The 105,545-nt window shown below is 54.2% G+C and overlaps 1 protein-coding gene across 1 annotated transcript; it reads right to left on the bottom strand.

Annotated features, from left to right (window-relative positions):
* Positions 1-12,895: 12,895 nt before the first annotated feature.
* Positions 12,896-87,209, bottom strand: LOC144734473 (glypican-5-like). Its single transcript, XM_078616673.1, has 8 exons — positions 86,050-87,209; positions 66,484-66,645; positions 28,371-29,089; positions 25,862-25,989; positions 21,227-21,352; positions 20,171-20,291; positions 14,480-14,693; positions 12,896-13,524 (listed from the first exon to the last, which is right to left on the bottom strand). Exons 1-8 carry the CDS (start codon positions 86,228-86,230, stop codon positions 13,337-13,339), a joined length of 1,839 nt encoding a protein of 612 aa, XP_078472799.1. The 5' UTR covers positions 86,231-87,209; the 3' UTR covers positions 12,896-13,336.
* Positions 87,210-105,545: the final 18,336 nt, after the last annotated feature.

Raw genomic sequence — 105,545 nt, 5'->3', positions numbered from 1 at the left:
TATCAAATAAAGATGTTGGGTGAGATCGCGTAAGTGTAAATGTGTCGTAACCCTCCACCACCCGACACAGCCAATTAGTAAGGGATTTGTCACGTAAACAACGCGACAATTAGTTACTACTTCAGCGCACTGGTGTGTTGGAGAGTAAATCCACAACATTTACCATTTGAGTAGTGCGACGTTTCGCCGGTAATTACATCCAGCATCATCGCGCGATTTACCAGAAGAGTGAATCAATGAACCCAACAACTTTATTAAGAGTTTAGTTTCACTCGTCGCTGGGTGAGCAGAGGGGCAGGGGAGCGGTGGTGCGCGACTTTGAGCCTCGCCGAGACGTCCTGGCGAGGTTTGATGGGTCGTGCTGGTCGCAGTGTGCGCGACACAACAGAGACGAAGATTCACCCGTGGAGCCTGAGGCTGAGTCGACCGAGTTGTAGAAGACGCCAAGGACCGGTTAAGATAAGAGCCAGTGCAGTACAGCAAGTACTGCAAGTGCTGCGCTAGCTATAGCAGGGGACCTTGGTTCTTGTCAGCTTCCACGTGATATTAACATCGTCACTCGCGTTCAATTGGCACGCATCGAAAATAAAATGCCGACGCGCTATTCGGCGCGTGTACCGTGGAGCTTTTGTGAGCCGACATGAAGCGTCGTGAACCGATGTGCGCATGCACTGCCTCGAACTTCGTGCGCACCGTACGCAGACAACTGCGCTCGGTGTCGTTTTACCCCCTCGCAGCAGGGGCAGCTCCCAGGGCTCGGTTGGGCACGGGGGGGGGGAGGCGCTGTTCCTCGCTCCGGTCACCGGAACACGTGCGGACCAGATGCGCGCTTGGCGCGGGTGCGGCCTCGGTTTGTTTGTTGTCTTACTGGGCGGGGGGGGGATCCAAGGGGATGTTCAGCGGCGAGTTTACCCGTGTCTGTTAATCACGGCGAGCTCATGTGCGGAACACGTGTGCTGCGTTGGACGGAGACACCCCGAGTAGTGCCTTGAACCCATCGCCTCCTCCACAAGAATGCGCGCCCTCTCTGACCATCTGGCCTGCATTGACCGCACGGAACTAAGCCACATCACGAGGTCACCTACGCCCTGGACCTTGACCGCACTAAATGATAAAGTATTTTTTTTTATTTTACCAGGTAAGGCCCTGCTGAGCTATATATCTTTTTTTCAGAAGCGACCCGGCTTTCAGAAGTGATCGCCCAATGAAGTGGCTTATCGCGTGGATTTTTCTGTTGTTGTATAGCAGCCAAATGCCCTAAACGCACGCTTCTAAATGTGGAGAGGAAAAAACTGAGAAAAATCCACGAGACCACGGGGAGAGAGAGACACACGGAAACTCCGAATATACAGCAGCAGCAGGCGTCAAGGTTGCGTCTCGAACCCACGACCTCCTGTATACCAGGCGAGGGAGAAAACATCCCAGCCACCGCACTGGTGGTGAACACGGGCCCTGGCAACAATAACCAGGCCCTCCGTGTGTGCGATCAGAAAAATCCGCGACCTCGTGCCAACCAGCCAGCCTTCCGACACTTGCACGTGACCAGGGGGTGCACCTAGCCTGGCACAGGCACCACGGTCATTTTAACACGTAGGCTTTCGCGACCAATATTATTCATAATAAAGGTGTTTGGGTTAGATCGCGTTATTTATAAATGTGTCGTAATCCTCCACCTCCCGACACGGCCAAACAGTAAAAAAATATGTGTCACCGGTGTGTTGAAGAGTGAATCAACATCATTCACAATTTTTGAGTAGTACGACGTTTCGCTGGTAATTACATCCGGCATCATCGGGCAATTTGCCAGAATAGTGAAGCCCTCCACTTGCTCCCGGTCTCAAATAGAGCAGCAGCAGCAGGGTGACGTCATCATTTAACTCATTCTGGTGCAGTGAGACGGAAAGGGGGAGTATATTGTCATAATATAATAGATTGGCAATCATTCAATTGTTATTCATTAGTATTTGTTTCCCCTATAATGATCACGTGACCGTCTACTCTGGAAGAAGAAGGATAAATAAAAACCCCGTGCGTTTTTACTGATTTTCTAAAATCAACATTTTGTTACGTTTAGGAATGGCGAACATTGCGAATATCACGGCCAAGTGAAATATTGTGTCCGCCTGACGCCGTGCCCAGAGCTGCCAGCGCGAGAGGGACGCGTGCGTCCGCGGTGTTTTCACAGCGAAGCAGTTTCACCTCGTCCAGAGAGAGAGAGAGAGGTGGGGGGGGTCTCTCTTCGGTGTTTGTGCATCGTCGGTAATTGCAGGAGATAGAACCGACAAAACCCATGGACACCGCCTGTTTTTTTTCTCACACAAATGCATCGAGCGAGCAGACGTGAGATGCGTTATGTACCTTCGGCTGGGACACGATGTCAGCTGCCAGTGGTGCAACGGTTCTCACATTTGGACCTGCAACAACCTCAGGGGTCACCGGGTTAGAGCCGTGAGTCGCCTCCATGGTCAAGGGTGTCCGCCCCAAGCGAGTCGCGACCTAACGGTGTTCACGTTTGTGTGTGTACGTTGAACTTCTTTCGCGCCGTACGTAGCCAACCGTGCCCATCGGTTGGCTCATGCTGCACAAATCCCCGTGCACGATATTTGCCGCAGCCAGCAATTGCCGCCCACTCGTGAGTGACGAGAGCACGTGGTCGCGGGCTCGAGTTATCACCAGCATAACCACACGGGTTACATGTGCAACAGTCCTCATGTGATAGTGTTGAGGGCCACCCATTTAGTAGATACGCACAAATCTGTCGAAACTTGACCCCTTCCCCCTCCCTGTACCCCCCTCCCCCACCTGCGTACGTACGCTTGACGCACCCCCCCCCCTCAAATCTTATAGAACGGCCGATATTTAATCCACGAAGAAACGATCAATGATTAATCATATTAACGTGTTCTTGGTTCTTTCGGTAAAGTCACGTAGAAGGGAAGTAATAAAATAATAAAAATAAAACATAATAAAACAATTCTCACGACGTTTCGGCCACAACGCAAGCAGCCGTCCTCAGGCGAAGAATGAGAACATTATCAAGCTAGGAGCTTATGTAGGTGTAGCGAGGAGGAGCGCCTTAACAAAAGAATGTGCATATGAAGAGGAATTTAGCATACCAATGGGCAATGAGTAGGAGGTGGGCGGAGGGGTTTCAAAGTCCCATTATGCCCATGCATTATGCAGGATCAACAGCACCACGGGGGGGCGCAAGGAACAACGTTAATAAAGGAAAGGAATGTTAATGATATGTAGCTGCATTTACCCAACAACCACGTAGAAAACCAAAGTAAAAACTACATAAAAACTAAAATATAAACTGATACTTACTATACTCTACAATAAGCTGAGTTGCTAACAACAAATAATAACTTACAATTCTACGTCGTAAGAAGTATATAATATACTTCCATCTAAACTTTATTCTCTTAGCATATACAGTACTATATACTGCCATAGATAAACCCAACATTAAATTATATACTGTATTGCTGTAAACCACCCTATACTTTATACATTTTAATATAACACTATGTATTATTCAACTCACCCTAATGTGTATCGAAATGGTTTATTACGTCCTTCCAATGATTGCTAAGCCTGAATCCATCTTCTCGGTTAAAATTGTCTCTGTGTTTGTATATGTGGATCGCCTCATGAACGAATCTCTCATGATAGCCAGATGGCTTGCAGAGAACCTCCGTCTTGGAGAAGTCAATGTCATGTGAGCCCACTGAGTTGTAACAGTGGTCTGCCACGGCTGAGGTGTTTGTCCTACCGTGTTTTAGATCAGCTTTATGTTCACGAATGCGGTCTGAGACGTGTCGTTTGGTTTCCCCAATGTAGCTGCTACCACAGAGGCAACTTAGTTTGTAGACGCCAGGGTACTGTATGTCTGGAATCACATCTTTTACAGACGGTACCAGATCACGGATTTTATGTACTGTGTTGAATCGGACCTGGATCTTGATCCAGGTCCGATTCAACACAGTACATAAAATCCGTGATATAAGTACATAAAATCCGTGATCTGGTACCGTCTGTAAAAGATGTGATTCCAGACATACAGTACCCTGGCGTCTACAAACTAAGTTGCCTCTGTGGTAGCAGCTACATTGGGGAAACCAAACGACACGTCTCAGACCGCATTCGTGAACATAAAGCTGATCTAAAACACGGTAGGACAAACACCTCAGCCGTGGCAGACCACTGTTACAACTCAGTGGGCTCACATGACATTGACTTCTCCAAGACGGAGGTTCTCTGCAAGCCATCTGGCTATCATGAGAGATTCGTTCATGAGGCGATCCACATATACAAACACAGAGACAATTTTAACCGAGAAGATGGATTCAGGCTTAGCAATCATTGGAAGGACGTAATAAACCATTTCGATACACATTAGGGTGAGTTGAATAATACATAGTGTTATATTAAAATGTATAAAGTATAGGGTGGTTTACAGCAATACAGTATATAATTTAATGTTGGGTTTATCTATGGCAGTATATAGTACTGTATATGCTAAGAGAATAAAGTTTAGATGGAAGTATATTATATACTTCTTACGACGTAGAATTGTAAGTTATTATTTGTTGTTAGCAACTCAGCTTATTGTAGAGTATAGTAAGTATCAGTTTATATTTTAGTTTTTATGTAGTTTTTACTTTGGTTTTCTACGTGGTTGTTGGGTAAATGCAGCTACATATCATTAACATTCCTTTCCTTTATTAACGTTGTTCCTTGCGCCCCCCCGTGGTGCTGTTTATCCTGCATAATGCATGGGCATAATGGGACTTTGAAACCCCTCCGCCCACCTCCTACTCATTGCCCATTGGTATGCTAAATTCCTCTTCATATGCACATTCTTTTGTTAAGGCGCTCCTCCTCGCTACACCTACATAAGCTCCTAGCTTGATAATGTTCTCATTCTTCGCCTGAGGACGGCTGCTTGCGTTGTGGCCGAAACGTCGTGAGAATTGTTTTATTATGTTTTATTTTTATTATTTTATTACTTCCCTTCTACGTGACTTTACCGAAAGAACCAAGAAGATGAATCCCTGCAGTCACGAAAGCTTTAAATCGAAACATATTAACGTGTTTAAGCAAGCAGACAGTCCACCGCCGGCTGCATTAACGAATGAAGTCGTGCACCTTGGCCACTTACGTTGCTGAGCTGCGTGATAGCAGCAGTCAGGGGCACGGTGGCACACGAAGTGACACCTCTCCCACAGTGCCACCTCTCCCGGCAGTCCTTGTTGTCTGACAGCTGGAGACACTCAACTGTGGCTCATTTGAAGGCCAATGTAGACAAATTATTGTCAAGGCTTCACCCACCCCCCCCCCCCCCCGTTTCCTATGCGTACATTGTCAGTAGACCCCCCATACGCAAGTGTACGCGTTTGGGTTAACCCCCCCCCCCCCTCCATGCGTACGTACTGAATGGATGGCCCCTCATGTTGACTGCTTTACTTCATTGCTGTGCTTTGTTTTGCTATTTTGGTGATCCAGGTCACTCTTGCGAATGAGACTCCGATCCTGGTCTCTTGAGTTATCACCTCCTGGTTTAACAAAATAAACTTGAAAGGCCACCAGATTCTTAGAATTGCTTTTCTGGGCACATGAAATGTACTTCTCTCTTTAACAAAGTCACGGGTGGTTTGCCTTCGATATGTTCTCGTTTTTAAAAAGGTTTGCGATGCAAAATAAACATCTGCCATGGTGCAGCATCTGGGTCAAACATGTCATGGCAAAAAACTATTCTGGCAAAGCCGCCCACTGCAGAAATCCATGTTCCTGAGGAAAACCAAGGGTCCCTTACTATAGCGCGCAATTAACAACAACAAAAATTCAGTACAATTGGCATTCGCGCCGTTCTTATAGCACAAGGCTCCCACGAGAGCGCTGTGTCACACAAGGTGTCTCTAAAGTTCACCGTGATGCAGACGACGTGCGATATTTCTTGGTGACTGCACCCACGACAATAACCAGGGCGGCCTGCCAGATTGGAACCGTGAAGCTCTGCACTGCCGCTGGGCTACGACATCGGCCCGCGTAAATCCACGCGATGACGATGACCATCCTTGAGAGGAGAACGCAGATCTCAGCCAGTGGGGCTGTTACTGCTGCAGTTTCCACCTGGCTGAACAACATTTACTTGAAACGATACCCCGCAGCTAGACAGCCAAGCCAAATGAGCAATTCTAGAGACGATTGTCCACCCCAACCCAGCGGCCCCTCCGCCACCTCGCCTCCGTGGGGTTTGCCGAGCGAATCCCTCCACCTCGGAGCGACGGCGATCTGCTTGCACGCGGCCAGAAGTCGCGCATCCGTCGCTCGTCACGGCGAGCGGCTGCCGTGCCGCGAGCTGTCATCGCCTCTGGGAGGATTTCTCCCCCCAACCCACTCCACGCACCCCGCTCCGGTGGTGTCGCTTACAAACCGCCACACACGCACGCCAGGCAAGGCATCGCTATAAATGCCGGGTTTATTGGAAGTGAAGCTGTATATATTAAGGCAAGAGCGGCTACTCGCCTTACCTTGTATAATTTAAGAAATTAAAAAAGTGACAAATACTGTGTTGAAGAATAAAGTGTTGACAAAGCTGGCAGCGTTTCACGTGTCCTTTTTCTGTTGTTGTTAAAAGTGCCCAGAGTTAAATAAACATTTTCTTCGTGTGTGTACTTTTAAATGAAAAAAAAAGATTAAATGTCAAATATCTAAGTCCTGAAAATATGTGCGCGCGCGCGCGTGCGCGTGTGTGTGTGTAAGCAGAACATACAACCGATTTGTGACATCCCCTGCTCGCGTGTAAATCTCACGGCCCCATCTCTCACGTGTGGTGGTGTGTGACCGGTGGACGCGCCGTGGAGACCCGCATCGCCCCCGCAGAGGCCGTGGCACCTCGAGCGAGGCCGCTCAACGCTTCGAGACTTCCCGCAGCGCACACCGACATCGCACCGTCCGTCCCGTTCTTAATCGATACGGGCACAGTGTGAGCGTTCGTGGTCAGGCATCGGAATTAGCCATTACACTCGGAGATGAAAGGGGTGTGGGGGGTCCGGCGTTCGGCTTCGTCGGGTTATCGCTGCAGCGATGCGCCTGGTATTGTGATTCGCGTTACAGCAGAGGAAATATCCGTTACGTGCCGTGTCTAAAGCTAAACTGTCCAACTTTAAAAAATTAATTTGACCAGGCAAGGCCCACTCAGCTGTGTAGCTCTTTTTCAGAAGCAACCTGGCCACGTGGAAATGTATGGCAACCAAATCCTCTAAACGCATGATTCTAAAAGTGGAGAGAAAAACCGGACCCAGAGAAAAATCCACACAACCACGGGGAGAAGAGGCAAACTCCAAATATACAGCATGTGTCAGGGTCGGGATTGAACCCACGACCTCCTCCATACCAGGCGAGGCAGTTAACATCTCCGAGCCACCGTGGCACCAACCTGTGTATGTCTTCTGCTCATTCTTTCCTGTGGCCGGCCCGTGAAGAGCGATTGAGCCAATCATTCGCTCTGTCCGAGAGTTGGGTCAAATTTGCGTGCGCGCCCACCTTGACCGCTCACCGCCGCCCTCAAAGTGAACTTGCCCGGTGGCACGTGACGACCCACACGTAACGACCCACACGTGACGACCCACACGTGACGCGGTTACGCGGAATACACCAACAAGCCACCGAACGTCGATCCATCAACCGCCCAGTTCGGAAGAGCGACTTTCGATGTTTGCCGTGTTGGAGCACTCTGGGGGTGGGAGGAAGCCACCGTGCATCCCATCACCATCCCACGAGGATCCCGAGCGCACGCAGAAGGGACAACGCGGCACGCCGCCGGGCACTCCCCAGGGGCCGTGCGAGCCTTCGATTATCACGGTCGGCTACGTACGGTGCCAAAGTAGTTCAACGTACACACACAGATGCGAACACGCGCAGCCACCGCCTACGGTTACGCGAAACGCAGGGACCTGTGCGCGATATTCGCTTCGGAGTCGACGAGTCGCGATTGCGCGGACAGCGTGAACGCGAGGATTGGCACAAAGCGTCCGGTAGTAGAGTTCGTCTACGAATAATCCTTGAGTTGTCCACGTATCGTGTGTGTCTCTCTGTTTGTCGAGCTTCTTTCGCACCGTACGTAGCCAACCGTGATAATCGGAGGTGCGGGAGGGGGGAGAGGACAACAAACTAAACACACACAAATCAGTTGTAAAGAAACGGGTTTGCAATCCAGAGTGAGTTTTCAATCGTGGGCTACACGGCTGTACAATGTCTACATTCTCTCCGGAACAACGGCTCCCAGTGACAACTCTCCCGGCAAATAATCCACAAAGCAACGCGGCTCGCGGGTCCTTCGCATTGTGCTTATAGATGAGGACACGGAGATAACCTCCCCCTCCCCCCGGGGGGCAAAAATCACCGAGAGAAAAACAACAGAAAGCCAAAGCCTCGGTTAAGTGCTCGCCAGGGCAAAACAATCTAAATAAAAAAATAACTTTGCGTGACAACAACAACAATAAAAAAACAAATAAAAATACGAGTAAAGTGTCTAAAATGACTGCAATAAACCACGCACATCGTGTTCATCGCCGCGACGTGGACATTCGCCGTCTTCTCAAAATTGTCAACGCGCCACGTGGAACGCGGAATCTGACTTCAATGTTTAGCCGGCAATAATTTAAAGCACGCGGGTGCCTGGTTTCAATTAAACACCGCACTCGACACTTTGAACGTATAAATGCGAAGCTAAGTGTGGCGAAAGTCAATTCATAACGCGGAGCTGCGGTTTCGTTCAACAGTGGAGACAGAGCCAGCGGCATACACACTGCTGCCGGAGCCGAAACGTGGCGTCGAGTGTGGTCCAGCAACAACATTCAATGCAGTCTCATGCGTTCAGGAGACACAGCCGGGGATATTAACCCAACAAAAACTACTTGTCGAAAAATCTTAAGACGGACGGTTTTTGTGCTAAAAGTATTTTAGCACAAAACTGCCATGTGACCTAAACTCAACACACGTATGGAGGACCTACACGACTGTCAATGATAATTGAATAAGTCCTCCAATTAGTCGTCACCTCTCCATAGCTTCTTGCCGTGTGAATTACAAAGCTGTTGTTTTAGAACGAAGCACAATTGGAGTCAGACGGCCTAGCGGGTACGCTTGACGTGGGGACGTTTGTTGTTGTTGTATATTTTTCGCCTGTGCGAAAGGAGATAACGTTGTTCATCACGTGGAGACAGATATTTCCCGAGCGGCGTATCGTCCGCTTGTATCTCCTGTCAAGATTCCCCGCAGCGACGCTCACCGCGCGTGATGATTGCGTGCAGGACGACCGACCGATCGTCGGTGTCGCACTGCGGATCCGTGGCGGCAACAACAACAACAATAACAACAACAATAACAACAATAACAACAACAATAACAACAACAATAATAACAATAACAATGACAACAACAACAATAACAATGGCGGCGGCGAGGTTGTGACGCCGGCAATTCTCAGCGCGTCGCCTGTCGGGAATTCTCAGCGGGGACAAGACTGGCGCTTGTTGCCCTATCAGAATCGGAATCTTCATTCACACTGGAGGAGGAAATCCGATGAGCTATGAAGCTCTTTTCACAGATGCCCAGTATGGGCGGGTCAGCGTTATCAATCGTGCTTGCCCGTGGACTATCGACTCCCCGACTGAGTTCCTGATTTAAATGTCCACGTGATGATGACCAGGGCCACTTTGGCGAGCGATCGTTTGCGGCCAGGTCACTCCTGAGAAATAAGCTGATCGCTCAGTCGGCCTGACCCGTGGAGGTAAAACATATTTGAATTTTATTCGCATTTTTTTTGCAAGTGATTTGTGTACCTTTCTTACAATTTGCACTACTATCGTGCTCTTTTTTTAATCGATTGTTGTTGTAACGTTCTGACCCCGTGCCCCGACTGGACATCTGTGAGAAAAAAAAGCTTTATAGTTCATCGGATTTCTCCAGGAAGAAATAACCATTCTGATTCTGAACGGAGCGTGCCACGTGCGCGTGCGGCGGATTGAATCCTTTATTTCCTCGCCTCCATGACGTCATCTCCCGTGACGGGCCGCAGGCAGCATCTCTATGGGTGTTGTTGTTTGACTTGCATCCCACTGGCATTTTTGCACACAGCGTTGAAATGCGGTGCTTTTCTGGAAGACTTTGCTGTTTTTTCCAGGATTTTTCTGGTGCGTGTAGTCACTTTAAGATGTTTCTTGTTCGTGTTTGTGTTTGTTGCGGTTGCACCCGAGTCAAGAGCCGCATGGCTCACAAGGCTATACCTAATACATGAAACTAAAACTGAACTATTGTCCGTCGTGTAACCCGCGAGACGCCCTTGAGGTGTGTACACATTTTGCACCGAACACTTGGCATACCGTCTCAACACGTATGTGCGCATGTATGTTGGACCTCTTTCGCACCGTACGTAGCCAACCCTGCTCATCGGAGGTGCAGGGGAAGGACAACACTAACAACACACAAATCTGTTTCAAAGAAATGAGTTTGACAATCTAGATGATGATGATTTAAAATTGCATAGCTCCAGTGGCTTCCTAATATCGGAAGGCAGAGCGTTCCAGACGGGCGCAGCAGCGCATCTGAAAGCGCCGCGCGATGCAGTGAGCTGGCGATGCAATACGGGGACGGCCATGAGTTTTTGCAGGAGTGGGCACTGCACGTGGCATGCGCTTGTGAGCAGGGGCTCCCTCTACCCACTGGGTTGTTGAATGGCGACTTCACCACGCTCGCTGCGGACAAAAAAACTCAACGCAGAAATGACGATTTGTTCCCAACAAAATCGCCCTGCACCGGCCCAAAGGCCCAAAGCGTCAAGGGGCAGGCAACAAACAGCACCGCCAAAGTGAATCCCGTCGTTTGTTGTCCATCGTACCAACGCAGTCGGAACCAACGACGACCATCAGGCGGAGCGCAGGCGACGGTGCCCAAACCATCAGCTGTCCACGGCGACACGGAGCAGGCGAGGAATCAAAGTTGCAACCGATAAGGAGTTAACACGTCCCTTGATATGAAAACTAGAAAACAATTTTTTTTTAATTTTACCAGGTAAGGCTCGCTGAGCTATAGAGCTCGTTATTTAGAAGCGACCTGGCCACAAATTATCGCTTATCCTCATCGTCACGTGGTACTTGATAGCAGCAGCCAAATGCTAACAACGCGTGGTGATGTTGATTTAAAATTGTCGAGGGGAAAAACCGGAGGACCAGGAGAAAAATCCACGCGACCACGGGGAGAGAGAGAGACACGAAAACTCAAAATACAGCAGGCGACAGGGTCGAACCCACAACCTCCTGCATGGCACAGACGAGGAAGATAACACGACGCCCTGTGGCGCCTATATGGGCACGGTGAAGCGAGCTTGGGCGAGGACCGAACGCGCGACCGGCGCGGCTCACGCTCCGAATGCTCCCATCCCAACGTCCCTCCTCCGGTGTTGCTGACAAACCAAATCAATTGGCACACTTACCCACGTGACAACTTAATTTGATTGGCTCTGTCGCTCGGTGGTGGAGGGTTATAGATTTTTTTTTTAAATTGGTATTCTAACCTGCACACTCTCACCCAAAATAAACAAATTATAAGTGACAATGCAGCATTTATGAGCCACGCGTTTGCTTTAACTTCAACCGAGACCCAGGTGAGGTTACGGGTCACGTTGGCAGCGCTTTCCAAAGGCTAATACCCCCACCTCGTCCACGTCTCGGCTGTGCCCCCACCTCGTCCACGTCTCGGCTGCCCACCAGGCCGGCCGTGGCCGAGAGCCATCGACTTTGGCTCCGAATTCTCTTCAATTCTAGCGAATGGGACCAGGAGCCAGATGCCAGTGTCGAGGTCTGCTAGCTACGACGAGAGCGCTTCAGGAGAGAGAGATTGCGTGTGGTTTTGCTGTTCCTTCTATGTTGGAGAAGTCCAGATTACAGCTGTTTACTTTATGGTCCATAGTTGTAGGTTGCAACAATCACATCACTGTGGCTCGTGTCTTTAATTTTCCATTCGTAACGGAGGTGTGCGCATCGGGTTGGCGGTGATGTCCCACGGTGGTTGATGGTGGAATGTCACAGCCAGGAGGCGCGATGATATTTGGGTCTCGAATAAGGAGGTGTTTATTCTAGACATCCACGTTGCTCTACTCTGCTTGCCAGCGTTCTTCCGGATCTGGGTGACGTTCTAGGATGGCGACAGCACGATTCCAGAAGGGGGATGGTGCATTGTTGAGGTCTTGGCTGATGATGGGTAGGTGGGTGATGATGGGTAGGTGGTTGATGATGGGTAGGTGGGTGATGATGGGTAGGTGGTTCATCATGGGTAGGAGGTTGGCGTCGGTTTCAGTGTTCCGGTTACGATGCGCATCGCGTTATTCGTGCGCGTGGCAGCTTCGTGTTCCAAGCTCCCGGACCGGGCTGAAGTCGCGGTGACTCCAGCCGCCGAGCGGATCATCTCGGCAGTTCGCAGCGCGTCAGCCACGGCACCCCAGGTCGCTGCTGCGAGTTCCCGTAGCGGGGGAATGTGTCCGCGTGGTGAGATGGCAGCCTTGTCGCGTGTTACCTTAGACCTCACCGATGACGTCATCCAGGCGAAATGGTCGTCGTTAATAGAATCCAAACCCCAAATAAACCGCCCCGCCCCCGTGGACCAGGCAAGGGTAGCAAGAGTGCGTTGTTGAAACGTACTCATCTCAACGTCACACACCGGCAGTCCAGTACAAAAAAAGTTTTAAAAGCCACCGCTCGGCACGGAGACACCCTCCAGCCGCAGGGGCCGGGCGGCAACGAACGCCGGGGGGAGGCGGCGACCGGAGGCCCACGCCGTCGGCGCTCGGCGCTGAGCCCCCCTCGCGCCCCTCCCTGCGGCCAGAACTCCTCCACGCGGTGGACACGGCGCCGTTACCCCTTGAACGTCCGCGGCAGCGGCGTCCCCTCTAGCCCTGAACCCCCCCACCCCCACCTGTCACGAAGAAGTCAGTGCCTCTCCCCTACTTCTAAATTGGCTCTGCAGAAGTGGCCGAGCAGCGAGCCGAGTTTAACCACGGACGCCCGAGCAGCCCGGCTTGGGAGGAGACGGCGCTGACGGCCCAAGCGGTGCACCTCGCCTGCCGCTGGGTCCTTTGCTGCCCGGCGCGTTCAATGGGAGGGCCCCGCGCGGGGGTTGGGGACGCCCCCCCCCCTCCCCCCGGGGCTGCGGCAACGCAACCAAAACGCAGTCCGCTCGGGGGGGTCGCGGAGGTCGGCCGCGTAAAAACCCCCCGGGGGGGTCATCCGGCGTCCGCAGTGGAGGGGGGGGGGGGGGGACCTCCACGGCACGGTCACTCGGCGCGGAGGCCGCGGGGGCCGTGGAGCAGCGCGGCCGCGGCGGCCGCGACGGCGGCCAGGGCCGCGGTGAGGCCGCCCGCCTCCAGGCGCCGTCCCGCACCGCCGCCCGGCTGGTTCCTCCGCCGGTCCGGGTGGATCTTGTCCGGGCGGCTCTTGTCCGTGGGGACCGGCTTGTCCCCGCCTGCGGGATTCAGGGGAGAGAACGCGGAGGCCGGGTTGATCGTTGTGGTCGCGAGCCGTCGAATCGTGCGTCGAACCGCCGCCCTCCTCCTGGGGCCCCTAATTGTTGGGGGCCCTGTTCTTTTTTTTTAAACTGTGCCCATTACAAACTTGAGTATATTGACCTCACGCAAAAATCTCCGGCGTGACCTGCGCAGGGCCAGTCTGTGACCTTACGCGGGCGGCGCCACCGCGATTGGCCGAGGTGCGAGCGGCTCATCATCCGCTGCCGGCCACGCTGAACGCGGCCAAAACAACGCGCGCCGGGGCGAGAGTGAAACGAGGCTCGTGGCTAAAGTTCAAGTGCCGTGGGCAGGGAGAGGCGTTTCCCATCACTCGTGCGCTTCGCTGCGGGTGATGGAGAGCCCGGCACGAGTGTGTCATGATGAATCGACGTAAGCCCAACACACTCCCTCCCCGCCAAGACAAAGCGCCCCGCGTGGGGAGCCAGGTGCCTCCTGTCCCCCGCCCCCCAGTCCCACTCGAGGTAACAAGACAAAGGCCCGTGGGTGGGCTCAGGTGTTTGCGCTGCTGTCATTTTCTGCCGTGTGGCGAACACCAGCTGCTGGTCGTGGGCGGGCGCTTTACTCTTCAAGCGAAAGTCTCGGCGCAAACAAGCGCCTTTTATGTACGTTCGTGTGCTGAACTTCTTTCACACTGTACGTAGCCAACCATGCTAATCGGAGGTGCGGGGGGAAGGACAACAAACTAAACACAGAAAGCGGTGCTAAATAAATGAGTTTTCAATCTAGACAATTTCAAAGTGCATAGCTCGTTTGGCTTCCTAATATCGGAAGGAAGAGCGTTCCAGACGGCCGCAGAAGCGCGCCCGAAAGCAAACAAATACACCAGTGCCCGCACGTGACCTGTGCACGAGCGTGACTGGGGGTGCGAGTTGACCCCCCACCCCCACTCACCCGTGCCCCCCGCGTTACTCGCGGGTTTGATGGGGTCGGCGCCGCTGCCGCCACCGTCGTCGTCGTCGCAGTCGTCCTCGTCGTCGCAGTCGCGATCCCCGCTGGCAGCGCCGCCCTCCCCGCGAGCGTCGCTCTGCCCGCCGCCATCCTCGGCCTCCTCGGGGCCCCCGGCCACCTCGTCCCTGCTGCCACCCGCGCCGCGCTCCCGTATGGCCTGCGCACAGACGAGACACGACCCACGCGCTCAGCGATACGGCGGCTGGCCGACGTCCTTTTATTTAACCCGGGGGTCGGGAGCCAGAATATCACAAAAAGACATTCAAAAGAACCTCAACATTTCAAAGGGCCGCATTGCCACGCGGTGAATACGAGACGATGGTCCTTCATAAGCAACGTCGCAGTCAGCCGCAGGTGGCCGACCTCTGATTGAACCACGTCGCAGTCAGCCGAGAGTTGCGTAAATAACCATCGAGCGGCCGTGGTATTGGCGTGATCGCTCTCATACCGAAGGAAGGTGCCGCCGTGTTTCACGGACCGCAGCGGCGGCACTCGTTTTGCAGGAAGGGGCGACGTTGTTGCTGTGCTTGATCTCGGTTGTATGTGTGCTGTATGTTCAACTTCTTTCACGCCGTACGTAGCCACCCGCGCTAATCATGCTCACATTATTGGGATGTTTGCGAGCAGCTATGAAGGCCGGCACGGCACACGAGGGGGTGGGTTGCCAACACTACGCCAGGCCGCCTTTGTCTCTCGAGGGGCGATGTTCACACACAGCACCAGTCGACCTAGGGGAGCCCCAGGACCGGTTCAGATAATCGTCGCTGGTGTCGGCCGTGAGCGGGAATCGAACTCGGGTCGCCGGGTTCGTAGCGCGGCGAACTTAACCGCTACACCACGAACCACTGCGCCACCGCTCCCCACTCACAATGCACGCGTGCGCGTGCGTTTGCACACTCACAAACGCACACGTGCGTGTGTGCGTGTGTGCGTGCGCAAGCGGCTCATACATCGCGGCCCACGACGCCTCTGGGACGCATTCGTCTCATTTATGGGGAAGCAGTCGCTCGAGGGATTCCGCTTCGTTTTTGAGAACGAGGCAGAGTGTGCGCGACTTGGCCGCCTGAAGAATGTTTCGCGCGGTTACCGTGCGTGTCCGGGCCACGACTTTGGCGGAATCACCTCGGCTCCACGTGAGGTGGAGCCGCCGGGTCATTTGGCGGCGGTCAAAGTGCGAAGAAGTTGCGGTTTGCGCGATGGACATCTGCGGGAAGGAGCATTGTAGCCCATCGGATTGCTCCAGGATCAATATTCCGATTCTGGATACCCGGGCACACATATATACTGTATTGTTATACACAGTAATACCCCATTTCCACGTCTCTCCCCCTTTGACGTTGTTTCGCTAATTCGTCGCCACGTTGTTCTACACACCACTACCCGACCCCACGCACTCACGTCGCAGACAGCACGGTCTCTCCTTCCTCGTGATCCGTCGCCCTCTCGGCCATGGCCTCCACCACCACCACCACCACCCACTACTGCCCTGCAAAAGGAACTACTTTGCGTCACGCATAGTGCTGCAGAGTACAATATATTATTTGCGTACGGTATTTTTAGTGAGTTTTTATATAGTGTACTGTATCTAATTGTACCGTGTATAATTTGTGTTCAAGGTTACTGCTGTGCACTAGCGTTGTGTGCAGTATTTTAAGTAATTCAATGTAACGTTGTGGGTTACATCTAGGATGAAGACGCACCTCCGATTAACACGATTGGCTACGTACGGTGCGAAAGAAGTTCAACATACGGTACGTACATACAAGGCGCGTGCATTAACACAGCTTCACCATACCCTCCGCTGCCTTTGTTCAGCTCTTGTGGAAAATTCGCTTTGATTTACGCCTTTTCGAAATCCTTCGCTCCTTTAAGGAAAGCATCCTCGACATCCACCGTGGTATGCGTGTATATATGTGTACGTTGCACAGTGATACATATATTTCCTCCCACTTGAACGTGGCATCGTCGTAAAGTGTATCCGCTGTTGGTGTGATCTCAATTCGTTTGTAAAAAAAACTCCGCGCGTTATCGTTGGGGGAGCAGCCCCCAGGCTACACGCGGCTCATTCACAAAGCAGCTTGGGAGCATTCACCAATCTGTCGTGGGTTAACTTAGTCATTCAACTGACTCACAACTAACCTCCAAAATAACAGAAATAATGTCACAAATCTGGGTCACAAATGATGAAATTAAACGTGTCGCCCACGTGTGGCTCGTTATTATTCAACGCTGATTTATGCTCGTGCAGCAATTTTCGATGTGTCACGTGGCGACGTTTCTAAAGTCGTTTTTTGTTTTCATTTCTACTCACGTCAATGCCGCACGTTGTAACACACGCTCCCCTTTTGTCATTTTGGTGGCAGGCTGTTGTTTTTTTAGCAGCCAATTATACGATGCACAGTTTACCTTCTTGGGTTGGGGGACTTCGCGTATCCTACATATTCTCAGGGTGGATGGACTATACTCTGCAACGGTAAACGTACGCTCCGTCGCGCACCCCGTTTAACTCCTCTCCCGCAAATCATTGGGGCGCGAGGAGCGTTGGCCGAGACCCAACAACGCACCTCGCTCTGAGCTCCCCAAGAAGAGTGATTCACGCTCAGGGAAAAACAAACGCAGGTGTGTCAGCGAGAGTGAGAGAGAGAGTAAGAAAGAGTGAGAATGAGAGTAAGAGAGAATGAGAGAGAGTGAGAGAGAATGCGAGTGAGAGAGAGTAAGTGAGAGAGAGAGAGTAAGACTTGACTTTTATTGCCGCCAGCAGCAACAACACTGGAGGCGATTTCGATATGGCGAAGATGGCGGTGTACAGAACGAGAAAAAGATGCTGGAGGGTGACACTGACGGCTGCTCTGTGCTGCTTCCAGTGTTCAGGGGCCTGCTTAAGGCGCGCCTCCGGCTGGAGCACGCGTACCACACAGATGTTGGTGATGTGCACGTCTTCTTCGAACGCTGGGGAGCCGGAAAAGCCCTTTGTACCAGCGTGGACGGCACCCTCGTGTTCACCTTCTGAAGCACTCGCTCGTCACCGTGGCGTGCGGGATGACCACCACAACCACGTGACTTTTCTTTCGTGTTGTGCGCGGTGGTTTTAGCGCCACAGCGCGTGGATTTGTAGCGATTATTTTCATTTGTTTGCTGGTGAAGAGAGAGAACGCTGTGTCTGCTCGCCGGTACCGTGGGAGTGACTCGTCATCGGCGCCTCAGCGACCGTCTGGAATGCTCCTCCGTCCGATATTAGTAGGCCGCTGGAGATGGACTGGCAAAGTGCCGTTAATGATTGTCACTATGCTTGGGGCATACGGCACGTTTTCTGTGCATATGGGGTGTGTAGGAGCAGCGCTCTGCACATTGCATTTACATCGGAGCAACCCGAGTTCGATTCCAGGCCACGTACAGCACCAATCCAAGTGGTACCTGAACCAGGCTTGAGCCTCCACTAGTTCCAATCAGCCTTAAATGAGCACTTGGCTGAGTGTGTGAAGATTGGCATTGGTGTTGGGTCAGGAATTTTGACTTTTTTTTATTTATTTTCGTGACTTTCCTACCTGTTCTCTATTTTGCACTCCTATTTCATTGTTTTTGTATGGGGTTTGTATTGTTTGTTGTTGTAACTTTGCTGACCCGCCCCTACCGGACATCTGTGAAAAAACCCATCTTCACAGCTCATCAGATTGCTCCTCCAGTCTAAACAAAGATTCGGATTCCGATAGCCGCTCAGTGGGAGTGCCCCGCTCCCTGGGGGCTCCCTGGGGGCTCCCCGCTCCCTGGGGGCTCCCTGGGGGCTCCCCGCTCCCTGGAGGCTTCCCGCTCCCTGTGGGCCATCATCGCGAGGCGGCCGTAGCCAGCGTGGAGTGTCGGCATCGGCCTTCCAGCAAGCACGGGAGAGTGACAACGACAACCGCGTGGTCTGCAAAGATTAATGTCGGTTGTTTGTCCTGCAGGGGATCGATACAAAATCCCCAACTTTGGTAATCCCTTCCCATCGCCACATTTCCCAAGCTCGTATGACCTTGAACAGTTCAGTAAACGTGTCAACGCTTTCGTCCTTTCACGACTGTGACGGCGACGTAAGTGAGTTACCGGCCGATTGAAGTTTTGCGCCTCTGAGTCTGTGTTCAGCAGCTGTGTAAAAAAATATAATCCTTACACTTCACCTTGGCAGCTGTCCGGTTCGGTCAATAACACGAGCGGCTTTAAATAACCCAGGAAAGCCTCACCGAGTCTCAGGATGCTGTTACAAGACGGCGTTGAGATGTTGGGCTAATTCCACCGGTGTGCGTTTCGAATGCGGCAGGAAATCCGAACGCGGGGAGAAAAACCCACACACACGATGCCAAAACTCGCACGGCTCCGCACGGTTGGATTCAAGAATTCACTGCATCTAACTTTGTATTTTCGCTCTTGTCCAACACATAACGGGTAAGTTACCGTGTAAATACACGGGAAGTCGCCCTGCGCACCGTGGCGGCAGGAGCTGTCCGCAACTCCCGCAGCTGGGGCTGACTCCGATTCACGGCTCGCATGTCCACGTGGCCGATACCAACGGCAGAGCGGCTGCATACTTCTTGTGAAACGGACGAGTCATTGCCTCGGGGTTACGAGCGCGACCCCGACTCTGCGGTAACTCACGCGGCGCGCATCACCCGCGGTCGACAATTCCACGGGCAATTGCCACCGGCACGTTGGCGAGCGCGGTCGCCGCTCGCCGCAGAGGTTCGCGCTTTGAATCCAGCGGACGTCCTGATTTAGTGCCGCGGGTTTATTGGCGAGAACGCCATTTGGAGCCGGCGTCACGGTTCCAAATTTGCCAGATTCAAATAGTTACACCGGCTTTTGCACGTACAGCAACGTCGCCCACCCCCCCCTCCCTACTGGCAGACTAACGCCAGACCGCAGGCCGGGTCCCGAGTGACCTCGTGCTACGCAGGCCCAGCTGCCACCGTGGGGGCCCTTTCAAATGGTTGCGCCGAGATGCGGCGATGTGAGTCGCTCGCAGCGAGTGGCGTGCGGTGGGCTCTGGGAGGGCCGCGGCGTCCACGGCGTGTCTCTCTCCACGACAACGCCTCGTCGTTGTCGCTGTGTCGCGCTCCTCGCCGGCTGCGTGCGCGTGTGGCGAGTGACTCTGTGTGTGTGTTTGTCAGTCAACCCGTGGCACCCGGGTCTGTCCCGTGACCTCCTGCCAGCGGGCGTTCGACACTTCACGGGGTCTTAAAGTGCACTTAGCCTGGCACAAACGCCGTGGTGACATCACCGTCACTTCGTGGTGAATGGCGGTTGTTTTCCGGGTATATCTCTGTGCATGTGGAGAGCGTGGTGTAGCGGTTAGCACACTGTGCTACGGACCCAGTGACCCGAGTTTGATTCCCGCTCACGGCCACCAACGCCATTGACGATTATCTGAACCGGTCCTGGCTTTCCCCTAGGTCATCTCAACCTCAAATAACTTCCTGGTGCGGTGCCTAAACATCGCCACTGGGGAGACAAAGGCCGTCTGGCGTGGTGCTGGCCACCCACCTCCCTGATGTGCTGTGCCGGCCTTCATAGTTACTCGCGAACATCACTTGCCCCAACAGTCTGTTAAGGCTACACATGGAGGATCTTTGTCCTTGCGTGCGTGTGACGAGCGTCGCTCACCCGCACGTCGTGCTGCAGCTTGCGCACGGCGCGCTGCACCGCCGCGTCCACCTCCGTCACTCGCACCTCGGGGTTGTGGCTCTGCGCCGCCACGCCGTTCTCCACCACGCGGTGCGTGTCACTGGGGGGGGGGGGGGGGCGAGACGGGGAGGGTGAGTTGGGGGGGTGACACTCAATGCTACGGCCACGCGCTCGTTCACCCGGAAAAGCCCCACCGAGTCGCAAGGCTCGTTTTCAGGAGGGTCCTGCCAGCTGTTCGCAGCAGGGGGCAACGCTGCTGCTGCTGTTGCTGCGTGACCCCTCTGGAGTTCGTTTGCCGGCAACTTTGCGGCGTTTGGAAGTTTTGGCCGGTGCCGGTTACAGTTCGTGGCGTGGGGGTGGGTGTCTTTTTTTTAGCTTTGGGAGAGAAAACAGGGCAGCAACGCTCTATCCCCGTTCAGATGGAAACAGATGGAGATTGGTCTACTTGCCGTTGCTGGTACACCAGGGTATGGCACCTGCTCGACATCCGTGCGATGCAAGCGTCGACTCTGCGGTGCTGGATTACAGGGCCACGTGCGTAGCCACCGCCGCTCGGCGACCCACGGAGGTCCGCGGAGACTCCGCCACGGTGGCTAGCATATGTTAACTACCTCGCCTGGTATACAGGAGGTGGTGGGTTTGATCCCGACCCTGACGCCTGCTGCTGTATATTTGGAGTTTGCGGTGTCCCTCTCCCCGTGGTCGCGTGCATTTTTCTCTGGGTCCTCCGATTTTTCACATTCAGAATCAACGTCACCACGCGTTTAGAGCATTTGGTGCTGAGCCCCTTCGTTGAGCTATTTGTGAAAGCCAGGTCGCTTTCGAAAAAGAGATACTATATAGCTCAGTGGGGCCTTACCTGCTAAAATAAAAAAAATATTCATAGTTTAGTAAAACATTTTTTTTTACAGCTAGTGGCCATAAGGGGTCTCAGTCTAATGGTGAGAATGACCGCAGCAGATGGTGACCCCTGTGGGGAGGTGAGGGGGGGGGGTAGGGATGGGGGTGGGAGTGTGACCACTGCCCTCGCCGCACCTCTCCGTCATGGTCTCGCCGTTCCAGCAGAGTGACGAGTCGTGAGACGCCAGCTCGGTGTGGCACAGCGTCTCCGCCAGCGTCGCGAAGAACGTGCGGTACAGGCGCAGGCTGCTGTGGAACTCCCTGCACGCGGCACACGGAGATTGCGCGCGTTAGACACCCCGACGGCGACTCCAGTTTCGTCCTCCGTTAGGAATTGGCAGAGCCTCCGTGAGGCTCAGTGAGACGCTTCCGGGGAAAATACTGGGAGGACGTGGGAGGCGTATGAGGCAAGGTGCCGTCCATAAATGACGTCACGCGATTTTGGACGATTTTTGACCCCCCCCCCCCCCATCGTCACACGGCGTCACAAAAAGTCAGACCCCCCCTCAAATATGACGTCACAAAGCTCTGCCCCCCCCACAAAAAAATAAAACATGCTTCAAATCGCTTTAAACTATTGTCATTGTAGTGTGTATTTAATGTGGTGCTGCACTCTGGTGTTGTAGGAGAAAATATTTATTAAAAAGTATATTTAATTCAGTACAACGTGTTGTCTATATTTATTTAAAGTTGCGCATTTTGATGTGACGTCACATTTCTCAAACCCCCCCCCCCCCCTCGTCACACATCGTCACAAATGTCTGACCCCCCCCCCCCAGGTGTGTGACGTCATTTATGGACGGCCCCCAAGATTTCGGGTGAACGCAGGACATCGGCATCGTCCACTTACAATCAGGCGCAGTTGGCGACGTACGGTGCGCATGAACGCATGAAGCCGGCCCTGCAACACCAACTAATAAAATCTAAATCGGTCGAAATATTTGCGACTCAACCTCGCCCAAAATCTCATTTGAAACGTTGCAAACCCGTAGGCGCGGGGTGTCGTGTGGGTGGAGCGGGAGGGAGAGGAAAAGTGGGGGGTGTGGGGTGGAGGATGAGGGCATCGTCTGCCGCGGGATGAGAGCGCGTGCCACTCCGAGCAGATGGCTGCTCAGTGACAGAGCTCGCAGCTCGCCACCACAGGAGGGGAGCGGCTTGCGAGTTTAAATCCCGGCCGGGGGTCGACGAAGCCTCATCGTCCCTCCTGGGTCAAAGGTGGTTGCGCTATTGGGAGACTTGCCCCATCACAGGGATGTGGAAATTCCACTGCTCGCTCGGGCCAGTGAATAGGACGATGGGACAAATGGCACCGTCTCAATGCTCTTCTGAGCGGTAAAGCAGTTTGACTGGATTCGTGCAATTATTAGTATCTTTAGGTCAGCGTGTGTGTGTGTGTGTATGTTGAACTTCTTTTGCACCATACGTAGCCAACCATGCTAATCGGAGGCGCAGGGGAAAGACAGCAAGTGTGTGTGTATGTATGTTGAACTTCTTTTGCACCATACGTAGCCAACCATGCTAATCGGAGGCGCGGGGGAAAGACAGCAAGTGTGTGTGTGTGTATGTTGAACTTCTTTTGCACCATACGTAGCCAACCATGCTAATCGGAGGCGCGGGGGAAAGACAGCAAGTGTGTGTGTGTGTGTGTACGAGTGACCGCAGCCGCCTATGTGACCAGCTTTGTCAGAAGCTCCATCTCTTCCGGCACTATTCCCCCTCGCCCTGAAGATTGCCGCTATCGCTCCCCCTCTCTTCCTGACAAAATAAAATCCACACGGGACCCCGCAGCGTCCCGGCAAAAAAAATTCCACCCGATCTCAAAGCTCCCTGAAGAAACATCTTGGAGGAGGCGGCATCTTCTCCCATCCACCCCCTCCGCCCCTCATGGCCTCTGCCACTCAGCTCCGTCTGGTCTCAACCACCGCGTCCACTGAGACGTCCCTCCTGCGTCCGGGCAAGGCCCCTTTCCACTCTGCCAGAGTCCTCCCCGTCTCCTGTGAGCGTGACCACGTCAGCCCGACACCCCGATCCCTCCGCTGCGTCCCGACCCGATCCCGCATCAACTTCCATATCGCACTCAGCATCTTAAATACGTTCTCCACGGCAATGTTCTTCAAGGCAAGGGCCGCGGGCCACTACCGAAGGCCCCGGTCACCCTCTGCTCTGTGGGACATCGTTCCCATTGTCCAAGTGATGTGTAGCCAATATAACGGCGTGTGTCCCGTTCTATCCAAAGAATACACGTGTGTGAGTGTACTCGTACCCGCGCACACATCGTCACGTAATGCGTAGCTTCGTGCGACTTCAAATGTTAATTGTGCATTTGTAAATTTGCGATTATTTTATCGCTTAAAAGAAATGTCGTACGCCCGAAACCAAATCATCGTCAATGATCGCGAAAGTGAAGCAGGTTCTTAGCCTGGCGTGTGTCACGTGGGGGCCCACCAGTGTACACCACGTGTTCGAAGCATTCGGCCGCAACGGGATGGCATTAGAGCAGTAGGTGGGATGCACAGATTTTGCTCCACTCACTAGCTTGTGTTTGTTTATTGAATCGATCCGTGTTTGCGTGGGGATTTCTCCAAGTTGTCTGCTTTCCTCCCACAAACCAAACTCTCGTTTAACAGTCATGCAACCATCCTAGTGTAGCCCCCCCCCCCCCCCCCCCCAATGAAAGGGTCACAAGATTTGGTGAATAAACACGTCCATTGCTTCGGATATTGGACGTTGGGAAAACCAGAGGGCACAGCGATTGTCCCAATATTCAATCAGAAAATAAATAAAAAAAATATTCTATATTAATCTGCAGTAAAAACCACAGCTGCGTCTCAGCTTAGAACCGAATTCAAGAGCCCAGAATCAGAATCTGTATTTATCCTGGAGGAATCTGATGAGCTATGAAGCTCTTTTTCTATGTACGTGGAACTTCTTTCGCACCGTGCGGAGCCAACCGCGCCTATCGGAGGTTCGGAATTAGAATGTCATTTTTTCTACAGAAGTCCAGGCCAGGCTTGCGGTTAGAGGAGAACATTGCAAATCTGTTAATGATGCGAAAACCCACCGTGACAGACAGATGAGCGCAGGCTGTGAATTTTTTTTATTTTATTTCACAACGCGCAGAGACGCATCCAGACCAGCCTACTCCCCACGTGCAGTTCTCTTGAGCCGGTGGTCTCTGCAATTCCCACCTCTGTGCGCGGGTGGAGTTTTTCCTCACGGATTCTCCTTACAAAGAACCGAGACAACGTCCATGGGGCTTTGTCATTGCTGTTTCACGGGGGACGTTTCGCAAACTGCCGAGTCAGCGCGTAAATGCGTTCTCGGCGGCCGCATCTGTGCCGATTCCCACGGGGGCCCGGGATCTAATGTCTAATTGCAACATTGTTCTTCAGACGCCCCTGCATTTGGTCCAGGAGCATTACTCGGTCAGCGCGAGAGATTAATGACGTGACAAGAACGACACGCGTGGCTGGCTCCTGCCCAGGGTGCAGTCAGGTCTCTCAAAGCGTCTGCGGGGAGGAACAAGGAGCGTGTTTTGTCTGTGTGCATGTGTGTGTACCTGTGTGTGCGTACCTGTGTGTGTGTACCTGTGTGTGTGTACCTGTGTGCGTGTACATGTGTGTGCGTACCTGTGTGCACGTACCTGTGTGTGCGTACCTGTGTGCGTGTACATTTGTGTGTATACATGTGTGTGTGTACCTGTGTGTGTGTACCTGTGTGTGCGTACCTGTGTGCGTGTACATGTGTGCGCGTACCTGTGTGCGCGTACCTGTGTGTGCGTACCTGTGTGCACGTACCTGTGTGTGCGTACATTTGTGTGTGTACCTGTGTGTGTGTACCTGTGTGTGCGTACCTGTGTGCGTGTACATGTGTGTGCGTACCTGTGTGTGTGTAATCGATAGCGTTGCGGTTAGCGCTACGCTGCGCTATGAACCCAGCGACCCCGAGTTCGATTCCCGCTCATGGCCACCAACACCGGTGACGATTATCTAAATCAATCCTGGGCCTCCCCTAGATCGACTCAGTGTCAAATAAGTACATGGTGCGATATGTAAACATCGCCACTGGAGAGACAAAGGCGGCCGGGCATGGTGCTGGCCACCCACCCCCTCGTGTGCCATGCCAGCCTTCATAGGTGCTGCTCGCAAACAGCACTTGCCCCAACAGTCTGTTAAGGCTATACGGGGGATCTTTGTCTTTGACGGCAGCTCACGTCGCTCAGGAGCAGCAGGACATCTGAATCATGCGCTGTTCTGCCTCCCTTGGGATCACGCTCTCACGCAATGTCTTATTGACTGTGAACGCTGACGACTTACCACAGCGTTAGAGATGAGAGTGCCGATGCTTGTGATGAAGCCCGCCGTAACCGATCCACGGTCTCTCCTGCGAGGGGCTTAGCTGCGACCGTAATTACGAGGAGCGGTTTTGTCAACATCGCCGTCTAATGGGGGCAATTTGCAAACGGAGTTGGCGCTGTTCGTGCTGCGGCGGTGCCCTTCCCCTTGCGAAAGACGCGGCGGGGGGCGGATTAAAGTCCACGCGGTGCAGCAGACGGGGCGTTCCGGTAATTCCCCCCGCAAATTACCGCACGGAGCCAGACGTTCGTGCGCCCACGCTCGCGGCGTTGAACGCGCCGGTCAAAGCGGTTACCGGTTTTGCCCGGCGTGCTGACGCGGACAGCGCAATAGAGTCCACGCCGTGCGGTGCATCGGCACGGTTGCCGTGACGCGTCACGCACACACGGTGAGTGTACCGGTGCGCTGCCCTCACCGCCGGATGCTTGCGAGCCGGTCGTAGTGCTGCCGCCCCGGCGGAGGAGGCAGGCGCTCGTACTCGGGCTCCCAGGCGCGCTCCGGGCCCTGCTCGCTGCTCTGCGGGGGCCCGCACACCTGCGTCACCTGCAGGGGCACGCCGCACGCATGCCGTGCCGTGTCACGCGCGGCCAGGAATCGAACTCGAGTCTCTGGTTTCTTGGCGTGATGCTCACCGTGCCGCCACTCCCCCCCCTCCCCCCTCCCCCCTCCCCCCTCCCCCCCTCCCCCTCCGAGTAGTTATTGATTTTTGGAATTTGGAAATTTGTACGACGACACGGTGGCCTACTCTTCTCAAACGACGTCACGAGAATCCGCAACATCCCCTGCGAGTGAATCAGACGGCACGCAGGCATACTAGTACTTTACGGTTAATTCGCCCGCAGAGATAACCGGGGCGGCCTGCTGGATTCGAACCGCAAACCTGTGCACCGAGCGGCGGACGCGCTACCCCTGGGCCGCGTCACCGCCCAGTCACGTCACAAGGCCACCATGAAAACGAATATCTTTGAAACTGCTTTGAGTGTTCAATGATTTCCCGCTCAGATTAACCCCAATGCCAAAATTATTTCCGGCTCGGGTGAGTGTTGAGGCTGTGCTCATTGCACACAAAGCGCTCGCCACGACGTAACCACGACACCTCGCTGATCTCGTCAAGTAGCATGAACCATCAACTCCTCCAGTCATCCTCGCAGCAGCAGCAGCAGCGGCTTCCAGCTCACTATCGAACAAAGCCAGTGACCGCATCGCACGGAGCTTTCAGATGCGCTTCTGCGGCCGTCTGGAACACTCTCTTCCGATATTAGGAGGGCACATCGAGCTATTATGCACTTTTAAATGATCTAGATTGACAAGCCCATTTCTTTAGAACTGTTTAGTTGTGTTTAGTTGGTTGTCTTTCCCCAGCACCTCCGTTTAGCGCAGTTGGCTACGTACGGTGCGAAAGAAGTTCAACGCGCATACACGTACACACACGCACACACGTACATACACACACACACGTACACACACACACCTACACACACGTACACACACACACGTACACACACACACACGTACACACACACGTACATACACACGTACACACACACACGTACACACACACGTACACACACACGTACACACACACACGTACACACACACGTACACACACACACGTACACACACACGTACATACACACACACATACACACACACACGTACATACACACACACAGTCACGGCCACAATGCCATGGCCACGCCCCCTCGTGACGTCACCCCGAGCTCGCGCGGGGGGTGACGCCCGGACAAGGCGCTGAGTCAGCGCCACCAAATTGCTGCGATGGGGCCCCAGGTGGCCCCAGGTGGCAGTGAGCCGCCCATGGGATCAGCCGAGTCACCGATTAACTACCCCCCCCCCCCCCGTGTAGCCTCAACAGACTTCTGGGGCAAGTGCTGTTAGCGAGGAGCACCGATGAAGGCCGGCACGGTACACGACGCTGTGGGTGGCCAGCACCACGCCCGGCCGCCGCCTTTGTCTCCCCAGTGCCAATGTTTACACACCACACCAGGTACTCATTTGAGGCCCAGGACCGGTTCAGTTAATCGTCACCGGGTCGCCGGGTTCGTAGCGCAGCGTGGCGCGAAATGCTACACACGCGGACACACGCAGGGACACGCCATAGGCACGGAAACACTCACGGACACACTCACGCATCCACCTCTAGAGACCTAGTCAGGGCACCAGCAGGGTCGTTTATCTCTCCGCTCGCGGGGTGCCGTGCCTCGCACGTGTGCGCAGTGTGGGGGCTCAGCGTTCAAAATCCCATTCGCTCATCACTCTCAGAGTGAAGTTTGTGTGGCCAGGCGGGAACAGAGGAGGCTCGTTTGCAAGAGTGATGGCCTGGGTTGTCACCACATCGACAGAAGCAAATCACGTCCAGTGCGGCAATGTAACAGACTCTAGACACCTTCCGCACACTCCCACGCCCCACGCAGCGCTCAAGTTGCTGCCGCTCTCTCTTCTGACGGCAGCTGAAGTTGAACTAAAACTACTCAAACTATTTTTTATTTCACCAGGTCGGGCCCACTGAGCTACGTTAGCTCCTTTTCAGACACGACCCGGCCACAAATGAGAGCTCGACGAAGTGGCTTATCATCACGTGCAAATGTAGAGCAGCCAAATACTCTAAACGCGTCATGTCGATTCTAAATGTGGAGGGAAAACCGGAGGACCCGGAGAAAAAATCCACGCGACTACGGGGAGAAAGACACGAAAACTCCAAATATACAGCAGGCGTCAAGGTCGGAGTCGAACCCACGACCTCATGTGTTCCAGGCGAGGTAGTTAACATCTCCACACTGTTGGCGGGATGCTAACTAGAACTCGCCAATCGTTCGCTTTCACGATCATTTTTGTTTACCACGAGGACGACCGGGAAAGACCTCGTCTCGTCCATGTAGACGCGAGGGACCGATTGCGCTCACCGCCACGGAGATCTTGGGCCCGTTGAGCTGCGCGTGCATGATGGCCTCGTTGAGCTGCGCGTGCAGGTTCAGCAGCACGCCCTCGGGGTCGCCGGAGCCATGCATCTCGGCCGACAGCTCCTCGACGGCCCGCACGAGCTCCATCCACGGGCCGCTCATCTCGGCCAGGCTCGCCAGGCAGCCGCGCAGCACGTTGAGGCAGTAGCCGATGCAGGCCCGCGCGGGTCGCGGTCCCGCCGCCGCCGCCTCGGGGCCGCACAGCGGGCAGTAGCGCAGGCGCGCCAGGGCCCGCGTGCACGAGCTGTCGCGCGGCGTCGCCGCCAGCTCCGTGGCGTTCACGGCCTCGAGGCCCGAGCCGAGGGCGCCGGCGAACGCGCGCAGCGAGGACAGCGAGCGGCCCAGCTGCGAGGCGATGGCCCTCGGGAAGGGCCCGAACGGCCTCAGCTCCGCGCGGTTGTGGCGCAGGCACTCGGCGAAGGGGGGCGCGAGGCCCGACAGGCCCGGGTTGATGAGGCGGTTGTAGACGAGCGGGAAGAGGCCGTCGAAGAAGGAGGTGGCCAGCTCGTGGGGGTCGGCGCGGGAGCCCAGCACGTACTGGCGAGCGCCGGCGAAGAGGTCGCGCACGGGCCCCGCCGCCTCGTGCTCCAGCGCCCGGTACACGTCGCGGAAGAGGGCGCCCACGCGAGCCTCCGCCTGCTCCGACAGCGCCACGAACGCCTCTGCAACGGAAAGCGCGGCGCGCGCGTCACTGCGCCTGCTCCCCCACGGGTCGACTCAGCCTTAAACGAGCACCCGGCGCGGTGTGCACACGTCAGCATTTCGGGAAGGCGAAGGTGGATCGGCGGGGCGTTGGTGTTGGCCACCCACCTGTGCTCGGTAACGCCAATTTACACTATGTTCAACCTCGGCACTGCAGGTCACCTGACTTTTCTCTGACCCCGTGCCGCTACTAGACATCTGTGGGAAAGAGCTTCACAGCTCATCGGTTTCCCCCTGCAGGTTAAATAAAGATTCTGACTCTCTTTCTGCTTCTTGCCTTGCGCTGCACCAACTGGAATCCCCTCCCATCGTCTCTGTAACCCCGCCCCCCCCCCCCCCAAAGCTCTTACAACAAAAACAACGTTACTCAATTCAACAAATGTATTTCAACAATCGCAGCTTCGGTAGCATTCTGACATTTTGGGCCCTCTCTCGCGGGGCTTGCGCTCAGCGATCGCACGAAGAAGAAAAACCGACGGAGCCGGCGCGACTTGCGGAGGAACACGCCCGACTCGTCGGCTTCCACGTGACCACGGCTGCGCATTTGCGCGAAGCAAACTCGATGGAGTAGAGCGGCGCTCGCGGCAGCAGTCCCGTTACACGCCACGTGATCTATTTTTTCAAGGTTTCTGTACTCACTCTTTGGTTCTTTCGGTCAAGTCACGTGGGTATAAAAGAAAATAAATCACGACGTTTCGGGCGCAACACAAGCGTCCGTCATCAGGTGGGAAAGCATGGTCTCCTGCTGAGGCAGACTGTATTTAAAGGTTTGAAATGTACTTCGACGTCGGAGAGTTCAAACCGTGGGCGCGATTACCGCTGCTCAGAGACAAACAGGATCAGCGCAATTTCCTCGCGGTTTGCCGAGCGTCCCGTCCGCGCGTTTGTTTGTCCGGACGTTGGACTTCCATCGCCGTGTGAGGTCGTGGCCACCGCGGCCTCCCTGCGGCAAAGAACCTGCCGGGGTCAGGTGGTTCCGAGCGTGCGCCCGTTGGGGATGCGCGTGGTGCCTTTTGAGCAATTCGGTTGATTTGGTGTCCGCGTCATTCTTACAGCGCCACGGGGTAAGCGGCCGTGTTGCGCAGACACGGACTGCAGTATCGTCGCAGTAGGCGGTGACGTGGCTGCTGTGTGATCCCACTTGGGTCATTTGCGGGGTGATTTTCCAAATTTGGCGGATTCGGACGGGCACACAGAAGGCAATTCGTTTCTAACGACATCATGGGATGTCGTTAGGCGGCACGCAGTCTGTTGTACGGTTAACAAAACACACCCACGGTAACGACCGGGTATGGCCTGCCAGATTCAAGCGGCAGACGTCTGCAAGAAGCGCCAAGCTCGTGACCCCTGAGGCCGCACAACCACCCAAACTCTCCCGGCAGAAGCGTCCTCGCAGGACGCAGGCGCCGTCACGGCTGCCACGCGGGGCGTGCTCCCCAAGTGTGCGGGCACGGCAGGTGCGGCGCGTGGCACGGGAGGTGCGGTGATGCCTCCCGGCCAGTCGCCGTGCCCTAGACGGAATTCTCAGATGCCACCCCCCCCCCCCCCACAACAACCGACTCTGGAAAAGCCATGGGGGGTGAGGCCTCTGTGAAACGCTCCGAATCCGCCCAAGCCGACTCGTGCCACAGGGAGTTCACATTTCAACGTTTACTTTCATTCGGGCAATAGAGATTGTATTTGTCACGTGACACGGTTGTTTCTTTCTTCTCAATTTAGATTTGCTTCAATGCTGTACTTGAATTACTTAAAAGACCAATGTGTGCCAGATCGCAATCAAAACGCAAAAGTTCAAAACGTCTGGCAGCCAAACAGACAATGTTCGTGTCAATGTCTTCTGAGCGTCCCTTGCACAAGAAGATATATTTTGGTTAAAGCAGAGGAAACCGATTATAATTATCAGCGTCAGTGATGAGTGAAGATACCGTCCTCCACAGCCAACGAGATTCCTCATGGAACGGGAGACCGTCCACTGGCTGAGGCCAATCAGGGAACGCGCTCCGTGCCGCGGTGTAAATATTTAGGTTGTGAAGCACTGTGAGAAGAAACCCCTGGAACTGCGATGTCTCTAAGGGGGGGGGGGGGGGGTGGGAAGAATGCGAACGCACACGGAGACTGATCGGGCTAATAGGCCACGTGTGCCAGACTCTACGGCCCGCAACGGCAATCAGTGCCGAGGTTACGAAGTGCTCGCAGAGGTGCGCATTGCGTGTACGTGGACGTTAAAGATCCCGTGATGTAACACGAAGTGAGTCGGCCAGTGTGTGCCAACGTCACGGTATAAGAATATATGTATGTACGTTGAACTTCTTTCGCACCGTACGTAGCTGACCGTGTTAATCGGAGGTGCAGGAGAAATACAACAAACTAAACACAGAAAGCCGTTTTAAAGAAACGAGTGTTCAAGCTCGTTGATTTAAAAGTGCATGGGTCCAGTGGCTTCCTAATATCGGAAGGTTCCTCAGAAGCTGCACTGCGGGTCCCAATGTCTGCGTGACCATCAATAACTTGAGCGAGTGTAGCCGACCAACAGGCAGAGACAGCCGCAGACCGTTGACTTAGACGAGAGGGCCACGAGGCAGTTCTACAGGAACTGGTGGTCTTGCACATTGCTTAAGGGCCCAGGGCGCTAGTGCCTCCATTGCGCGGGGTTTCTCTCGTCAGTTGCAGCTTTTAAACGAATGCGCCCGGTGTTGTTCTGATCATCAGACTTGCGCGCAGTTTACATGACGCGCACACCACGGGAAGAACAAACCCGGGACGCATCTTGAGCCTTGAGAATGCGGTCCACAGTCCTTTTTTCGATCCACTGCTGGATAAGGGTCTCCCACCCTCCCTCCCCCTACCGTGTCGGTCGTATGGGTTGGGAGATCGTACTTCACTCAGCCGGTCTACGCGGAGTTGGTAAAGGGAGCAGGAACGATGCAATCACTTGCCGCTGATGTCAGCCGAGGCCGGGAATCAAACTCTGCTGTAGTCCTCATTAGTGTGGCAGTGATTGGTTAATGGCAATCACGGAGCTGTCACTTATCAGAGTCATCATCCAGGGAGTCAGCTGTTCCTGCTGGCCTCTGCGGGCATCGGCGTCTGAGCCTCATGTCCCAGAGATTAGCCCGGGGCTGTGATCCCACCCCCCCCCCCCAAGCTCTTTACAATAATATCGTCGCTCAAATCCAGGAAAGTGTTCGTAACTCTCATCTAGCACAACTTTGATAACGGTCGTGGCGGCGGTGGTGGTGGTGGTGGTGGTGTTGGTGGCGGTGGTGGCGGTGGTGGCGGTGTTGGTGGCGGCGGTGGTGGTGGTGTTGGTGGCGGCGGTGGTGGTGGCGGTGGTGGTGGTGGCGGTGGTGGCGGTGGTGGTGATTGTTGTTGCCAGCGACTTGACAGTTGTTGGGGCTACGCTCAGCAAAATTGTGGTCAAGAAACAAAAACAAACTCGCACAGCTCCCATTGTTCACCATAAACCTTCCCAGGGCTGCCGTTCCAGAGCATCCTCATCCTCCTCCTCCTCGAGTTCTCCTCATGTGGAACCAATATATATATTCAATATATTCAATATATATTCATGAGGAATCCGCGCAACAATTAATGGGCGGCAATGCTTGCTTGGACGTGCAGTTTTACGTTTTACTGCGGGATTTATTGCTCCGAATGCAAAACATATTTGCCGTGTGCGCGCGCGCTCGTGTGTTTTACAAACGTTATCTCTATCTCGCGGGCCATACATCACTCGACAAGAGTTACTTCACCGGCATCTGCTTTCTCTTCGTGAACTGTAAAAGAAACTGTTTGGCGTCGAATGTGAACGGCACTATTTGTTCGCGGAAATGAAACTTTGAAAACAAAATTGCGTTTTTTTTAAATTCTGATAATAAGTTTGGGTAGAGAGCTCGTAAACTGCTTTGTGGGGAAAGTTAAAAGCATCGGAGGGTCAAAGAGACTCGCTCGTGTCCAGTAAAACGCGTTAGATTTTGATGGATGTTGCTGATTAATGAGGTTCAAAGACTCCGAACGTAGACCCGTGCTCGCGCGCATTCTTTGGCGAAACGGGGGTTGGAAGTTGCTTTTACTTTCTTTGCCGGGGAAAATATAAAACTCGTGTGGTCGTTTTTCTCCGAAAAGAAACTCAATAGGCGGATTAAAAGTGTTGTGCTGTGCGCGACTGGCTGGTGGTTGTTTTGCCAGGGCACGTAATGGACAACAGCGCCATTCCCCCCCTCCTCCAGAGGCCCAAAGTTTCACGTTCCTTGGAAACATTGCGAGTAGTCCGCAGCAATATAATCAAAGAGGCCCTTGGCTAATAAACTACTCAGGAACCTAACACCAGCAGGGCGGGCGAGCGAGCCAGAGAGAGAGGCAGAACATTGTTTATTAATGTCATTAAGATGTTGGAAGGGAGGTAAGCGACCTGCGCTGGAGGCATATTAAGAAGATAATGTTTGTAAAACACCCAGAAAAGCATTCTCCATTAGGTGAGCGGCGCGTCTACAGAGGAAACCTGAAGCCACGCGCTAACAATCCACAATAGCCCTGCTTCATGGACACCACGGACCCCCGGTGGCACTGCCGTGGCTGCACGAAGCCCTGCGCCGCAGTCGGAGTCCAGTGGTGCCACTGACCTGGGCTCAACTCCCGGCCATGCACGGAGGAGCCTGGTCTGGGCCTCCCCTAGGTCGACTCAGCCATGTCACATCGGGCACTGCTTTCATGCTGATGCCGTCCTTCTATCCTGTGGTTCTGGCCATGGGAAGTGGGGAACGAGTGTCTCACTGGAGACACAAACATCGCACCTCGTGGCTTTGACGTGTAACCGTCGACCACAACATATAGCAGGCTGAGGCGCACGGCCATGCAACACAAAACTACGGGCCATGTAGTAAAGCCAATATAGTCTGCGCAATATTACACAAACTATATCCTGAAGCCCTCACGTCGTGGCTAGCAGACCCCAGCGATGGCATTTACCTACTGGAAATATTGAACAGAATTGGGCAGAAGAGCAGTGGTCTTTACAGGCACCCTCGTGAGACTGTGGACGTCTATTGGATGTAGATAGCAGAAGTGCAGAGAATCACTCCCCAACTTCAAAACCCCCTCCGGCGACCCGATGATTCAAGCAATTTCATTTACTTTTTTTGCGTCTCATGTCTACCATCTCACGAGTATTGATGTCTCAGGTTTATGTTTCACGCGTACAGTTTTTTGGGTTAGATCACGTAGATATAAATGTGTCGTTAAACCCGCCACCACACGTCAACAGAACGTGTTACTAGCACAGCACCACCAGTGTGTTGGAGAGCAAATCCACAACATTTACAATCTGAGTACGACGTTTCGCCAGTAATTACAAGCGGCGTCATCAAAGCGGCAGCCAGATTTATGGGGAGTTTTTTTTTTCTCAATCACGCCTAGAAATGTAACGTCGGTGCATCATCAGCATGAGCATTTGTAGGAGAGCCCAGCGGTATCGCGCTCATCGCAGAAGGCTCGTGGTTCTAATCCAGCGGGCCGCCCTGGTTATTGCTGCCGGTGCACTGAGCGCAAAACATCGCTGCGAGCCATCTGCTTCACAGCGGACGTTGGATATTCGGTGACGTCACTCGCGAGAGTAGGTCGTCACGAAGCCGACATCGCGATCCAAATTTGCGAAAAAATGTCAATAAACACAGTAACTCACTCGGGTGGGTTACCTGTAGTAATCATGGCCTCCCTTACTGCAAAACCTTGGCAGGAACCTCCTCGATAAAGAGTCATGAGGCTCACAGTGAGGCTTTCGTGGATAAAACAAGCGCAGTAATAGTAACAATGATGTACAGAAAGCATTGACGATTACACGTGTGGTTTATGCATGATGAGCCGATGGAATTGCTTTGGATGAATTGATGCCCTAAACTGGAACTAAAGTAAACAATTTTCCTTATTTTACCAGGTAAGATCCACTGAGCTATGTAGCTCTTTTTCAAAAGCAATCTGGCCACACATTATAGCTCAATGAAGTGGCTTAACACGTGGAAACGTATTGTAACCACTCTAAACGCGTGATGTTGATTGTAAATATGGGGGGGGGAATCCAGAGCACTGGATTGTGTACAGGGAGAGACACGCAAACTCCAAATATACAGCAGCAGGCGTCAGGGTCGGGATCGAACCCACGACCTCCTGTACACTAGGCGAGGTAGTTAACATCTCGCCACCGTGACACCCTCTGACACCTCTGAAATAGACTCGGCAAAGGTGTCGATGGCTGGAGTACAGGTCCCATATAGATCTCTCTCTCCCCACACGCAAGCACGCTCCCCCGAACAAGCATGAATAGTTGCGTCGTGATTCACGTGATCCTCTCTTACGCCGTACGCACGTCGACCTTATTTCCCAACCGTGCTCATCGAAGGTGCGGGGGAAGAACAATAAACTACTTTAGTATACATTGGCAGAAAGAAAAAAACAAGAATTTTGGAAAGCCGCGACGGTTTGGCGGAATAATTCACATTTCTCCAAAGAGGCAATTGTTGCAACGATTTGTCATGAGAATAGAAAATGTCTGCTTCTCCATTCAGTGGTAACGTTCAACTTCGGTAAATAATTTATTCATATAACCAATTACGCGACTCCTTAATAATGCATCTGCTTCACCCTCATGCACGATTACCTCATTGTTCAGTGACATAAAGTTGCTATGGTGACGTGAAAGTGTAATTGATGATTGTACGACTCTCATGGTGGCACACAACATCCTGTGTTTCGCTCTCAGCAAAGTTCCCCGACGTGTTTTCGGGCAGTAACCTCGTGTGTTGTTCGGCGCGTGGACCGAAACGTCGGACGTCGAGCTAAACAACCCGAGGGCTCGTCGGAGAGCCGTGCGGCGAGCGAGAGAAGCTGCGTGGTTAAAGATACTCGCCGACACATTCCGCGAGGACACTCGTCCCATTCGTGCTCATCACGATCCCCGTCCCGAGGTGCTCGGCAGAAACCGCCGCAGTCTGGAAGCCGATGAGTTTCCACCGAGGTTTACAAACAGTCCGTTGTCAATTCACAAGGCTTCAACGCCTTACAGGACACACGTACATTCTATTGCGTGCTAAATAGAAGTCACCGAGTGGTTTGTGGCCGTGATCTTGCCAAAATGAACGCATTGTAAGGTCGCACTCATTACACACATAGTGCTGAGCCACAAATGAACCACAATACCTTGACGATCTCGCCAAGGAGCTGAAACCATCACGCAAACTCCGGTCATTCTCGCAGCGGATTTTGGCAAACCATCGAACAGAGACGGCGAGTGCATCGCGCGCTTTCAGATGTGCAGCTCCAACCTTCGTGAGGTGCGGGGGAAGGACAACAAACTAAAGACAAAAAGCAGTTCTCAAGAAATGGGTTTTTGATTTAAAAGTGAACATCTCCGGTGGCTTCTTAATATCGAAAGAAAGATTCGTCTCGATGGCCGCAGAAGCGCATCTGAAAGCACGCGATGGGGTGACCGTTGGATGGCTCGCCAATGCCGCTGCCGTATGCGTTGATGTGACGGGGTCCGAATGCTCTCTTAAGAAGCGTGGTCTTGTCCCACAGCACTCCCTGAGTGTCTGCGAGTTGAACCGTTGACGATGTGCAAGCTGGACCAACGGTGATCACTCCGACACTGTGGCCCGATCGGCGATTCAGTCGAATAGGGTTTGCAGAATGACGGCGTGAATCATGAGCTGTGAATGCAATCACACTAACCTCGCTTATTAGTGCAGTTGTTAATTACTTCCTGCTAGAATATAATGATTCTATTCTTGGGCATGGCAGCAATGTGCTCGATGCGCGCAGGGCAATGACCGTCTTTGTTCGATGGTTAGCCGAAAGCGGCTGCGAGGATGACCGAGTTCGCGTGATGGGGGTTTGTGCTCCTTGATGACATCAGCGAGTCATCTTCTTGGTTCTTTCGGTAAAGTCACGAAGAAGGGAAGTAATAGAATAATAAAAATAAAACATAATAAAATAATTCTCACGACGTTTTGGCCACAACGCAAGGACGGCTGCTTGCGTTGTGGCCGAAACGTCGTGAGCATTATTTTATTATGTTTTATTTTTATTATTGTATTACTTCCCTTCTACGTGACTTTACCGAAAGAACCAAGAAGATGAATCCCTGCAGTCACGAAAGCTTTAAATTGACATCATCGAGGTATCGTGGCTTCATTTGTGGCAAGCGCTGTGTGTGTGATGAGCGCGACCTCGTAATGTATTCGTTCAGCAAGACCACGGCTACAAAGCACTCGGTGTCTTCGATTTAACGGCGATTGTTCATTTGCAGCTAAACTTTCATGAAAACTGCAATACAATTCCATTTCTTTGATGAGGTTTTTTTTCATGCAAAATAAATGTCATTTGCGCAGAGGTTTACATCTGGTTATATATAATTTCAAGTCAATGCAATCGTTGTATTGCAGCTTCCTTTCTCGTGGTTTACATGGTCAACAATCAACTGTGCTGCTTCCATACCTAAGACTACTTGTATGTAAGCATCGGCCCAGGGGAGCCCAACGCCGCTGATGAGACACTGTGCGCCGAAACTGGTCCGGAGTTTGCTCGTGTTGAACCGATGCTGCCGAAATGATCTGAGCTCCAAGCAGGCCGTGTGGCTGATGGGACGTGTGAAAAAAACACTTGAATATGTCACGAGGGGCAGATATGGGAAGAAGGTGAATTGCGTCGCTTATTCACTTGGTTGAAAGACGTCCTTGGTGAATTGAACTAAAACTAAACTATAAATTATTATTTATTTTACCAGGTAGGGCCCACTTTTTCAGAAGCGACCTGGCCACCACAAATGAGAGCAGCTCAACGTAGCGGATTATCACGTGGACATTTGTAGCAGCCGAATACTCTAAACGCGTGGCGATGTTGATTCTAAATGTGGAGGGAAAAACCGCGACCATGGGGAGAGAGACACCGCAAACTCCAAATACACAGGCATCGTCAGGGTCGGGATCAAAACCAGGACCTCCTGTATACAAGGCGAGGGTGTTAACATCTCGCCATGAGGATAATGCTGACGTCGACGATGATGACTCATGGCAATTGACGATATATTAGTTCATTTATTTGGTTCCATGATATATTGCATTTGCAGTTAATTATCCCGCGTGTAATGATATTCCAGGGAAAGTCTGGCCGAGTGACATGGAAGGGGGCTCAGCTGCTGTGCGTGTGTGTGTGCGTGTGTGTGTGCGTGTGTGTGTGTGCGTGCATGTGTGCGTGTGTGTGTGTGTGTGCGTGTGTGTGCGCGTGTGTGTGTGTGCGTGTGTGCGTGTGTGCGTGTGCGTGTGTGTGTGTGCGTGTGCGTGTGTGCGTGTGCGTGTGCGCGTGTGTGCGTGTGTGTGTGCGTGTGCGTGTGCGTGTAGCTTTGCATGTTTGGTTGCCAATGCTGGTACCAGCGGTGTCAAGATCGGCCTCTGTGCAGGTGGAGGCTCGTGAAGGACGCCGCTGCTACTTGGCAGTGTTAGTAAGTCGCCCTCCAACAGCAGCGGGGGACAGAGGAGCGACGCTCACAACAACGAGCGGAGCGCCGGGTGGCTAAAATAATATCACAGTGGGGAGCACAGACACCATACCAGTCGTCTCAGTCAACCCATGGCACCTGGGTCTGTGCCGTGACCTCCCGCAAGCGAACCTTTGACACTTTACATGGCCTCAGAGTGCACCTAGCCTGGCACAATCACTGTGGTGACGTCGCCATAGCGGCTGGTATTGTTGATGAGTGGTGTGTTGTGTGTCAGGTGAGAGGTGAGTTGTGTGTGAGGTTAGTGGTAGATGTAAGTGGTGTGTGTGTGAGGTGAGTGGTGTGTATGTGAGGTGAGTGGGGTGTGTGTGAGCTGAGTGCTGTGTGAGCTGAGTGGTAGATGTGAGTGGTGTGTGTGTTTGTAGTGAGCGCTGTGTGTGTGTGAGCTGAGTGGTGTGTGTGTGAGCTGAGTGGTAGATGTGAGTGGTGTGTGTGTGATGTGAGTGCTGTGTGTGTGTGAGCTGAGTGGTGTGTGTGTGTGTGAGGTGAGTGGTGTGTGTGTGTTTGTAGTGAGTGGTGTGTGTGTGTTTGTAGTGAGTGGTGTGTGTGTTTGTAGTGAGTGGTGTGTGTGTGTTTGTAGTGAGTGCTGTGTGAGCTGAGTGGTAGATGTGAGTGGTGTGTGTGTTTGTAGTGAGTGGTGTGTGTGTTTGTAGTGAGTGGTGTGTGTGTGTGAGCTGAGTGGTAGATGTGAGTGGTGTGTGTGTGTGGTGTGTGTGTTTGTAGTGAGTGGTGTGTGTGTGAGGTCAGTGTGAGGTGAGTGTTAAGAAGCGAGGCGTCATCTCTCTCCGTCTCTCCGCCCGTCGATACCCGCGCAGTTAGGAACGAGCCAAGAATCAGCCCCCCCCACCCCCACAATTACCAAGTGGTCGAAGTGTCATTGAGAAATGCATTTTACGCCTGCCCCCTTCGTGGCTGTAAATATTTTAACACTAACCCTGGGCTACCAAACCGGTTCGTGCTGGCAAGCCTTTGTTGTGTGCACACGAGGTCTAATTGTCTATCTAATCTACACCGTCTAATCGTGTGTCTCATCTACACCGTCTAATCGTGTGTCTCATCTCATCGCAGGCAACTTCGCGCATCGCGTCAGAGAGAGGCCGGATGGTTCAGTCAGCGCTTTGACAAACGGCGTCTTGCTCAAGGAACACATACACACACAACACACACACTACACACACACACAACACACACAACACACACACACAACACAACACACACACTACACACACACTACACACACACCACACACACACACGACACACACACACAACACACACGACACACATCCTCTGTCAATTGCAGGTTTCACTTTGTCAAAGTTAAATTTCGATTTAAAGCTTTCGTGACTGCAGGGATTCATCTTCTTGGTTCTTTCGGTAAAGTCACGTGACTTTACCGAAAGAACCAAGAAGATTTGTCAAAGTTGTTTCGACTTTGTGAATCTTGACTCGAGGCTCAATCTATTCAGCGTTCAGACCGAGCGGCACATTCATTTGTGAAAGCCAGTTTAAATAAAAATAATAATACTCGTCCTGGAATATCGCTTCATGTAACAAATAACAACACAGTTCGAGGGTGAAGCGAGATGTGCAGTGCCATGAAACCCCACGGGGGTAGAGTCATAGCGCTGCCGATGTCCGAGCAGACCCAGGCAGCTGCAGGCCACTCACACTCGGGCTGCGTCCACGAAATGTCGCGTCAAAAGTCTGATCTCAGTGTTCGGTAATAACCTACAATGTTACATCGCACAAAGACAAAGATCACCCAGTAGAGCCTTAGCTGACTGTAGGGGCAAGTGCTGTTAGCGAGCACCTATAAGGCCGGAACGGTACACGAGGGGGTGGGTGGCCAGCACCACGCCCGACCGCCTTTGTCTCCCCAGTGGCGATGTTTACACACCACACCGGGTACTAATTTGAGGCTGAGTCGACCTAGGGGAGGCTAAGGACCGGTTCAGATATTCGTCACTGGTGGTGTTGGCAGTGAGCGGGAATCGAACCCGGGTCGCAGGATTCATAGCGCAGCGTGCTAACCACTACACTACCGCTCCCCACAATGTTAAATTACATGCACACACACAAATCCTAAATTAAAATGTTCAACAAATAAGTGTAAGTAATGACATAATAAATTAATAGTTTAACCCTAACCCCATGGTTCCCCCCCCCCCCAGGTCTTGTAAGAAGCAAGCGCAACGAGGCCTCGCTTGCATTGAACAGAATGCGTCAGTCGATGTCAGTGGGACTTCAAACCCTTAGGTTTGCCAAGTGGCAGCGCAGAGTCCCGATCGCCGGCCTGCCTGCTCCCGTGCAGGCCGGTCCACATCGTGCAGGCCGGACGACATCGTGACGGCCGGCCCACATCACAGGGAAACCGCGTTTCGCCACGTCCAGTGGAGCGAGACTCATCCATGTGGAAGCGAACTGATGGGACTGGAAGGCGTGCAATACATTGATTTAACTACAATGTCTTCTCGACAGACCTATTCTTCACCTGAGGACGGCTGCTTGCGTTGTGGCCGAAACGTCGTGAGAATTATTTTATTATGTTTTATTTGTATTATTTTATTATTTCCATTCTACGTGACTTTACCGAAAGAACCAAGAAGATTAACCTACAATGTTGTGTGCGTACGTACTTTGAACTTCTTTTGCACCGTACGTAGCTAACCGTGCTAATCGGAGGTGAGGGTTAGTGCAAGGTTATCGTTAGGTAGGGTTAGGGTAGGGATGGGCAGGGTTGGGTAGAGTTAGGTATGGGTAGGTTAATGGTAAGAGTTAGAGTAGGTATTATTTGGGTCTTTCGGTAAAGTCACGTAGATTGGTTCAAATAAATAGTTTGAATATCAATTCCTGCATTCATTAAATATTTAAGTCAAGTTAGAGTAGGATTCTAGCAAGGTATAATGAAAGCAAGTTACTTGGTGATACTGCTGCTTTGGCAATGATGCCTGAGTGCAAATATCCGTGTGAACAACGTTCATCAATAGCCCTGCGACCTCAAAATAAAAACCTAAATAAAATAGGCGACGTTTTGGGACATGGCCCCTTCGTGAGCAGCCCTCCTCCACATGCCACGCGATTGCCCTTTGAGGCGGATTGTTTTGTTTTTACGTTCAACGAAAACATCAAACAAGGGCGGCGACAGCCCCTTAACCCCCCCCCCTCCAACCGCGTGCGCGCGCGCCACTCCCGCAGAAGCCGTCACCCCGCTCGCGCCGGGCGGCGATGGCACCCCGCGCTTCATCAATCACGCGCCCCCCCGGGAAGCGGCGTGGATGCGGGGCACGGTGATACCGAACCAATGCAGGCGGCGCAGCTGCTCATTAGGAGCGGGCGCGGGCGGTAACGGCTCGCCCGGGCGGCCCCACGCGCACAGGGCCCAGATGATGCTCCCCTCCGTGGCCTGAGCGAAGCCTCCTGGGAGCGAGCGTGGGGGCCCCGGCTCGCGACGTTCCTCCGAGAGGCCCCATCTGTGGCCTATTAGCGCCTAATGAACTGCGCCTATTTACTCAGCTGGGGGGGGGGGGGGGGGGTGAGACACGCGCCGGTCGGAACGCGACGCAGTTCCGCGATCGTACAGACGGAATTTAAAAAACATAAAGCGGGGAGAGAAAATCATTAGCGGTGCAGCGCCTTTTATCTTCTCCAAAAGGCATATTCATTAATCCCGCACCTGGGTCGCATTAAGATTAGCATTTTTGAAGTCAACGTTCCGTGGATGAAGAATTTACGATACGATCACTGAACACCGATTTCGCTCAAGCCAATTTGAGGGGTTTTTTTTTTAATTCGTGTTGCAGAAACGTCCAACACAATCAATTTAACCTTCTCTAAGCCACCTTTATTAAAATAATTCTCAAACCAACATTGATTCATTAATGCCCTTCCCTTGCCAATATCAGAGCTCACATGAATTTACTATCTGGTTCGCCTTAATGGATACGAGGACTCTTATTTCGATGTTAACTCCCTCGCCTGGCATGCAGGAGGTCGTGGGTTCCATCCCGACCCTGACATCTGCTGAAAATTTGGAGTTTGCGTGTCTCTCTCCCCGTGGTCGTGCAGATTTTTCTCCGGGTCCTCCGGTTCCCCCCCCCCCCACCCAACATTTAGAATCAACGTCAGGCGTTTAGAGTATTTGGCTAATATAAATCTCCACAGTGATTATAAGCCAGGCCGTTGAGCTATCATTCGTGGCCAGGTCGCTGCTGAAAACGACCCACGCACTTCAACAAATAAAATAACTTTTAACCAAAAAACAATAAAATGTTTCCTGCGACTAATTTTTAAACTGCGAGCGAGGGCCACGCAGCGTGAGGCTTTCCCCGCCCGCCGTGGCGCTGTGGGTGCGGTCCCACAACTCGCGTCGCCGGTCCGCCCCAGGGGGGACTCGACGCAGAAAGTCCGCAGAAGGAGACAGCCACCTGGGTGCCGAGTGGCCGGGAGGGTGGGGAGGGGGGGAGGTGGTGACCCCGTGACCCCGCGACCCCGTGACCCTGCGACCCCACGACCCCACGGCCCCGTGACCCCGCGACCCCGTGACCCCGTGACCCCCGCGGCGCGGGAGGTGTCGCTGCGCTTCTCCTGGGAGCCACCTTCACCTCCCGGTTTAGGGAACGTCAATGCCCGCGATCGACCGGTGGCACCGGCCATGGCTCATAAAGAAATAAACAACAATAGTTTACTTATTTATCCACGCCGAACCATAACAGGGTCCTGCGTTCGAGGACGCCACGGTGGCTAGGAGATGTTAACTACCTCACCTCGTATGCAGGAGGTCGCGGGTTCAATCCCGACTCTGACGCCTGCTGTATATTTGGAGTTTGTGTGTCCTCCCCGTGGTCGCGTGGATTTTTCTCCGGGTCCTCCGGTTTTCCCCTCCACATTTAGACTCATCGTGCGTTTAGAGTATTTGGCAACTATACATTTCCACGTGATGATACACGCTTCTGAAAAAGAGCTATATAGCTCAGTGGGCCTTACCTGGTAACAGGAAAATAGTTGAGTTTTCAAAGTGATGTCGTCACACCACGCACTCCGACTTCATGCCATCCTTAAACCTTTCCCCATTCAGATGACGTACGTGTAATGTCATCGGGTTTTCTTCCGATTCCGTTCCAATGACATAGTGTGCGTACGTGTGCGTCATCGCAAAAGGCCACGCGGGAGGGCGTGTGGCACAGTTTGGCTGCCAGCTATCGTAGAGTGCTGTGGTCGTGTCGCTACAGTTCTCTGCGGTGAGCACGATGTCATTAAAACAGCGGTGCTACGACTCTAAATGAAATGAACGCTGAGCCTCTTGCTTGTTCCGAGATGCAGTGGTGAACGAGAGAGCACACCATGTAACTTGCAGTTATCTCGGAATGGGAAATGATTAATAGGTGCTCGCTAACAACGCTTAACACTGCCAAAAGGGACAAATGGGGGCCTTTGTCTTTGTATCGTCTTGCCCCGAGGCTCCTGGGGGCCACATTTCTCCATTGGACGACCGCAGCGGCGCCATCATACGCTGAGACCCGGCCACTGGGTGTTCACTTCTTCCGCATGTGGAAAGAATTTGCCCGGAAAATATAATCAGATCGTATTCTTTTGGATCATCTGGATCTCCAATCTCTTCCAAAGAGTGGATAACGTCTCGAAGCTCCGGTCCCTTACACGACACAACCGGTTCTCGTCTAATCGAGTGTGCGTGGTTCAAAGCGGGATGCACCGATCGCGCGCTCCGAGTCGCATCTCACGCCAGTTCGGTACCGTTTCGAGATTAACGTCGTCACCTTCAAACAGAAGTGTCAGCAGTTGTGGATGAGGCCACTCTCGTCATCTTCAGCGCTGCTGCTGCAGCTGCCTGTCGTGAGCTGCGTTCTTTTCCACGATTGTTACCTCGCAATTCATAAACATGAATGAATCAGCACCAGAGGTGTGGACTCGAGTCATGTGACTTGGACTCGAGTCAGACTCGAGTCATGAATTTGATGACTTGCGACTCGACTTGGACTTGCATAACAATGACTTTGTCCCACCTCTGATCAGCACCATGGGCCATGAGGGTACATGAACTGTCACACCAAAGCTGCTCCATCCCCGTGTGATGTGCATGGACACTCGTTGGTTGGAATCGGAGCGATTGTTCCTGTACATATGTACGTTGAACTTCTTTCGCACCGTACGTAGCCAAGTGTGCTAATTGGAGGTGCGTGGGGACGACGACAAACTAAACACAATTCGAAAGAAATTAGTTTTGAATCTAAATTTAAAAGTGCATCCTAATATCGGAAGGAAGAGCGTTCCAGACGGTCGTAGAAGCGCATCTGAAAGCGCCACGCGGTGCAGTGACCACCTTTGTTCGATGGCGAACCAAAAGCCGCCGCTGCTGCTGCTGCTGCGAGGATGTTCCCATGATGGTTTATGCTCCTTGACGAGATCAGCGATGCATTGTGGTTAATTTGTGGCAAGTGCGTTGTGGGTAATGAGCACAGCCTCAAAACTCCTCCGAGCAGGAAATCATTAGGCTCTTGGCTCTCCGCAGTCGAGTGGCTGATAAGGCGCAGATACGAGGCGCTTTCATCGTGGACAGCAGCTGGCTGTAATCACGAGCGAAGCGTCGTGCTACTCAAATTGTAAACGTCGTGGCTTTACTCTCCAGCACAGCGCTGTGCCGAAGTACTGTCGTCACCAGTTGGCACGTTTTGTTAAGTGACAAACGCCACTAAATGGCTGTGTCGGGTGGTGGTGGTGATTTAACGACACATTTACGTTCACGCGATCTGACCCTTCGACCCCCCCCCCCCCCAAAAAAAACCTTGTCGGAAAGCGCGCGATGCTGCGACCGTCTCTGTTCGACGGCGGTCCTCGATGTGAGAGGCACGTGGAGTTGCCGAGAGCCACGGGCCTAGCGAGGGCTCGGCGTCACTGACAAAGTGCGCTTCCTGCTACACCTCAACTATTTAAAACAAAACACTATGATCGCTGATAATTGACCTGACAGGTCAATTACCTGCGGACGGAAATGGCTCGCGGCTGAAAACAGTTCATTGTGCTTACGCGTATAGAAGCCAACCTGTTGCAATGATGAATGTAATTGAAACTGCTCTCAGCGCACGCGCTACGGAATATGAAATTACGTTCGTTAGAGCCACGCGCTCCACGCCGCCCCCCCCCCCGCCCACTCGGCTCGTGAGTTAAATGCGGAGGCCCAGACGCACCACGCCAGACCGTGGTGCTTCTGTCAAACAGCACAACAACACGACCACGCAACAACACGTACGTACGTATGATGTTGAACTTCTTTCGCACCGTACGTTGCCAACGGTGCAACCGCACAACAACACAACACCCTCGAATACCACAAGCCATGCCTCGAGGCAGCCTGGGAAATGAGCCCATAATACCTTGCAGAGACCAGTGAGAGCACGTGTGTGTGTGTCGATGTTGCTAATCGGAGGCGTGCATGAGAGCAGCAGTCTGATCCTCGCCACCCAGCATTCTTCTTCTATTCACCCTCCCTGTCTCTTCACTGCTGCGAGCCAATTAGCCTCCTCTTTGACAAGCCGCACCTGGTCAATCGTGGAAACCGCAGCAACATCTTCCACTCGCTCATGATTCAATGCAGCAACTTCCTCGCTGTGCACGTGGCGAGAGAACACGATGGCCTCGTTTCATGCCGCAGGTTTTTTTTATGTCATCCCGTGCAGGGCTGACATAATCTGCACGATGGTTGCAACAGAATTGGAGGCGAATTTACGTAGAGCTGCATTTTGTGCATCGCGTGGCTCTCAGATGCGCCTCTGTGGCCGTCTGGAACGCTCTTCCCCACGATATTAGGACGCCGCTGGAGCTATGCACTTTTAAATCATCCAGATTGAGAACGAATTTATTTTGGAACTGCTTATTGTGTTTAGTTTGTTGTCCTTCCCTCGCACCTCCGATTAGCCACGGTTGGCTACGTACGGGGCGAAAGAAGTTCGACACACATACCTACGCACATAATCGAGCATCATTAAAACGCTGTAATTTGCTACCCTGTTGCCACTCTCATGTCGAGGGATGTTAAATTAATAACCCTCGTGATGTGTTTTCTCAGAAAGAGGAATTGGCCGAGCCGAAGGACTTGTAAACAAACATTGCCTTCAGGAATCTGGACAGAAGAAAGCCTCATTTAAATTCCCCAGCAGGGCTTGCAGTGGTGCCCTGGTGATCCCTATTAATGCCAAAACCAGGGCACATGTCACGGGGGACCAGACGGACTCTGTTGAACTCAAGAGCCCTCACAACGCTGACACGGACTGGGACGCAGTCTGAACTTTCACTTTGATGCCGGTGACCAAGATTCAGGCCGCGCAAGCAGAAAGGCGGCCAGGGAATGTTTTTGTCCCCCTCACGTCGCCTGCCGGCCTAACAGCTTTCGCTTGAGGCCTTGTCACGCGATGTTTCACACGCAGGCTCCTGAATGGATGGGGAGGGGTGTGGACCCAAGGTTCGCACGACGAGGGCTCTCAGGCAGGGCCCTCTCAGGCAGGGCCCTCTCAGGCAGGGCCCTCTCAGGCAGGGCCCTCTCAGGCAGGGCCCTCTCAGGCAGGGCCCTCTCAGGCAGGGCCCTCTCAGGCAGGGCCCTCTCGGCCAAATCGGCTGGCCGCCTTTACCGCCTCACCCCACAGCCGCCGCATCTGCGCCGGGTCCATTTGGGGAGGGGGGGGGTTCTTTGCCTCTCTGCGGTTTGGCGCAGGGCCAGCGCTTGGCTTCACCCGCCGGCTCGCGGAAACTCTCCCGCTGTAACAAGGGCTCGATTGCAGCCTCCATCCACATGTGGACTTGACAGACGTTTAAACTGCAGGAATGTAGGCTTTTACAGGGTAACTCTACCCTCTCTCTCGCTCTACTCTCTCGTGCTGGTTACTGCTATACAGTGCAACTTACACGATTACGATTTACGAAAATCCTAAATCCCAAAGGTAACCACAGCACCACCGCGCGATAGAAAGTCCCCTGGCGATCTCGGTGCCCCCTGGCGAATCAATAAAGCGATGCCCGCTGCGATAACGTGTCACTCGTGCTAGGCATCGCTGTTTATCCAAAGTGTCGGCATCGTTGAGTATTAAGAAGCTCCTGCTCTGTTTACTGTAACTACCGCGTTTGTATCGCGTCGTCGCTCATGCAAATTGCTTCTCACGAAGCTGAGGAAGCACAGACACAGAGGAAGGCAGCTAGCCAGGTGGTGAGTCGGCACTGCCAACGATCGCCCGAGCTCTGCAGTCCTCTATATGTATTAAGATATTTTCAGCTGAACGAGTGCTTATGCGTGTAGGGGGAGACCGGAGCACCCGCAGCAAACCCACACGCGCGAGGGGGGCAACACGCTATCACGTAGAGAAGAGGCAGGCGATATCAGTCCGAATTGAATGTGCCGCCTTCTCTTGGCGAGCCAGGGTACGTACGGCGTGCTCCTCGACACACGCGGCAACGGAGCTTCGCAAACATTTGCGCGATCCACCAACACCGCCGGATTGCAGGCAGCCACGTGCATAGGCACCACCGCCCAGCAAGTGGAACCCAAATGGAGTAGACACATCTGTGTTAATGAGAGGTGGGCTGGAACGAGAGAGAGAGCAAAGAAGAGTCAATTCTCTGAATTTGATTGCGACCGTGAATCACGGAGACAAATCGCAGCAATTCACTCCCCCGAAGCTATTACGGCGACCGATGGCCTCAAGCGAGCTAAACCACGTGGGCCGAACCCCCAAATTACGGGCCGTGTCAATAAACATTGGCTCGCACACTCCCCGAGCATTCTACGCTTACATAAAGAGAGGGCAGGGGGAATAACACAATCTGAGGTCCGCGGGTTCCCATAAAGGCCTGGGATTGAAGGAGTATTTTTTTTGTTTATTACGAGAGCACGACGAACAAACAAAGCCCCCCCCCCCCCGCATTAATTAGCAGCACATTGCCAACCCTGGAGCCCCAGCACGCAGGCGGTGGCTGCGAGCAACAACCCCTGCGCCTCGTGGTGGACATTCAACTTGAAGCGCCACGGTCATGGACACCAAGGGTGGCGGTGGCAGCGGTGACGGCCGGCCCGCAGCTCGCGCGGTGCGAGCGGGGAACGCACGGGGTGAGGGTGGCATCGCTTCGTGAACTGCTCTGTGGGTGGGGGGGGGGGGCGTGCTGGTGGGGGGGGGGGTGTTGGTGGGGGGGGGGTCTGGTGGGGGGGGGTCTGGTGGGGGGGGGTCTGGTGAGGGGGGTCTGGTGGGGGGGGGGGGGTGCTGGTGGGGGGGGAGAGATCTTCCCGAATGTCCGACGCGCTCCGCATCTCGGCCCACCGGCGCACGCGGGAGTTTATGTTCTCACGCGCTCTGCTCGGCATTGCCGCCTTGTTGACACGAGGGCCGATCACAACAACTTCCCTCGGGTTGGCGCGGTCCTTTTGGAGAACACGAGGAGCAGGCCGGAGCGGGGGGGGGGGCGGTGGGGCGGGGGGTGCAAATGAGAGCGGACGCTCGGACACACAGAGGCGGGGGAGTTTCTCACTGAAGGCGAGCCAAGCACAGCAGCCGCCGTGGTCTTGAACGTGACTCCCTGCCGCCCCCCCCACAGCGACCTCGCCCGCCGGCCGGCACGGCGTGCGCCCCCTGGCTCCCTGCCGAGGGGTCAGGGGGCCGCAACGTCATGAGATGTCAGAGTCTTTGTTTGGACTGCAGGAGGAGGAATCCGATGAGCTATGAAGCTCTTTACCACACAGGCCTCCAGGAGGGGAGGGTCGTCGGCCGAGGGCGACGACGAGTTGGGGGAACGCGCGTCGCCGACTCACGAGTGTGGCGTGTGCTGCTCGCAAACCATGAACCACAAACTATGAAAGCTAAACGATGTTTTATTGTGGCAGCTAAGGCCCGCTCAGCTACGTAGCTCTTTGTCAGAAGCGACCTGGCCACGGCTGACAGCTCAACCAAGCCGAATTATCACTGCGTGGACATTTATAGCAGCGGCCAAATAGTCTCAACGCGTGGTGATGGTGATTCTAAATGTGGAGGGAAAACCCGGAGGACCCGGAGAGAAATTCACACAATCCATGGAGGGAACACCGCAAACTCCAAATATACGGACGTCAGGGTCGGGATCGAACCCACGACCTCCTGTAAAGCAGGCGAGGTAGTGAACATCTCCGAGCCACTGTGGCACCCGTGGTGCCTTGCTAGACGCAGTCGCAAAGTAGCCAGCAACAGACAGCATTATCGAAATAGCTAAAGCCCTGACATGAGTCTTTAAATGACCAAGGTTATTCGCTCAGAGAGCTTGGGGAAGAAGCAGAGAGAGAGAGAAGTGTTGTGACTGGCGTTGTTGTGGCCAGCAGTGTGGTAAGTGGGTCGGTCCGCCTGGTTGTGGCCTGCAGCGTGGTGAGTGGATAGGTACGCGTGGTTGTGGCCTGCAGTGTGGTGAGTGAGTGGGTACGCGTTGTTGTGACCTGCAGTGTGGTGAGTGGGCACGCGTTGTTGTGACCTGCAGTGTGGTGAGTGGGTGGGCACGTGTTGTTGTGACCTGCAGTGTGGTGAGTGTGTGGGCACGTGTTGTTGTGACCTGCAGTGTGGTGAGTGAGTGGGTACGCGTTGTTGTGACCTGCATCGTGGTGAGTGTGTGGGCACGTGTTGTTGTGACCTGCAGCGTGGTGAGTGGGTGGGTCCGCGTGGTTGTGGCCTGAATCGTGGTGAGTGGGTGGGCACGCGTTGTTGTGGCCAGCAGCGTGGAGATTTGAACAGAGTGTGGACGAGACGTAACAGTCTTTGTGCGTTTTCTAACAAGAGAAGGACGAGGGCACTTGTCTAACCAGTTTCCTCCTCCTCGTGCAGTGATATAAATAGCGACCACAACGTGCCGCACAAGGAGACGTCATGATGCACACACTCACTCACACTGCCACGTTCAGCAACTGCACCGCCTCTTGCCCATCACGTCCACAACATCGGGGCAGGCGGGAACACGCGGGGAGAGCCCTCGAAGCACTCTTGGCTCCGTGACGCACTCCGAGAGTCCCAAAGCCCAGAGTCTGCGTTAGCTGCCGCCAAAAAATCAGTCGGAGAGTTGGAGTGGCGTGTTTGAAATCAGAGGAAGGGTTTTGATGATTGCACGCATTACATCCACAATCAAGGTTGTTTCCCCCCCCCCCCCGGGTTCGATCGACGGTGATCCTCTTGTGAGCGGCGCGTGGAGCTGCTGAGCCAGCTACTCACAAGAGGGTCACCGTCGAACAGAGACGGTCACGAGCTTTCAGACAAGCAGATTCATAATAAAGGTTTTTGTTGGGGTTAGATCGCGTAAATATAAATGTGTCGTTAAACCCGCCACCACCCGACACAGCCAATTAGTAAGGTTTGTCGCGTAAACGAAACGTGCCAATTGCAAAACCTCGCATCACATCCATCGGCCAGCGCGGTGAGACCGTGCGGGGCCACTTGGCATTGGCGGTGCTTTCACCACACCGCCTCACCACACCGCCTCACCACACCGCCTCACCACACCGCCTCACCACACCGCCTCACCACACCGCCTCACCACACCGCCTCACCACACCGCCTCACCACACCGCCTCACCACACCACAATGCCACCGCGGTCATTTCGTCTGCGGGAGGAATCGGGGAGCGGATCGCGCGTGGCCACCAGGGCTCGCTCTGCGCGGTCTGGTTCTCATTTCACAGGCGGCCTCCTCGCACGAGCGAGCCTCGTTTCTGGTGTCGGTCCCGCAGGCGAGATGTTAACTACCTCGCCTGGTATACAGGAGGTCGTAGGGTTCGATCCCGACTCTGACGCCTGCTGTTGCTGTATATTTGGAGTTTGCGGTGTCTCTCTCCCCCTGGTCACGTGGATTTTTCTCCGGGCCAACCGGTTTTTCCCTCCACATTTGGAATCAACATCACGTGTTTAGAGTATTTGGCCGCTATAAATGTCCACGTGATGATGATAAGCCACTTCGTTGAGCCATCATTTGTGATAGCCAGATCGCTTACGAAAAATAAGCTAGAAAGCTGAGTGGTGTCTTACCTTGTCAAAAACAAAGATTGTCAATGTGGTACCACCGTATTAACCATCAAATACTACGCGACATCTGCGTCACTCACAGCCGACATTAAAGAACCCCGTGGCGTTATTCTAAAAGAGGAGGCTACTGTGTGCCGGCATCACGGTTCACGTTTTAAAAAATTCGGGAAAATAACCCATAAATGACCCACCCAGCGCTACACTTGCGACATCGCCACGCACTGTCTGGGAGACCGCTTCAGAGCAACGGCTACAACAACAGCGCCAATAACCAAATGCATCAAACTGCTACTATTAAAATTGTATTAGTGGTCTCCGGGAAGAGATCAGCTCGGAAAACTCCAGGCGATTACGAGGGCTGTGGAGAGAGGTGGTTCGGGCAAAGTGGCCTCCCACAAGGAGCACCACGCTTCTCTTCTACTGCGGGTTACCCCCCACCCCCGAAGCAACCGTGCGAGTTCACGCGAGCGGATCTTTTGTTTACGACGCAATCCCAGCGCTGCTTGCTGCTGAAGGGCCCCCCCCTTCCCCCCCGGTGGAGTCGGGACGGCTTAGCGGTGCGTCCCTGCGACTCCAACGGGCGAGTCCGTTAAAGCGTTGGCCGCGAGAGACGCCGAAGGTTTTGTTTGCAGCTCTCCCTTCTCTCGCTCTCCCTTCTCTCGCTCTCCCTTCTCTCGCTCTCCCTTCTCTCGCTCTCCCTTCTCTCGCTCTCCCTTCTCTCGCTCTCCCTTCTCTCGCTCTCCCTTCTCTCGCTCTCCCTTCTCTCGCTCTCCCTTCTCTCGCTCTCCCTTCTCTCGCTCTCCCTTCTCTCGCTCTCCCAGCTGTGAACAAACGTTCACCGGTGACCTCTGGGCAGCTGTGAACTCACCCAGACAGGCGGCTCAGCAGCAGCGCGAGCGACTCGCAGTCGGAAGGTTGTGAGCTCAACTCCTGGCTGGGCGAGTGGGAGGGGGGTTGACTCAGCTCATCATTCCTCCGGGGTCGATACAATTAGTACCGGGACGTAAACAGTGGTTGTCCTATTTATAGGCACGGCGCCCGACATAGGAATGTGGAATAACCACCACTGGCTTAGGGCTGCAAGCAGGGGATCAGCACAGGCTCAACACTCATCTGAGCAGGAAATCATTTTGGCTCTTGACTCCCCGCGGTATTGTGGATGATAAGACGCAGATACGAGGAGCTTTCATCGCGGACGACAGCACGAGACCCCCGCTCGTCTGCGATTTTGAGCGTCTCTGCTCAGGTCTCGCCCCCCGATGTTTTTGTTCATTCTTTAGCCGCGGACAGACAAGAGGAGTTCCGCTACGACGGGGGAAAAACAACCGTGGGCGAGCGATCTCGCGAACATACGCGCCGCATGGGCCCTCGCTCATTGCCCGCAAACACCTGGGCAGCTGCAGCCCCCTGGAACGCGACCCGGCGCTGAGAGCGCGAGCGGGGGGGGGGGGCAAAATGCGCGCAATGTCAACACGGGGCTAGCGGCACGTGCGGGCAAGGGGGGGGGGGCATGGAACCGGCCGCCGCCCCCCGACGCCGTCGTTGCGCTGGAACCGAACCTTTTGGCTCCACTCCGGCCGCGCGGCGCGAACCCTCGCGGCGGGGATCGGCCGCCCCGGGTTTCACTTCGACTCCTCCAGACACGGCGACTCGTGGCAGCTTTCTCGCCGGGGAGCGTGAACCATCGGCGTGCCGACTCCGGCCGTCATCCTCGCAGCGGCAGCAGCGGAATTTTGGCTGCGCCATCGAACAAAGGCGGCGGTCAGCGCATCGCGCGGCGCTTTCAGATGCGCTTCTGCGGCCGTCTGGAACGCTCTTCCTTCCGCTATTAGGAAGCCACTGGAGCTGTGCACTTTGAAATCGTCTATATTGACAAACTCACTTCTGTAGAACTGCGTTGTGTGTTTAGATTGTTGTCCTCCCCCCGCACCTACGATTAGCACAGGTTGGTTACGTACGGTGCAAAAGAAGTTCGAGATGGTATTTTGCCTACTCTTCCACACTGACCGGACATGGTGTAATAGGTGTGCCCACACTTTACCCCCCCCCCCCCCACACACATGACCTGCTGATCACCTGTGATGGCCCAAAGGTGGGGGCAGTGGGGGCGGTGGGGGGGATTGAGAAACTGCCCCCCCCCAACCCCCAACTGCTCCGCTACCGCAACTGCCCCCCACCCCCACAACTGCCCCCCCCCCCCACCCCCACAACTGCCCCCAGCCCCGCGCCCCAACTGCCCCGCCCCAGGAAGGAATCGAATGGACGCCCTCTGGATTGTAAGTCCGCTGCACTGCATGTGAGTCATTGCACCACTCCCTGGCGGATTTGGCAATATCATTATCGCCGACTTATTGAGAGTTTCAGAAGAATTGCAGTGGAGGTCACGGATTATGCAGCGTGGTTCATGAGGGCGCGGGGAAGATGGGGGGGCCATGTAATTGAGAACGCAGGAGGAAGGGGCATTGCGGTGGGCCTTGCCAGCGGCTGTCACGGAACTGGCAAGGCACGAGATGTTTACTCCCTCGCCTTGTATACAGGAGATCGCGGCTTCGATCCCGACGTTGTTGTCCGTATATTTGGAGTGTGCGTGTCTCTCTCCCTGCGATCGCGTGGATTTTTCTCCGGGTCCTCTGCTTTTTCACTCCACATCGAGAATGTCAGAGTATTTGGCTGCAATACATTCCCACGTGCTAAGCCACTTCGTTGAGCTATCAATTATTTGTGGCCAGGTCGCATCTGAAAATTATCTACTTAGCTTAGTGGGCCTTACCTGGTCAAATAAAATATAGTTTAGTTTAGAGGCAAGTGCCGTTAGCGAGCAACCTATGAAGGCCGGCACTGCACACGAGGGGGTGGCTGGCCAACACCACGCCCGGCCGCCTTTGTCTCCCCAATGCTGAAGCTTACACACCGCACCAGGTACTCATTTGAGGCCGAGTCGAGTTAGCGGATGCCTGGAACCGGGTCAGGGAATCGAACTCGGGTCGCCAGAATCACAGTGCAGCGCGCTAACCACTCAACTACCACTCCCCCGAACTGAAACGCGCACGAACGCGGGGTCATTCGAGGAATTTGTTTGCAATGTTGATGAGAGCCCTAAAAGAAAAAACACCGCTCAAAAAAAACATTCACAGCTGTGTCAAAATAAAAAAAGCCCGTGGAGGGATATCTGCAGCACGGTCCGCCCTGCGATCGCATCGCACTTGGAGATGTGGGTGCGATGGCAATTTATATAAATATTTATATATTTATATATATTTCTATTTTAACCGGTAAGGCCCACTGAGCTGCGTGTAGCTCTTTTCAGAAGCGACCTTGCTATCACAAATTAGAGCTCAACCAAGTGGCTACTCGTCGCGTTGAAATTTATAGCAGCCAAATACTCTCAACGCATACTCTGTGGTTCTGTCGGTGAAGTCACGTAGGTAGAACATAATAGATCACGACGTTTCGATCGCAACACACAAGCAAGCGTCATCAGGTGAGAGTAACACAGCAGGGGAAATGCTGACGCAGGAGAAAGAGCTGCTGCGACAAGAGGTGATATGAGGTAGGAGGAAAGCTGCTGATGCAGGTTGCTTCTAAAGCTTCACTCATACCTCATATCACCTAATGCTGCAGCAGCTCCTTCTCCTTGGTCTCACCTGATGACGGTCGCTTGTGTTGCGATCGAAACGTCGTGATCTATTATTTTCTACCCACGTGACTTGTTTTTATTTTGTTTTCTACCCACGTGACTTTACCGAAAGAACCAAAGAGTATGGATTCCCGCAGTCACGAAAGCTTCAAATCAATGCACGGTTCTAAATGTGGAGGGGAAAAAACCGGAGGACCCGGAGAAAAATCCACGTGGCCACGGGGAGAACATGCAAACTCCAAATATGCAACAGGCGTCAGGGTCGGGATGGAACCCATGCCCTCCTGTATACCAGGCGAGGCAGTTAACATCCCGTCACCATAGCGACTGCGAGCTAATCGCTTGCCCGTCTCCATCAACGTCTTGTTATTATGATGACCCCTGTTTATCCACAAACCCCTCGCCGTGTCTCAAGACTCTTTGTTCAGGAGGGTCCTGCTGATGTTGCGTGATCCCAATTGAGTAATTTGCAGGTCAACTTTCCAGCACTTTCCAGCACTGGGTTATGTTTTGGCCAATACATTAGGGTTTTTTTTTCCTGAACTGTGGAAGGAAATTGGAGAACCCGGAGAAAAGCCACGCAGAACAGTGGGGCGAGAGAGAGAACATACAAACTGCACGCAGTAAGGCGCCCGACTCGAGAATTGAACCCAGGGCCTTCTCGCTGTGAGTCGCGAGCGGTACCACCGCACAACTCTGAACTATCTCTCATTAAAACTGAGAGCAGCCCCGTTCCTATGCCCGTTGTAAATCTCTCTCATTACGCTTCCCACCCCCCCCCCCTTCTTTTTTCCACCGGGGCTGCGATTTCTGTGAGAATTTACGCTCCCAAGTTTATCTTACCCAGGAATGCGCAGGGGCGTGGTGGCAGCAGCGGAGGCCACCGCCACAAAAAAACCGACCGCCCTGCTTCCTCTATCACACGCATCCCGGGGGGGGGAGGGGGGAGGGGGGGTGGTACGCTTGGGAATTCCGCGGCATCCGACGCTCTCGGAGATAGCACGCGCGATGTTTCTGCTGCACGAGGAGCGGCGAGGAGAGAGAATCGTCGAGGAGTTTGATTTGGGACGGCACACGGGAACGAGGGGCCCATCCCAAAAAACCACAGAAACTGCGCCCGCCGAGGGAGATGCCACGGCCGGGCTCGCGGAGACTTCAAAGCGAACGTGGGAGGATCGTAGCGATCACAGGGATCGCGGTGCTCACGTGTCAACGGCCACGTGCTTATCAGCACGCTCCACGTGATGCCAAGTCTCCACTACCCCCATCGAGCAGCTGCTGTTGAGATCATTATCCTTGTTCCTGTAACCACTACTACTACTAGGCTTGCTTATCCAAGAAAACTCACCGGGTCCCAAGACTCCCTTTCGTGGAGGGTCCTGCCAAGTTGTTTTTGTTGCAGTCGGGGGCGATGTTACTGACAAGTGTCACCCCAATTGAGTCACCCGCGAGTCGTTGGCCCCTCGCGAAGCGCTCGCTGCCGGCGTGCACCCCAAGAGTCTCCAAGTGTCGACTTTTCCCTTTTTTCAAACGCTCGATTTTTGAAAACAGGTTTAGGATTGCGATTACGAGCGCAGAAACATGCGCCGCCACACGTGCTCGATTTTGTTATTTTAGCTTTTTACGATAACGCAACTCGCGGTTGAAAGGTTCAGATTACACAACGAACGGTGCGACCGACCTGCCATTCGCGACGCGAACCATTTTCAATTCGAAATCGCTCGAGGCCCAGGGTCACAGTTTCACAAGATGGAATAATGTTCTCAAGTAGGCCAAAGCCCCCCCCCCTCTCCCCGCTTACTCACACGGACGACTGGAGCAGCGCTCGTCTCCACTGAGGCAGCGGTGGAAATTCCACTTCCACGCTGACGGGGCAAGGCAGGGCTCAGTCTCTCCGCAGGACGCCCGCCGACAACTTCCCACGAGGCGCAAGTCCACGAAGCGCCTCAAACTCAGCGGGGTCCACGAAGCTCGATAAGAATCCCGCATCGCTGGCGATGGTCAGGATTCACCCATTCACTTACCCACTCACTCATTCATTCACCCATTCACCCACTCATTCACCCATTCACCCACCCACCCACTTACCCACCCACTCATTCACCCATTCACTTACCCACTCACTCATTCATTCACCCATTCACCCACTCATTCACCCATTCACCCATTCACCCACCCACCCACTTACCCACCCACTCATTCACCCATTCAGTCACTTACCCACCCACTCATTCACCCACCCACTCATTCACTCATTCACCCATTCACCCACCCACTCACTCATTCACTTACCCACTTACCCACCCACTAATTCATTCACCCACTTATCCACCCACTAATTCATTCACTTACCCACTCACTCATTCACCCATTCAGTCACTCACCCACACACCCAACCACTCATCCACACACCCACTCACCCACCTACACACCCGGTGGAGTCCCAGTGCCGGAACATCACCATGCCACAGCTACGTGCGCCAGTCCTGCATCACTGATCCACCCGTCAACCACGGCCTAATCCCCTAATGATGCGGTCGGCTCGGTCCTAAAACTCACGGAGCACCGCATGGCCAGGCTACTGTGTTGGCGAGGAGAGAAAGAAAGGAGAGAGAAAGAGGAAACGATAGAGGGAGGGAGGGACAGAAAGAGAGCGAGGGAGCTCAATCCGGATGAATCATCTAGGGGAGCGGCGATGCCGTGTCCAATCACACCTGTAAGTAGAATAGTTTTTTACAAAATGTTTGACTATTTCAACAATTTTTCGATTTTGCCAGATAAGGCCCACTGAGCTATGCAGCTCCTTTTCAGAAGCGACCTGCCCACAAATGACAGCTCATCACGTGGAAATTTATCGCGGCCGAACACTCTCAACGCGTGATTCCAAATGTGGAGGGAAAAACCGGAGGGCCCGGAGAAAAATCCACGTGACGACGGGGAAAGAGACACGCAAACTCCAAATATACAGCAGCAGGCGTCAGGGTCGGGATCGAACCCACGGCCTCCAGGCGAGGCAGTTAACGTCTCCTAGCCACCGGACGCGTGAAGCAGGGTGATGCCCACTCCCTCGGCACGGGAGGAGAGCCTCAAGCCTCGCGTTCAGGGCAGCTGTAACGACTCGCGTGCCAATTTAAACACCGTTCATCAGGAAACACTTTAAAACGTAATTCTTATCAGGCCCCATGGTGTAAACAAATGCAATCTCCAACTCGTATTAGCCACTCCGGCCCCGCTAATTTACGTGCTATGAAGCAGGGCTAATGCCTCGAAACATCGCCAATTATATGTTTCCTTTTAGGGTCACGTTATCGATGAACGCGTCGACTGGTTTAGTTATCAGCGCTTGAGCGTGCGTGCAGGCAGGCATGTGGAGTGTTCCAGGACAATCCTCGAGTCGTGACGTCCGCTCTAAGTGCGTCCCGCGTCTTTGTCGGCCAGCGAGTCTGATGCTGGGCACGGATTAAGATGTCAGTGCTGCTGCCCCATCCCTCCCGGCGGCGAGCGCGCGTCGCTCCGTCGCTCCGTCGCTGCGCCCTCCCGCCGTGCCGCGCCTGCGCTCTTAAACGAGCTGTCAGCGATGATTAGAGGGATCAGAGTCGCCATCGGTGGGGGGGGAGGGCTCTGTCTGGGCAGCGCTCGAGGATAGAAGGAATTTTGTAAGAATTTTTTTGTTACGGATGCCGCGCGTGCGTGTGTTTTCGTGTTTTCCCAGCGAACGTCCGCTCGAGAGGGCCGGGACTCCCAATCGGCGTCTTCACCGAAATCGTTGAAAGGTGAAAATGGAAGCACCAGGGCGGAGACCTCCGCACGCGGGGAAGGCGTGGGGAATCGTCGCGCCCCTAACTAAAAAAACTGTGATCAAGGTCACAGTGAGGTCACTGTGACCTTGATCTTAAGTCTGAACTCTGCACGCAAATACATTTGAACCGAACGAAATGCGTGTGTGCGAGTGTTTTCCCGGGCCTCTTCTTCCCACCGTGTCCACATTCACGGACTAATGTACGCTGAACTTCTTTCGCACCGTAGGCAGCTAACCGTGCTAATTGGAGGTGCGGGGGGATGACAATAAACTATACGCAACAAAAAGAAGTGAGAAAATAAGTTTTCAATCTTGATTTAAAAGTGCGTCGCTCGAGTGGCTTCCTCATTGGCTGCTGCCTGCTGCTCCTCTCGCCCTCACTCCCACCCCCTGAGCCACCATCTCCACCTCCACCTCACAGGCCCCTCACACCCTGGTCCATCACTTCTAACCACCTCCAGCTAGGCCCCGAGCCTCGCGGTCTCCACGTCCATCGCCTCCCTTCTTGTGCCGTTGGCCCCAGAGGCCGGGAGGCCGGGAGGCCGGGAGGCCGACGTTCGGTCGCCGCGTCCAAGAAGAAGGCCAAAGCGACCGGGTCTCGGCTCGTCCCCATCTCTTCAATTCCTCCCCTCCCCCCACGCCCCCCACAAGATTCGGCAGTTCAAGCGAGCCGGACTCTCACGGCAATTTGAACTCGCACCGCACCGCCACCACGCGGCACTCGTGACTCAAGACGCGCGAGGAGATGTCAACTACCTCGCCTGCTATACAAGAGGTCGTGGGTTCGATACCGATCCTGACGTCTGTATATTTGGAGTTTGCGTCTCTCTCTCTCACCCCGTGATCACGTGGATTTTTCTCCGGGTCCTCCGGTTTTTCCCTCCACCTTCATAATCAACGCACTATAAATGTCCACGTGGTGATGAGCCACTTCATTAAGCGATAATTTGTGGTCGCTTCTGAAAAAGAGCAATACAGCTCAGTGAGCCTTACTTGGTAAAATAAATAAATAAAAAATTAAAGAGGAGGAACTTGGCAGAAACGCAGCCTATTATATAATTTAAATTTTTAAGGCCACGGTGTAATGGACGGACGTGCTCACCGCACAGCAGACGGGAGTGGTTATTGTCATTTGATCAAACCGAGACGCGGGTCGTGTTTCAACGTGGTGGCTTGGGAAATGTTTCTGTCCCGTAATTGCCCCGTTGGCACACCTGTGTTAAGCCTCGTTTTTTATGCTTGTTTGTTTATTTGCGGTGCACAGGCAAACGACCTTTAGATGTGAACCTGGTCACACAAAGGAAACCTGGTTACAGCAGCAGCAACAACAACAACACCCCATCGCAAACAATCGCACAAACACACGGGCGACCACCTTTTGCCCATCCCGGCTGCCCTAAAACGCTGCCAGCGCTGAAAGGAAAAACGAAAAACAGCCGAGGGAACTTTCCATCTCGAGTCCGAGGGGGAGCTGGGGGGGGGGGCATCGGTCCCAAGCTCGCGAGCCCAGGAAGCGCCTCACCCAACGGGGGGGGGGGGGGGGGCCCTGGCCAAGCGGATCGGAGCCAGCGAGGCCCCCCGCCAGGCGCGCAAGGGGGGCGGCGGTCCGGGGGGGGGGGGCACGGATCCCTCTCGTTCCCTTTCTCCGCGCCCTCGTGCAATGGAAACACCCAGGCGCGAGTAAACCCGAGCAGGGTGCAGCAGCAGCATGTTGCGTCAGTGCTGCCGGGCTAAGAATGGGCGCATTGAGCTCCCCCACAGCCCAGCACAGAGAGAGGCAGTGTGGTGAAGCTGCCCGCCCGCCCGCCCGCGAACCCCTTCTGGCGGCAACACAGAGGAGGCCTTTGATGGGGTTGAAAGCGCAGCTCCACACCCCCCCCACACACACCCCCACCGGTATAGAGCCCCCCCCCCAACCTCGTCCTTGCCCAGTGGCTCTCCTACTCATGGGCCCATCCACGCACACCTCTTGTCCACACACACACACACGGACAAAGATAAAGATTCCCCTTATAGCCTTTAACAGGGTGTTGGGGCAAGTGCTGTTAGCGCTGGCAGGCCACACGTGCACACTCACACTCACACGTGCACACTCACACGTGCACACTCACACGTGCACACTCACACACACACGTGCACACTCACACGTGCACACTCACACGTGCACACTCACACGTGCACACTCACACGTGCGCACTCACACGTGCACACGTGCACACTCACACGTGCACACTCACACTCACACGTGCACACTCACACGTACACACTCACACGTGCACTCACACGTGCACACTCACACACACACACTCACACGTGCACTCACACGTGCACACTCACACTCACACACACTCACACGTGCACTCACACGTGCACACTCACACTCACACGTGCACACTCACACGTACACACTCACACGTGCACTCACACGTGCACACTCACACGTGCACACTCACACACACACACTCACACGTGCACTCACACGTGCACCCTCACACACTCACACGTGCACACTCACACGTGCACCCTCACACGCGCACACACACACACTCACACGTGACACTCACACGTGCACACTCACACTCACACGTGCACACTCACACACAGATGACACTCGAGTCCAAAGGGCTGACCGATGACCTTTAACGGTCGTTGGACTGGAGAACCAACATGGCCACCCCCCTCAACTCACCACCCCCTCAACTCACCACCCCCTTAATCACCATCCCCTCACTCACCACCCCCCTCACTCACCACCCCCTCACTCACCACCCCCCTCACTCACTACGCCCTCACTCACCATCCCCTCACTCCCACCCCTCACTCACCACCCCCCTCACTCACCACCCCCTCACTCACCACCCCCCTCACTCACCACCTCCTCACTCACCACCCTCTCACTCACCACTCCTCACTCACCACCCCTCACTCACCACCCCCTCACCACCCCCCTCACTCACCACCGCCTCACTTCCACCCCTCACTCACCACCCCCCTCACTCACCACCCCCTCACTATCCCCCTCACTACCTCCCCTCACCACCACCCTCACTACCCCCCCTCACCACCACCCTCACCCCCAACACGGCCTAGAACGTCAGCTCCGATCACGTCTCCACGTCAAGATGAACCTCGCTGCCGCCCGTCCATCTGAGAACGGCGCAGATGAAGTCGCGTGTCACGTGACCGGCGTCTTCAGAGGCGCTGCCTCTCAGGGTCCCCCACTCGCAGGAGCGAGGAGCCCTCAAACAATTGCGGGTCGCCAGCGAATGTTGACAGGAGCACTCGCAATTGTGTCGCTGGCCCCGTATAACACCAGAATGCAATAGCCCGCAGACTCTTACGTGGCGTCGTTCTGGAGCATTGTTTAATGAATAGACCTCGGTCTGTCCACGTGGACATCAGCAATGTTACCCAGCAGCATGGAGAGGCCAGACTCGGCTTGAGAGGCTGACGAGTCCTCTGGAAGGTCAAAAGCTGTTGAGCATTTTTCTCGCTTAAAACAAATTCCGCTGGGGCAGGGGTCGTCAATCACAACAACAACAAGAGACATTTGTTTCGAATTCGATACGAAAACAACAACTCAATATTTCAATGTTGATTTGAAGCTTTCGTGATTGCAGCAATCCATAATCTTTGGTTCTTTCGGTAAAGTCACAAAATGAAATATTTCAAGAGCGGCAAATGCCACGCGGTGGGTACGAGGCGGTGGCCATCCTCGATCAATGACGTCACAAAGCAGCAGCCCTCAACTGGACTCCCATGGTGAACTGCACCCCCATGGTGAACTGGACTCCCATGGTAAACTGAACTCCCATGGTGAACTGGACTCCCATGGTGAACTGGACTCCCACGGTAAACTGGACTCCCATGGTGAACTGGACTCCCATGGTAAACTGCACCCCCATGGTGAACTGGACTCCCATGGTAAACTGAACTCCCATGGTGAACTGGACTCCCACGGTGAACTGGACTCCCATGGTAAACTGCACCCCCATGATGAACTGGACTCCCATGGTAAACTGAACTCCCATGGTGAACTGGACTCCCAAGGTGAACTAGACTCCCATGGTAAACTGCACCCCCATGGTGAACTGGACGTCCATGGTAAACTGAACTCCCATGGTGAACTGGACTCCCACGGTGAACTGGACTCCCATGGTGAACTGGACTCCCACGGTGAACTGGACTCCCATGGTGAACTGAACTCCCATGGTGAACTAGACTCCCATGGTAAACTGAACTCCCATGGTCAGGGGTGGGCAACCCACATAACAGGAAGGGTCATTGTGTTTTATTTATTTCAGAGAGCCATGCTCTGCAGTCCTTAAAGAGCCACCGCACGCGGCCCAGAGCCGCAGGTTGGCGACCCCTGCACGAGACAATATTGTTCTTGAAAGCCCCAAGCTGATGAACTAAAACATTGTCTGTTTTACATATATATATAGACATGGCCTGTCACTTGATTTCTTACCCTAATGCTCCACAATAAACACGCGCCCAGTTGTTTACGCTCGTCCGCAGTGACCCGTGTCTCTGTTGCACAAGTGACAGTAAATATCCACGGACTCCCTTTCACCGTGACACAAGGAACATTGACTGGAGTCATTCAGCCCTGCGTACGCTTTGGCTGATGGCCACTGGACTCTGTCATCCTTCTTGGTAAACACGCAACACACACGCACACATGCGCGTGTGTGTGTGCGTTAAGTAACCTTGCCGTGCACAGTAGTTTCCGGGTAAACACAACAACAACAACAACAACAGCAAGCTGGGCATGCAGACCCTGGCAAGTGCAGACCCTGGCAAGAGCAGACCCTGGGTGGTGCAGGCCTTGCAAAGTGCAGTCTTCTTACCAAAGGCCACCTTGGAGAGAGGCCTTTGCAATAGCGCAGTCAGATCGCAATGAATGATTGATTCCACATGCTAGCTGTGCTCACACGTGGTACGTAAAGGACAGCGTTGATCCTCTCCATTTGAAACAACGAATCTGAGAGTGCCAAAGAGTTCCAGAACACCTAGGACGAATTATTGTTCTTTGGAAAATTACGTTAGAAAGTGTCGCTCACTTCGCGTTCAGCGCGGATGCAGAACACGTGGCCACGCCGAGAGCGGACAGACGCGAGAGAGAAGCAGCACTCCACGTACGTCGGCGGAGGACGTTACTCAGAACCACGTTTCTCAGGACCAATCAGCAACGTTGCTTCAGGGGTCACTGAAGCGTGACCCTGCCCGCACGAGCATCGTGACCCAGCCCGCACGGGCATGACCCTCGTGAGCAGGCAATGGCGAGGATGCCACCTTCCCGTTAGGTTCCGATTCCTGAACATTTGCGGACTGCAAAATAACGCTGACGCAGCCCCGATGAAGACTGCAGCTGTTTGCTTGAAGTGGTCTGAGGCAGCCTCAATAGGTGAGGCCTCAACATCATTATTATTATTATTTATGCTAGTATACCCAGGGTACCCTCACCGAGCCTCTTTGTCAGGGGGGGTCCTGCCAAGTTTTGCTGCCGTGTGTCATTCCAAGCGAGTCCATTTGCAGGTCATTTTCAGCATGGGGGATGTTTGGCCAATACCAGTTAGAGAGGTGTTCTTGTGTGTGTCTAGTTTGTCGTCCTTCCCCCGCACCTGCGATGAGCACGGTTGGCTACGTAGGGTGCGAAAGAAGTTCAACATATGCTGTCTGGGCTCTCTGTTATTGGAGTAAAGTGTAGAATCCGAAGGAAACTCACGTGGAACAAGGGGGAGAACATACAAACTCCGGCGTCGGAGTTGGGAATCGAACCCAGGCCCTTGTTGCTGCGAGGCGCTCGTGCCACCAACGGCACTGCCATCAGCTTGCCAAGCGGCACGCCACCAAACCAGTGGCACGGGCACGGCACGCGGAGTGAGCGGGCGCAGCGACGCGCACATCTTGAGCCGGGAGCGCCGCTGGATCTAGTCCAATCCCTCTTCTGAGTAACTTTCTGGGGAACATCTGTGCTCTGATGGTCCGCTGATTGCGGTGTTTGGCAGCGGAGGAGGAGAGCTCTGCGATGCACGCGTCTGAAGTTCGGCAGCAATAAGTTTATAAATACGAACCTCACGGAGAAACAAATCGTCGCACTGGAGCAAATCGCGCGCTCGCGCGCACCCGAAGATCCGCATTCCGCGACTTCTCGAGGAATGCCGAGGGAAGGGAACGTTTTGGGGCGACGTCTGAACGTTTGTTTTTGACGTCCAGTCCATCACGAAGGCGCCGCGCTGATCACGCGACACGGCCTGGGCTGAATAACGACACCGTTTTGGGTCTGCCGCAAAACCGGCTCGCGCTCAGATGATGGATCAAGAGCATCTGCCCGTCAACTGCTTCCACGTCCACTGCGAGCAGACGGTGCGCAGTAGTAGCAGCAGTAGCATTATTATTGTGGTTAATAACAAACCGCAGTGATAACCAGGGCAGCCGCTGAATCCTAACCGTGAAAATCTGCAACGAGTGGTGAACGCAGCGCTACTGCTGGGCCACGTGACTGCCCCTTGAGTAGTGGGTCTTGAGCTTCGCGTCAACGAGACCGATGAGTGTCATTCGCTAAACTCGCCAGGACCAGGAGTTGGAAGAGAAGTCGACGATACTCAACGCAAAGTTTCCCCCACGCGGAAGCGTCGCCGCGTCCCAAGGCTTTGCCAGCTGAAACTGGGCTGGATTCTACGTGTCTGTGCACGCGTGTGCGTGCGCGTCCCTGCGCCGGAGACGCACACGCGCACGTAAAAGTCCGGCTTGCTAGCGTGAGCGCCATTGCCTCCTTCTCCCTTCCAGAGCTCACGAGAGCGGCATCGGACGCAGCGGCCGGCTCGCGACCCCCTCCGTCGTACGCACCTCCGATCGGCGCGGTCGGCTGCGTACGGTGCGAAAGAGGTTCAGTGTACGCCCGTGCACCCTCCGAGACGCGCCGGCGAATTGCAGAGCGCCGCCAACAGCACAGAGCCCATCTCAGCATCTCAGCAGCGCCTCGCCAGGAGTCGTGGTGTCATGTCGCGTGCTCTCGGCACGGGGCCGGGAGCGCAAGCGAGGGCTTGTGGGTTGGCGTGCGGTGCTGCGGAGTGTGCTGTGGCATAGTGCAGTGCGGCGTGTTGTTGTACGGGGTGTTGTTGTACGGGGTGTTGTTGTGTAGGGTGTTGTTGTGTGGGGTGTTGTTGTGCGGTTCGCTGGCGTGCTGTGTTTACGTTGAACTTCTTTCGTACCGTACGTAGGCAACGGTGCTAATCGGAGGTGGGGAGGGGGAAAACAAACTGCGGTGCAATACGGCGCAGTGCTGTGCTCCTTGGAACAGCACGGCGGCGTACCGCGGTGCGGTGCGGTGCGTCGTACCGTGCACGGAGGTGACGGTGCGGGACAGCAGGAAGCGGAGCGGCGAGCTGGACGTCTGCAGCAGCTGCTGGGCGTCGCGGGCGCCGGCCGCCGCGAAGGCGTCCTCCATGCGGCGCGTGCAGCACGAGGCGCCGCGCACGCTGCACACCTGCAGCTCCGCACCTGCACGCGGCGGGCGGCACGTTCAGTCAGCTCTCCCACAACGCGAATTGGATATCGCGCGATCAATGTCTTTCGCGGAACGCATTTTTTTTATGACGCGGGTGGGAATTGGCTGCGACGCGATCGAGCGAACGGAGCTACGTCGCAGCGAGTAGGAACGTGGCGGTCGTACGGCCGCTTCGGAGTAGCACCACACAAGGCATTGGCACGCTGCTGGATGCTGCGAGATGCTACCCGCGCGCCTCAGACCACTGGGCTGTACAGATCTTTTTTAGAAGCGACCAGGCCACAAATGAGAGCTGGACAAAGCGGCTTAGCACGCGTGGGAATTTGTAGCAGCCCATGACTCTAAACGCAAGTTGATTCTAAATGTGGAGAGAAGAACCGGAGGACGTGGAAAAACATCCACGCGACCACGGGGAGAGAGACAAACAAACTACAAATATACAGGCGTCGCCAGGGTCGGGATCGAACCCACGACCTGCTGCATACCAGGCGAGGTAGTTAACATCTCGCCACCGTGACAGATGTATCTGGCCCAGGAGCTGTCCTCTCTCTTCCCTACTGTGAAGGGCACAGGCTCGCTCTTCCAAGCGTGACAGCTGGAGATTGGTGACATCTGGAGAAGAACGTGTGCCGTGAATCAGGACGCAGCGGCACCCAAGGGACACGCGTCTAGAGTATTAGGCTGCTATGAATGTCCACGTGATGATAAGCCACTTCGTTGGGCCATCATTTGTGGCCAGGTCGTTTCTGAAAAAACGCTACGTAGCTCAGTGGGCCTTACCTGGTAAAATACAAAGACAAACAACGCTTTATAGTTTTAATAATTTATAGGCTAAATAGGCTACACCTGTTCACGTGTCATCGGGGCCAAAATGGGCGTCGTGAACTTCAGAGCCCAAATGTGAAAGTCAACGAGGCACCATCGGGGCCCTCTGGCCCTTGTGCGTGGGCAGGTGCGTGCTCATGAATATTCATGAGCTCACGGGGTGGGGGGCGGAGGGGGGGTGGCGGAGTTGGGGGGGACGAGGAGGGGGTGGGGGCGGAGGTGGCGGGGGGCGGAGGGGGAAGGACCTTCAAGCGCAGCCTCTCACTCACACAGCGCCCGAGGTTTGCGAATCGCTGATTGGCCGGTGACGTGGCCGAGCGCGAGCGCGTTCGCCTTTTGGCATCGTTCTCTGGGCTGCCGCTGGCGGTGGGACGAGGCCATCAGGGAGGCCGCTGCTGTCTCTGCTGTAGGCCAATCAGCTTCAGGGACAATGCCCAGATAGTAGCAGAGCCACGTGCTTGTTTGCGTGTTAACCCCAAGTGATGTGTGTAGTTAACGCAGTATGTTGTTCCTCGTTGGAGTGTCTCTATTTGGTGTTTGAACATCTCAACGCCTCTTGCTTTGTTGCCAGAAAGGGTCAAACGTATTGTGAAGGTGCGCGGTGTGAAACGTTTCAGGCCACCACCCTACAGAAGGGCGTCTGTTTGCTCCAGCGGCTGCGAAAGGTCACGTGGTGTCGCGCGTCAGTGAGTGGCCCTTCGTGCGCACGCCGTCGGCGTCCAAATGTCTCCAAAACTTTGAAAAGCGACGCCTCAGCAAAATTACGCGATAGGAATTGCAGGTGGAGAGATCGTCACCACCACCCCATCACCCCCACCACCACCACTACCCCCATCACCACCACCCCATCACCACCACCCCATCCTGACCCCCACCACCACCCCATTGCGAAAAGTCGGCAGAGGACCCTCTCGTGAGGTGTCGTAATCATGAAACACAACTAAGTGGCTGAAGCAGAATGAAGTCTTTGACGGAATTAAAGGTCCCCTAATTGCAGTTCTCCTCCCGTGTGTAACTACACCCGGCTGTCCACTCCACACCTGCCCCCACCCTCCGCTTGCCCCCCCCCATGCACACACACGATGCCTCTGCGTTTCCTCAAGTCAATAAAACAACGCGTGAACGTGCAACACTTTCTACGCCGGACGAACAGCTGCACATGATTTTGTGCACCTTGCCACCGGAAAGAAAAAAAACATTAGAAACAATTTAAAACACATTACATTATAAAAGAAAAACCAATTACATTATAAAATTAAAGAACTATTACATTATAAAAAAAATGTAAACCCATTACATATTTTCAACCGCGTTTTCTAAGCACATTTGAGCCGAATACATTAGACATTTAACATGTCAGTGTTCTCCCACGGGCTAACACGCGTGCCATTGCCGTGGTTTGGATATTTAATAGGGACCCATTAGTGTCCAGGAAAGCACGAGTCTCAAGAAATACACTGGGATGTTTGGCCAGTGCCACCAATGAGTGCTTTGGCTTCACGCCGGAGGAGGCCGCAGAACCCGAAGGAAACCCATAACTTGGATGGCGGTCACCCATCCAAGAGTAGCGACTCTGACGACGACGACGACGACCACGTGGTGAGAGGCACTTTATGGGGACGCAGCCACGATACGGGGCCCGAGGCGTCGCGCCGTCTCCAGCTTGTCACTTCCTGCCAACGTCCCCACTCCTCCTCGTGCTTTCTCTCTCTCTCCCCTTTTAAATTCATCGGGTCCCTTTGCTGGAACCTTCTTGTTCTTGGGTTTCCCTGAGACAATCCCAGTCCTTCCCCTACAACGGATACTCTCTGTTCTCCGATCGATCTCGTTCAAACCTGATTCCTCTGATCCCTTTAAAAGTCTGTCTCCCGAACATTCAACGTGGAGGCCTCTTTCTACCAATCGGAGACCTTCGTTGATTTTCAAATAGCCGTGAGGCTGCGTATGGGCTTTGGGGATATTTTTCGGTCATTACCCAAGCACTCACCAGGCTCATGCCTGCTCAGCTTCTAAGGTCCAACAAGACTGGACGCATTCACTGCTATCTGGCTGCGAGCAAATACAAACCCTTTAGGGTGAAGAAAATAAACCCGCGCAGAGTGGAGCTGTGAACTCACCGACATCTTACCCCACAAACGAACGGGGATCATTCCCTTCCCGTCTCACAGCTCAACGGAGCTGTCACTCAAATCAGTCTCAGTGCCAAGCCACCGTCTCGGGCAGCAAGGCCACAGTCCACCAGCAGAGCAACATGGCAAGGGCTACATTGCTAATCTGGCGAAGGGAGCTTTGAAGAAAGTTGGAATTCTGCTGTCATATCTGTGATGGAGCACTCAGTTGCAACCCCACTGCACTCAATACAAGAGTATGGCAAGAGTCAGGGTGATGGATGATCCAGCACTCACTGATTCACTCCACTAACTCACGCGCTCACCGGCGATCAGTCGCCGCCGTTTCACTCATCTATCGCAACTACTGCCACGGTGACTGCTGCCGAGAATTTCACTAATTGATTTCCCCACCCGTGTTGAGGACTCGGTCTAGCAGACACTGACTGGGTTGTCTCGCCCACACTGTGTTTAACTACCACGCTGCAGATCCCCACTCACCCACCCACCCACTCATCCACTCATCACACTGCAGATCACAATAACACTCATCCAATTATTCACCCACCCACTCACCCACCCACCCACTCACCCACTCACCACACTGCAGGTCACAACAACACACTCACCCACTCACCCACTCACTCACCACATTGCATGTCACAACAACACACTCACCCACTCACCCACCCACTCACCACACTGCAGGTCACAACAACACACTCACCCACTCACCCACTCACTCATTCACCCACCCACCCACTCCCCCACTCATCACACTGCAGGTCACAACAACACACTCACCCACTCACTCACCACACTGCATGTCACAACAACACACTCACCCACTCACCCACCCACTCACCACACTGCAGGTCACAACAACACACTCAATCACTCACCCACTCACTCACCACACTGCATGTCACAACAACACACTCACCCACTCACCCACTCACTCACCACACTGCAGGTCACAACAACACACTCACCCACTCACCCACTCACTCACCCACTCACCCACTCACCCACCCACTCATCACACTGCAGGTCACAACACTCCTCTTTCTGCTTCTTCCGTCGCACCGATCGACTTTGGAATTCCACCTTTTCCCGAAGCTCGTACACTGATCACCTTGCTCAATACAATGCACGTGTTGTTCCACTCTTCTCTATTACAACTTTTCCGATCCCGCACCCGCTGTGCAGTCAACACCGACCACCAGTCCCAAACAAAGTTTTCATCAGCGTCGTATGAATGAGCTCTTCCCATCCTCGCAGCAGCGGCTTTTGACTAACCACGGAACAAAGACGGCGGTCACTGCATCGCACGGCGCTTTCAGATGCACTTCTGTGGCCGTCTGGAATGCTCTTCCTTACGATATTAGGACTGTGGCCGCGTTGAAGCTTCCGTCAGAAAGGCAGGAATCTGGGGGGTAACCCGAGCCTGTAGATATGTACACAGACCAGGCTAGACACAAAGACAAAGACACCCTCCCCCACCACCGTGTAGCCTCGACAAACTGTAGGGGCAAGTGCTGTTAGCGAGTAGCGCCTATGAAGGCCGGCACAGCACACGAGGGGGTGGGTGGCCAGCCCAATGCCCGGTCGCCTTTGTCTCCCCAGTGGCGATGTTTACACGCTGCTCCAGGAACTGGTTTGAGGCTGAGTTGACCTAGGGGAGATCCAGGACCGGTTCAGATAATCGTCAGTTGGTGTTGGCCCTGAGCGAGAGTTGAACTCGGGCCCGCCCCGGGTTCGTCGCGCTAACCGCTACACTGCCGCTCCCCACACTAAACACACAAACACAAACACACGCACGCACGCCCCGTCACGCACACCTGCACAGACAAAGGCCCGGACGGACTTGCTGGGCAAGTGCTGCGTTCGGCAGACGCCTTCTCGAGTGAGAGTGAGACACGTGGCGGTGGAGAGCGAGACTCTCATGCGCTCTCAGGAACAGAGACATTGAGAGGGAATAAGCAGCGATAGATAAATGTTGTAATCTGCAAGTGTGGTGGTTGGGTGGGTGAGTGAGTTGGTGAGTGAATGGTGAGTTATTAAATGGGTGAGGGGATGGGTGAGTCAGTGTTTGAGTGAGTGAGTGAGTGGGTAATTGAGTCAGCCAGTGCATGAATAGGTGAGTGGGTGGGGGGAGTGGGTGAGTGAGTGAGTGCGTGTGTGGGTGAGTGAGTGTGTGAATCGGCCTGTGAATGAGTGTGAGAGTGAGTGGGTGAGTGAGTGGGTGAGTGAGTGAGTGAATAAATGAATCGGCGTGTGAATGGGTGTGAGAGTGAGTGGGTGAGTTAGTGGATGAGTGAGGGAATGGGTGTGAGTGAGTGGGTGAATGAGTGAATGGGTGTGAGAATGAGTGGGTGAGTGAGTGAATGAGTGAATAGGCGTGTGAATGGGTGTGAGAGTGAGTGGGTGAGTGAGTGGGTGAGTGAGTGGTTGTTGCGCGTGATGGCTTCACGCAGTGTGGCTGAGAAGAGACAGTCGCTTTTCTGCGAGCCCGCGTCCTCGAAATGCCGTGACGTGTCCCACTGTCTCCGCCGCCACGCGAACGATCGCTTCGTGCGGTGTTCCCAGAACATCCCTCCGCGTGGAACCCCAACGCCGTCGCCCTCCCCCCGTGTCAGGGTCACCGCCAGTGACCCCGTTCACCCGCGCGCGCTCACGCGCCAGAGTCGAGCCGTGACAAAGCCTCGTCCCGCTGATGATTTGGGTCGCTGCCCGTGAACTCATCGGCCCCGGCGACGAGGGCGCGTGCCTCCTTCCTCAGAGGTCGCAACCGGGTACCTGATACCCGTACCCTACCCGATACCCGGCTACACGGGTACGGGTAGGCCGTGAGTCACTGGTGAGTAACCGTTTGTTACTCATTTCCCAACGTCTTGTCTCTTCTCACAATTCAAGTTCCTAGAATCAACCCACCCGCGCCTGCAGCATGGCTTCATCCCAGAGGTTGAAATCAGGTACCCGATACCCGTACCCTATCCGTACCCGGCCGGGTACGGGTACGGGTAGGGTACGGGTACGGCCGGGTACGGGTACCCGTTTGCGACCCTGGTGCGGCCGGGTACGGGTACGGGTAAGGAATCAAAACCCGTTTGCGACCTCTGCGCCTCCTCCTCCCCCTGGGATGGCGCCGGTGGCTACCGGCCGCGATGCAGCGACCCGCGGAGCCGGCGGAGAGACCGGGGTCGGTGGGTGGCACGGGCCCTGTGGGGCCGCCGACTCGCCTCTGTCGGCTCCGTCTGAATGGGATGGGAGGCGCTGTGGCGGCTTTCTCCGGGCGCTCCGCACACCTCGTGACTCAATAGAGATCGTATTCTATGGGTCTTCGGTGAAGCCACGGAGGTAGAAAAATAATAAAATCATCACGACGTTTCCATCGCAACAGGAGCAATCCTCTCTCACCTGAAGACGAGTGGTCGTGTTGCGATCGAAACGTCGTGATATTTTTTTTATAATTGTTCTATCTACGTGGCTTTACCGAAAGACCCATAGAATATGTATTTCTCCAGTCACGAAAGCTTTAAGTAAATATTTAATAGAGATTCTTAACGGTACTTCGGATACATTCCTCCCGCTTAACCGGCCGAACGCAGCTCAATGTAGACGCGCTTCCCAGGCCTGTCACGAATAAAGGCGCTGTGTGTCACAGATGGATGGAGTCTGCGAGTAGGGAGTGCGATGTTGCTGCGGTGTAAGTCCAAGCGAGTAACTTGCAGAGCGATTTTGCAAACGTGGTGCCATGCCACGCAGTGGCCTCCTCGTTTTGACTCTTTGACGTCCACCGACTGAAGCAGACGGGCCACAGCACTTTGCGTGCACGATTACACGGAGTGATAACCAGGGCGGCCTGCCGGATTACCACCGCTAGCCTCTGCAACAAACGGCGAGCGCCTCTATCGCTCCGGCATCACTCCAGCGCCTCCCCGCCCCGTGAGCTCTGTTGATTTAACTCGCCGTCGCACGCAATGTCACTTCGACGGCGCGGCACGACTCTCCAGGCGCAGCACTGCCTCTCAAACACGCGGTGCACTGAAGTATGGAATGCGCGAGTGCTTCTCTTTCTCATTGCCCCCCCCCACCCCTAAATTTGCAGCGGCAAAATGTGAAAGGAAATATGCCGCGAGTTTCCCTTTAGTACCAACGTTGATTTTAGCTCTGAGCTTTTGCCTGCACCCCCCCCACACTGCGTCTGTACACACACACACAAGACAAAGATCCCCTGTGCAGCCTGCGCAGGCTGTTGGGGAAAGTGCTGTTAGCGAGTAGCACCTATGAGGGTGTTGGTGTAACCAGCACCACGGCCGGCCGCCTTTGTCTGTCCCGGTACTGATGCTTACACACACACACGCCTCACCAGGTGTAGTACTCACTTAAGGCCGAGTCGACCTTGGGGAGGCCCAGTACCGGTTTTAAATATCCGCCGTGATTGGCAATAGAACTCGAGACTCCAGGTTCATCGGCGCAGTGCGCTAAAACCACCACACTACCACTCCCCAAATAGAGACAAAGCTTCCCCTTGCAGCCTCAACAGAGTGTTGAGCAAAGTGCTGTTGGCAAGTAGCGCCTATGAACACGAGGGTGTGGGTGGCCAACACCACGCCCGGTCGCCTTTGTCTCCCCACAGTGGCGATGTTCACACACCGCATCAAGTACTCATTTGAGGCTGAGTCGACCTAGGGGAGGCCCAGGACCGGTTCCGATCATCGTCACCGGTGTTGGCCGTGAGCGGGAATCGAACTCGGGGTCGCCGGGTTCGTAGCGCGGCGCGCTAACCGCCGCGCCACCGCTCCCCGCTCACACGCACGTGAAGATTGATGCACGCACGGGGCGCGTGCGCCTTGTGCGATCACACACAACGCAGAGTGCCGCGGATGTGAACACGAGCCTCGCGACGCTGTTGCAAGAGGTTCGCGGTTCGACTCCAGCGGCCACCCCTGGTTATTACTGCGGTGCGTAATCACCGTAGCAGCAGCATCAGCAGTCGTAGTAGTAATCATTGCAACGCGCGTCGTCTGCTTCACAGTGACCGCGAAAAGACGCTCAGAGGTCAGTCGCAATAGGAGGCCAAATTAGCCAAGTCCAAAAGTGACGACGCTGCAATTGACTCGGCTGGGATGATACACAAAGCGCAGCAATCATTACCCACTCCCCTGCCAGCCCCCTTACTGGCAGACGGATGGTTGTGTGCAGGCGATGCGCTGAGTCACCTTTGTGTTGTGTTCCTGACTCGTGTCAATGCCACGTTCTCTCTCTCTCTGTCCTGCTCTCTTGACTTCTGACCCCTGTTAAAACTAAATCAACTTGAACTACACATCTGGGAGGAACTAACTAACGCACTGAACTTTTTAAAATTTTATTTTACCAGGTAAGCGCCACTGAGCTATTAGTCCTTCTTCAGAAGCGATCTGGCGATCGCAATGATATCTGCACGAAGTGGCTTATCATCATCACCACGTGGGAATGTCGAGCAGCAGCCAAACACTCTCAGCGCGTGACGTCGATTCTAAATGTGGAGGGGGAAACCGGAGGACCCGGAGAAAAATCCACGCGACCACGGGGAGAGAGAGAGAGACACGCAAACTCCAAATATACAGCAGCAGGCGTCAGGGTCGGGATCAAACCCACGACCTCCTGTACACCAGGCGAGGTAGTTAACATCTCATAGCCACCGTGATGATGATGATGATGAGAGAGAGACACGCAAACTCTAAATACACAGCAGCAGGCGTCCGGGTCGGTATCGAACCCACGACCTCCTGTACACCAGGCGAGGTAGTTAACATCTCCGGGCCACCACGGCGCCAAGCTGCTACTCAAATTCACTATCGGATGAGTCCAACCTAAAGCGCTCGGAACAAACTCTGCCCATCCGTCAACGCCACAGTCACGCCTCGCTCGAGCGAGCAGATGCCTTCCTGGAGCTTCGTTCGCACTTTGAAACTTGGTATATTGAATAACGTATACACATTGGCACCATGAGGATGCCTTCCCAGCCTTCGTAACTTACCATGTCATACTGCAAACACAGTAACTTATAAATTCATATTGTAAACAACGACAATTTATATTGAAAATAACATTCTATTTTATACTGTACAGTATTAAAATAAAAAATGGCACTAATAAAAGAAACAGCGAAGAAACCTAATTTTATTCTTATATATGTAGTGTAGTAACTCGGCGGGAGACGACTTCACGGGTAACACACTCTTTATTTTATCAAACTTGGTTACAGGTGACTAACACCTACTTTGTATCTCGGGTGACAAACACCCACTTAGCTACTTGGCGACTAACGCCCACTGAGCTACTCGGATGACCAACATCCACTTAGTACTCGGGTGACAACCACCCACTTAGCTACTTGGCGACTAACGCCCACTGAGCTACTCGGATGACCAACATCCACTTAGCTACTCGGCGACTAACTCTTCAGCTCCGTCTTCGGGTCTTCAACTGGGTAACTCTCCCCGAGTGCTCTCGCGCGTCCCCCTTTATACCCCACCTGCGGACGTCGCTGCGAGCACCCACTTATTCGACCAATCGCCGGGCGCTGGCTACGATCCTCTTTTCCCACATCTCATCGTGCCTCACCACTCACTCCGCGCCGCCCCGTCATCTGTCACTCCCGGCGCGCGCGTCCACACCACGCCCACAACGCGTGCCCAACCCCGCACCCCGCGCCGCCCCGTGATCCATCACTGTCACAGTCGGCGCACGTCAATACCACCACTACATCACCCCCTACCACATAGCTCGCAGCCGCCCCGGCTGCTATAAAAATATACAAACCCCCCCTGTGTGCCCCGTAACACAACACAACAACAAGAACAACAACTAAGCTAACAACACAACACGACGCGAACACTACCATCCGCAACCCTCAACCAATGCCACCGCGACAATAGAACAATATATACAAACCGGCGAGTGACAATAGCAATGTGTATACAAAAAAAATAAATGGAAATTTTTTTTTTTCTTTCGACTCGTGCAGTGTCCCCTTTTCTTCCGAGCGTCCCTACAACGGGACATTACCCCGGCAGAGGGGAACACCGGGCGAGCTCGGTGTAGAGCAAAAAAACCGTCTTCATGAAAATTGTTGAGACCTAGCCCGAGTCCGCCTTGCCGGTCCGTCGTACGGCACCAGACGCGGTTGAACGTCCGGTGGTGCCGGCGGTTCAGGAAGACATCGGCCAGGCACCGAGGACTCGTGCGTGCCCCGGGGTTCAGGCTCTCGACGGTCAGCAGCCGTCAAGCCCGAGGCACCTGGGGGTGGGTCAGGTGGAGACACGTGAGGATCAGCCTGCGACACCTCCCTCCCCGAGTCGACGGTCACATCACACGCCCGGTCGTCACGGCACAGAACGGGGTCACACGGTGCCGCATAGGGCTTCAGTCGGGAGGGGTGCACATACCAACGGCGTTTCCCCCATTTAATCTGTATACTCTGGGGTCGTGCAACCCGCACAATTTCCACCGGTCCCCTCCAAGGTCTCAACAACTTGGGGGACGTAGCCAACGGTGCATGTGGACAATGCAGCCAGGCCTTATCGCCTGGTTTCCAATCATGCGTATGCACCCTCCGCTCATGCAATTTCTCGTTTGCAATTTGCCGCGACCGCGAATTCAACGTTGCCGCCTCGCGCGCTTCAGTCAATTTGGCGATATTAAATTTGATGTGGTCTGCCAATTTAGATTTTGCACGTGGCTGGGAAATCCCCAGTTGGACGTCCATGGCCGGATCGGCCTCCCGCCCATACATAAGAAAAAATGGGGAAAACCCCGTCGCCGCATGAGGGGCCATTCGATAGGCCGCGAGTACCCCCGGCACCTGTAAGTCCCAATCAACCTGATCGTCGCAGACCTGCTGGCACAACATAGACGTAATCGTCCTGTTCAGACGCTCAACCATCCCGTCAGTCTGCGGGTGGTAGGGGGAAGTACGCACTTTCTTTGTACCCAACAGGTCGCACACCTCGCGCAACAAAACGCTCGAAAAATTCTTCCCTTGATCCGTCAGCAAGCGTTCGGGGGCGCCCTTGTCCAACACATAACCCTGGACAAAGGCGTCCGCCACCGCCGCAGCCGACTGGTTGGCGAGCGGCCATGCCATAGGCCATCGGGTGAAGTATTCCACGCCAACCAGCAGGAACCTATTTCCCCTTGGTGTAACCGGAAAGGGCCCCAAGATGTCCAACGCTACCAATTCGTTTATACGCGAAACCTGAATGGATTGCAGCGGTGGATTAGCTGCCAATGGTGGCGGTTTCCTTTTGGCGCACCCTACGCATCCCTTAAGAATATTCGCCACGTCGTTACCCATCCCCGGCCAATAATAGTCTCGCTGGATTAGGGCGAGCGTTTTGTGAAAACCCAGATGCATGAGCTGTTCATGAGCTGCCAGAACAACCCTACCCCGCATAGCAACAGGCACAACGAGCACGTGACGCCGGGACATGTTGTCCCACCTCATCAAAAGGCCCTGTCTGCACACCCAGGAACCGACCCGCGCCTCCCCTTCTTCGGGAGCGCCAACTTTCCGACGCAGCGTAAGTAGGGAGCTGTCGGACATCTGGAGGCGGCCCCACTCAATGAGGGGCAACGACAACAGCGAATCCCTCCCCGTGGGGGCGTCCTCTCCCGGGGTGTCAGTGGCGGCGAGCGCAACTCCCGGGGTGCCGGCGACCGGGGGTTTGCACCGCGCTGATCCCAACAAACATGTGCAGTCCGTGCACGGCGGCAACCGCGACAAGGCGTCCGCGTTTGAGTGCCGCAACCCCTTGCGGTAAATCGTCGTGAATTGGTAGTCTTTAAGGACCTCCAACCATCGGGACAATTGGCCCGATGGCTGTGCCACGCGCATAGCGTATTGTAGAGCCGCATGGTCCGTCCGGACCGTAAAATGACGGCCGTAAAGATACGGCCTGAATTGCTGTGTAAAAAACACAATGGCTAACAATTCACGACGAGTTACGCAATAGCGTTGTTCTGCGGGGGAAAGAACCCTACTACCGTAGGCGACCACCCGTTCAACCCCCCCGACCAACTGTGAGAGCACCCCCCCGATACCCGTATTGCTGGCGTCCGTGTCAAGCAAAAACGGTTGTGTGAAATCGGGGTAACACAAGGGGGGAGCCTGCACCAAAGCGTCACGGAGGGAGCAGAACGCAGCCTCCTCCTCCGCCCCCCAGTGAAACCTCACACCCTTAGCCGTCAAAGCGTGCAGGGGCTTGGCTATGGTGGCAAATTGCTTGACAAAACGACGGTAATAGGAGGCAAAACCAATGAAACTACGAACCTCCGTGACCGAGGTTGGCGTTGGCCATGAGCTGACGCAATGCGTCTTAGCAGGGTCCGTCGAGATCCCTGAATGACTCACGATATGGCCCAAATACCTGACCAATTCCCGAAGCAGAAAACATTTAGCCGGTTTAAATTTAAGCTTAGCGGAACGCATCCTGAGGAACACCGCTCTCAGTCGCTGGAGGTGCTCCTCGAAAGTCCGACTAAAGACGATAATATCGTCAAGATAAATCAAACAGGTATCCCATTGGAGGCCCGACAAAACCAATTCCATGAGTCTCTGGAACGTGGCGGGAGCGGAATGTAAGCCCATGGGCAAACGGTTGAATTCAAATAGGCCCCCAGGTGTCCGGAAAGCAGTTTTAGGTTTTGACTCGTTATCGAGTGGCAATTGCCAAAATCCAGAAAGCAGATCGAGTGTGGAAAAAAACTGCGCTCCCGCCAAGGCATCCAGCGACTCATCCATCCTGGGGAGCGGATACGCATCCGCCATCGAGATTTTGTTTAAGCGGCGGAAATCGACACAAAACCGCAAGGACCCGTCCTGTTTCTTTACTAGGACAATAGGAGCACCCCACGGACTAGAAGAGGGCGAAATGATATCGGCCGCCAACATATCATTAACCGCCGATTGCACATGTTCCTTCTCGGCCGGGCTGAGCCGGAAGGGATTCTGACGAATAGGGGCCGCGTCCCCTGTAGCTATGTGGTGGCGCAACAGGTCAGTGCAGCCGATATCGTACTTATGTTTGCTGAACACGTCAGCAAACTCGATGAGCAAACCCCTCAATGCTCCCAATTGCACCCCGGACAAGTTAGCAGAACCCGCACACAGCGAGTCCAACCACTCAGTCCCCTCATCACTTTGAGGATGCGACTCGACAGTAAAATCTGCTTGAGCCACGAGCCGTTCCTCAACGGGTAGCGGCGCGGCGTGAGCCAGCACCGTTCCCTGCGCAATTACGGCCGGCCGCGACCCCGTATTCAGGACCATTACGAACGGCTCACTGTCCCCTTTCACCATGGTTTGAGCAACCGCTAAGTCGAGGCCCTTACTGGCTCTGTTTGACGGCCCCAACAGCACCCCCTGTGCCTCCGCACCCACCTCGAGTGGCTTCCTGAACCGAAGGGGTACTAACATTTGCGATCCCGGGGGCACCCGTACAGTGTGAGTCGCCAGCGCCTGCACCGTCGCACAAACCGTGCGCACTTTGATAGGGCTCGACAAGAAGGCAACCCGCCGACCTGACGGAAGCTCTATGCAGGCCTGATCTATAAGAATTTTGATGGGCATTTTTGACAAAAAGTCCGTACCTAGCAAACAGGGAACGGCCAGCGATGATGATACAAAAATAGGGCCCGCTAATTTAATGTCACCAATGCAAATAGTCGCCCGAATCTGGCCGATGATCCCCAGGGATCCCCCATTCGCCGCATAAAATGGCACGTCTACTGGCAGAAGGGGTCTACTTTGGACGGGAAGAATGTTATAAATAAGGTCCGAGATGATGGTGGCCGACGCACCCGTGTCAACAAGCACCCGGACCTCAACCCCGTCAATGAACCCCGTTACCACGGACGACCCGGCTGACGCAGCCACGATCCTGTGGGCCAATTCGGACCACTCGACTGCTTGCGGGCCGCGTACGGACCCCCCTCGCCGAATTGAACCCCCGGCACCCAGCCGCGAACCCCCCACCGCGAAGCGGCGACCCGAATGTGCCGTGTTTGTGGACCGAACGTGTGAGGTGCCGCGACTTGCCGGGTTTTGTTGGGATGACTTGTGGCCCTGGTCGTCGTCCCGACGTGGTCCTGCGGCGCGCTGACGCGGGGCCCGGCACCCGGCTGCGACGTGACCCCGAAGGCCGCAGTTGTAGCAGACGACGGACGTCGTAGGTTTCGGTTGCTCCAGCTTGCGGGGCGAACGTGTGGGCGAACGACCTCCCGTTCTCCACTCCCCCGGACGCGATGCAGCGAAGGCCTGCTCCTGCACCGCAGCTGGCTGAGGTTCGGCGATCGTGGCGGCCAGTGCCGCGTTCCCCGGCCATTTGCAGACGACCCCCGGCTTGCGTTTGAGGACCTCGTACGCGTGAATGCTCGTGGCGATCGCCAGGGAGCAGATCTCCATCTCGTCTGCCACGTTGATGGGGACCCCCAACTCGTGGGCCAACACCAGCAGCTGCTCCGTCACCATGGCGTCCTTCCCCTCCTTATCCATGCGGGGAAAAGCTGCGTCCGCCAAGGCGAGTAGTGCCGTGCGGTAGGCTAGCGTCGTTTCCCCAGCCACCTTCCGCCGATCGTAGAACTGGTGGCGACACGTGGAGGGCGGCCCGAACACCTTCGCCATCAGGTGTAGTGCGGCCTGGAGCGTAGAGCGGGACGACCTTGCAGCAGATGTGAAGGCTGCAAGCGCGTCGTCGTCAAGCATCGCTGGCAACGCACGCAGGGCAGTGGTGTCGGACCACCCCGACATCTCCTGATGAGCGAGGAACCTTCGTTGGAAGGCTCCCCAGTCGCCCCCATCCGCCTTGAACGCCGACAGCGCGGGCAATCTTTGCTGGAGGACCCGATCGTCGTCGACGTCGGAGAGATTTTCCCGCGCTCCGCTGGAGTTGTGTAAAATGTCGGCTCGGTTGTCAGGCGCAAAATGGAGGGCTCCGGCGCGCGCTGATGACGTGGGCTGCGCTGCGCGGAGGTGTCCGGCCACGTGGCGTCCGTCTTTCCCGCCAATCGGTGGCGGCCCCCCAAAAACGGCGGCAACTTCCAGACTTTTGGCGCGAAGCGCCTTTTGGCGGGAATCCTCCAACGTCGCTTCCTCCACGACCCCCGCAGCCGTTTTTCCGCTCGCCGGAACGGAGATGTCGGCCAAGACAGCGGCGGCGGCGAGTAGCAACTCCGCCAACCGGGAGTGCGCGTCCTGGAGGCTGGTGTCGGAGGCAAGCGGAGCGTCGGCCATCACCGCGAAGTGCTGCATCGGCGGCAACTCCTCGTCCTCTACTCCCGAGGTCGGTGTCCCCGGTACGCCGTCGTCATCCCGACCTCGCTCGTGGGTACGGGTAGTCTTCCTTGTGTCCATACTTCTTGAAGACAGGTTTACTTCTGACGCCAGTTGTAGTGTAGTAACTCGGCGGGAGACGACTTCACGGGTAACACACTCTTTATTTTATCAAACTTGGTTACAGGTGACTAACACCTACTTTGTATCTCGGGTGACAAACACCCACTTAGCTACTTGGCGACTAACGCCCACTGAGCTACTCGGATGACCAACATCCACTTAGTACTCGGGTGACAACCACCCACTTAGCTACTTGGCGACTAACGCCCACTGAGCTACTCGGATGACCAACATCCACTTAGCTACTCGGCGACTAACTCTTCAGCTCCGTCTTCGGGTCTTCAACTGGGTAACTCTCCCCGAGTGCTCTCGCGCGTCCCCCTTTATACCCCACCTGCGGACGTCGCTGCGAGCACCCACTTATTCGACCAATCGCCGGGCGCTGGCTACGATCCTCTTTTCCCACATCTCATCGTGCCTCACCACTCACTCCGCGCCGCCCCGTCATCTGTCACTCCCGGCGCGCGCGTCCACACCACGCCCACAACGCGTGCCCAACCCCGCACCCCGCGCCGCCCCGTGATCCATCACTGTCACAGTCGGCGCACGTCAATACCACCACTACATATATAACAGTGCTATAGATCGACGAATTATTGAATGTAGTGTATATATTTATTATATTGCTTTAATTTAGCTTTCTATGTAAAAAAAACTGTTTAAAGAAATCCAAAGTTCGTAGACTTCGTTTATCGAATAAACGCATATCGAGGTATGACTGTAGCTGTTACTTGGGCTGCCGTTGGCGCTATCACTGCCAACGGCAGCCCAGTATCGCCAGATCGTTACAGGGACTCATCCGACTTGCGAACTTTCGACTAACGAACTTTCAGAGGTACGCACAAACCTGTCCCGATGTCCAGTTGCCTGTTCGGACGAAGAGTCGTAAGTTCAACCGCCGCTCAATAGATAGCGGCGGTGGCATCTATATCTACAGAACATGAAGAACCAGTGACATCTACATCTACAGAACGTGAAGAACCAGTAGCATCTACGTCTACAGAACGTGAAGAACCAGTAGCATCTACGTCTACGGAACGTGAAGAACCAGTAGCATCTACATCTACGGAACGCGAAGAACCAGTGGCACCTACATCAACAAAACGTGAAGAACCAGTGGCATCTACATCTGCAGAACGTGAAGAACCAGTGGCATCTACATCTACAGAACGTGAAGAACCAGTGGCATCTACATCTACAGAACGTGAAGAACCAGTGGCATCTACATCTACAGCACGTGAATAACCAGTGGCATCTACATCTACAGCACGTGAATAACCAGTGGCATCTACATCTACAGAGCGTGAATAACCAGTGGCATCTACATCTACAGACGGTGAAGAACCAGTGGCATCTACATCTACAGGAAAGATTATACAACTTTTAAATCCATTCCCCGTGTTTAGTGTACACGCCGTACAACACGTTTGGAATCGACAGGAGTAAAAGTTGGACTTACGAACACATCGACTTACGGACAGAACGCAACTCGTTCGTAAGTGGAGGAGTCCCCGCAAGAAGCCGGCAGGGTTGATTGATGATGCAACACTCGACCGATGCACTGCGGCTCGCTCGCCCACCGGCGCTGCTGCCATGGCTACCGTTGCCGTGAGCGGCGCTCGCCGATTCCTCCACCACACGTGGGAACTGGTCCACACTCGCTCACCTCACCCACCTCATTCCTCACCTCATCCACCTCACCCACCTCACCCACTCACCTCACTCACCTCACCCACCTCATTCCTCACCTCATCCACCTCACCCACCTCACCCACTCACCTCACTCACCTCACCCACCTCATTCCTCACCTCATCCACCTCACCCACCTCACCCTCTCACCTCACCCACCTCACTCCCCACGCCACTCACCTCACTCACCTCACCCACCCCTCTCACCTCACCCACCTCACCCACCTCATTCCTCACCTCACCCACCTCACTCCCCACGCCACTCACCTCACTCACCTCACCCACCCCTCTCACCTCACCCACCTCACTTTCCACGCCACTTACCTCACTCCCCACCCCCACGGTGTCACCCCACGGTGTCACCCCTCTGACCGGCAGGGTCGAGGTGTCACACAATAAAACGTGAACTGCACAACACGCGAATCGAGTGCCGCAACACAACAACAACACTAATCATAATAACGCCATTCCCACCGGGGGAAAGTCCACGTCCTGGTGCCGGGACCCAGCGTCAACAACTCCACGACTTAAATTTCGATTTAAAGCTTTCGTGATTGCAGGGACTCTCATATTCTTGGTTCTTTCGGTAAAGTCACGTAGAAGGGAAATAATAAAATAATAAAAATTAAACAATACAATTCTCACGACGTTTCGATTGCAACACAAGCAATCATCATTAGGTGTGAAAACCTGATTAGGTGTGAAAACCTGATGACGATTGCTCGTGTTGCAATCGAAACGTCGTGAGAATTTTATTGTTTTATTTTTATAATTTTATTATTTCTCTCCTACGTGACTTTACCGAATGAACCAAGAATATGAACTCCACGACTGTTGTAGCGCACCGCACAGCTGGTAGTGGTCGTGGCTACTAGCACAGCACAATAGCACACGAGGCTGACACTTCTACACTATGACTGACACTACCACACTACTGGTGCACTACCGCACTACTGCTGATACTTCTACAAGAGGCTAACACTACTACACTACTGCTGCACTACCACACTACTGCTGACACTACCGCACGAGGCTGACACTACCACACTACTGCTGACACTACCACACTACTGCTACACTACCACACTACTGCTGCACTACTGCACTACTGCTGCACTACTGCACTACTGTTGCACTACCACACTAAGCTGACACTACCACACTACCGCACTACCGCACTACTGCTGCACTACCACACTACTGCTGACACTACTATACTACTGCTGACACTACTACACTACTGCTGCACTACCGCACTACTGCTGCACTACCGCACTACTGCTGCACTACTGCTGACACTACCACACTACTGCTAACACTACCACACTACTGCTGACACTACCACACTACTGCTGCACTACCACACTACTGCTGACACTACTACACTACTGCTGCACTACCGCACTACTGCTGCACTACCGCACTACTGCTGCACTACTGCACTACTGCTGCACTACCACACTACTGCTGACACTACTACACTACTGCTGACACTACTACACTACTGCTGCACTACCGCACTATTGCTGCACTACCGCACTACTGCTGCACTACTGCTGACACTACCGCACTACCGCACTACTGCTAACACTACCACACTACTGCTGACACTACCACACTACTGCTACACTACCACACTACTGCTGACACTTCTACACTACTGCTGCACTACCACACTACTGCTGCACTACTACACTACTGCTGACACTACCACACTACTGCTGCACTACCGCACTACTGCTGATACTACTACACTACTGCTGCACTACCACACTACTGCTGCACTACCAGACTACTGCTGATACTACTACACTACTGCTGCACTACCACACTACTGCTGCACTACCAGACTACTGCTGATACTACTACACTACTGCTGCACTACCACACTACTGCTGCACTACCAGACTACTGCTGATACTACTACACTACTGCTGCACTACTACACTACTGCTGCACTACCAGACTACTGCTGATACTACTACACTACTGCTGCACTACTACACTACTGCTGACACTACCACACTACTGCTGCACTACCACACTACTGCTGCACTAGCACACTACTGCTGCACTACCACACTACTGCTGATACTACTACACTACTGCTGACACTACTACACTACTGCTGACACTACTACACTACTGCTGCACTACCACACTACTGCTGATACTACTACACTACTGCTGCACTACCACACTACTGCTGCACTACCACACTACTGCTGCACTACCGCACTACTGCTGACACGACTACACTACTGCTGCACTACCACACTACTACTGCACTACCGCACGAGGCTGGCACTACCGCGCGTCCCGCGTCCCTCACCTGCGCGTGCCCTTTCGGGGACCCACTTCTCGGGCCCCACCTCCCGTAGGGAGAACTCTCGCCGCACCGATCTGCAGTCGGGGGGGGGCTGGGGGCCCCTGGCCGCCGTGGGGGTCCCCGGCAGCAGCAGCAGGAGCAGCAGCAGGGGCAGCAGCAGGGGCAGCAGGGCGCGGAGCTCCATTGGCGCCCGAGGTTCACGGAGAGATCCCCCGTGTCCCGATCGATCTTCCCGGTGAGAGGAGCAGGGCGAACGACGGTGCTGCTGGTGGTGCTGGTGGTGCTGCTGGTGCTTGTGGTGGTGTTGGTGGTGGTGGTGCTGCTGGTGCTTGTGGTGGTACTGGTGGTGGTGGTGCTGGTGGTGGTGCTGCTGCTGTTGGTGCTGGTGGTGCTGGTGGTGCTTGTGGTGGTGTTGGTGGTGGTGCTGGTGGTGCTGCTGGTGCTGGTGGTGCTAGTGGTGTTGGTGGTGGTGCTTGTGGTGGTGCTGGTGGTGGTGGTGCTGGTGGTGGTGCTGCTGCTGTTGGTGCTGGTGGTGGTGCTTGTGGTGGTGCTGGTGGTGCTGGTGCTTGTGGTGGTGCTGCTGCTGTTGGTGCTGGTGGTGTTGGTGGTGGTGCTTGTGGTGGTGCTGGTGCTTGTGGTGCTGGTGGTGCTGCTGCTGTTGGTGCTGGTGGTGGAATCCGATGAGCTGTAAAGCTCTTTTTTCACAGATGTCCGGTAGAGGCGGGTCAGAACGTTTCACGCCACTCCAACAGCGCTGGACTATTACTGCTGTGATGGACACTCACTGCTGTGGTGGTGGTGGTGGACACTCACTGTGGTGGTGGTGGACGCTCACTGTGGTGGACACTCACTGTGGTGGACAATCACTGCTGTGGTGGTGGACACTCACTGGCCTCGCCGGCCCCAGGTGAACGCGTGCAGGTGCTGAGCGGGGCGCTGAGATCCTCGCCCTGTTCCCCGCCACGTGTGGACAGCCCATGGCTGGCGGCGTCAGGGACCCTCCTCCTCCTGCTGCTGCTGCTGCCGCTGCTGCTGCACGCGAAGTCTCCACGCCGCCACTCGGGCGTGGAGCAGGAGCAGGAGGTGGGGGTGAGGTGGAGCCTCACAGCGCAGTGTGGGCAGGAGGGGCAGGAGGAGGAGAGGGGTGAGGTGGAGCCTCACAGCGCAGTGTGGACAGGAGGAGCAGGATGAGGAGAGGGGTGAGGTGGAGCCTCACAGCGCAGTGTGGACAGGAGGGGCAGGAGGGGGGTGAGAGCCTCTGGGCTGCGTGGGACGTCAGGAGCCACCCCCAACCCTCACTGCCTCCCCCCGCCCCTCCGCGTCTATGCCAGTGGAGTTCCCTCATTATGCAAAGGCAAAGATCCCCCGTGTAGCCTTCACCGGCTGCTGGAGCAAGTGCTGTTAGCGAATACCGAGCATGAAGGCCGGCTAAAGGCACACGAGGGGTTGGGTGGCCAGCACCACGCCCGGCCGCCTTTGTCTCCCTAGTGGCGATGTTTACACACCGCATCATGTACTCATTTGAGGCTGAGTCGACCTAGGGGAGGCCCGGGGCAAGTTCAGAAAATCCGTCACCGGGTTTGTAGCGCATCGCGCTAACCGCTACACCACCGCTCCCCACGCGTGACTGCAAAGACAAAGAAGCCCCGTGTAGCCTGAACAGACTGTTGGGGCAAGTGCTGTTTGCGAGTAGCACCTATGAAGGCCGGCACGGCATACGAGGGGGTGAGGAGCCAGCACCACACCCGGTCGCCTTTGTCTCCCCAGGGGCGATGTTTTACGCGACTCACCAGGTACTGTACTCATTTGAGGCTGAGTCGACTACACACACACACGACTACACACACACACGACTACACACACACACGAGTACACACACACACACACGAGTACACACACACACGAGTACACACACACACGAGTACACACACACACGCACGACTACAGACGAACGTGCGTGCTCATGCACGACACCGCCGTGCAGCCCACGTGCAGTGTGAGCCTGCAGCGCAGGGCACGCGTGCAGAGCGGCATTGCCTCCTGCGCCGTGCGCCCATTCTCGCCTCGTGTCGTCTCGAGTGACATTCACCCCGTCCCGACAAACAGCTGAGAGCATCGACAGCTCACGGACGCCAATGAGAGGGATGAACATCACCCGGGCTCCGTCGAAGGTGTCAGGGGCCCGCTCACTGCTCGGTCCACAACAGATAACCCCTAAAGCGATCAGTAATGCCCCCATTGTTTGATTCGTAATTAGATTCTGGGTTAGGTCACTTAACTCAAGCAACGTGGCCGAACAAATCAATATTATAATTAACGATATTGGCTGCAAAAACCTGCGCGGTTCGGCAAATCTGTTTCTCGTTTAGAAACGCGCGTTTAGAGTATTTGGCTGCGAAGCATTTCGAAACGATAAGCCACTTCGTTGAGCTATCATTTGCGATAGCAAGGTCGCTTTTGTAGAAGAGCTGCGTAGCTCAGTGGGACTTACCTGGTAAAAGAAAAGAAAAATAGTTTAGCTTAAATTGAACTTGTAATGCCTTGCCTGAAACAAAAGTCTGCAGTAGTTCGACAGTAGGGAGCAATGTTGTTGCTGTGTGTGAACCCTATAGCCATTTTGCAGGTACATTTCTTGGTATAATCTGACAAAAATTTGGACCGTAACATGGCACACAAAGGGCATTCAACTCTTGCGAATCACCCCACGGGATCTTTAACGTCCACTGTTAGTGAAGCAAGCAGCGCACGGTAGTGGTAGTATTTTTTTTATTATAAAAACACAACCGCAATAATAACCAGAGCCAAACGCTGGATTGGAACCGCGAATCTCCGCAGCATGCCGTCATGTGCGGGTGGTGTGATGGTTGTTGCACTGTGGACACGGGGTCGCTAGTTATTATTTAACTCGAGCAATCATTGCCATAAAGCGAGGCACGCAGCACCGCACGCACACAGCAGTGGCCACTCGCTCTGACGTTTGTCGAACAGTAACCGGTGAATCGGTAACCGTTCCCAGAATCGATAATGATCATCATTATCCTTATTTCAACTCGTAAAAGGTGTATTCACTCGTTCTCGTAGAAAGGAAACCGGGACATCTGCAGAAAACCAAGACGTGCGAGGGGGAAACACTCGATCCCGTACAGACGAAATTGATGCATTCTACTGTCGATTCTACTGCCGATGCGCGCGTGCAGATGTACCGACCGCACGGCGGCAGGCCTAAGGCTAAGTCACATGTGGGTTGAAGGGTTTACTCCAAGTGCACCCCTGCAGTGCCTGCATGCGGAAGGGCCTTCACTACTGGAGCGAGATCCAGAGGGCGTTTGGTCTACTCTTCCACGCTGTCCAGACGTGGTGGAAGAGGTGGGCGAACTCACACCTTACCCCAGCACTCACCACCTGCAGAGAACGCATTCCTACTGCTGGGTGGACACAAGCGGGGTGGACAATTTTGCACATCCAGCCACACAGTCTGATAACAACCAGTAACGCCACGGTGGCAGCTGACGATGTGTGCGTGTTGAACTTCTTTCGTACCGTACGCAGCCAACCGCGCTAATCGCAGGTGCGGGGGAAGAACAACAAGCTAAACACAAAAGGCAGTTCTAAAGAAATTAGTTTTCAATCTAGATTTTAAAATGCGTAGCTCCAGCGGCTTCCTAATAGCGGACGGAGGTGCGTTCCAGACGGCCGCAGAAGCGCATCTGAAAGCGCGCGAGGCGATGACCACCGCTTTGTTCGATGGCCAGGCAAAAGCCGCTGCTGCTGCTACGAGGATGACCGGATTTGTGTGCTGGTTTATACTCCTTGGTGAGAGATATCGTTGCTTAAATTACAAAATATACACACATTAATATTGAAACTAGTTTATTACTAGTGTGTAGATAATTGGACTCCTCCTGCAGTTTAAATACAAGGATTCTTCTACGTACGAATATTTGACTTACGAACTTTCAGAGATACGAACAAACCTGTCCCTAAGTCGAGTCGTAAGTTTAACCGCCATGCATTAGATGGCGGTGGTGGCATCTACATCTGCAGAACGTGAAGAACCAGTGGCATCGACAGGCGATTATACAACTTTTAAAGACATTCCACGTGTTCAGTGTACTCAACGTACAACACGTTTGGAATCGACAGTATTAAAGTTGGACTTACGAACAAATCGACGTACGAACAGAGCTCTGGAAACGAACTCGTTCGTAAGTAGAGGATACCCTGTAGAGAACGCTCACGTCTCCGAGTGGGATGGCTCTGCTGCCTCCTACAGGCAATCAGAGCGATAATTCTAGATTTGAAGCTTTCGTGACTGCAAGGATTCATACTCTTAGTTCTTTCGGTAAAGTCACGTAGGTAAAAAATGAAATTAAAATTAATAAAAATAAAACAATAAAAATCACGACGTTTCGGAGGCAACACAAGTCTCCGTCATCAGGTGGGACCGTCAGATTTGCTGCAGCAAATCTGACGGTCCCACCTGATGACACACCACACACACCACACACACCACACACCACACACACACCACACACACACCACACACACCATACACACACAGCACACACACACCACACACACACACTACACACACACACCGCACACACACACACACCACACACATACTACACACACACTACACACACTACACTACACACACACACCACACACACCACACACACATTACACACACACACCACACACACACTACAAACACCACACACATTACACACACACACTACACACACTACACACCACACACACACACCACACACACCACACACACCACACCACACACAACACCACACTACACACACCTGCACGTGACCACAGTGACCGCTGCTCGCTCTGTGCTCAGCTCCACTGTTGCTAACGGCAACCAACGGGAGACCCAAACATTGACCGCCGTGAGTCGTGACCGGTGAGAACAGTGAGCGCGGTGAGTGGTGAGCCGTGAGTGGTGAGCCGTGAGTGGTGAGCCGTGAGTGGTGAGCCGTGAGTGGTGAGCCGTGAGTGGTGAGCGCGGTGAGCAGTGAGCCGGGTACCGGGCGGGAACCCCTTCGGTGACTCCACACGCACAGCGAGGGGGCAGCAGCAGCAGCAGCAGCAGGAGAGACCTCCTCACCCACCCACTCACCACCTACTTTACCACCTCCTCACCCCCACACCCACTCACCACCTCCTCACCCACCCACTCACCACCCACTCACCACCTCCTCACCCCCCACCCACTCACCACCTCCTCACCCACCCACTCACCACCCACCCACTCACCACCTCACCCCCCACCCACTCACCACCTCCTCACCCACCCACTCACCACCTCCTCACCCACCCACTCACCACCTCCTCACCCCCACACCCACTCACCACCCACCCACTCACCACCTCCTCACCCCCCCACCCAGTCACCACTCACCACCTGCTCCTGCTCACCAGCTGTGGCGAGTGGCGGGGTGAAGTGTGGGTACACGACCACCCGCCATCTAAGACGTCCGCCCCGCTAACAAAGCGGGAGACTATAACATGTCCCCTCGAGTGGAGGAGGAGGAGGGTCTTCTCGTGCACGCGGGGCGCCCGCGAGCGACTCAGAACCCGGAGCAGCTTGACGAGGAGCCAGGGAGAGCGAACCGTGCGGTGACTTGCCCCGCCGTGCGGTTTGTATCTCCCCCCCGCAGTGCCAATCGCGTCTGCGTTCATTGCCGGCTTGCCGCTGGGATCGGGTAAACCGGTTCCTGGGAGCGGGTTACCGGTTCTTCTGGCGCGCGTGACAGGAGCGGACGATCGCTCACGGCTCACGACGGCTCGCTCGCGACAAGCTGAGATCAACTTCAGCCTCGTCCCTCTCTCTCGTGTCTCTGACTCATGTCTTCACTGTTAAGTTGCTATTGTTATTAGTATTACTAATACTACTGCTACACTTGTTTGCCCTAAAGAGTCTCAAGACCCCTTTTTCAGGAGGGTCCTGCCAAGTTTTTTTTCTGTTTTGTTATAGGGACGCGATGTTGTTGCTGTGTGTGCGATCCCAAATGAGTCATTTGCGGGTCATATTTCAGCGCTGGTATATTTGGCCAATATCAGTTGCGTTGTGTGTTTTAGCTGCGGGGGGAAACTTGAGAGCCCAGAGTAAACCCATGGGGAGACAGAGAGAGCATACAAACATACAAGACTCCACGCAGAAAGGGGCCGTCCATAAATGACGTCACGCACCTGGGGGGGGGGGGGTCAGACATTTGTGACGATGTGTGACGAGGGAGGGGGGTTTGATAAATGTGACGTCACATCAATAGTTTAAAGCGATTTGAAGCACGTTTTATATTTTTTTTTGGGGGGGGGGCAGAGCTTTGTGACGTCATATTTGAGGGGGGGTCTGACTGTGACGCCGTGTGACGAAGGGGGGGGGGGGGGTCAAAAATCGTCAAAAATCGCGTGACGTCATTTATGGACGGCCTCTAAGAGAACTAAACGGTTTTTATACCACGTGGCGATCAAGAATAATGACGGGCGGCCAAGGAACGGAGCACGTCTGAGGTTGACGTCCGCCGTGGAGATGGAGTGAGGAACTCAGGTGGTGTGCAGGTGCCAGGTGGACTCTGACAGCATCGCGAGATGTGTGCACTGCATGTGCGTGGAACTTCTTTCGCACCGTAGGTAGCCCAGCGTGCCAATCGGAGGTGCAGGGGGAAGGACAACAAACTAAAATCTAATTTCGATTTAAAGCTTTCGTGACTGCAGGGATTCATCTTATTGGTTCTTTCGGTAAAGTCACGTAGAAGGGAAATAATAAAATAATTAAAATAAAACATAATAAAATACAATTCTCACGACGTTTCGGCCACAACGCAAGCAGCCGTCCTCAGGTGAAGAAACAGGGCTGTCGGAAAGACAGCGTCTGAATGACGAAGAACAGGTCTGTCATTATAAATTGTTTACCTACGTGACTTTACCGAAAGAACTAAGAGTATGAATCCTTGCAGTCACGAAAGCTTCAAATCTAGAATGAATCCCTGCAGTCACGAAAGCTTTAAATCGAAATCTTACCGCCTCTACGGAGAGGAATTCCACGTAACTAAAATCACTTCTAAATAATTGAGTTTTCAATCAAGAAGCAGCTTGTGGATTGACAAAGGCTGCCTAGGACGACGCTGAGCTCCGCGTGCCTGCGTCGCCTCCCAGGGTGGCACCTGGAGGGGCTCCATGGAGAACCTTCTGGACATCCGAGAGTCGGAGGAGTCGGAGGAGGAGAAGCAGGAGGCTGATGCAGCCGGGGCCCCGGTGGCCGAGCAGAGGCCGGACGTGCCGAGCGAGGCCGCTGCCTGCGACCGCGACGTCTGTGATGGGGCGAGGCGGCGGGAGGGAGAACTTCGATCACAGAAGGCGAGTTTGCTGCCACACTCCGCGCTTGCTGCCAGCTTGGGGTGTCCACGATGGAGACGCATGGGGCGGTGACGCGGCTCCAGCGGTGGCACCACACTCGTGGTGGCACCACACTCGTGTCGTGCCACCAGCGGTAGCGGCGACGCGGCTCCAGCGGTGGCACGATCCAGAGGTTCTTGATGTGTGCAGCACAATGCCAAACTCTGGTCCCGTTTTGGCATTGCAATGTCTCATCAGCAGTCAGGCTCGCTGAAGTGATGCACCCCCAGAAGGCCGCGTGGTTGTATGTATGTATGTATGCTGAACTTCTTTCACACCGTACGTAGCCGACCGTGCTAATCGGAGTGCGGATGATGGCATGCGTATTTATACTTGTATTAAGTCGCGGGACAGATACGGAAAGTAGGCAACATTATCTGCTTGGTAGTCTTGTTCGCTGCCACCGCTGAGGTCAACTTCTAACTGGCCACAATCGTGTGCGCGTGTGTGCCTTAACGTACACCCCAATCAATTTCAGAGTGAGGATGAATTACGGTGCCATATCTCTCGCGAGGGACGCCTGTCCAAGGAGACATTTTTGTCACCGTGAACATTTCAATCGCGCGCCTGCTGTGATGTGCGGTGTTGTGCACGGTCTATCGATGACGCAGGCTGTCCCCCTCGATCATCGTTCTTGACCTCGAGTCTAGACCACAAACCCTGATTTGCCTACGCACCACGACACGACAATCACTGCACTCTGACAGCCACTGCCCGTTTAATGTTTAACCGTGGAATTTTCCTTTGCAGTGACTCATCGCTGGCACACAAACAAACACGCGCACACACACACGCGCACACACTCACACATGACCTACACACACAGATGCATGCGGAGGCCGAGTTAGACATCAGTCACAAATAACCTGCAGTTTGCTTCCCATAGCGCTGCATAGTCCCGTCGCTGTGCGGGTAACAGGGACCCCCCTTGTGTTGGTCAAACTTCCCTGTAACATTTGCAAGTGAGAGCTCCCACTGAGTCGACAATCGGGTCTCCACATAAGCTCCTTGTGACTTGCTGTGCGTGATTAACCAACGCGCTGCCCACAGACAAAGTGGTCTTGGGTCACGCGAATTGGCCGCTGCATCGAGCCGTCGTCATCGGCCAAGCCTCGGATGTGTGATCATCCACGACAGCGCAGTGGGAGTCTGTGTGCTCTCGCCCCCTGTTTGTCCCCCATGGGTTCCCTCCAGGTTCTCCTATGTCCTCCCATGGCTGAAACAAAACCACGCAACTTGTAGTTGGCCAAACATCCCAATGCTAGAAAAAAAGCCGCTGCAAATGTCTCAATTGGGATCGCGTGCACACCAGCAACATCGCCCTCCCCCTCCCGTGACAAGCTGGCAGGAACCTCCTGAAAACAAGTCTTGAGACTAAATCTTGACTTAAAGCTTTTGTGACTGCAGGAATTCATATTCTTTGGGTCTTTCGGTAAAATCACGTAGATAGGTTTAAAAAATAATACCAAAAACTACGACGTTTCGATAGCAACACAAGCGGTCGTCATCAGGTGACGATCGCTTGTGTTGCGATCGAAACGTCGTAGTTTTTTGTAATTTTTTTGAACCTATCTACGTGACTTTACCGACAGACCCCAAAACAAGAGTTCAGAGACTCACGGAGATTTTTCCTGGGTTAAAAAAAGCATAAATATTTAGAAAATAAAGCAACGCTGTACAAACACATACATTGCGGCAAAGTAATAATAAGAAGTAATAACAACCCTCAAACAGAGGCCGATTCTAGAAGCTTCCCCAGAGGGTTGTGGTACGCTCCCATTATTCCACGCAATTTAAACAAGGACCCCAGATGAATAATACAATAGTTCAAGGTATTTTGTCTGGTAAATATCAATCAAATAATGATGTTTGTCGGGTCTCAGTGGCGGTGGGGGGGGGGGGACCACACACCGCCTTTCAGTGTCAGCAGCGATCAACCAGGAACGCATCGTCAAATAAGTCTCGACGATTTTTCGAGAGGGACCATCATCGGATATATTTTGCGTCTTTTATAACCTTTTTTTCCCCTCTCCGCAAATAAAAGAGCAATCGAGTTAAGAGCCGCATGGCTCACAGGGTTATACCTAATAAATGAAACTGAAAAGAACGCTGCTGTGGGACAGTTGGGAGGCGATGCCCCCCCTGCAACAATGAGGAGTGACGCTCACAACAACGAGCGGAGCGCCGGGCGTCTAAAACTCAGCGAGGTGGAAACATTGGGGCGCCCAGTCGCCTCGGTCAACCCAAAACCACCTTGGGGTCTATCCCATGACTTCCTGCCAGCAGCGGGCCTATGACAAACTTCATGTGGGCCTCAGAGTGCACCTAGCCTGGTACCAGTGCTATGTTGACATCACTGCCACTTGGTGGCGATTGGCGACTGCTGTTTTTGATTCATGATTGTGATATTGTTCTAAAACTCCGATCGTGACGCGACCTACCAATACTCAATTCACAATCACCAAGCTGACTGCAAAAATAACAACGTGTTGATTTGTTGTTTGTGTTGTTTGTGTGTTAGTCTCTGTGCCTCCGTGTACTCGAATCAGGCTGCATGTGCATCAACATTTCTGCGTGTGCGTGTGTGGGAGCGGCGGCGCAGTAGTTAGCGCGCTGCGCTACGAACCCGATCTACGTACATATGTTGAACTTCTTTCGCACCTTACGTAGCCAACGACCCGAGCTCGATTACCTCTCACGACCAATAACAGTGGCGAATATTTGAACCGGTCCTGGGCTTCCCCTAGGTCGACTCAGCCTCAAATCAGTACCTGGCACGGTGCGGAAAACATCGCGACGTGGGAGACAAAGGCGGCTGGGCGTGGTCCCTGGCCGCACCACCCGCCTCTGTAGGGGTGCTACTCGATACTCGCTCGCGTCACTTTTCCCAACAGCCCCCTCCCCCCGCGTCTCACGGGGGGGGGGGTCTTCGTCTGCCTGTCGTGTGCCCCAGGACGTGGCGACTTCGTGCCGCTCCTGCGGCCGCCCCAGCGAGTGGCCCCTGCACGTGGCCGCCGGGGGCCCTCCTGAGCGCACGGTGAGCGGCAGGGTGCCAAGTCTCGGCACGCGCGCACAAACACAAGAGACAAAGATCCCCCGCATGGCCTTGACGGACTGTTGGGGCAAGTGCCGAGGGGTGGGTGGTCAGCACCACGCCCGGCCGCCTTTGTCTCCCCAGTGGCGATGTTTACGACACGCAGCACCAGGTAATCGTTTGATGCTGAGTCGACCTAGGGGAGGCCCAAGACCGGTTCAGATAATCGTCACCGGTGTTGGCCGTGAGCGGGAATTGAACTCGGGTTGCCTCGTTCATAGCGCAGAATGCTACCGGTTTATTTACTTTCTTTACGAGGTAAGCCTCACTAAGCTGTGTAGCTCTCTTTCAGAAGCGACCCGGTCACAAGTTATAGCTCAGCGAAGTGGCTTATCACGTGGAAATGTGTCGCAACAAAATACTCTAAACGCGTGATGTTGATTCATAATGTGGAGGAAAAAACCGAGGACCGGGAGAAAAACCCACGCGACCACGGGGAGAGAGACATGCAGACTCCAAATAAACAGCAAGCGTCAGGGTCGGGATCGAACCCACGACCTCCTGTATACCTAGCGAGGCAGTTAACATCTCGCCACTGCAGCCCTCCCCATGCATATATGCACAGAGACAGATTAATTCACAAACTAGTACACACACACGCGCAGGTGAATAAAAATGCAAATATAAAGAGAGAAACAAATTGCATCTGTCGATAAACACAGGCACAGCTGGCTGCCATTTGGCCCACAAGGTTGTTTGTATTTGCGCAGCGTGTGTGTGTGTTTATGCCAGTTTCAAGTTCTCATTACAGAATTAAAATCTCCTCTGGAATGTTTGTACAGTCCCCACCCGTCCCTCGAAGCACGCTCATTTACTTCATTTAAGTTTTTCATGACGAATGCCTCGGGGCAAAATTACTCAAATGCGCCCCCATATCATTGTGAGATCTTGGATAGTCAGCGGGGCTGAGCTTCGTTGCTTTTGGACGGGAGACGACCGAGACTTGCCAGGTGACCCCCCCCCCCACGACCGAGACTTGCCAGGTGACCCCCGTGACGCCGCCGCCAATCTCCCACCTCCCACGGAGCGATTGGGGGCCAGCAGCGCTTTGTCGGGCCGGCAAACACACCAAGGGAGAAACGGTGGACACGCCATGCCTCGAACGCGCAGAGACTCTTCCTCTCCCATGTCCGACTGCTGCTATGAATTTCAAGTTTTCGTGACTGCAAGGATCCATACTCTTTCGTTCTTTCGGTAAAGTCACGTAGGTGAAAAAAATAAACTAAAATAAAAAATATATAAATAAATCACGACGTTTCGATTGAAACACAAGCAATCATCATCAGGTGTGACAACCACAATTTTTTTTTATTGCTGTGGTTGTCACACCTGATGATGATTGCTTGTGTTGCAATCGAAACGTCGTGATTTATTTTTATTTTTTATTTTAGTAAATTTTTTATTTTATTTTTTCACCGAAGTGACTTTACCGAAAGAACCAAAGAGTATGCTGCTATGAACTCCAAACTACGACCCGCGGAATTCCCCAGAGCGGTTCCACTCTCCCCGTGTCTCCGTGCAGTGGTTCTGCTGCCAGGCGCTTTGGGAGACGGCGCGAGAGGCGTGGGGTCACGAGGTGCGGGCTCCATGGCCTGACGAGGATGCGGAAGGTCCCAATCGCGCAGTCCTCGTCCAGGAGTAAGAGACGACACGCGCCGTTCCTGTCCCTCCACTCGTGAGTCTCAAGACTCGTTTTAAAGAGGGTCCTGCCAGTTTTTCGCTCGCATTGCGGGGCGATGTTGCTGCTGTGCGCGATCCCAGTTGAGCAATTTGCAGCGTAATGTTTCAGCATTGGGATGTTAGTTCGATACGAGTTAACATTGTATGTTTTGGATTGTAATTTCCCTACAAATACGTAAATGCAATTTGTACGACTCTTGCGAGACCTCTCGTAAACACTCATCACGTGTCAGTTAAAGCGGCGGCTCGAACCCTGTGCCCCGCACACCAATTATTCACTTTTCGTTTCAACGTCGCTCCATCCTGTCGCCCGCCAAGTCCTGTTTGGTAGCTCCACGTGTTGCCGGCGGCAGTTGGTGGCAACGATTGCGGCATGGACTGTGCGCTCGTGGTGCGCTAACGGTGTGGTGTGGCGCGGCGTGGAGCGGTGTGGCGTGGTGCGGTGCGATGTGGCATGGTGCGGTGGGTGTGATGGGGTGCGATGGTGATGCGATGTGGCGTGGTGCGGTGGGGTGCGATCGTGGTGCGATGTGGTGTGGAGCGGTGGGGTGCGGTGTGGTGCGATGGTGGTGCAGTGTGGTGCGGCGTTAGTCGCGTAGCAGGCGGTGTCACCCAGACGCCCTCCTCTCTCTGTGCTGCAGGCGGAGGGATCGCATCGTGGCGCGGATTCTGGAGCGACAGGACGGTAGGGCCCTGGCCGTGAGGACGTGACGGCTCCTGCCCCAGCCCCACTCGATGTTCTCAATAGTTTAGACGATATGTTGTTTGCGTGCACATATTCTCCGACCCGTGCATTCCAATGTGTCCGAAAGTAATCCCGCACCTCCGATGCGCACGGATGACTACGTACGGCGCGACATAAGTTCAACGTACGCGTTCACAAAGTAATTCCCTCTCTCCGCGCGTCTTTGCGCAATTTTCAGTTTTGTGTTCCCGAGTTTTCATCAACGACCACGGAGCGCGTCTGAACCACGTGGCACAGCGCTCCACAACATGCGGGGGTCCTCGTGATGTCACCCTGGGGGGGGTGTGCTGGGTGGTTTGTCCGCAGAGCTGCACCGCACCCTCTCGTTCGCGCTGCCCGCCCACCCCGCGGAGCCGCACGCCGCCGCCGCTGCACGGCAGCCCGGGGCCCGGCCACACGCACGGGTACAGCGCCATGGGGCCTCTGAGCCCAAGAGTAACTTGGGCTCAGAGATGTTGACTACCTCGCCTGGTGTACAGGAGGGCGTGGGTTCGATCCTGACCCTGACGCCTGCTGCTGTATATTTGGAGTTTGCGTGTCTCTCTCTTTCATCATCATCATCACGGTGGCTAGGGATGTTAACTACCTCGCCTGGTGTACAGGAGGGCGTGGATTCGATCATGACCCTGACGCCTGCTGCTGTATATTTGGAGTTTGCGTGTCTCTCTCTTTCATCATCATCACGGTGGGTAGGGATGTTAACTACCTCGCCTGGTGTACAGGAGGGCGTGGGTTCGATCCTGACCCTGACGCCTGCTGCTGTACATTTGGAGTTCGCATGTCTCTTTCCCCGTGGTCACGCGGATTTTTCTCCGGGTCCTCCGATTTTTCCCTCCACATTTAGAGGATTGGGCTGCTATACATTTTTTCACGTGATGATAAGCCACTTCGTTGAGCTATCATTTGTGGCCAGGTCACTTCTGCAAAAGAGCTACGTGGCTCAGTGGGCCTCACCTGGCAAAATAAAATAACAACAAACCGTTTGAGTTTAAGTACGGCCACAGGTTGGGCGGCATCAGGGACGATGCACGTCAGTCCTCGTGGGGACCCTCCCGCTTCTGTCTGCGATGACTCCTCCGTAGGGACCGCTCATCCCCGGCGACGTCTGTGCACAGCGCGGAGACGTCGTGGAGCGCTTCTATGAAGGCGGACGCAAGTTTTCGACCTTTTTTGCAGACGGGACGGGGCAGGTGCTGTATCCTTCTGAAGGCCGCAGAGCGCGGATAGCCATCCAGGTGCATTTGTACACGAGAGGCTTTGGAACAACGCAGCATTCAGGGTGAATGATGATCCAGCGCTCACCGATTCACCCAGTCACCCCCTTATCACTCTCTTATCGCTACTTCTACTACCGCCATATTTACTGTTCTTGTGAACTTCACTCGTTGCTTCCTCCACCCATGTTTGGACTCGGTCCACCAGACACTGACCGTTTCACCTCACTGCTTTCAACCACCACACTGCAGGTCGTAACAACAGACCCACCACTCACTCCCTCGCTCACTCACTCACCCACTCACTCACTCTCTCACCCACTCACCACACTGCAGGTCGTAACAACAGACCCACCACTCACTCGCCCACTCACTCACTCTCTCACCCACTCACCACACTACAGGTCGTAACAACAGACCCACCACTCACTCGCCCACTCACTCACTCTCTCACCCACTCACTCACCCACTCACCACACTGCAGGTCGTAACAACAAACCCACCACTCACTCGCCCACTCACTCACCCACCCACTCACTCTCTCACCCACTTACTCACCCACTCACCACACTGCAGGTCGTAACAACAGACCCACCACTCACTCGCCCGCTCACTCTCTTACCACACTGCAGGTCACAACACTTAATTCTGCTTCTTGCCTTGCACTGATCGACTTTGGAATTCTCTCCCATCCTGTCTCTTTTCCCCAACGCTCCCGTAACCTTGCCGAATTCTAGAAACGTGCCAACCCTTATCTGTTCCAACTTTGACAGTGCTGCTTGTTCCTGGTTGATTTACGTTTTTGCCCTTTGGATCTGTGCTAAGCAACTGTAAAAAAAAGCAAAGTGAGGTGGTTGCTCTTTAGAGCAAAGGCCCTCCCCCCTGCCTTGCTATCGTGTGAAGTGTCATAACAAGGCCACTCGAATACAAACAACGCAGTGACTCCCTTCCCCAAGATGAATGATTCGCGTGGGGGTCGTGCAGCCAGAACACCAACACGTGTACATCATCTCTTGCCTTATCAGGGACCACCACAGCATCTTTGACTGCTCAACGTGGATATGTTTTGGACACTTATTACTTTAGCTACTTATTGTTTTAGTTACACTTATTTCACCGCCAAAGCGTCCCTGAGTCCTGCCAAGTTTGCACATTGGGGGTGGCGGCGATGCTGCTGCTGTTGTGTGCGATCCAGATTGAGTGTTGTAGTGTATAGTGTAGTGTGTATTGTAGTGTATAGTGTAGTGTAGTGTGTAATGTAGTGTATAGTGTAGTGTGTATTGTAGTGTTTAGTGTAGTGTAGTGTGTAATGTAGTGTATAGTGTAGTGTGTATTGTAGTGTATAGTGTAGTGTACGGACGTTGAACTTGTTTCGTAACGTACGTAGCCAACCCCAGCTAATTGGAGGTGCGGGGTAAAGACAATAAACCAAACACAAAAAGCAGTTCTAAAGAAATGAGTTTTCCACGTAGATTTAAAAGTGCATAGCATCCTGCTTGCAACTACCATCAGCTGCGAGCCCGAGACCAGGCCACTGTGGGTTTGAATGGGGTCCTAGATGGACACCCACCACCAGAGTGGAAGAATGGCAGGCGCATCTTACAGAGGACAAGCCGATGATCAGTGGGCAGATCAGCTCCACGGTAGCTCCTGGTGTCAAGGACACTCATATGTATGTTGAACTTCTTTCGCACCGTACGTATTCAACCGTGCTAATTTTAGGTGCGGGGGGAAGGACACCAAACTAAACACAAAAATCATTACTAAAGAAAATGAGTTTTCAATTTGGAGAATAGTGGCCTCACTGGGCCCTGGGTGCAGACGTTCAGAATGAACTCCGCATTCGAGGCGCAAACATTGCACCTCCTGGCTTGGACATTTCCTCCTCGTCGTACACACTGGTGGTGGAACCATCAGGACATCACCAGGCCAGTGCGCAAATCTCCTTCATCGAAGGGAAATGTAAGACGAGCCACGGCAGTGCGATTGTGGCCGTGCAAACCAAACTATGCACCATGTAGCAAACCCATCGAGATGCATAGAAGCTCATTGAGATAGAGACCCAAGGAGATACATTTTCGCAGAGACCCATAGAGATAGTAGACAAGCCACGGCAGTGCGGCCATTCAGCCCAAACTATGGACCACACAGAGAAAACAGCTGTGCTCTGCGCTCCTTTAGCGGAGGAGGAATTGCAAAGCTACACAAACAAACTCTCTCCTTATCCCTCTCGTCATGGCCAAGCGGAGGAGCACCGGGAGGTGAACAATCTCCGAGCGAGTTTGTCGCGTTCAGTTTGTTGTCCTTCACCCGCACCTTCAATTAGCACGGTTGGCTATGTACAGTGCGAAAGAAGTTCAACGCACATTGGCGTCTAGCTCCTGAAGAACACAGGTCACAAAGTTAAAACGAACAATACAAAAACACGATAGGAGTTTAAAGGTAAGCAAATCACAAAGCATTTTTTAAATTCATTTTACCAGGTAAGGCCCACTGAGTTATTAGTCCTATTTCAAAAGTGACCTGGCGATCACAATGAGAGCTGAACGAGTTGTCTTATCACGTGGACAATGAAAGCAGCCAAATACTCTAAAGGCGTGCTTATTCTAAATGAAGTATGCGTATTAAGATCCGGAGACAAATCCACGCAACCTATGGGGAGAACATGCAACCTCCAAATAGACAAGAGGCGTCAGTGTCGATGTTGAACTCTTTTGGCACCGCGCGAATCGGAGGTGCGGGATCGAGCCCACGACCTCTCGCATACCAGGCGAGGAGGTGAACACCTCGCCACGCGGCGTTACTCGCGTGGAGCCTTGACCACTTTGGCGTTGCGGGGCCAGGGACCCGGCGGGCCACGTGGTGCTGCAGGCCGTGCGGGGCCCGGGGGGACCCCTCGTGTGGGTCGTGTGGGCCCAGGGCGGCCGCGTCCTCGCCGTGCTTGGGGCCGCGGGCGGAGGTGCCGTGTGCGTGTCAGCCTCGGGGGGCGTCCGGTGAGTCGGCTCGCTCACGCAGCTCACACAGCTCACTCACTCGCACGCGGCTCTCCTACAACACAGCTCACTCACAGCTCACTCACAGCTCGGGATACACGCCGCGTGTCCGCTCCGGTGGTTGTGTGCGGGGAGGCAGGCTGGTGGTCACGCCGAGCGGGGGCCGGTGCTACGGCGCGAGGGGCTGGGAGACGCGGCGCTGGCTCTGGGAGGACGCGGCCGGGCACCATGAGCACCACGGGCACCACGCGCACGCGCCGCCCCTGCAGCCCGTGGACGTGCCGCTCGGTGCCCGCGCCCCCCGGGTCCGGCTCCTCACGCGGGAGGACGCTTTGCTGACCTACGTGGCGCGCAACCGCAGCGTCCGTCTCCGCGTAGCCTACCAGCCGGTCAGTGATGACATTCGTCGTCGTTACGTTCGTTGCATACTCACATACGTACGTGCGTGGAACTTCTTTCGCGCCGTACGTAGCCAACCGTGGCTAATCGGAGGTGCGGGGGAAGGACAACAAACTAAACACAAAACGTAGCTCTAAATAAATGAGTTTGTCAGTCTAGATGATGATTTAAAAGTGCATAACTCCAACGGTTTCCTAATATCGGAAGAGCGTTCCAGACGACCGCAGAAGCGCATCCGAAAACGCAGCGCGATGCGGTGACGGCCGCCTTCGTCCGATGGCCCAGCCAGAAGCCGCTGCCGTGAGGATGTCTGGAGTGCGAGGAAGGCCAACAAACTAACTCGCGGTTGTCGTCGCTCGGTGCCCCTCCACCACTCGCCGTGCTGCTGCTCTCTCACAGCCGGGCGGCAGCGAAGCGACGGAGAGAGGCCCGGACTCCGCGGCCTCCGCGGCCACGGAGGCCACGGAGGCCACGGAGGCGAGCGAGGAGCGGGCGCTGGGGGCCCTCGTGGCCAGGATCCGGGCGGCGCTCGGCGGGCTGCGCCGGGCCGGACGAGCGAGCGACACCAACGCGGAGCGACCAAGCCGCGTGGCTTAGATCGGCGCCGCCACGCGCACGGCAATGGACATCGCCTGGCCTTGCTTCCTCGCCGGCAACGGACGCCTCGGGTGAACCTCCGCTTTGTTGGAGGTCACTCGTGTTTCCTTTGCTGCCCCCCACGGTGTAGGGAAGCCGATTCCCCCGGCCACCCGTGCCGTAGACCATCTCCACTATTCCGTTCCAGGCTCAGGGACTTGGGATCACCCCTCCAGCCTTATTCATATTCTATGGGTCTTTCGGTGAAGCCACGTAGATAGAAAAATAATACAAATATCACGACGTTTTGATCGCAACACAAGCAATCGTCTTCAGGTGAGAGCCTATATGAAATAAATGGCCACTCGGTGTCTATACAGGGTGGTGAGGCACAGTCGCATATATATATACACTTTATAAATCTAAATTGTAACGCAAATTGGTTGATTTTCGTCAAAGTTCGCAAGAAGTGATGGCGGTTGGAATTCATGCAATATTTTGTCATGAAGTCAAATGTATAAAGCGCGGTGTATTTGCACGTGGCACGGCTCATGCAGCGTTGCGTTTCCACGTCCCTGGAGAGAAGATCCAAGCCGTGCCGGGCCACGGACGGCCCCCCCATCGCTAAGACAGAACATTTACTCTACGCATTGTTCTCCCACGGAACGCCTCACCGAGTCTCTTTTTTTCAGGAGGGATCCTGCCCAAGTATCCCAGTGTTTGGGGCGATGTTGCTGCTGTGTAATCCCATTTGAGTAATTTTGCAGGCAATTTTTCAGAATTGAGATGTGTTGGCCGATGCAATGTCAAGTTCGTCTTGGCTATGAGAGAAAAGCCAAGAACCCGGAGGAAACCGATGCAGAACAGGGGGGAGAACACACAACCTCCACACAGGCACCCGAGTTGGGGGTTGAACCCAGGGGCCTCTCGAGGTGAAGCGCGGGTGTCGCCCCTGCGCCGACACGCCGCTGCCCATCCTGCACATCAGCCGGCAATCGCGATTGGCTCTCAGTGCACGCCAAATGTCCGAAATGCACCTGCAACCAAGTCACAGACTCTTAACACTCACACGGGGCATCTTGATGAAAAGCCAAGAGCCCGCTTCAACAGACGTACGTCACGAATGCATCTGCAATGGGGAACCGACACGAACTACGGCTCATTATTCCAGCAATGACGATCGACGAATCGGTTGCAGTGGTGTAGTGTCGAGCTTAAATATGATTGGTTGTTCCTGTGAGGCTCACGCGTGTCAGGTGGTTATCGACTTCCTGGATCTGTCCTTAATGATGCTTGGTGTAGTTTCAAGCAAAACGTCGTGGGATCCGATTGCTACATTTCTTTGCAACCTTTATTTTCCAACTCGCCGGAATGAGCTGAAT

Source organism: Lampetra planeri, chromosome 51 (genome assembly GCF_965212315.1).
Source record: "Lampetra planeri chromosome 51, kcLamPlan1.2.h2, whole genome shotgun sequence".
In the NCBI taxonomy this organism is placed as follows: Eukaryota; Metazoa; Chordata; class Hyperoartia; order Petromyzontiformes; family Petromyzontidae; genus Lampetra; species Lampetra planeri.
The sequence above is the reverse complement of the archived record's forward strand: the minus strand, read 5'-3'. Positions and strand labels throughout refer to the sequence as shown.

Coding starts and splice junctions, on each gene's coding strand:
- LOC144734473 (XM_078616673.1), bottom strand. CDS start 86,230: ATGGAGCTCCGCGCCCTGCTGCCCCTGCTGCTGCCCCTGCTGCTGCTC. Junction 66,646..86,049: donor CCCCGAAAGGGCACGCGCAG/GTGAGGGACGCG, acceptor CGCCGCGTGCAG/GTGCGGAGCTGCAGGTGTGC. Junction 14,694..20,170: donor AGCTGCAGCACGACGTGCGG/GTGAGCGACGCT, acceptor GTCTGTGCGCAG/GCCATACGGGAGCGCGGCGC.